This window comes from Hydra viridissima, unplaced genomic scaffold (assembly GCF_058129835.1).
Source record: "Hydra viridissima isolate aposymbiotic clone 2 unplaced genomic scaffold, HvirCarnegie_v1 scaffold_9, whole genome shotgun sequence".
In the NCBI taxonomy this organism is placed as follows: Eukaryota; Metazoa; Cnidaria; class Hydrozoa; order Anthoathecata; family Hydridae; genus Hydra; species Hydra viridissima.
This window is the reverse complement of record NW_028324308.1, coordinates 1710438-1824048: the sequence shown is the minus strand read 5'-3', so window position 1 is coordinate 1824048 and position 113611 is coordinate 1710438. Positions and strand designations below refer to the sequence as shown.

Sequence of the window (113611 nt, the reverse complement as noted above, 5' to 3'; positions counted from 1 at the left end):
ATTCCCTTTTTGGTTTTGGTTCGTATTTCCACCGTCAAGGATTTAAATTTTTGAAGCTCCCCAAGAATCAATTGAAACTCTGAATCGCTTATTTTTCCGTCTATCAACGCTTTGGAAATGTGCTCGCTGATGGTGTACAATTTCGACTCAGCCAACACTTTAATCTTCTCATGCTTTTCCGCTTTTAATACCATCTTTTTATTCACTTGACCTCCAACAATCGATAAAAACCCCATGCCAATAGCCACACCTTCACACGCAATCGCTACTGGGCTGGCAATAATCGTAGACAAAAACCCTATTCCAGTCGCACCCAATGCTATACATAATCCTTGCATCACATTGTCCACATTCGAAATGATCCTAAACACACGATGGTACTTTTTGCTTAGATGAACTCGCTTTGCTTTTTCACTCTCTATCTCTTTCTGAATCTCGCTTATTTTATGAAGACGGTAAACATGCCCTCCTTCTTCTATAGGAGCTGATGGAAGAACTGGATAAAGTTTTTCATTCAATATTTCCATTTTTATTAAGCGAAAAAAACTATTTTAAATCAATGTAACTAATCTTACAAAGTTTTTCTCCTTTTTTAACAATCACGTCCTGTTTGCTGTTACTATTCACGTCCATAATAACATCATCTACAGACTCTGAAATAATAACTTCGTTTTTTCTATAATTCAATTGATCAGTAATTTTATTCATTAATGTTATCACTGCAACACCTTTCTCCAAATTCAGCCCAATGGATAAAGCTATCATTGTATGTGAGAGAGCAACAAATTTAATGTCTTTCTGGGCAAAAATCTCATATTGTTCGTTAACGTTGAAATAAGGTGGATGATTTAACGTTTTCGTAGACACAATAATGTTACTCGGTCTTCTTTCCTCCAACTCTCTAACCCTCTCTTCCAAAATTTTTAATTGCAAATCCAAACTGTGAACTTCTGCTGATACAACATTTCTAAAAAACTTGTGAGGAGCATGCATTTTACATATTAAAAATAAATTTTTAGATCATTTTTGCAAACTTAACAATTCATTATTATCCACCCATGAATTAAACGAGTCTGGATATCCCAACCATTTGACTAACGACTTGCTCTTGGTTTTGCGAATGATTTTTTCAATTCTGAATATGTCTTGTTGCGTCTTTTGCTTCTCCTGCTCGTAAAAGGTGCCTTGAATTTCTTCACCGTTAGCGTCAGAGATTTTATACGTAGGCGGATTCGTATACTGAACTTTTGACACTGTAAAAACCTCCTCAGTCCATCTCGGCGTATACCCTTTTTCAAAATGAGACTTCTTTTTTACGATCCTCACTTGATCGCCTATGGAAAATTTTGGTTTTGCTGGTAATGTTTGATCCTTTCCATACATATTCCACCATACCCTACCTTTATTCTTTTCATCGCTGGCCTCCAATGGAGTCATTTTGATGGAAGAGTGCTTTGTGTTGTTGTAATTTTTCACCATCTCATCTAATACGTCAATTTATTTATTGGTATTGTTGGCTGAAAAATATTTAAACATTCTCTCTTTCATCGTTCTGTTCCATCGCTCGACAACAGAACTTTTTTCCTCGTTTTCAGTGGAGTATAATTGCACACCCAACGCTCTCACGTGCTTGTTGTAAAACTCTTTTCCTTTATCTACCCACAATTTGACGCATTTTCTTTCACCAAAAATCTTTTTCAACGATTCTGCCACTTCAAGACCCGTTTTGCTTTTTAACGGAACGATCCATCCATACTTTGAAAACACGTCAATCACCATTAGCAAATATTTTACGCCCTTGTTGAATTTTGAAAACGATTGCATGTCCACCAAATCTGCGGCCCATATTTCATCAATGTCGTTTACAATCACCCTTCTTCTTTTAAAATGATGAATCACCGGTTTATGAAGCTCCTCTGCAAGCTGATCCGTCCATTTCAAATCACTCACACCCAATCCAAATTTAGCTTTGGCTTTGATGATGGGAGCGATAAGTTTTCTTTCGTTCATTTCTTTTTGAGTGGGATTGGGAATCGAATTCATTTCTTCAAGCATCATTCGATCTGCTAAATTTCTGTTTTGTCGGTCGTTAAAATATTTATAAGCTAAATCGTGGTGATATGCAGCATTGTCTACTCTATCCACCGGTTTGCTCCAATCTTGATACATGTCCGTGGAAGTGAGTCTTTTGTCTAAATTGGTTCCAGGTCCTGCAAAATTCATCCCTGGAACGTGCATTTCTCCTGGAAACTTTGCCCATGGAAGCTTTATTTTTTTTGAAAAATTGTTGATCGATTCCACCAAGTCTCCTCCATTGACCGCATGCGAAGATGATCCTTTGGGCGTATGAGAAGAAACAAACTTGCATTTTGTTATCCCACAAGAGTTGCAAGTCCCTTTCAACATAGGTCTGTTGTTTTTTGTGATCTCGTTTTTCAAGTGAATGGTTTCAGTCTCTCTTCTACACTTAACGCAGTACATTTTAACATATATAAAAACTTTTTAAATATAAAAAATGGAAGTGATGAAATTGTCGTGTAAAATTGGGAAAACCAAAAGAAACAACAGCAAGCTTTTACCAAGAAGCATTCGAGGAATCATCGTTGGAAAGTCTGGATATGGAAAAACAACGTTGCTGCTCAATCTACTTCTCAGACCGGGATGGCTAGATTACAACCGATTGTATGTCTTTGGAAAATCCCTTTTTCAACCTGAATACAAAATACTCAAAAGATCCTTCGAAAATAAACTTCCTAAAAAGGATATTGTTGATTTGTTAACGGATGATGTACAAGACGAAATGGAAAAATTGAATTTAAACCCTGAAGATGTTATTAACAACCTTTCAAAAAAATATTCCAACAATGATGATATGGAGTGTCAATTTTTTGAAACAGCGGACGATGTGCCTGAACCTGAATCCTTAGACTCAACCAAAAACAATTTAATGATCTTTGACAATTTGCAATTAACCAATCAAAACAAGTGCGAAAAATATTACATCCGAGGAAGACATTCTAACGTCGACTGCTTTTACCTCGCTCAAAACTATTTTGAGATTCCAAGACATACCATCCGAGAAAATGCCAACTTTATCTGCCTCTTTAAACAAGACCAAAAAAGCGTTAATCACATTTATCAAGACCACGTTTCGTGCGATATGAAAATAGAAGATTTTAAAGCCTTTTGCAATCATTGCTGGAATGAACCTCACGGATTTGCCGTTATTGATCTCTCTTCTAAAAAGAACGAGGGAAAGTACCGAAGCGGGTTTGACAATTTTTTATTTTTCTAAAACAATTTAAAAAATAATTCTTATTTAAAAAAATGACAGGTATAATAATCGATGTAGATGGAAAATCAAGTGTTATCACCACTGATTTTTTGGATAAAATCGTTTTTGACGAAGGAAAAAGTTATGAAATGGCTTTTCTCGGTCTTGAGACTTACAACAGCATTCCAAATGTAAACAGTAAAAACAATTCTTTCAAATACAGCATGAACAATGGAGCTAATTGGGAGAACATTATCATTCCATCAGGAAGCTATGACATTAAAGACATCAATGAGTATTTGCAAAAGTCTATTTTAAACACAATAAAATCAGCTCAACGTGGAAGTTATATTATTGCAAATAAAATTAATTACTCTCCAAACAACCTTTAAATTGGAATCAATCTTAATACTTTAAAATCAACCATTAAACTTGGCTTGAATTATTTGATTGACTTTAATGTGGAGAATAGCATCTCTTCAGTTTTAGGATTTACTAAAAGAAAATTAAATTCCAATTCCGAATACGAGTCGGATCATATCGTTAGAATTTCAAGCATTAACACCATCAGAATCGTTAACAACGTTATCGGATCATCCTATATTAATGGAACCCAACTCAATTGCATCTACTCCTTTTATCCAAATGTTAGTCCAGGCTATAAAATCATCGAGAGACCAATGCATTTGATTTATCTTCCTGTTAAACTGTTTGAAATTTCAACAATGGTTACTCGCATCATTGATCAGAATGGAGATTTGGTTGATTTTCGTGGAGAGGATATTACAATACGATATCATATTCGAGAAGTGAAATAAATAATTTTTAATACATAAAAAAATGAGCAATTATCAAAATATCAAAATTAACATCTCGCAGAGCCAATCTGATAAAATTAAAAAAGCCATTCAAGACAAAACCGATACTAGCATTAAGCTTTCTCATCAAGACTTGAACGGTAAACATGTTCTAGCTATCACTAATGCGCAATTGAACAAAATTTAAAAAGCGTATGAAGCTGGTAAAGGAGTCACACTCAAACTGAGCAGAAAACAATTATCATACAACTCAACCATTGAAGGCGGATTCATCGGAGCTCTTTTACCGTTATTAGGTATGTTAGGCAGCACTCTTGCTACAAGAGTAGTTCCTGCTCTAGCCACTGGATTGTTAGCAGGTGTAGGATCTTCTGCTGGTTCCGCTATGGTTGATAAAATTGCTGGGCGAGGTCTTTTTTACATGAGCAAAAATGGAAAAGGAATGAAGATAAAAACTTTAGGTGGAGAAGGATTGTTTATCACCCCATGGACTAAAAATGTTCACGGTGATGGACTCTTTGTTAAAAATGGAAAAGGCTATCAATCTGTTGGAGCCGGATTATTGCTCGGACCAAACTCACCCTTCTCAAGCATACCCTTTTTAGGTGCTATTCTATGAAAAATCGCTTGTTAAAAAAATTCGGATAAACTTTTTAAGAAATTAAAAAAGAAAATGATCAACTTTCAATGGATTGACGTAGAAGGAATTGTTTTACCTAATGAAGCTTTAACTAACTTTCAATTGATAAAGTCTGCTAAACAGTTAAAATTAAAAAACTTTCAAGGCGTGTTTGTCAGGGATGAGTTACCAAAAAAGACAATGAAAAAAGAATGTGGAATTGTCAACACAGGAGATTCTAGCACTGGTGGATTTCATTGGGTCTGTTGGTATAAAGACGGAGACAAAAAATACAGCTTTGACTCTTATGCTCAGCCTCCTCTTGTTGAACTGGTTGACTACTTGAAAAGTCCAGTTTATTATAACAGCGAGAGAGTTCAATTTGGTAACACTTCTTATTGCGGCCACTTGTGTCTTTATGTTTTGAAAAAATTGAATGAAGGTCTTGACTTTCAAGACGTTATCAATACCTTGTGGTGACTGCTTAATGAACAAGACAGAACAACTTGCAACCATGAACGTTTTCCGATCTCATCTTCACGACGTTTACACTGAAGAAATTAACAAAGTCGCACTCAGCGCTAACGACGACAAAAGAATTATCTTAGATGACGGAATTCACACACTTGCCATCGGTCACTACAAAACACGACCTATCGCTGAGGTTTGAAAAAGGCAAGAAATTTTTTGAATGATAAGAATTAGATCTTTAGGGGTACCTCATCCCTCAAGATAACATATTTTTTTAAAAGAAAAAGTTAACTCATCACATCAACGTTAGCATCCTTAAGTATGGAAAAGTGTTCATGAGCCAGAACCGGCTTCTGACTATATATTATGTTCAAGTTTGTGACAAATTTGCTCTTTTAATCGTTTTGAGACACTAGTGAAATTCATGAATCTTGTGCAATGTTCAATAACTGCATTTCTTAGATACTTAAAATATTATCTGCATCAGCAACCATGCTTTTAAACCTCGCCGAGACAAAAAATTGTTTTTGGATAAGATGGTCCACTCCCAGTGGAAACGCCCTACTAATATTCTACATTAAAACATTTTTTCCTGCATATAAAAGTATGCTTAAATAAACAAAGCCAAAGAATGTACAAAAATATATTGAAAAAGTATTTTATGAATATAATTAATTGCGCTGGGACCCAAAAAAACTCAATAACTGTTTCCATCATCAACCTTTTAAACTATTTTACTCATTTAATAAAAGTTTACAAGACGTTTTTGTATTTAACGAAATTTTATTGAGTAACTTTCAATCATATATATTGGTTGGTGTAGAGGAACCAGCAAGTTGGACAAAGGATGTTTTAAAGGAAAGCTTGCATCTTCTATTAGTTGGAGTCCAACAAAAGATTTATGATGGTTTTGAAATACTTCAGTGAAAGCACCACAGAGGTGTTCATGGAGCTTAAGGGCACAATAACAGCAAACAAAGACTTTAAAGCAAAATTAATTATTCATCCCCAGGATTCCAAAGTTATTAACCATTACATTACCAACTAAAAATTTTGCATATTCACCGTTAACCTTACACCAATAAAGTCGGCAAATATTAATGTTGTGCATCAATTAAAGAAAAAAAATGCGTCTGTTGTTCTGGAAACTCTCCGTGAGAGTCTCATAATAATGGGAATAGATTAGTAAACTGTGTCATTCGTTAAACTGTCAAAAGAACACATTTCCAATTGGTCTTCCTGAGCGTAATGGGGTAACGGGGGGTGAAACTAGAAAATTTTAGCATGTTTTTCTTTAGTGGTTCTTTTTAAATTAGTTCAAAAGTGTGATACCTTCATGTATTCTAAAGCTGTGTGTAAGCTATAAGTGGGTATAATCAACAGCCAGGTACCATCTCAGACTTCAAACAAAATGAAAATAAAAGCTTTTCTGTTTCAATTCTAAAACGAAACAAAAAAGTTGAGTTTTAGAGTTTGGCTTAAGATTTCGATCTAACTCATTATCAACACCTCTTATCGAATGGCAATAATATAACAATTAGTTAATGGTAACTAATTCATTATCGGCACCTCATATTGAATAATAATGATAATAGCAGAAATGTGGTTAATTTAACTTGCTTTAATTTAAAATGAATTTATTCAAAAGAAGGAAATGAGATGGTGTGCATTTTAAAAGGTGCGCATCCCAGCTCAATCAATAAAAATGTTGATGATATGGTTTTCAGTTTTTGACTAATTTTGTATATGGGGTCAAATAAGTCAATTCTACTGCTCTAAAGAAAGTTCTTAATCTATCAATCATTAAAAAGTCTATCCCAGCTGACACAAAGAATGTCTGAATGCTAAAAAGCTCTTCTTCTAACAATTGCAACTTCTTTAGCGGAAGTTGCAAATGTTAGTGTCTTCAAAACCTTGTTTTATTATATTTACTAATAAATTAACGCTCGTTTCTAAATCTTCTCTTAATCAGTGCTTTTCCATCCTTGACAAGAGCTCTCTGATCTCAAAAAATTTTTTATCCGAGATGGAGAAAAGCTGGAGCCTTAATGTTAAGCGAATAAAGTAACAATTACCTCACAGTAGAAGTAGAACTATTGGTTACTCGTTAAGAATTCATTAAAAAACACGTTTTAAATGTAAAATTGCAATTTTGGAGAACAATCAAGTGATGATTGTCATAACAACACGTAGACTAAAACTCAAGTAAATTCAACATATGTACAACAAACTAAATGAAAATGCAAGCACCACTTTCAAAAATTTGGAAGTGCGTTTGAAAGAAAAAACAAAATGCGTTACAATGAATTAAAAATTCATTTAAAAAAAAAAAAGGGTAAATTCTTAATTATTGATTAGTTTTTTAATAATCGATTTCTAGCAAGTGTTAGTAGCTAGAAAAATAGCGTCATTTCCACACCTACCATGGAATCGACATTTATCGCAGATATTAAAAGTTCAAAAGAAATTTTGCGACAAGTAGTTATTTGTTTTTTTATATCGAAATCAGCGAGTTTTGCTTTAAAAATTGAATAATTCTTGTTGCTTTGTTCCCAAATAAAACACATTCCTTGCAGCCACTCGACATAGCTGTTTTTGGGCCAATGAAGGCAAAGTGGAAACCATTAGGCCGACAATGGCGCATCGACCATATGAAGATTAAGAAATAAACAAAGAAAATATACGAGTTGCTTTAGATTTATTCATAATCTATCTTTCTATTGCAAATAATATCAAAAGAGATTTTAAAAAGACAGGATTTTGATACTAATAGCGTTGACTACACAAAAATGTCCAAAGATTCGCTGTGCCGCTTGCAATTGACGCTGCAACTACTTATTTAGAGCAGAACCTTTTAAATATGGCTTTATCAGCTTCTTCTCACATAATCTTTATTGAATCGCAAATTGATCCAAGTATTTTAGAGCAGTCCAAAAAAACTGACAATTGTTTAGGCTGGAAAGGTGATCTAGAATATCTGAAGCTATTTTATTTGTGAAAAAGATTTATCTAAGAATAGTAAAACCATTAATTTTTCATTTGAAACCATGAATACATTACGAATCAGATACAAAAGCAGATTTTAAGATATACGATAAGTGTCAAAAATAAAACTAGAAGTTCAGTTTCAGGGTGAGAAGAGTTTTAAACAAACCCTTAAAATATTATACTTGTGGTTGAAAGAATTCATATCCAATACTTTTTTACATTTTTAGTAATCTAATATACTATAAAAAACTCGGATGTGGAACTCAGTAAGCACGCCACGAATTATAAACGTTTTATTCACGTATTTTATTCGCGTTTCCGAATAAAATACGTGAATAAAACGTTTATATTTCGTAGCGTACTCACTAGGAAACCACTTTACGGATTTATCATGCTATGCTGAATTAATTTCCAATTTATTAAGACCTAATCACACCATAAACTATCTATTCAGGATCATTAGCTATTTCGTCGGAAGCTGCTACAAAAACTAAACCTTAAAATGATTTGTTTTTCCTGGTTGAAAGTTCGGCTTTAACAAAGTTTGGAAAATAGATAATGCCATAAATGATGCTTCAAATTCATCTCTAGGTGAATTAAAACTTGATATCAATTTTTAAGAACCGTCAATAACAAGTTCGTCAAACTTCACAGTGCTGCTCAACAAGTTTCATCAACCAAACGAAAATATAAAAAAGTTTGTTAACAGTTTAGAAATAGGAATAGCAAACTTCGTGAGTGTAAATGAAATTAGGTATATTAACTAAAGCAAACAATTTAGATAAACTGACAAGTTAAATAAAAGAAAAATGATGTGAATTAAAAAGAAAAACCATTTGGAAGTTTAAACATATATGGCAGAGAAAGTATGTAAAAATTTAAAATATTTTAATTTCCTTCGAGAGAGTTAATAAACTCTATGACAGTTGCTGTTAAATTTATATTAAACCTGAGTTATGTAAATATTTAACACCAACTGTCGTGGATGGCAGAGTTAAAGCAAGAGCCATCTAAAACGATCATCCACTGAGAGTTTTGTAAATATTTTTAAAATGCTTTAAATTTATTAGTCATAAAAATGTATGCTTTAACACTCACTATTCCGCTTTTTAGTTACTTCCAAAAGTTGAACATTTGGATTGACCAGATTAACCAATCCATAATGCAAAACGTTAATGTCTAGCTTGCTACAATGAAAGTTAGAAAAAAACATTAATTGATTATTTTAGTTTTGTAATTAGAATTTTCAAACTTAGGATGTAATAAAATGGCTGAAGTAATAAAAAAGCAAATAGATAAAATTGAAAAATATAATAAAAATCGGAAGGATTTCAAACCTGGTAAATAAATATAAAACCCATTATCAATACTAATCAATAAGTGTCAAACCAATAAACCTTTTATGCACAAAGCTCCTAACAATTAATGGTCGAGGTCAACGTCACTATTGCATGGTTGAAAAACGACATCGAAATTTGTAAACATTGGTTTTAAATGATCCAATAGAAGCTGAACAAATTCCTTAATCAGCCATTGTCACAAAAGAAGGATCCCCTAAAAGAATCATGTGGCTGAGTCAAGTAAATGGTTGCTAACAATTTTTTAATATTGTTAAACTAAAACTTCAAAACTCCGTTTGAAAATAAAACTAATTCTTTAACTTTCCTAGGTCATCCAAAAGCATAGCTTTCTTTGACCAATACTCTCAAAAACCAAAAGATGATCAATGTTCAGCTCAATACCGACATGAGGAAATTGAGATCTACTTTGAACAAGCCAGCAGGGTTCAGACTGGCGACAGAAAATCACAAAGTTGCTCAAAATTCCAACAGCTAGAGACACTAGCCAATTAATTAAGTCAAGCAGCAACTAATCATTACAGTCGCAGAAGAAGTTCCAGAATCCTACAAGAACGTTAACATGTTGCTGGATTGGATAAACACAAACAGCGTTAGGTTCAAAACTTCATGCGATCTCAAAGTTGCCAACTCTTGTGCAGAATTCAATCACATTCAAACAAATGCCCCTGCTATTGGTGTGACATTGACTTTCAAAAAATCTTTTCCGCCAAAGGAGTCTCAAGAACGTTCGTCTGTTGACTGATCACAACAAGTTTGTTGCAACTAAATCAATCAAAAGTAAAGCCGACAAGTTCATCAACATGATCGAGGCTTCTTTGATCACGGCTGAAGATTCTGAACTTGTTCTGGAACTATCTGTACCACCAATGGAGCTTCATCTTCTTTTGGGGCTTGTTAATCATCTTTTAAAGAAGCTCATACTGCATTGGCCAGACGCAAGAGACTGGCCTACAAAACTAAACATTCAGAAGCAGACGTTTCACGATGGTCATTTATCTGGAGCTGAGTACAGTAGCCTGTTAAAGAATGTTGATCTGCTTCAAAGAGTCGTTAAAAGATTCTGTGCATATCTCTTCTTGATAGTCGCGGTGATTCTTATAGCACATGCTGTTTTCTACCATGTTCCAGAGTTCATTAAACACCACGGCACTTCACTTAGATTCTTCAGTGAAAAGGCAACGTAAGCGATGCATTCAATATTCAAATATCATGGAGAAGATGAAAAAGAAACGAATCCTATCCAGATTATGGATCCAAGCTTTTGCAGTGCATCGTCAATTTCAATGGCAAATGTTAGTGAAGTCTTTGAAAAAATCTTTTAACTATAAGTATTGATAAAAAATGTAAAAAATAAAAGCACATCTAGTTTCGGTGTTTTTCGGTTGAAAGTATAATTATTTTTGTATTTCTCTTTTTGGTTTTTTAGAAAAGGTTTATAGTAAAGGAAAGTGTTTCTTTGTTAAGAGTTGTTAATCGAAGGTGTTTTTCACTGAAACCTTAAAAACTAAATATCTCAAATGACAAAGCTAAAAGATTTTGATATTTTGCATAGTTACGCTACTATACGAGTACATTCACGAGTACATTCACAAGTACATTCACGAGTACATTCACGAGTACATTCACGAGTACATTCACGAGTACTATACGAGTACATTCACGAGTACATTCACGAGTACATTCACGAGTACATTCACGAGTACATTCACGAGTACATTCACGCTTCAAAGGCTTTTCTTGGGAATCGCGATAAATAATAAAACCCTGAAATTTACAGATCGTGAAAAAAAAAAAAAGATTACGCTGCAGTAATTGAGGAGAGAGTATAAGAAAACGAACTCATGAACAAAAGCTTAGTTTTGTGAAACTCAAGTGAAATTTGTATAGAATTTAAAACAGTTAAAGAAAAAAAGTGTTTTGTGTTTGGTAACTTTGCAGAAAACAGCGAACTTGTCATTCGGAATGAAATACAGATTTGGTCTAAACACAGTTGCACGCTGTATCCAGTTGCGATGTTTAAATCTGGTATGTATCCATCAAAAGTTATTTTGCTCGATGTCGAATGATAAACATCACGATACCGGTTTTGTTTATAAAATTTCAATTGTAAAGAGATTTGCAACTTGAAAAGCTATGCTGCCGGGAACCCGACGTTGTTATCGTAACGTTCCAACATTGAGTATAAAACTTTCACCTTAATTTGCAGAAAATTTAACAATATTACAACAACCACAACAACAAAATAGCCCAAAGTTGCAGGCTTTGTAGCATGCAGGCATGACAGATATCGGTGGATAAGGAAGTTGATAATCACAACAAAGATGTCAAAAAAAAGTTCATGAACCCTCACGGGCCATCGAAGATGTTTTCTTAGCCACAAAGAAATGTCTTGTGTTACAGTTATAGCATAGTTAATGATATCGAAATATAATAAGTGAATCACAGATATTTTTCATCGATACCGCGAACGTTTTTTCAGATTCAACAAGATAAAAATAATCTCTGCACCAAATATCATGATTAAATATTTTACGGAACAGATTTATGTGCATAAAACGCAATTTAAAAAGGCGAATTTTAAATATTGCAACCATAACGCTAAACAGTCATAACTCGCTAATACCTTTAAATTGGAAAGTCAAACTTTATGACGATTTCATATTTTCATACGTGTTAATGATGGGGTAAAAATCAACAAAATCTGCTTTTTAAGTGTTCCATTTTTAAAAAAAGGATGATTTGACGTGAGATTACCATACGGAGAATGTTCGTTTTTAACTAAAAATGCATTTAGAACATCAGTTTGTTCTCGCTCTGTTTACCCTCTTTAGTTTTTTACTCTTAAACTTAACACAAATGTTTTTTGTTTTTTTTCATTCAAGAGTAGAGAAAAAATATTGATAAAATTTTATTAGCGCTTTGTAAATGTTAATAAAAATATATATATATATATATTCAGCATTAAGTTAAGATTAAAAATTCAGTATATAGTTTCCAACAGATAAATTCCCAACAAGTTGTAAAAGCATAGTTGTAGGAGCCTACAAACATACACAGGCTGCAGTTTATTAAAACAAAGGTACCGTATATACTCGCGTATAAGTCGAGAAATTTTGGACGAAATATTTACTCTAAAAAAGCAATTCAATAAACATTTTTTAATCAAAAAATAAGAAATACGAAAAAAAACTTCTAGGAATAAATTTGTTTTTTTTCTGACCCGCATATAAGTCGAATTGCTGTTTTAGAGTAAATATTTCGTCCAAAATTTCTCGACTTATACGCGAGTATATACGGTATGTTTGAGTTGCGCAATGTAAATTACGGATTATTACTGGTTGTTAACAAACTCTGTGCAACTTCGACTGTCAAATTTAAGAGTGATGTTAAAAACCAGATTAAAACTAGAAATTGTGTTAAAAATTCAAAAAGAAACAGCAAAAGTTAACGTAGAAACCTGAAAACGAAAAGTAAACGTAGAAACCTGAAAACGAAACGCACATTGATAAAGTATTTACTAAATTTAAATCTCTCATAAAATTTATTCCTCTAAAAAACTGTGATTATTGTGGCAGTTAAAAAACTGCGTGTTGGGAGTGAGGAAAGGGGATGAGGAAAATGACTGACGATCAGGAAACTATGCGTTTCCTGATAATGTGCATTAAACGCAGAAATTTTAATGGGCTTTCGTTTATAGCTTCTGCTTATATGGTACACAAAGAGCATTTTAGAAAACTGAACAAATTAACATCAATTAATCTTGTAAATCGGAAATTAAGTCGTTTTTTGTTTTCTCCGTTAACCAGACGAAAAAAACTGAAACTTATAGAAAATGCACTTGAAATTGAAGTTTGTTTTTTAAACAGTAAAGTTTAAGTAAAGTTTAAGTAAAGTTTAAAAAACAAACTTCTTCATTTTAGTTCAATCTATTGAAGACGAAATGAAAAACAAGCTATTTTCATCTACTTTTATTTAAAGCCAACTATTTTTTGAACTTGTGCGAGGTAGTTATGCGTAGGTAGGTAAAATTATACGTAGGGCTACGGGATCGAACTCCGAATATACAGTTTTTGTGGGTTTTAATGGGTAAAGAAAGAAAGGTTACGTTATTTAGTGGAAAATTTTCCTGTGTTTTTTATTTTATCTTACTCTCGAACAAAAAAAATCTCCGAGTAAAGCCCTGGAATCGAATTGATAGAGTTTATGGATTAATCTAACTTCCGTTATTAAAAAACTGAAAAACTGAACCAATGAACTTCATTCGCTCCGTTGGTACGGTGAAAATTTCATATTAAAAACATTTGTATGATAAACTAACGCGGAAAAACTTATTGCTGAATTTGACGCACAGGGAAGTCCAACAAGCCAGGTATTTCGTTCGCAAAGATTCCGCATTCCTTAAGCATGCTTTCAGGTATGACGACATTGAAAATAAATTTTCCAGACGTCTTTAAAAATAAGATAAAAGCGTTATAATTCAAAAATCCACCCACCTGATGAAATTAGTGGCCAGCATTGCTATATAAAAAGAAGTCTCTAACTTTATCGAACATTCATGAACTTGCTGGCAAGAAAGGTAGGCAAATTTTACAATTTCAAAAAATCAATTTTTGATCTTTAGTTATCGATAAGTCTTTTTAGTTAAAACTTAGCTTCAACTCAAAGAGCTCTCTAAATCAGCTCATCTCTCATCATTAGCTTCCTCCGAATAAAAGTATACGACGAGCTTTTTATCTTTTCATATTTTCATATCTTCTATTTCATATATTCATATTTTCATGTCTTAGAATAAAATATATTACTTCAAAAAAGAATTTCAAAAAAATGAATTATTTTACTTTTACCAGAATGAAGACATTTCAATTGCTCGGTATTTTTGTTATTGTAAATCAAATCAATGCACATTTTCGTAATGTGTTTCCTGGTGAAATGACTCCTAATAAACAAGATGGCGACATGGAAAGTATTTTTATGATCAACGATGAAGAAACTCAAGAGGAGAAAAATAACGGTGAATTGTTGTTACAGAAATTCGTTTTTTACTTTTAAAAAACAAATGTTAAGTTTTTACACAAAGTTATCTTTTCTGTAAATTTAATAGATAATGAAAGTTATGATAAATTATGATATTATGATAAATTATGATATTATGATAAATTATGATAATATGATAAATTATGATAACATGATAAATTATGATTTGACAATTCAGAATTTCGAATAGAATACTTGCAATTGAAAGTATATGACCAAACATTGACTTAAGGCAGCATGAATCAAAAAGGAGATTATAATAATTGTATTTCGCACGTTTTTCCTTCAGATCAATCCATGCAAAAATCATTCCAAAATTATGAACAAAAAATGTTATGTGGCAACAATCCATACGATACAAAGTCATATTTCTGTAAAGGAGAACATCTTTACAAAAATACCCTTTACGAAACATGCGGTGGCATTATACAGCTCAAAAAAGACAATTTCTGTCACCGTGGTAAACCTTATTCGAAGAATCAGTACCAGGTGTGTGGAGAGGGCGTGTACGACATCAAAGCTCAGTTCTGCAACGGAGGTAAAATGTACGAAAACAGTCTCTACGAAGTGTGCGGTGAAAACGTATACCTCGCTAGCGAAAACTTTTGCCACGGAGGTAAACCATACTTGAAGAACCAATACAAGGTGTGTGGAGAGGGCGTGTACGACATCAAAGCTCAGTTCTGCAACGGCGGTAAAATGTACGAAAACAGTCTCTACGAAGTGTGCGGTGAAAACGTATACCTCGCTAGCGAAAACTTTTGCCACGGAGGTAAACCATACTTGAAGAACCAATACAAAGTGTGTGGAGAGGGAGTGTACGACATCAAAGCTCAGTTCTGCAACGGCGGTAAAATGTACGAAAACAGTCTCTACGAAGTGTGCGGTGAAAACGTATACCTCGCTAGCGAAAACTTTTGCCACGGAGGTAAACCATACTTGAAGAACCAATACAAGGTGTGTGGAGAGGGCGTGTACGACATCAAAGCTCAGTTCTGCAACGGCGGTAAAATGTACGAAAACAGTCTCTACGAAGTGTGCGGTGAAAACGTATACCTCGCTAGCGAAAACTTTTGCCACGGAGGTAAACCATACTTGATAAACCAATACAAAGTGTGTGGAGAGGGCGTGTACGACATCAAAGCTCAGTTCTGCAACGGCGGTAAAATGTACGAAAACAGTCTCTACGAAGTGTGCGGTGAAAACGTATACCTCACTAGCGAAAACTTTTGCCACGGAGGTAAACTATACTTGAAGAACCAATACAAGGTGTGTGGAAAGGGCGTGTATGACATCAAATCTCAGTTCTGCAAAGGAGGTCGACGCATTGAAAAAGTTTATCATCCTCGAAACTATCAATATATTCAAGACTAATGAACATGGAAGTGATTAGAACCTTTTTTTGACGAATGATATTTCGTTGAAAGTGTTCGTCAAGCTTATTGATTTTTTGATTTTTTTCCTGTTTTTTTGTGATATTATAAAACAATATCTAGCAAGTTTCGCTTAATTTGGAAATATAATATTTGAATAAACTCTCATTTTTATGTTTTCGGTAATTTCATTATTATGTCCATTCGTGACTTTTCATGATGCGATTTATCTTTTTTTATACATTGTCTTTCACTAGTTGGTCCTTTAGAGACAAATATTTAGTTTACATATGATTGTAGTATTGAGGTAAGAGGTGATTGCAGTTTTGAAGCAAAAAGCAAATTTTGGATCACGTCATGAAAATTTTCTGATCTATCTATCAGATTTTTTACATCAGATAGATAATAAATTTACACTTTGTAATGGTTTCATGATCGCATGATCACAGGAAGAAATGTTTAAAACCCTTAATCAGTAACAAGTATAAACAAGATAATTTTAGAGAGATATTTTAATGGAAGATTTAATAATGAGTGTCAGTCAGTTAGCAGATTAAAGTTATTTGATTTAAATGACTGGTTTATTTATAATTGGCTGGTTTTACATATCGTTTAAACCAGTGACACACCCAAATTTTTGTCTTGGTTAGGGAAAGAAACAGATATTTAAAAAATGTTTTGATTAAAATGAAATGCTACCACATTTGATTTACTGCCATATTGATTGATATATGACGTAGGGTAAAGTAGTATAATAACCCGATTCTTTTATATTTAGTTGATTATTATGTAAACTCTACATTTTTGAAAAAATCTTTTTTTGATTAGGTAGCATGATTATTTAGCTCTAGAAACATCATAGATTTATTGCTCACACCTAAATCAATTTCAAGGAAATATCATTTTTCTTAAAACGGTACTAATGGCGATGTAAGCCTCATATGCGTCCAATATCGCCACCCACACTTTTTTTTATACTTCGGTATTCATAACGCAAATTACGATAAAGAAACGAATAAAAAATGAATCATTATTCTTAAAATCATATTATTTGTTTAACTTTTTATTACAAATCTAATCGTTTAGTCATTTTTGCTACTTGATGTACACCCTACTTTGCACAAAGTGCATAGGGCACTTTTTATGATGCATCCTGTGTCACAGTGCTCATGGAACCAAGTTTTGCATCCGACGCATCGAATCCAATCATCTTTTTTTCGTTTGTCATAGTAAAAGATTCTGCAATCACCACAAAACGTATCTTCGTCATTCTTACTTCTCTTTTTCGATGATTTTCGAACTTTTTTCAAATTATGTTTCGTGGCCATTTTTGTTTGACTTGGCCTGGGTGTTTCAGTTATTTTATCCGCAACTAAATTTCGATCGACAACAACAGCTTGGACATTTAATGATCTTCAAGTTTTTACTTTTCTAATTATTTAGGTGATGGAATTATTGAACGGATACTAGATGCAGGGTCTGAAGATTCAGGTTCCAAAGTACTAAACTTGTCAACATCAGGACTTTTTACGTTTATGCGATTAGAAATTTAATTTCTGATAATTAGGGTAAAGTAGTCCAATACCGTCGGCGGCTTCAATCACCATTTCATTTTTTAAGGTTGGCTTAAAGAATATTTAGTGGCGCAGTTTAGGAATTATTGTCAGAACTTCTTAGATAAATTATTTTTTAGTTATAAAACATCATACTTTTTTATTTGATTATATTATTTGATTTTTGAAAGTAAGCAATGCTCACAATGTAAACAAAAAAAATTCGTTTTACATAAAACATTTCTGGCCAATATTGCTAAACTGGAATGGGCAAATAACGCCACATGTTTATTTTGATTTTCGATAGTGAGATTTTGTGAATATGTGTTGTAATTGCACTCGAAGCTTGTAATTTATTGTTTTTGCTCTCGAATTTACTTTAAACTACAGTAATTTAATGCTGAAGTTTAAAAAAAATGAAACTAAAAAACGTAAATTTTAAAATTCTTTAAAAATAGTATTTAAGTCGCTGCGCTAATTGCATCAGTTAACACAAAAATGACTGTTTAGGGAATTCCTTTTAAATGTACTTTTGTTATTGTTTTCACAAACTCATTATTTTATTGTTTTAAACTTAAAGACGCTTATAGATGCTTTCGTTGTCAGGTGACAAATGCAATCTTGAAGATCACTGTCAAAACTGCAATTTCCACTATAATTTACTGAAGCACGGTTGCGTACCGCTACAGCAGCAAATGCCATATCAGAATTCAGATTAATAGGAATCTATCCTTTCAACCCTAATATTATCCTAAAGTACCTTTTGCATACAGTGAAATTTCTCATCGCATAAACGTAAAAAGTCCTGATGTTGACAAGTTTAGTACTTTGGAACCTGAATCTTCAGACCCTGCATCTAGTATCCGTTCAATAATTCCATCACCTAAATAATTAGAAAAGTAAAAACTTGAAGATCATTAAATGTCCAAGCTGTTGTTGTCGATCGAAATTTAGTTGCGGATAAAATAACTGAAACACCCAGGCCAAGTCAAACAAAAATGGCCACGAAACATAATTTGAAAAAAGTTCGAAAATCATCGAAAAAGAGAAGTAAGAATGACGAAGATACGTTTTGTGGTGATTGCAGAATCTTTTACTATGACAAACGAAAAAAAGATGATTGGATTCGATGCGTCGGATGCAAAACTTGGTTCCATGAGCACTGTGACACAGGATGCATCATAAAAAGTGCCCTATGCACTTTGTGCAAAGTAGGGTGTACATCAAGTAGCAAAAATGACTAAACGATTAGATTTGTAATAAAAAGTTAAACAAATAATATGATTTTAAGAATAATGATTCATTTTTTATTCGTTTCTTTATCGTAATTTGCGTTATGAATACCGAAGTATAAAAAAAAGTGTGGGTGGCGATATTGGACGCATATGAGGCTTACATCGCCATTAGTACCGTTTTAAGAAAAATGATATTTCCTTGAAATTGATTTAGGTGTGAGCAATAAATCTATGATGTTTCTAGAGCTAAATAATCATGCTACCTAATCAAAAAAAGATTTTTTCAAAAATGTAGAGTTTACATAATAATCAACTAAATATAAAAGAATCGGGTTATTATACTACTTTACCCTACGTCATATATCAATCAATATGGCAGTAAATCAAATGTGGTAGCATTTCATTTTAATCAAAACATTTTTTAAATATCTGTTTCTTTCCCTAACCAAGACAAAAATTTGGGTGTGTCACTGGTTTAAACGATATGTAAAACCAGCCAATTATAAATAAACCAGTCATTTAAATCAAATAACTTTAATCTGCTAACTGACTGACACTCATTATTAAATCTTCCATTAAAATATCTCTCTAAAATTATCTTGTTTATACTTGTTACTGATTAAGGGTTTTAAACATTTCTTCCTGTGATCATGCGATCATGAAACCATTACAAAGTGTAAATTTATTATCTATCTGATGTAAAAAATCTGATAGATAGATCAGAAAATTTTCATGACGTGATCCAAAATTTGCTTTTTGCTTCAAAACTGCAATCACCTCTTACCTCAATACTACAATCATATGTAAACTAAATATTTGTCTCTAAAGGACCAACTAGTGAAAGACAATGTATAAAAAAAGATAAATCGCATCATGAAAAGTCACGAATGGACATAATAATGAAATTACCGAAAACATAAAAATGAGAGTTTATTCAAATATTATATTTCCAAATTAAGCGAAACTTGCTAGATATTGTTTTATAATATCACAAAAAAACAGGAAAAAAATCAAAAAATCAATAAGCTTGACGAACACTTTCAACGAAATATCATTCGTCAAAAAAAGGTTCTAATCACTTCCATGTTCATTAGTCTTGAATATATTGATAGTTTCGAGGATGATAAACTTTTTCAATGCGTCGACCTCCTTTGCAGAACTGAGATTTGATGTCATACACGCCCTTTCCACACACCTTGTATTGGTTCTTCAAGTATAGTTTACCTCCGTGGCAAAAGTTTTCGCTAGTGAGGTATACGTTTTCACCGCACACTTCGTAGAGACTGTTTTCGTACATTTTACCGCCGTTGCAGAACTGAGCTTTGATGTCGTACACGCCCTCTCCACACACTTTGTATTGGTTTATCAAGTATGGTTTACCTCCGTGGCAAAAGTTTTCGCTAGCGAGGTATACGTTTTCACCGCACACTTCGTAGAGACTGTTTTCGTACATTTTACCGCCGTTGCAGAACTGAGCTTTGATGTCGTACACGCCCTCTCCACACACCTTGTATTGGTTCTTCAAGTATGGTTTACCTCCGTGGCAAAAGTTTTCGCTAGCGAGGTATACGTTTTCACCGCACACTTCGTAGAGACTGTTTTCGTACATTTTACCGCCGTTGCAGAACTGAGCTTTGATGTCGTACACTCCCTCTCCACACACTTTGTATTGGTTCTTCAAGTATGGTTTACAGTATCGGACAAAACATGGTGGACAAACTCAAATTTAGAACAAAAGTTAATCAAAAACTAAAAAGAACTAGTAAAACAATTGTACATATTAATTTTTAAATAGTTTATTATGTTCTTAACAAAATTTAAAACGTTTGAATCATACTAAGAATCACAAAAAAAACTTATAACACATTTTTCTCAACAAACTACATTTTTCCTTGGACAAAACAAGGTGGACAAATCAAAACGAAGCTTTTTTTATAAGATTTCATTGTCTTTATTCAATTTACCGCATTCTTTTGTTTTCACTTTTATCCTAACATTACTCTAAAATAATAAATAGATTTTGGAACGTCTGGCCAATTATTTTTTCAATTAAACTAAAAATAGATTTAACTCGTGATATATGGGGTAAATTTTGCAAAAATTGCAACTTAAAATGGCTTACGACAAATTAGGAAGTGTTTTACGTGAAAATATTATTAAAGATTTTAAAAGCGGAAAACGTCAAGCTGAAATTTGTAGAAAATATAATATAGCTAAATCGACTGTAAGCAAAACTGTCAAATCATTTGGATCTCGTGACTGCTATAAAACAAACCATCGGGGCGGACGTCCAAGAAAAACAACACAAAGACTAGATCGAATAATTGTTAAAGAGCTTAAAAAAGATCCATTTTTGTCATCCACAAAATTAACCGAAAAACTTGAACTACAAATCTCTAATCGCACTGTGCGACGAAGAGCTAACGAAGCAAAATTGTTTTCTCGAATGCCTGCCAAGAAACCGCTAACTTCCTTTAAAAATAGAAAGCTAAGACTTGCGTTTGCCAAAGCACACCAAAATTGGACTGTAGACCAGTGGAAAAACATACTTTTTAGTGATGAATCAAAATATAACCTTTTTGGAAGCGACGGCAAGAAGCGAGTCTGGAGACCAAAGAACACCAGATTCAATACTAAATATACCAAGAAGAGTGTTAAGCATGGAACGTCTGCTATGGTTTGGGGATGTTTCTCAGCACTAGGAACTGGTCCTATTCACAAAATTAATGGAATTATGGACCGCTTTGTTTACAAAGATATAATGGAAGATGTTATGTTACCACATGCTGAATGGGAGATGCCCCTAAAATGGATTTTTCAACAGGATAATGATCCCAAACATACGTCAAAAATTGTAAAACAATGGTTCAAGGACAAGAATATCACCATAATGGAGTGGCCTGCACAAAGCCCTGACTTGAATCCCATAGAAAATTTGTGGGAAATAATTGACAATAAGATTGAGCGTGCAAATGTGAAGACCAGTGAGGAATTATTTGAACAAATCGAGAAGGCCTGGCGAGAGATTGATATGAGAATTGTTGACTCATTAATTGCGTCTATGCCCCGAAGAATGAAAGAAGTAATTAAAAGTAAAGGAGGTCCTACCAAATATTAAGTCAACTTTTGAAGTTTTTTGAAAAATAATAAGTTAATTTTTGAATTTTTTTGAATTTTCAGTCGATTTTTTGAATGTCCACCTTGTTTTGTCCAAAGAAAAATGTAGTTTGTTAGGGAAAATGTGTTTTAATACTTTTTTAGTGATTTTTAGTATGATTCAAAAGTTTTAAGTTTTGTTAACAACATAATAAACTACATAAAAAATAATATGTTCAATTGTTTTACTAGTTTTTTTTAGTTTTTGATCAACTTTTGTTCTAAATTTGAGTTTGTCCACCATGTTTTGTCCGATACTGTACCTCCGTGGCAAAAGTTTTCGCTAGTGAGGTATACGTTTTCACCGCACACTTCGTAGAGACTGTTTTCGTACATTTTACCGCCGTTGCAGAACTGAGCTTTGATGTCGTACACGCCCTCTCCACACACCTTGTATTGGTTCTTCAAGTATGGTTTACCTCCGTGGCAAAAGTTTTCGCTAGCGAGGTATACGTTTTCACCGCACACTTCGTAGAGACTGTTTTCGTACATTTTACCGCCGTTGCAGAACTGAGCTTTGATGTCGTACACGCCCTCTCCACACACTTTGTATTGGTTTATCAAGTATGGTTTACCTCCGTGGCAAAAGTTTTCGCTAGCGAGGTATACGTTTTCACCGCACACTTCGTAGAGACTGTTTTCGTACATTTTACCGCCGTTGCAGAACTGAGCTTTGATGTCGTACACGCCCTCTCCACACACCTTGTATTGGTTCTTCAAGTATGGTTTACCTCCGTGGCAAAAGTTTTCGCTAGCGAGGTATACGTTTTCACCGCACACTTCGTAGAGACTGTTTTCGTACATTTTACCGCCGTTGCAGAACTGAGCTTTGATGTCGTACACTCCCTCTCCACACACTTTGTATTGGTTCTTCAAGTATGGTTTACCTCCGTGGCAAAAGTTTTCGCTAGCGAGGTATACGTTTTCACCGCACACTTCGTAGAGACTGTTTTCGTACATTTTACCGCCGTTGCAGAACTGAGCTTTGATGTCGTACACGCCCTCTCCACACACCTTGTATTGGTTCTTCAAGTATGGTTTACCTCCGTGGCAAAAGTTTTCGCTAGCGAGGTATACGTTTTCACCGCACACTTCGTAGAGACTGTTTTCGTACATTTTACCTCCGTTGCAGAACTGAGCTTTGATGTCGTACACGCCCTCTCCACACACCTGGTACTGATTCTTCGAATAAGGTTTACCACGGTGACAGAAATTGTCTTTTTTGAGCTGTATAATGCCACCGCATGTTTCGTAAAGGGTATTTTTGTAAAGATGTTCTCCTTTACAGAAATATGACTTTGTATCGTATGGATTGTTGCCACATAACATTTTTTGTTCATAATTTTGGAATGATTTTTGCATGGATTGATCTGAAGGAAAAACGTGCGAAATACAATTATTATAATCTCCTTTTTGATTCATGCTGCCTTAAGTCAATGTTTGGTCATATACTTTCAATTGCAAGTATTCTATTCGAAATTCTGAATTGTCAAATCATAATTTATCATGTTATCATAATTTATCATATTATCATAATTTATCATAATATCATAATTTATCATAATATCATAATTTATCATAACTTTCATTATCTATTAAATTTACAGAAAAGATAACTTTGTGTAAAAACTTAACATTTGTTTTTTAAAAGTAAAAAACGAATTTCTGTAACAACAATTCACCGTTATTTTTCTCCTCTTGAGTTTCTTCATCGTTGATCATAAAAATACTTTCCATGTCGCCATCTTGTTTATTAGGAGTCATTTCACCAGGAAACACATTACGAAAATGTGCATTGATTTGATTTACAATAACAAAAATACCGAGCAATTGAAATGTCTTCATTCTGGTAAAAGTAAAATAATTCATTTTTTTGAAATTCTTTTTTGAAGTAATATATTTTATTCTAAGACATGAAAATATGAATATATGAAATAGAAGATATGAAAATATGAAAAGATAAAAAGCTCGTCGTATACTTTTATTCGGAGGAAGCTAATGATGAGAGATGAGCTGATTTAGAGAGCTCTTTGAGTTGAAGCTAAGTTTTAACTAAAAAGACTTATCGATAACTAAAGATCAAAAATTGATTTTTTGAAATTGTAAAATTTGCCTACCTTTCTTGCCAGCAAGTTCATGAATGTTCGATAAAGTTAGAGACTTCTTTTTATATAGCAATGCTGGCCACTAATTTCATCAGGTGGGTGGATTTTTGAATTATAACGCTTTTATCTTATTTTTAAAGACGTCTGGAAAATTTATTTTCAATGTCGTCATACCTGAAAGCATGCTTAAGGAATGCGGAATCTTTGCGAACGAAATACCTGGCTTGTTGGACTTCCCTGTGCGTCAAATTCAGCAATAAGTTTTTCCGCGTTAGTTTATCATACAAATGTTTTTAATATGAAATTTTCACCGTACCAACGGAGCGAATGAAGTTCATTGGTTCAGTTTTTCAGTTTTTTAATAACGGAAGTTAGATTAATCCATAAACTCTATCAATTCGATTCCAGGGCTTTACTCGGAGATTTTTTTTGTTCGAGAGTAAGATAAAATAAAAAACACAGGAAAATTTTCCACTAAATAACGTAACCTTTCTTTCTTTACCCATTAAAACCCACAAAAACTGTATATTCGGAGTTCGATCCCGTAGCCCTACGTATAATTTTACCTACCTACGCATAACTACCTCGCACAAGTTCAAAAAATAGTTGGCTTTAAATAAAAGTAGATGAAAATAGCTTGTTTTTCATTTCGTCTTCAATAGATTGAACTAAAATGAAGAAGTTTGTTTTTTAAACTTTACTTAAACTTTACTTAAACTTTACTGTTTAAAAAACAAACTTCAATTTCAAGTGCATTTTCTATAAGTTTCAGTTTTTTTCGTCTGGTTAACGGAGAAAACAAAAAACGACTTAATTTCCGATTTACAAGATTAATTGATGTTAATTTGTTCAGTTTTCTAAAATGCTCTTTGTGTACCATATAAGCAGAAGCTATAAACGAAAGCCCATTAAAATTTCTGCGTTTAATGCACATTATCAGGAAACGCATAGTTTCCTGATCGTCAGTCATTTTCCTCATCCCCTTTCCTCACTCCCAACACGCAGTTTTTTAACTGCCACAATAATCACAGTTTTTTAGAGGAATAAATTTTATGAGAGATTTAAATTTAGTAAATACTTTATCAATGTGCGTTTCGTTTTCAGGTTTCTACGTTTACTTTTCGTTTTCAGGTTTCTACGTTAACTTTTGCTGTTTCTTTTTGAATTTTTAACACAATTTCTAGTTTTAATCTGGTTTTTAACATCACTCTTAAATTTGACAGTCGAAGTTGCACAGAGTTTGTTAACAACCAGTAATAATCCGTAATTTACATTGCGCAACTCAAACATACCGTATATACTCGCGTATAAGTCGAGAAATTTTGGACGAAATATTTACTCTAAAACAGCAATTCGACTTATATGCGGGTCAGAAAAAAAACAAATTTATTCCTAGAAGTTTTTTTTCGTATTTCTTATTTTTTGATTAAAAAATGTTTATTGAATTGCTTTTTTAGAGTAAATATTTCGTCCAAAATTTCTCGACTTATACGCGAGTATATACGGTACCTTTGTTTTAATAAACTGCAGCCTGTGTATGTTTGTAGGCTCCTACAACTATGCTTTTACAACTTGTTGGGAATTTATCTGTTGGAAACTATATACTGAATTTTTAATCTTAACTTAATGCTGAATATATATATATATATATTTTTATTAACATTTACAAAGCGCTAATAAAATTTTATCAATATTTTTTCTCTACTCTTGAATGAAAAAAAACAAAAAACATTTGTGTTAAGTTTAAGAGTAAAAAACTAAAGAGGGTAAACAGAGCGAGAACAAACTGATGTTCTAAATGCATTTTTAGTTAAAAACGAACATTCTCCGTATGGTAATCTCACGTCAAATCATCCTTTTTTTAAAAATGGAACACTTAAAAAGCAGATTTTGTTGATTTTTACCCCATCATTAACACGTATGAAAATATGAAATCGTCATAAAGTTTGACTTTCCAATTTAAAGGTATTAGCGAGTTATGACTGTTTAGCGTTATGGTTGCAATATTTAAAATTCGCCTTTTTAAATTGCGTTTTATGCACATAAATCTGTTCCGTAAAATATTTAATCATGATATTTGGTGCAGAGATTATTTTTATCTTGTTGAATCTGAAAAAACGTTCGCGGTATCGATGAAAAATATCTGTGATTCACTTATTATATTTCGATATCATTAACTATGCTATAACTGTAACACAAGACATTTCTTTGTGGCTAAGAAAACATCTTCGATGGCCCGTGAGGGTTCATGAACTTTTTTTTGACATCTTTGTTGTGATTATCAACTTCCTTATCCACCGATATCTGTCATGCCTGCATGCTACAAAGCCTGCAACTTTGGGCTATTTTGTTGTTGTGGTTGTTGTAATATTGTTAAATTTTCTGCAAATTAAGGTGAAAGTTTTATACTCAATGTTGGAACGTTACGATAACAACGTCGGGTTCCCGGCAGCATAGCTTTTCAAGTTGCAAATCTCTTTACAATTGAAATTTTATAAACAAAACCGGTATCGTGATGTTTATCATTCGACATCGAGCAAAATAACTTTTGATGGATACATACCAGATTTAAACATCGCAACTGGATACAGCGTGCAACTGTGTTTAGACCAAATCTGTATTTCATTCCGAATGACAAGTTCGCTGTTTTCTGCAAAGTTACCAAACACAAAACACTTTTTTTCTTTAACTGTTTTAAATTCTATACAAATTTCACTTGAGTTTCACAAAACTAAGCTTTTGTTCATGAGTTCGTTTTCTTATACTCTCTCCTCAATTACTGCAGCGTAATCTTTTTTTTTTTTTCACGATCTGTAAATTTCAGGGTTTTATTATTTATCGCGATTCCCAAGAAAAGCCTTTGAAGCGTGAATGTACTCGTGAATGTACTCGTGAATGTACTCGTGAATGTACTCGTGAATGTACTCGTGAATGTACTCGTATAGTACTCGTGAATGTACTCGTGAATGTACTCGTGAATGTACTCGTGAATGTACTTGTGAATGTACTCGTGAATGTACTCGTATAGTAGCGTAACTATGCAAAATATCAAAATCTTTTAGCTTTGTCATTTGAGATATTTAGTTTTTAAGGTTTCAGTGAAAAACACCTTCGATTAACAACTCTTAACAAAGAAACACTTTCCTTTACTATAAACCTTTTCTAAAAAACCAAAAAGAGAAATACAAAAATAATTATACTTTCAACCGAAAAACACCGAAACTAGATGTGCTTTTATTTTTTACATTTTTTATCAATACTTATAGTTAAAAGATTTTTTCAAAGACTTCACTAACATTTGCCATTGAAATTGACGATGCACTGCAAAAGCTTGGATCCATAATCTGGATAGGATTCGTTTCTTTTTCATCTTCTCCATGATATTTGAATATTGAATGCATCGCTTACGTTGCCTTTTCACTGAAGAATCTAAGTGAAGTGCCGTGGTGTTTAATGAACTCTGGAACATGGTAGAAAACAGCATGTGCTATAAGAATCACCGCGACTATCAAGAAGAGATATGCACAGAATCTTTTAACGACTCTTTGAAGCAGATCAACATTCTTTAACAGGCTACTGTACTCAGCTCCAGATAAATGACCATCGTGAAACGTCTGCTTCTGAATGTTTAGTTTTGTAGGCCAGTCTCTTGCGTCTGGCCAATGCAGTATGAGCTTCTTTAAAAGATGATTAACAAGCCCCAAAAGAAGATGAAGCTCCATTGGTGGTACAGATAGTTCCAGAACAAGTTCAGAATCTTCAGCCGTGATCAAAGAAGCCTCGATCATGTTGATGAACTTGTCGGCTTTACTTTTGATTGATTTAGTTGCAACAAACTTGTTGTGATCAGTCAACAGACGAACGTTCTTGAGACTCCTTTGGCGGAAAAGATTTTTTGAAAGTCAATGTCACACCAATAGCAGGGGCATTTGTTTGAATGTGATTGAATTCTGCACAAGAGTTGGCAACTTTGAGATCGCATGAAGTTTTGAACCTAACGCTGTTTGTGTTTATCCAATCCAGCAACATGTTAACGTTCTTGTAGGATTCTGGAACTTCTTCTGCGACTGTAATGATTAGTTGCTGCTTGACTTAATTAATTGGCTAGTGTCTCTAGCTGTTGGAATTTTGAGCAACTTTGTGATTTTCTGTCGCCAGTCTGAACCCTGCTGGCTTGTTCAAAGTAGATCTCAATTTCCTCATGTCGGTATTGAGCTGAACATTGATCATCTTTTGGTTTTTGAGAGTATTGGTCAAAGAAAGCTATGCTTTTGGATGACCTAGGAAAGTTAAAGAATTAGTTTTATTTTCAAACGGAGTTTTGAAGTTTTAGTTTAACAATATTAAAAAATTGTTAGCAACCATTTACTTGACTCAGCCACATGATTCTTTTAGGGGATCCTTCTTTTGTGACAATGGCTGATTAAGGAATTTGTTCAGCTTCTATTGGATCATTTAAAACCAATGTTTACAAATTTCGATGTCGTTTTTCAACCATGCAATAGTGACGTTGACCTCGACCATTAATTGTTAGGAGCTTTGTGCATAAAAGGTTTATTGGTTTGACACTTATTGATTAGTATTGATAATGGGTTTTATATTTATTTACCAGGTTTGAAATCCTTCCGATTTTTATTATATTTTTCAATTTTATCTATTTGCTTTTTTATTACTTCAGCCATTTTATTACATCCTAAGTTTGAAAATTCTAATTACAAAACTAAAATAATCAATTAATGTTTTTTTCTAACTTTCATTGTAGCAAGCTAGACATTAACGTTTTGCATTATGGATTGGTTAATCTGGTCAATCCAAATGTTCAACTTTTGGAAGTAACTAAAAAGCGGAATAGTGAGTGTTAAAGCATACATTTTTATGACTAATAAATTTAAAGCATTTTAAAAATATTTACAAAACTCTCAGTGGATGATCGTTTTAGATGGCTCTTGCTTTAACTCTGCCATCCACGACAGTTGGTGTTAAATATTTACATAACTCAGGTTTAATATAAATTTAACAGCAACTGTCATAGAGTTTATTAACTCTCTCGAAGGAAATTAAAATATTTTAAATTTTTACATACTTTCTCTGCCATATATGTTTAAACTTCCAAAAGGTTTTTCTTTTTAATTCACATCATTTATCTACTAAATTTGATTAAACTTTTGAAGCACTGTTTTCTTATCATATGTGTTTCACGCTCATTGTATATCTCGAAATCTGCTTTTTTGTTTAATTTATAATGTATTCATAGTTTTAAATGAAATATCAATGCATTTGTAACATTTTTGTTTTGAATTTGAAGTTAAGTCTCAGATGTCACAACCGAAGGTAAGTCTTGTTTTTCGGTAAGACATTTGGACTGGTATTTTTATGTGGTGTTGGTTTTTCTTGTAACCACGTCTCATAAAAAAAAACAAAAAAAAACGTGTTATATTTTCGGACGTTACGGAGTAACATTTTAAGTAATATATTTCGCTTCCACTGAAATAAATCAATTACCTTTTCACTCTTTTTTCAAATTATTTTCTATGTATTTTTTTTCTAACCATTTTTTTTTTAAATACAAATCTCACAATATCATGTGTAATTTGTATAAAAAAGGATCCCAGTCAAACATCTTATAGGCCACGTATAGTGATTTTTTTAAAACCCATTTTACCTCCAATTGATTTTAAAATTACTATCAATTAATCAAATCGTTAATTTATAAAGTTTATAAAATATATTTTATAAAATATTGTTTTTTTGTTTGGTTTATTTGGAAAGTAATTTTTTTAATTTTGCAGCAATCAATGTTAGAAACAAAATCAACACTTAAGTCTGTTTAAAAAGTTCTATTAATTATTATTAAATAAAGTGCATTTAGATGAGCATTTAACATTGAGGACCAAGGATCTCTTTTAAGTCTTACTATTTTTGAAAATATTGTCTCTGCAATACAATTAATGGTTGGCAATGTTTTTTTAAAAAAGCATATGCAATCTCTACATTTGGAAACTCTGATCCTTGAACTTCTATAATATCCTTGCAAATATTCAAGAGGGGACATATTTTTCTCACTCTCCATGAATTTAAAAAACTGAACCATCTTGGAATGCAGCATTTATATTTGAAGGATGAGTTGTACAAAAAGATTTGGTGTATCAAATTATTATTTTTTTGGTAGTATTGTTATGGTGTATAACATTTTAGTAAATGTTTTATTTCAATAAGAAATGGCAACTCACGCTCACATGAGTCATGAAGTTGTTCCTGATGCTTTGCCATATGTTGATCAAGGTTATGATGAACCAGGGATTAGAGAAATGGTAGGCATGAACAATGTATTTATAGAGTTTATATAGATAAACATACTTAATCACGATAAACTATTTTTGATGTATTAACATATTTACTTATCCTAATTCTGGTTGTAATTACATTTTATTCAGGGTAACTTGAACTAGGAGTAGTTTTTAATAGCTAAGTGTCAAATATAGCTTAATTTATCTGAAACTAGGTAAAGTGATCTGAAGTTTAAATTGAAGTTTATTTAACTCATTAGGTAAATGAATTGATTGAGGAAGAAACTAAAAGATACAAGCCAACTAAAAATTATCTGGAATTTATGGCCGCACCTAATTATGGAGCATTTGAGGTATAAAAAAAACACATTTTGATAAATCATCACCATAACAATAATTATTGAAAAGTTTTCTTTTTCATGATTTTTAGTTTTCTTGTTGCATCATCAAAACCATTAAGAAAATTAAAAATTTAGTTGTAAAAACAATTTTCTGAATTAATTCATAGAGATGTAACCATAGAAGTTTGGTTGTTTTACTTGATCAAAACCTTTATTATTAGTTTAGTATTAATATATATAATTCTTAAAAAAAAAAAAATTTAAATCTGGTTTGTATGTTAAATTTTTATGTAAATAACTAACATAAACTCCTTTTCCATTAAATCATATATTAGTTTCTTACCATTTTAAAATTTTACAGTAGCTATTAGCAATTTTGATTTTAAAAAGCTTCTTAAAAATATAACAGGAACAAACTGATTTTTTTTTTTTTTCATTTTTCATTATCTTGTGGCTTTCTTGTGATTTCACTTTTAAAAAGATGAATTCTTTATCTCATCTGTTTACCTATGTCTGGTTCTGCTGCTGTTGTCTTTTCTTTGTTAGATTACTGTACATGTGTTTTTAAAATACATTTTGAAAGGTCAATAAATGATCATATTGGTAGACTGTAGTTAATGATTTTAAAACATTCAAAATGCTAAAAGCACAATAGCACATTTTTAGCAATATTCACAGAAACTTGTGATGTTTAGCTGTCTGTAATAATTTGTAGGATTGGTCTTCTTTTGAGCACTTGATATAGTTAACAAAGTAATTCAAGTATACAACTCAATTCAGCCTACTTCCATCCTGAGAAATGAGCAAAAGCCTGGAGGTGAAACTTTTTTTCATTAGGCACTTATAACTGACATATAGAGATATGAATGCTATTGGTGCAAAGTTACTGCACACTGAAGTTACTGAAAAATTTGAAATGATTTCCTCGCTCTTCGATCTTTTATTGGCTAAATTAGACTCAATCAACAAGATCATCAAGTAGATCAACAAGACATCAGCAATAGATCATCAAGTAGATCAACAAGACATCAATAAATCAACAAGATCATCAATTACTCAGGTGATGAAATGAGCATCAGAAAGGTTTTTAAGTGAAACGCATTTTCTTGTGAAAAAATTTAATGTAGTCCCATTGCATGAAATTTGTTTAGAAGTTTTATTGGCTCATCATCATCATCATCATCATCATCATCATCATCATCATCATCATCATCATCATCATCATCATCATCATCATCATCATCATCATCATGTTAAGAGAAAATTGTATACTTAGAATTAAGTTAGTTTTATGATACCCAAAAGATGACAAGCAGATCAGAAAAAAGCTCTCACAATTTAAAAGCTCCATAAAAGATAACTATTTTTTCAAAATAAAAGTCAAATACAAATATAAAACAATATATCCCCATGGCTGTAAAGTGTAAACAAAAACAAACAAAAGTAAGTTAGGTACTTAGAACCATCTGTTGTCTATCTAAAAAAAAAATTAAGTGATAATTTATTTAAAAACTACCCATTTAACAAATCATTTAAATATAATAGGGTGCAAAAAAATTATATTTTTATTGTATTCTTCATTTGTTTTAATTGGGCAGCCAATTAAAAGGTGTGTATTTATTCTAAATTTAAAAAGAAACTTTATAAACTTTGGTGTTTCTAACATTTAAGATAATTAAAAATAAGGCGGAATGAACAAAAAAAAAAATCAGTAACTGGTTAAATTTAAAATTTAGCTTGTATAATATATGATAAGTTTTGAATATCTATAGGTATTTACTATCATTGTTGTTTTGTTTTTTTTGTTAGTTTTTTTTTTTTTTTTTTTAATGTATATGTGATGCCCCTTTCACTGTGAATCTCAGGACAAACTACTTCAAATCCCCCCTCCCTTTTTTTTTTTTTTCTCAGCAACCCTGACTGTCCATCAAACTAATGCATCACTTGCTTAGGTTGATGTATTGCAGGGGTTCTCAACCTTTTTTAGTCCAGCACCCCCTTTAAGATTTAACAGAAAACAGTGACCCCCCTGTGTGATGGTTGTTGTTGCTTTTTAGCACACAGTTTTTCTATTCTTGGTTTTGTCTTTGATTGTGCTAGCCTCATATCATAATCAATGTTCAATACACTTCTTTGTTTTATCTTTAACTTAAGCATTGTGGAAAATCCACATTCACACCTGTAAGTTGATGCAAATGGCAATAGCACTGGATTACCATTTCAGATAACATTCGGTAACTGGCACTATTTTTTGACCAGAATGCAACTAAGTTCTCCTTTTCGATCATCAATCTTGCAGATACATCTTCCTGCAATTGCATTAACTGTGTCTGTGCAGCATATTTTTTATCTAGAATGCATGTCACAGGAGCATTCAATGGATCTTTGACCAATATTGCTATTTCATTTGACAGCTCTGGAAAATGGTTATTGAATTCAGATGCCAACTGCTTCAAATGTTCAGTAATCATTTCTTTAATTTCTGAAGATAGCATTACATTACCATTGTCCAATACATCTGAACATTTTGAAAACATTGCAACATTTTCTAACTTTACCTTTCTGTGCCAATTTGCCAATTTTCTGATGAAAGCTTTAATTGTGTCTCTAAAATCAATGAAATTGGTTTCTCTGCCCTGCAGTTGCAAATAAGGATGATTCAGTTCAGAAAATATGTCAGTTAAATATCCAAGTTTCAGGTCAAAATAATAATCACTCATGACATTCAACTCCAGACCAATCAGTAAAGAAACAAAGCCATGTGATGTGTACGCTTCTTATTACTGATTGATCTGGTTTTCACAATAATCTTAAGTTCATCACTTTATTTTTTATAATAATATTATTATAAACTATACTGCATATTTAAAAAATTATATTAAATGCAAGAAGTAAATGACCCCCTTATGGATAAAATGGAATACTTTCATGACCCCCCTAGAAAAGCTACATGACCCCCAGGTTGAGAACCCCTGATGTATTGGATTGCTCACAATTCAACACCTACTAAAAGCTCCTCAAAAAATTTTAATCAGCTTTTAGAATTTTTCATAAACCATACAAATCTTTATGGAGAATGTAAAAAAACCATACAAAATGAACATCTGTAATTTTAACTGATTATCAAATAAAACCAAATTAAATGATAATCTATATTGTTTGCCAACATTTTTTAAACTTTAGTAGCTTTAATAACAAGTATATGAAAGTTTTCAGTTATTGAACTTATTTAGAAACTTGTTTACTAGACAAAAATTATGAAACATGAGTTTGAAAGAATCAGTAATCGACAACCAATGGAATTGCTTAGCATGAAAAGGTATTTTTTATCCCATTCATTAATCTGCTTCTCTTTTTTTTTTCCTTTTTTGTAATTGCAGATCTGAAATGGGTTTAGGAAAGTCACAGACTCTAAAATAGAATAATGGCTGGCCTGTTTTTCAAAAGTGTTAAAGAATAGTATAAATGACCCCTCTCCCTTGCCTTCCATGATGTCTTTCAATAGTTAAAAATAAAATTTATCTCTAAGAACTTCTTAATGAAATATTTTGGGTAGAAATTTTTTCTGTTCACAGTCATATATGAAAACTAGTAAGTATAAAATGTCAGAAAATGAAAATTCATAAGTCAATTTTACTGTCTTTTGATATACATTGCAAGAGTTTTATTTACAACAATTTTATTTAATAAAAAATAGATACCATATATGCAATATAAGTTAACCCATTTTATGTTACCTTCCTAATTTTAACTGAATGAAGTACTTTAATGTTTTATAAAAATTTGTAATTCAAAATTATTTTTCACAGATTAATACTTTTGTCTTTTTTTTTGTTTGTTATTAAAGAATGTTTTTGATCTATTCTAAATTGCTTGAAGTCTTGACTTATACACCAGTATATACAGTGGCTTATAAAAGACAATATTTGTAAAAGTTGCAGTAGTTACAAAATTGTTTAAATATTTAGGAATTCTCTAAAACTTTTTCTTTCCTACTTGATAATGTTGAATGTCATAATAAATATGTTTAATAACAAAATTAGCTCATCATACATAAAAAATTACAAAGTGTGTATATATATATATATATATATATATATATATATATATATATATATATATATATATATATATATATATATATATATATATATATATATATATATATATATATATATTGTAGGTTATAAAGGTATATATTATAGGTTAAATAGTTTAACTTTTTATTGAATGTTATTACTTTAAATCCTTTTAATGAAAATTAAAAGAAGTGATTTAGTTTTTTTTTTGTTTGTTTAGGAGATATTTTTTTAATCCTATTTTTGCATGCATGTGCATTTGTGCATTTATTTGTTTTTTGTTATATAGGTATGAGCTTCCTCCACCACCTGCCAGTCAAAAGAATGATTTATCTGCTTGGATTGAGGCTCTTAAAAACTCTATGGCTCAGTTAGAACACCAAGGTGAAAGGTAATTTATTCAAATTATGAATGGTAACACTTTTAGTTTTTCATATCTATCATTACAATCATATCAGAATGTCTACTGTCATTATCAAACCCTGAGAAAACTATTGCTAATAGGTAAAAACTCTCCAAAAAAACTTGGTATTTAAAAGTACATATACTAAGAGCAGTGAAATTTAAAAATTTGAAAACATTACTAGAAATTGCACCAAGTTGAGAAGCTTTCAGCTTCATATCATTCCAAATACTTCATCCGTTTCTGCTATGGTTCTCAGACCTTGTAAGTAGGTTTTAAAAATTTTCTCATTTCATGGTTTACCCACAATAGATCCCTTTTGGTTATATCTCAAATTCTTCTCATCTGCTGCAGTAAAAACACCATGCTGAGAAGCTTTGAACTTTGTGAGGTTATCAGAATGGTTTGAGGAGTAAAGTTTAGTTTCTTTGTATGCAAAAACACACAACAAAAGCTACACCTACTGTAATGAATGAATTCAGTAAGACTTCTATCTAGACCTTTCAGTCTAGAATTCCAAGGGAATATGTTGTAACTGTTGAGTCATTCTACATGCTGTATCAGTTTTAAAACCATAAAAGCTCTCATCATTTTTTGAATCTAATTCAATTGTCTTCCATTTCTAAGATCTTTTCCTGCAATTATATAATCTGCAAGATAGGAAGATCAAGCTCAAAAAACTCAAAAGAAGCTACACACTTATTATCTATGGAACCAATAAAACTGAAACATCTCCAAAGTCTTACAATAATTTAGAGAGGAAAACCCCTTGTTGAAGTACATAGTCAAAAAACCTCCAAACGAACTGGTTGTAGAAAAACTTCTAAGGTCAGTAGAAAAAATGAAAAGCTCAATCATAAAACAAAAAATAGCCATCACTAGGAGGTACAAGAAGACAATTTGCAGACCCACTTTTCCCAATTGTGGTAGGAACTTCTTAAATTTAAAGTCAGTCATCAAGTTTTCTTTCACTGTCAGTACTAAATATTCAACAAACAAAAAGTCTTTAAAACTTTAATCTGACAGTGTATCTAAACCAAATTATTCCAAAAGGATGATGAGCCCTGTTTTCCAGAGAATTTTGTAAAAGCAGAAGGATTCTTCCTCATTGTAATGAAGGTTAAAAAAGAGACTTAGAAGGGTTTGTTTTGTATGTGCTTGAATCTTGTAGCACTCTACCTCTTGTAACACTTGTTGATTTGAAGTGACATTATTTTTGCTTTTTAAACATGAACTCTGAACGTTTAGTTCTCTGTGCCATTACTCTTAATCCTTCATACCATCAAGATCAACAATCAAAGCACTTTTTTAGTTCAATGAACCTTTTTTGGCTAACAAAGAAAGACAATTTTTAAAGTCATTCTTCTCTCAGAGCTGCACCTACTTCTTGGCTATGTCAATCACCTTTTAACAGGTCTTGAAAAAGTGTGGCCTCAGACTGTGTAACATCCTCACCTGATTCACATCAAAGCCTTGACTTTTATGGTGGAGAAAACTTCAATAGTGTTGCTTGACTTCGCCTTTTAAGTACATTTGTGTTCAGTAAAAAAGAATCTTTTTGTGGAAACTTTTTTTAAAACATTTTAAAAGTCATTAAAGGTAATTTTAATTCTCTGTAGAGTTTTCAATAAATAAAAGAATTTTGTTTTACTCTTAGATAATGGCAGGAATGATGATGATGATGATGATGATGATGATGATGATGATGATGATGATGATGATGATGATGATGATGATGATGATGATGATGATGATGATGATGATGATGATGATGATGATGATGATGATGATGATGATGATGATGATGATGATGATGATGATGATGATGATGATGATGATGATGATGATGATGATGATGATGATGATGATGATGATGATGATGATGATGATGATGATGATGATGATGATGATGATGATGATGATGATGATGATGATGATGATGATGATGATGATGATGATGATGATGATGATGATGATGATGATGATGATGATGATGATGATGATGATGATGATGATGATGATGATGATGATGATGATGATGATGATGATGATGATGATGATGATGATGATGATGATGATGATGATGATGATGATGATGATGATGATGATGATGATGATGATGATGATGATGATGATGATGATGATGATGATGATGATGATGATGATGATGATGATGATGATGATGATGATGATGATGATGATGATGATGATGATGATGATGATGATGATGATGATGATGATGATGATGATGATGATGATGATGATGATGATGATGATGATGATGATGATGATGATGATGATGATGATGATGATGATGATGATGATCACGATGATGATCACGATGACGATGACGATGACGATGATGATGATGATGATGATGATTGATGATGATTGATGATGATTGATGATAATTGATGATGATGATTGATGATTGATGATGAATTTTATTTTACTCTTAGATAATGGTAGAAACATGTATAGAGTATTAAAAAAATGTTTTGCTTGATGAGATTTTTCTACTAATCAAGCAAAAAATGACAAATTAAATGCAAAAATTTACTAACTCATAAAATTGGTAAATTTTGCAATAACTAGTGAAATTATGGTGGCAAGGAAAAAAATACAATCTTGGCATATTCAACCAACATTAAAGTTTGGTGTTGATTTGATCATGGTTGGGGTTGCATGATGGGTAAAATGGCATTGTCTTATATTGAGATTTTGAATAGTCAACTCATATTGTCCATAGAAAAGTTTTGTTCCAAAGTTTCGGGTATTATCTTCCAACAAGACAATCATCCAAAACACTAAATGAAACTAAATCAAAAATGGTTTTCAGACCAAATTGATGTGCCCATCCCCAGATCTCAAACCAATTAAGCACCTGTGGGGATTTTAAAAAGAACAGGTGAAGTTTGAAATGTTCCACCTGTGGGGATTTTAAAGAGACAGGTGAAGTTTGAAATGTTGAGAAGTTGTGGTTATAATTTAAAAATACTTAGGAAAATACTACTTGAAAAATGAAAAACTCTTGTTGACAGTATGTCCATATGGATTTAGGTAGTTATTGACTCTCATGGTGGTTACACTAAATAAGTTAATCTAAGTTAAAGAAAACCTTTTTTTTGTAAACTTAAAAAATTACTATGAAAGTTTTTAATTTTACCATAACTGTATGTTTGTATAACTATATATGCTTGTATAACTATATATGTTTGTATAACTATATATGTTTGTATAACTATATATGTTTGTATAACTATATATGTTTCAATCAAAGTCAAATTTTTGTTACATAGAATAAAAAAAGAGTAATTTTAAAAAATGTCAATAAAAAAGTTATTAAAACTGAAGTATTTCTATTTGTAAGGGGAAAGGTACCTATGATGGCATACTTAACTTTAACCTTCATTGAGTTGTTACCTGAAGACCTAAAAAGTAATTTTTAACATGGTTGATCCTCAGAATTTTATTTTTTTACAAGTTACTACCATTAAACAAAAATGCAAGTTTAATTTAAAACATGCTATGAATAGGCAACTAATCCTTGTATGATGGCATATTTTAAATAAATTAGACAAATAAGAATTGTTTTTGTTTTTATTTATGGAAAACTTATCATAAAACAAGAGTAAAAATAAGTATTTTGTGTAAAAGCATAGTAGACATAATTTTTTTCTTCTATCTATGCTTGCATATAATCATTGATACCAAGACCTGCATTTTTGACAACAAATCAATGGTTTTTTACAGCAAGGTAGTAAATAAAATTCATCACAATACATGCTGCATCAGGTTCAAAATCAACTTTGTTATTACATTATTCTCCTCGCTGCAGTATTATTTATTATTCCCCTCGCTGCAGTATTATTTATTATTCCCCTCGCTGCAGTATTATTTATTATTCCCCTCGCTGCAGTATTTTTCTTTCTAACTATCATTTTTTTTTTTTTTTGCTTTTAACAAATTTTTACTTTTCCTTATTATCTTTTTTTTTCCTTGTCTTTTATTTCAATGGGTATCCATTAAAACCTGTGATGAGAGCATGTTTGTTAATAGTTTGTTAATAAAATTCTCAATAGATATTCATTGTGGTGTTTACTGGTCCAATTTTTTCCTCTTTTTTGTGTGTTTTTTTCAAAAATTCAATTTTAGAGTTACAAAAGTCACTGGAGACAACTTTTTTATATTAGATCTTACCCTTGAAGGCATAAACTACAGTTTTGGCAAAAGCATGCACATCACTGGCCAATTAAGCGTTTTTTAAGTATCGGTTGTTTAGGAGACCACCTAATTGAAATTGTGTCACAACATCTTCTTGAATGTTGTCTTCCAACATCAAGTGGTTGGTCATGGTGTGTACAATGTGTAGGAAAACAAAATAGAACAATGCTATTTTCTTTTGGATATTCTAAAACTCCCAAGCTTTTATAAATTTTATGGTCATTTAAAATTCTAAGATGTGTCATATACTTGGTATTGAATGTTAGATTTTTTTGGATTATCTTCAACACTAAATTTTTCATGCCAATAATCACTTACATTTTTCCAATTTTTTTCCAATTTTCATTTCCAAGAACTCTTAGTTTTCCACATTTCTCATTTCTTAACCGCAGGCTCTTTCTCTCGCATAGTTTGACAGACCAACATAGCTCTTGGATATTGAGTTTTACAATATTATTCTTAAATATGGCTGTTACACAGCAATATTTATATAAGCTACAGACTTTGTACTTTTATTTGCATCAAAGGCATTGATTATATCATACAGATGCAGAATGAAGGTCTAGAGCATGTTTATTTATCAAATCTACAACCAGAGCAAACTAGAGTTGGATAGTAGCAAACTTCAAGGGAATACCCAGGATACATACATACATACATGCATACATGCATGCATGCATGCATACATGTATACATTACATTTATACATACATAAATACATACAAAAACGTAAATATTGAGTTCATATTCATATTTGTCAGCATAGTTTGAACTCAGTAACTTTATGTAAGCGCCTAAAAAATCAATCATTTTCTTCAAAATTCACATGACTGTGTAATAGCACTATTTATCCAACCTTTTTGAAACTAAAAAGTAATAATAAATATGGCTGTGTAATTTTGTACACCAATTAACCCTTATGATGGCATACCTATGCCAAAATCATCAAAATGCTATCATAGGTAAAAGTCACCATTTTTATTTAAACAAGCTGTGCCTAGCTTATTCTAAACATAACATTGAAAAACTATATAAATTCACAAATCTAGCAGATAAAATGGATAAAAATTGCATTTCTATAATGACAAAACAAGGTTAAATTTAAAATACTTGTAAATTTAATTTTTTTAATTTTTACTTCTTTTAGTATATGGCACCTTTTACATTTCAAAAGTTGTTTTTGCGTTAAAGGAGATTTTGTCTATTAGGAATGTTTTTCTCAGGGTCATATCACTGTCGTAATCATCATATCATTCACTTTTTTTTTTCCAGTTTTTTTAATTCAATACACTTTCTTAAAAGATAAATTTTTTTGTTTTATGTTTTTATAAATCTTAATCTTCTGTGTTTAGGGTTGCAAATTTAGATTTATTATCTCAGTATGGGACAGATGCATGGAGAGGGCATTGCGAACTATTGCAGCAAATGTTTGAGGCTCAGCAACGGAAGCATGCAGAGATAAAGTCAGTTTATGTCAAAATTGTTTTGCCAGTAGTGTTGAGCTTTATTCATGAGTCTTAATAAATTTTTTTTCCCTCTCTGTTTCTATTTTTGTTTAAAAGCTGAGAATTTATATATATTTATATATTCAGGAGGAGAATCCAAGAAATAAATTGGAACCGCAAAAGTGAGCAGGTAAAAAATTTTTTTTCTAAATGCTTTCAGTTTTGTGGCATTTTCAGCAGTAAATTTGTGATTAATATGTGCTTTTTGTTCAGTTGACGTCAGATTTATTGTTAATAGGATATACTGTTAACAGGATATATTGTTAATCATATTTTTATATTTAAAAGAAACATCTTACATAATTTAACTTAAAACTTTCTAATCTCTAAAAATATTTGTTTTAATGAAATATATTTTTACAGGCGCCTAAATTGTTTTTGTTTTTCTTTTTTAATATAGAAAAAAGCTGGTACAGAGTTGCAACGTCTGGAAGAAAGGTATTATTTCTATTTGCAGTATATTTTATTTTATTTCTACTGTTGTATTATAAATATCCAAAATTTTTAGTGGTATCAAAAAATTTCTTTAAACAATTGTTATTGCAAACAAACTTTAATTTAAATAACTTTGCAAAAGTAAGAAAACTTAATTTAAATTTCTGCATAAATAAAGTACATAACTATACAAATATAAATCTTGTCTTAATCTCTCAGAAACCTGATTACATGAAGCAGAAATATTATCTGATAAAAACTTTGTCCTATCAACACCTTAAATTAGCTTTCAGCGAAGTTTGGTGAGAGGATGAACAAGCATTGCTTTCCAAAATACACTAAATAGCAAAGTACATAAACTGTAGGGCTGTTTTTACACCTGTTAAGGTTACACCTTCATAAACCATTACAGATGCTGTTTTTTAGTGCTGATTGGCTATTCACTTATTCACTGGGATGTCTTCTTTTTGCTGTGTAAATCCAATAGCTCTGATTATTGTGTATTGTTTGCACTGTAAATAATTTCATCTCTCCATAGTACTGGAGGTTGCAATCTATCATTATGCTTATCTAAAAGAAGCTTTACTCAACTATTTTGCTTTGAAGGTTTGTGACAGAAATTGAGCTTTTCTCTTTTTGTATGCTGTAAGTCTTGGATCAACTTGAATATGGTTTGCAACGTACCATAGGTGACATTTGCTGCTGAAGTCAATTTTCTTATGCTTCCCTTTGGATTCTTCTTGATTTTTTCTTGAGTGTTCTTGATAAGGCTGGGTGTTCTGGTTTTTTGATTCGGGGTAGCTCTTACCTTTGGAGTAGCAGATCCAGTTTCTCTAAGACATTTTGAGATTTTTTAGACACCAGATCGGCCAACATGAGGCTTCAAAACCTTAAAAATCTCACTAATTTGAAACTGTCAACTTATAATTTCTATGGTAAATTATTTTTTATAAATTAGATTTGCAAAATGTATAAAAATATGAAACATGAGTATAAAGTTTTATTTAAACACAAAAATGTCAATAGAAACTCTATAAGAGTTAAACGACTTTAAAAAAATTTTCTACACCTGGTCTGACCACCCTGTATTTTCTACACTTGGTCTGATCACCCTGTATTTATCATGTATTTTTATTAATTCTGATTTCAATGTTATTGCTTTTTAGTTGGATTGGATTGGTTAGTAAAAATTATGAAATCGAAAGAGCGATTGTTGAAACAGAGGCTGAAGTAGAACTGTTAAAGCAAGAAGTAGCGTGAATACAAATTCCTCGATGTTGTCATGCATTAGTCTCGATGATATATAAAGACCGAGCATGGTTGTGTTATGGAAAGTGTCACGTCATTTTGTGGCTGAAATTGAAACTTCTCTCCTCTTTACAAGAACATTATTCAAGAGATAAACACTTTTTATTGGATATAAATTGTTTGAAATTTAAATGTTTCTACTTTTCAAATATTTAGTATAGTTTTGATTTTTCTCAGTAAAGCTAAGTAAAAAAAACCTAAATAAACTTATTTTCTATGTAAAAAATTCAACTGTAACAATATTAGCCTGTAGATAAATCTTATATCAGCCATGTGAGGTCCTGGTAATGGAATTCTTTGGGAATTTATTTACCAAAATCTCCTTAGAGGTTTTATACAGCGAATGAATTAAATATTTGGAGATATGACAATCTGTTTTTATTCTCAAAATTATTCATCCGCTCGAAGGTTGCAAGTTAATTTTTTTTTTTTTCATTTTGTGCCGAATATTCAACACTGTTTATCGTGTTTACAATAACATCACAAATATAGGATAAAATAATACGCAACTTTTTTAGGGGGTTTGCTTCGGCATGAACTTCGTCTATATGAACTAGAACGTCTAATAGACTCGTGTGTTAACATTTTGTCAACTCTGCCAGCTCTTAAAACTTGTGCATTAAAAATGTTTCATTAAGTTAACAACTATCTCACGTGTAGAATTTTAAAAAATTCATTTGCCTCGCATTTTTATCTCGATTATTTCAGATAGAGAAGAGTAACAAGTACTTTTTTTTACTCAAAGAAAACGTCATCATAGGAACAATCGAGAGTTTCAATGACTAGGAAACTTCCCTAGACTCGCTGCGTCTTGTTTACACACGACTTTTCCTGTGTTGATAAAGAAAATATTGAAACAGATCATTGAGTGTAACTCACAGCAAGATATTACGAGAATGTAAAGCACTAAAGTGTTAAAAAGGATTTTTCCAAGTAAAAAGATTGATTTTTTTTTCCGAAATGGTGTGGCCGCCATTGAAAATAATTGAAATTCGTTTCGATTTGATTTTAATCACAAGAAAATAAAACCTTATTTAAAATATTTTTAAAAAACAAATTTAAAAAAAAAAAAAAAAAAAAGAACCGGAGCTTTTTTTAATGTCTGATTGCTTTCTTAAGCAAGACTGTTTGTTTACCTTCAAATTTGTTTTGGAAAGGAAGCCTTAATGTTAAATATATCAAGCGATTTCATAAATATCAAAAATATCTTCAAAAACTATTCACAGTTAGATTTTCAACTTAGGAGCAGCGAATATTGTAGCTTTCAAAGAAACGAAGAATAAAATTGAAGCAAAATATCATCTCTAAAGCAGAAAATCTTGACTTGGTACCCGCGAGTTTTTGCAACGTTCTCGTCGAGAAGGCTAAGAATAAAAGTTTTTTTACTGCGAAAAATTATGACCTGCTAGGTTTTATATTTAAAATGTCATACTTGACTGCGCTTTTTTTATTAGTTGGAACGTTCGAATGCACTTTCACTTACACGGAAGTATGTCCGCAGCAAAATTCTGACTTAGCAAATAATGATGCAAGTTTAATTGTTGTTGGAAACGTTCTTCGAGACTCAATCGAAACAAATCTTCGCGACTCAACCGAACTCGAAGTGTCTATTTTGCGAATCGTACACGGACGCACAAGCTTGCCGGTTTTAAATCTAATATGGAACCCAATACACAATATTGAATGTTCTCATATTTTCGAAAGAAATGACGTCGTCTTTTTTATCGATGACAAACTAAAACTTTTAGCGGTTTCTACATTAAAGCACCCGTTCTTTATTGAAGGTGAGTTTTTGCTTCATAGTAAAAACACAACTTTAAATTAAGGCTGGTCTATTTCACATTTCTTTTTGTAAATTTAAAGTTGTTTTTTTTTTTTTTTTTTTTTTTTTTACATTAAAACATTTGAAAAACTTTCCTGTTTGATTATTGCAGGTTCAAATTGCGTTTTCAAATGAACAAAATCAATACTTCATTTGAAAACATAATTAATGAAACGTCTTACAATTTAATAAAATGAAATTCTAAATAACATAAAGATCAATTGTCAGAACTGTTTTTAAACAAAGTTCAACAATTTTATAGCAAATTATTCTTTTATCCATTACTTACAATTGTTCTCGATTTTTCGAGTTCTTTATCTGTGATTGAATTGATATATATTATTGAAATTGGTTTTAAATGTTATTATCTGGAACTTGAAATTTTTGAGCAAGTAAACTTGTTGCGTGGTGGTATAATACTCATCTAAAGCCAACCCATTTTAGATCATTATAGGTGCAAGAATGTAATTGGTAGTTGACATGAAACAAAGGTTTCATGTCTTTTAGTGACACATAAGCATCGGTATACAAAACATCTTTTTTTTTCTTTCTCTGAAGGAGCTTATTAAGATTATTTTGACTAAAAAACCAAGAAGAGAAAAAAGCTTAAAATGCAACAAAAGGAATTTGTTAACCGCAAAATGAAAATTATTTGGTAAATAATTCCCTTCATTGCAATATTTCTGGACTTTTTCCCAGAAAATCTTCAAGACATAAGAAATGTTCAGCTCATATATTGTAAAAAATGAAAAGTTTTGACTAAAACTTAACATCTTATTAAGTTCCTATAAAGGTTTAAGCAATGATTTATGTTTTTTTTAAAAAAACGGTTTTTAAAACATCTAACTTTGTACCTTAGTATAACTTGGTAATTAATCTTATATTATGGCTTTGACTTATATTTAGCTGGTAGATAATTAAAAGCTATTGATACCGAGCAAAACTGATTATCATCTAAAAGGAGTCAAGAACTGTTAGCGATATTCTCTCTTTGGATTTTGTTATCATACTTTGCTTATTTCCTTATTTCTATTTAAATTCCATATCGGTGTTTGATTTCAATGTTATGCCGATAGTCATAACTTTAACCATTTGATAGCAGATGTCAGAAGTATAAAAAAAAAACCCATTTACGGTGAATTGTTGATTGTTCGTAACTGGTTGGCTATCATTCGGTTTTTCTCATTACTAAACTTTCGGGATTACCTAAGGCCAGCACACACTAGGCACCGCAGTTAGGTTATTCGATTTTTTTAAGGTTTGTAAAGATTGAATAAAAATTTGTGTATAAGCTGTTTAGAATAACCATGATTTAAAATAATTTGTATATTTATACATACAAATATACAGGATTTCAGAAAAAAAAATTGTGATACCTCGCAAACCTTATGTTATTTTTTTTCAAGGCATTGTGCAGAGTTGCTATTCGTTTAGAACCGATTTAATTCGATTTTAATAAATTTTAAATAACAATTTTACATTTGAATTTAAATATGCCACGCCGAAGACCGGACTTTTTTAAACGCAAAAAGAGTTCTGTTTTAATAAACTTTATAAAATTAGTTTTATTTTAAATAACTTATTTAAACAATTTTATTTTAATCGTTATTAACCGTAAAAAATCGAATAACCTTACTGCGATACCTTGCACACACTTAAAAAAATACATACTAAAAGTACAACGGCTTTTTGTTTGTTGAATTTGTTTTTTTTTAAAAAAACGCACGTGGGTATAACTTATCATGTTAAAAGCAGCAAAAATAGCTTTTCTGAAGGTCTATGAAATATATTAAAATATAATAAAAATGATTATATATTTTTTTATGTTACTGTTTATTACTATGCAGAATAATTTACTACAAACCAAAATATTTAGAACCATCCCTCGAAACTCATCGTAGTCGTAGAGAAACAAAACCATGCAAAAAGAAGTGCTACTTTGGTGGTGTATGTGACATACATCCATATACAGGGAAAGAAATATGTTCTTGCAATCAGATAATTTGTACAAAAGAGTATGATCCGGTGTGTTCAAACGATAATTATACTTATCCTAATGAATGCGTTATGCGCCACAACGCATGCATCAAGCAAACAAAATACACTGTTGCATATCAAGGAGTTTGCAGTAAGTAAAAAAAAAAAACACCTTTAACTGTATTGATGTTTCACAATATAATTTAGTTATTTTACAAATAGTTGTATTGTAAAATAACTAAATTATATTGTGAAAAATCAATACTGTTTGTATTGTAAGAATATGATTTTCTTTGGATTTCTTATTATCAAAACAAATTTTTTGTAGATGTATTTAGCTGCAAAGATTTAAAAAATGCAGGCTTAGCATCTCTTGATGGGGAATATTACATCAATATTAACAAGTCTTGCAATGTTCCAATAAAAGTCTACTGTGAGGGGATGAATACTGACTCTCCAAAAGACTACATTTCTTTAGTAGCTGGAAAATCAAAAAACTATGCAATCATATATGATAAAATATTGTCAAACAGTGAACAATGCTCTGGTGAAACAAGAAAAGTTAACTATGTGAAAGCAGGGATAACTTTGTTCAAAAAGGTTGGAATAAAAGTTTTTTTCTTTTTTGTGTTTTATAAACATTTTTTATATTTAAGTTTGTAAAAATTATTCATATATGAATATTATACAAATTCTAAATTCTTAAATGTTACACTTAAATTTTTAAAACTTGTTTATATGTAAGTTTAATTTATTCTTTTTATAGATAAGAGTTGACTTAAAAACATTAACCGTAGTGACAGATGATTTTAAATTTGCTGAGACAAATTTGGAAGGCAATCCTGTTGCATATGGTACCGCTGGAGATTGTTTTTCTTCAAATCTTAATTCAGAATGCAGGAAAGGATCCTTTATGATTGACATAACTGGAACTGGACTAAAAGTTCATCGCCACACAAGTTGGGAAGTTCTATCCTCCATTCCTGGTATAAAAATAGAAGATTTTCAAAACAAAAATTACACTAAGCTATCTGCTAAATGTGGTGGAAGATGTGCTCATTGTCAGCCTCTTGGGGATCTTAGACTTGAACTCCAACAATGTCTTTTTCAAAAAGGTACTTGGTCCTTCTCCAATTTTTTTCTCCTTAAAAGAATGAGCTTCTTTTTTTACTTGCAATCCCAATCCAAGTTTATTGCTAGTTTCTAGTTGCAATCCCAATCCAAGCTTATTGCTAGTTTTTAGTTGTAATCCTAATCCAAGCTTATTGCTAGTTTTTAGTTGCAATCCCAATCCAAGTTTATTGCTAGTCTTTAGTTGTAATCTAACCCAATCCAAGCTTATTGCTAGTTTTTGATTACTAGATTGAATCTCAATGCTTAAATATATTTAGATATTTGTACTCCCAGTTATAAAAAAATTTAACTAATCTGTTTGACTAGTTAGTTATTAAATTTCAGCTTTGTAATCTTATTAAAACTAAACATGTTTTATACAAGAAATTTATTAAACATTAAATTTTTAAGTTTAATATTACTACAGAAACACGCATAAAAATTCTAATTTCAACTATTACAGATGTTTGTGCTGGTATTAGTTGCCCATTCTATGGATCATGTCAAGTGTTTGATGACCATTTTAAATGTGTATGTCCCATATGTTCATCAGAATCTTTACCTGTTTGTGCTGATAATGGTAAAACTTATTCTAGTGAATGTGAAATGAGAAGAAGTGCTTGTCTGAGCAATTCAATTATTCAACTCAAGTCATATGGAGCATGTGGTAAGTTTTCTTTAACACAGTTTTAAAAAATATTAGGCTGTAATACCTTTAACTTTAAGTAAAAAGACTAGTTTTAAAAATAAACTGTATACTGAAAAATAGATGTTTTGAGAAAAAAAGATAAATCGTGAAGGTAGATGAAAAAAAAGCTGTAATGAATTTAGCACCAAAAATATGAAGCAACACTCTTTGGACATTTGTTTAAAAATTTCTTGTTACTAGGAATTGGACCATGTTACCAAAAAAAATGCAGCATATATTCTAATTGCGAAGTACAGAATGGAGTTGCCATATGTGTATGTCCAACAAAGTGTTCAAATATATTTAAACCAGTGTGTGGATCAAACAAAAAAACTTATTATAATTACTGTCACCTCAAAATGGATTCATGTGAAAAGAAAACAGATGTAGCAATTGTTAAAAAAGGAGTTTGCAGTAAGTATCCTGTAAAGGTAGCAATAAAATTTGAATGGGTTTAGTATTATTAGATATAGCTTTGCTACAGTAGAAGCATTTTATATTGGTTTTTGATATTTTATTTTTTTAGTTGTTTTATTTAAAAGGTTTTATTTAGTTTATAAAGCAACAGAACCGTTTGATTTTGACATCATGTTTGCATTTGGGACAAGCAGTGAAGATTCAGAAGATATTTTTGTACAGCAAAAGCACTTTGTCAGCATGTTTATTGATTCTTTTGAGCTACCTATTGCTAATAAGTTGGTAAAGCTAGGGTTAATGGAATTTTTCAATTCTGGATCTATTGTCAAAAATTTGCATGATAACTACACAACTTCCCATGCAAGAAATTATCTAAATGATATAAATGTTTTGCATACTGGAGAAGCTATTGCTCACAGTTTAAATATGGTAGCAGATAAGTCCTTCTATTTTTCTGATCCTGATTCGCTGAAGTTTTTAGTTTTATTTGCAGATAATTTAATTGAAAGTGACAAGTTGCGATTAGATGAGGCCAAAAATAAACTTAAACAATTGGGTGTATGCATTGTACTTATTTCTGCAACTAATAAAATTAACTTGGCAGATGTTAATTTTCTTATAAGTGATCCCAAAAATGTAATCACTAATTTATCAACAAAAGACTTCTTTCTATCATTTACAAGACTAATGGACATTCTGATCAAAGGCATGTTATAATACTTTTTTATATTTGCTGTGTGTTGTATCTACTCTTCGTTTTTTATTATAGTTAAAAATGTGTTATTTTAGAAAAATGTCGCCACTTAAAATGTGAAAGTAACGAAGATTGTGACTCAAATGATTTTACAAGTATTAGATGCAAATGTACAATGAATTGTCCATCATTTATTAAACCAGTATGTGGGACTAATGGTGTTTCATATGCCAATAAATGCTTGCTAAAAAGGGAAGGTTGCATGCGGACCAGTGAACTTAAAGTTTTGACTTCTGGCTATTGCAGTAAGTGAAAAAAAAAAAAAAATTCCATTTATATTCATGTTTTTCAAAATTAGAAAAAGACCTGACAAGTTGTTTAAAACCAAATTTCCTATTAAATAATACAAATCAGCTAATTACGAATTTTTGAGTTTATGAATACTTTTTATTTTAAATATTTCATTATCTAAAAATGTAAATTTACAAAAGGTAATAAGATAAGTTTTATGCTTGTGAATATTTACTGTAACATTAATGAAGTTTGTAATTTTTATTACTATTTTTACTATTTATCTTATTACATATACAAAAGTATTAATGTTTTATCTATATATATATGCATATATATTTATTTACGTATATAGAGCAACTCAAACCTGTTGATACAGTGTTTCTTGTTGATGTGTCAGAAAACTCAGATGCCAATAAAATCAAAACTTTAAAAGTTTTTCTAAAGAATTTTGTTAGTACATATGAAATTGCTCCAAACAGAAATCGTATTTCTTTTGTTACTTTTGAAAGTGAAGCTGTAGCCTTATTAGATATTAGTGGTGATGTTGAAAAGGTGCTAGAGTCAATTAATTACATAGAATTTCGTGGTAAAAGTTTGTTTTTTGACATGTTTTGTTTAAATACTTCTTTCTAATCTTATTAAGTTAACTTATGCTACAAGTAATTTAATAAATTATGATACATGTACTTTAATGTATTTATTAAGTACAATTTGAATATACTTAAAACTTTCTTCATTACTATTATAAATAATTGTAGTAAGTAATTTCTTAACATTTCAGGTGGTAAAAGAAATAGTTTTCTTGGATTGCCAAACTTTATATCAAAAATTTTCTTGCCATCAAATGTAAATACAAAAGAGGTTGTCCTCATCACATCAAAAGTCAATACCAATGATATGAATGATCTTTTGAGAATTTACAAAGATTTTTTACTAAATGGAGTTTTCCTCAAAATTGGAATTCTCGGAGAATTATCTGAGGGAGTCAAAGATGTGATGCTGAAAGAAGCAAGCAGCAGAAATATTATTGAGTCTACTTCTGAAAATTTACAAGAATTGGTTAGCATGGTTGCTTACCCTCAGTTTAAACTATCTCGTAAGTGTTACTTACTCTCTAAACTATCTTGTAAGTGCAAAGGAAAGTCATTTCATATTTATTTTTGAAAACAAAAAGTTTAGCAACATTATTTTTGCATAATTTTTTCTGAATAAATTTGACTTTTAGATTCAAGTGATATCATTTTTGCTCTTGGAGGAAACCAACCAGCAAAATATGAACTGCAAAAAAAACTTATTATAAAAACTCTAAAGCGTTTATCCATTTCTAAAAGTGAAAATAGAGTAGGGCTGCTCACGTATGGCAATACAATTAATCAAGTTACACTATTGGAGGATTCAGTTGATCAAAACACTGCTATTAAAGCTTTAGAAAGTGCTATTTTCCCTGAAGCTGGTTCAAAGATTGACATGCTACTCACTGTATTGAATATGATGTTTGAAGTAGAAAATGAAGCTAGGAATGGTATTTACAAGGTGGCAGTGATATTTATTGATGAGGATGCAAGATTATTAGAAAATCAAGTTTCACTTGACAAACTTTTTTCTCTTAATGTTGATGTAGTTTTGATAAGAATGAGTAATACCCAAAGGATAGAAATTCCCAAATCTGCACAACGACGGTTGAATATTCTTTATAACAATGGGATGGATTTATTATCCACTGAGAATACTGTTGAACAAATTTTTGAAAATCTTCATAAAGGTTACAGTTGTTTATAGGTTTTCTTACTTTATGACTTATTAATTATATATATATATATATATATATATATATATATATATATATATATATATATATATATATATATATATATATATATATATCACCAATAAAGAGCAGTTAAAAGTACTATATTCTATGGGAGTATCTTTCAAGCTTTAAAATCCATATTACTCAAAAGTTGCAAAATGTGACATGTCTGTTTTTTCCCCTGTTGTCTTCATATATCATTAGTAAATCATTACAATTCATTAACAATTCACTCATAAATTATTAACTAATTGTTTTACTTTTTAAAGAACTTTATATTCTTACATTTTTTGTATTCTTATATTTAACTAAAAGGTTATCAAAGTATGTGTAATATAATTATTGAATTGTTAAATACAAATGAAATGCAAAATATTAAATGGTATTGATTTTTAAAAATTAGTTTGTTGTTTAGATAAATGCACTACAACTAAATGTGAATACTATGCAGTTTGTATCCCAGAAGGAAGAGACTCAGTAAAATGTGTATGCAAAACAGATTGTTCTATAGAGTACAAACCAGTATGTGGCAGTGATGGGATTAGTTATCCAAATAAATGTGCAATGGAGACTGCAAGCTGCAAGAAGCAGTATGAAATCTCAGTTATCAAGAACCAACCTTGTGGTATGTTTTCTAACTTTCTAAATTTTAATAAGTTATTATTTTACTTTTAATTAAATCTTAGCACTTTTTGTGGTCAACATTTTTGTTGTGTTGCTGTTAAAATACTCTCTCTTTAGTATCAAGTATATTTTTGTGCTTGACTTTGTTTTGTCTTGGTGTTAAAAAAAATCTTTCTTCAAAATATATTTTTTTCAAATATGTATTTTTGGTAATTGGAAGTTACCAAGCAGCAACACAATATTTATGTTAATTATGCTAGTTATAATGACAATGATAATATTCATTAATTTTATTACTCTATTTATGCTAGTTAAAATCATACTAATTGTAATATTAATTACAACAGTTGCACAAGTTATGTTAATTATACTAATTGTACTAATACACTAATTATACTAACTATACTAATTATACTGATTACACTAATTATACTAATTACAATAATTATACTAATTAGACTGATTGCACTAATTATACTGATTATACTAACTATACTGATTACACCAATTATACTAATTGCACTTATTATACTTATCAAAAGGATTTTATAAATCAATCTTTTATTAAAATTTACTTGATTTAGTTGATTAAAAGTTGTATGTTTTGCATGAAAAAATTATTTTTAGGAATCAACGAAAAATCAAATCTATATGTTATAGTAGAAAACTCTTTAGAAGTTGATGAAGAGTCAATGGTTATACTTAAAACTTATGCCAAAGCAGTTATCAATGAGTTCACATTCAGTTTAACTGAAATGCATGGGTGGTTATTATCATTTAGTAACAGACCCAATATACTTTTAAAGGACTCTGTTGTAAAATCTGACTTAATGAGTTTTGTAGATTTAATTGCCATTGATAATGGTGCGTCAAGGCTTGACAGAGTTTTAACAAAAGTTTCCGAATTATTGAATTCTCAACTAAGTGGTCAAAACAAGATACCATCCACTGTGGTGATTCTTGCTAAAGGTGACTCAAATGAATCCACTTTTTCTTTTTTAATTTCATTTAAAAACCAAACATTATGTTTAAATTTATTTTAAGAATTTGAAGCGGATTTTTATTGAAATAATTTTTTGGTAGGTCCTATTGATAGCGATGCAGCGGATTTGAAAAGAATTTTTACTGATCTTCAAGAAATGGCAAATGTGTACTTGGCTACATTATCTGAAAACAGTTTCATTAAAAATTTGTTTAATGAAAAAACCAACTTATTTTTTATTGATCAAAATGAACCTTTGACTTCTGTTAGTGCATTGCTTGAAGCTAAGGCAGTAAATGTTGGTATGTCTATGTCTAATGAGACACTTACATTTTTTCCTAAAAACTTGTAATTATTTATTTTTTTTGAAAATAATTAGTATTTATTTTTTAAAAATATTTTAAATTCTTTTTTTTTCAATGTTTCTGGAATTGTAGACACCACCAACATTTTGTGGACTTGTGTTATTGTAATCATTTTTATCTGCATATCTTTTTAGCAATAAGAAAACCACATGAAATTTTAATTGGATTTGGACTTGCTGGACCAAGTAAAGATCAATTTGAGGATCGAGCTAAGCTTATCACAGAACAGATAATTTCAGATAGTCCCCCTGAATTCACTTCAATTGGACTTTTTAAATACGGAGACTTTCCTGCTGAGGAAATAATAAAAAGTACTTCAAAACTGAAAAATATCATCTCTAGTTTAAAGTTTAAAAAGCTTGTTTCAGATGGAAATGAAATGCAAAGTGTATTTGATTTTATTACTAATGCTTTTAAAGTTGACACTGTTGTAAGTGCAGTTCATAGAAAAGTTGTATTCATTACTGACCAAACCCCTGATTTTTCTACAAAGATTTTATTAGAGAACTTATTTAGATATGGAATTAGTGTTTCTGTTATTGGAATTGGAAATGATGTTGATCTTAGCATATTATTGACTATAAATGATCATTTAGCTAAAGTTCAATATGAAGATTCAGGAGATAAAAAAAAAATTGACATAGCCTACCCATGTAAGTTTTGCATTGAGTTTATAAAATATTAGAATTTGCTGAGCCTTAGTATTGGTTAAATCTTTGTTTGAATTCTTGAGCCAAATTTCTTGAGCCAAAACTCTGAAAAAAAATCCTTGAGAATTTGGTTTTAGAGTTTTTAACTATTTAACTTTTCACCATCTTAAATTAAATTCATAACACTTTCCTTATTTTAAGTTCGTTATCTCTATTTACAGATGCATGTGCTACAAAACCTTGTTCAAAATATTCATTATGCTCTGAAAAGAAGGATGGAAACTATGAATGCTTATGCCCAGTCTGTGAAAGTGCATTTGAGCCTGTCTGTGCAAGCAATGGGCATACTTTTGGAAATGAATGCGAGCTGAAAAAGTTTTCTTGCAAAAAAAGTGAACCAATCTCAACTGTTAAAAATGGAGCTTGTAGTAAGGCTAATTATACTTTTTTTTTTGTATATAAATTTGATTAAGTTAAAGTTGTTTGTATGAGAGAATGAAGTGATCTACATGTAATGATGATCTAGATGAGATAATTTATGAGATGATGTACAGTAAACTTAAATCCTGTAAGTAGTTTAACAATACATTAATATTTTTAGCTTTTAATGCTCATTTGGATATTGTATTCTTGCTGGATAGCTCTGCTAAGATAACTGAATCCACATGGTTTGATATAGTTAAGTTTGTTAAAAACATTTTGGTTAATTTCCCATGGTTAAATACAAAATCACGTGTTTCTGTTGTCAATGTTGGAAGTAATTCTAAAATTGAAATTGGTTTAAATGAAGGAGTATCACTAGAAAAATTAATTAGAGCTATTGAAAAAATGCAAAAAGTTTCAGGTCAGTTAAACCTTGTTTCTGGTTTGCTCTCTATTCAAACTGAGTTATTTGGAAAGAATAGAAGAGAATATGTTGGAAGGTTGATTGTAAGTATCTTGGCTGGAGATGCAAGTAACAGCATAATTACTGAATCATTAGATGTAATACATGAACTTCAAAAGAAATATGTGGAGATGGTTGTTATTACTGTTGGTGATAATATCAACTATAATTTTAAATCTTTAGCAACTTATCCTGATTATTTTATTGGTCTTGATAGTTCTCTTAAGTTTCCAGAAACAACACATATTATTTCCAAAGCTGCAGGGTATGCTGCTGGTAAGCACTAAAACACTAATTTCATCATCTTTTTAAATTTCAATTAATTTTTTTGAGTATCTAAATTTATTAAACTCTTAATCAACATCCTTAAAAAAAATCCTCAAAAGCTCTTTCTTTAAGTTTATTTTGAATGCTGTTCAAAATATTTTTGGGAAAAGGTTTTGCTGCAGTTTAAAATGATTTAAACAAAAAAGAGCAGCTTGCTGTTGTAAATACTCTTAACTTGTAAGTAAATAATGTGTTGTTTGTTTTAGTAACATTGCTTGAAAGAGATACACTCATCGTGTTTCTACCTACTAAAAATACTGATACTCTGCTGTTGCGCAAAATGGGGATAAACTTTATAATAAATTATCCGAGTTTATTCGGAAGCTCTCATGTTGCTATCATGTCCTTTGAAAATCATTTTCTTGATTGGGAAAAAGCTGATAAAGCCAGTCGTTATAAATTGATTAACCAGTTAACAGAGTTTCCTATACCTACTCCAAAGAGTCAAAATGACATTTTACAATATGCTACTTCTGTAAGCAGTTATTTAAAAACAACCCACCATTCAGATCGCACCAAAGTTACTGTGGTATTTTTTATTAATGGAATACAAACCAGTGAAATTATAAACTTTTTAAATCATTTAGCAGAGACCAGGAAGGTTGTTGTAATGGGGCTTATTGATAAAATGAGTGAAGTTGCTCTGCGTAAGCAACTTGATCCTAAAGTCACACTATTGGTTGATGTTTTAGGAGATTTTTCAAAGGAGTTTCAAAATATACCTCAATTAATCTATTCAGGTTTTTTTTTTTTACTATTGTTTAAAATTTTGAATTAAAATTTCTCATCATTTATTTTAGACTTTTTTTTAAAGATTTTTTAAAATATAAATAATATATTTATAAATATAAATAATATATTTATAAAAAATAATATATTTATAAATTGAAATAATATATTTAGATCCCTGTGTTGATATCTCTTGTGATTTCTACTCAACATGCTTTGTTATGGCTGACCGTACAGCAACTTGCATGTGCCCTGTTTGTGAGGATATTTCAGAACCAGTTTGTGGTGATAATGGGAAAAGCTATTCCAGTTTTTGCCGGCTGAAATCAGATTCCTGTACACAAAAAAGAAATATAGCACTTGCTCATTATGATATATGCAGTGAGTCTTTCTTATTTAATAAAGAACTGTTTTTTAAAAGTTTTTACAAATATAGGGTTAATATAGGATACATTCCTGAATGTAAATCGTTTCTTGCAAAAAATTTAATGGGTTTTTAAAACATTTTTTTCTGATATTTGTTTAATTAAAAATAAACATTACATTCCTTGTAAATATTTTAAGTAGAATGTTTCATAAGTTGTTGTTGTTATTTACTTATGTAGATGTCAAGAACTCTTTTGATGTGGCTTACTTGATTGATATTTCTAATTCTATGTCAAATGCAAAGCTTTTGGAAGTTTCAAAAATGGTTGTATCTCAAACTACAAGTTTTCTAAAAAACCAAAAAGAAAGACGTGTTGCTGTTGTTGGTTATTCACAAAAAGCTTTTGAAATTGTTAGTTTGACAAACGATCAAAGCAAATTTTACAAGATTTATCAAGCTTTAAAACAACAAAAGGATAGTTCTAATATTGATGTTGCAATCGAATTTACACTCAGAAATGTGCTTCCAACATCTCTGAACACTACAAAAGTTTTGATTGTAATAATAGGCTCTCAACCAACACTTTCATCCACTGAAGCATTAAATACTCTTAAAATGAGTGGTGTAAAAGTAATTTTTGTTCTATTAAATGATCAAATTGATAATGAAAGGCTTCAGGATTTTGCTAGCAATCAGATTATTGAGGCAAAGTCTAACAAAAACTTACTTGAAATGTTATCAAATGCTGTTTTAAGTAGTTTAGGTATGTAGTTTAAAGTTAAATGCTAGAAGGAAATGTGGATTAAAAGAAAATCACAAAATGTAAAAGCTACATTCTTAAGTATTACTATTTTAACATCAACACTTAAACTTGTTTTTTCAAAAAGCTTTCAGTAATTACTTTTTAGACTTTGTTTTCTTTCTTTAAAGTGAAACCATTTTTGGTTGATGTGGTGTTTGTTTTTGCTGCATCTAAAAGTAGTTCAGTATTCCAAACACAGCAGAAAATTGCTATAAAAATCATTGATACATTTTTTATCAATCACATGTATGCAAAAGTTGGCGCAGTTTTATACGGGGAGCAGAGCAAAGTTGTTTTCAATTTAAATGAAAATAATGAAGTTGCAAAAGAGTCAATTAAAGCAATACAAAATCCAACTTTTGGTTCTTCATTGATATCGGGTCTTCAGTTGGCAACTGATGTACTATTTTCAAGTGCAAATGGTGCAAAGTTTGATGGAGAAAAAATGCTGTTAATCTTTATCTCAAGCAGTATGAAAGAATCATTAGAATCAGTTTTAGATAAACTTTCTGACACACAAGTTTTCATTATCAGAGTTGATAAAGATGCACTTGATACAGAATTAAAGTTTTCTCCTTCCCCCGCAATTAAACTTTTAGATGTTACAGATGATATTGATGAAAACTATGTTAATCTAATGAGACCTGGTGACATTTCTTATATTAATTAAATCAAAATTTGAAATTGTTTGTTTATTATTTCGAAAATTAATTAAAGTTATTCATCAAAGTCTTTTCAAGTTTTTCTTTTATATTGCTTTTGTAAGATTTTGCATGATGCAATTTTCAAAAAGTTTGTAAATAATTAATTTTTTAACTGTTTTTCCAGATGCTTGCAAGAAGGTTCGATGTTCAAAATATTCTACATGTATTCATCGGCTTGATAACTCGGCTGAATGTGTTTGTAAAACTTGTTCTGAAACTGTTTCACCTGTGTGTGCAAGTAATGGACAGACATTCCTCAGTGAATGTTATTTAAAAGAATTTGCATGTAAAACTGGCAAAGATATTTTTTTGATGTCTTCTGATGTTTGTGGTATAGTTTTTACTATTTTTTATAAACATTTCCTTCATAATATTATTTAGAAGTATTGAATTATTTTGTTGCTTTGTTATTACTTTTATTTTTCTGTGAAACGTTTTTTTTACTGTTAAGAATATAGCTTTAAACTTTTTTAAATAATTTTCAGCTAGCTCTGATGTTGTTGACATTTTGTATTTAATTGACACATCAATTGGAGTGTCAAAACAAGAAGTTGAACGGGTTAAATCATTTCTGAATACAGATATTCAAACAAAAATCTTTCCTGCTACTAATATTGGAGTTCTCATGTATGGTGCAGACATTGATCTTAAAGTAGCACCAGTAGATGGAATAAGTAGAGCTGCTGTTGAAAGCTCTATTTCAAGTCTGGAGGCAGGGAGTGGAAAAAGAAATCTTCAAAATGTTCTTAGTAAAAGTTTGGAGTTAGTTAAATCTAATAAGTTTCGCCAGTTTTCAAAAAAAATATTTATTATGACAATTAGTGGAAAAGATCAACTTAAAACACTAAAAGATGAAAATCTGCAAGAAAAGATAAAAGAATCTTTAGTGGAAATAATTTATATTACAACAGATAAAAGTGTAAGTAGTGCAGTAAACAATAACTTTGATAATTTTCCAATTAATATATTAAATCTTCAGACAATACAAGAATCAGCATATACATCAACAGAACTTAGTGGTTTGATTGCTAATGTTACTAGTAAGTTTTATGTTTACTTACCTCTTTCAATTTCTTTTCAGATGTTTTTAAGTAACAAAAACATATTCTTTTATTTTTTACAATACAAGTTTTACGAGTTTTTATCAAGTTTTTCTGTTTTATCATTTTTAGAAAACATTGTTACTATGAAAGATATAGTATTTTTAATTGGACCTATAAACATGAAATTCATAAACCATCTTGACAGCATTCAAGTGTTTGCTGTTGTAAAGAATATTATTAAGTATATGATAACCTCCTTTAAAGATATTAACAAAATTGGTATTGTACTTTATCAAAGGAATAGTGTTGTAGCTTTGCCTCTTGCTCAGTATAATATAAAAAAAGCAATTGAGAGCATTGATCGTTTAGATTTAGTGCCAAATGAGGGCTCTTTTACTGGTATTCAAAATGGATTGCTAATAGCATACAATGAATTTGTCTCACAGAAAGTTTGTAATCATAGCAGAAGAATTGTTGTCTTTACAAATATTGCACCCAAGGAAGAAGATGTAGATATGGCAAAGCAGTTACTTGATCAAGATCTAGAAATTTTTGTTATAGCTGCTGGGGGAGTTACAAAAGACACATTCTTGGGTTTGGTTAAAAGAGAAGATGATATTCTTACCCTAACTAGCAAAACCCCTTTTAATTCCCAAATTGTTTATGCTGTTTCAGAAATATGGGATAAAGGTCAATTTTTGTTTAAAATATTATACTTTTAACTAAATTGAAATTAGTTTCTAACTTTTGTAATTTTTCCTAATTTAGACCCTTGTTGGAACTTCATTTGCAAAGCTAAATACTCATATTGTCAAGCTAAAATAGATGGTTTAGCCACATGCTTATGTCCTGTGTGTGACAAATCATATAAACCTGTTTGTGGCAACAATGGTCTTTCATATGCCAGTGGATGTTTTCTTAAACGGTTATCTTGTCTGAATGAAATAGATATTTATGTTATAAAAAAAAACGCTTGTGGTATGTATAGAAATTCGTTTACTTAATGGCTTTTGAATATCAGCAAATGTAAAAAAAAAGTGATGTTAAAAAAATATATATTCTTGTTACAGAGGTTGGAAAAAGAGTTCATCTTGTTTTTGTACTGGATGTATCCCAATCAATGTCATACCAAAACTTAAATGATGTGAAAGATTTAATTCGAGCCATTTTGTTGTCAAACTCAAAGAGTGGATTGGTTGTAAGTTTTGTTTTATCTGGATGGTCTGATACAGCTCATGCTTTTATTGGTATTAGTTCAAGAGAAGAAATCCATTCAATTTTGTCAAATATTCAAAGAGGCATTGCAGATCGAAATTTTACTGATGCATTCAGCTTTTTGAGGCAAGCTATAGGTATGCCACTTAAGTTAAACATGCCGCATCATATTGTTATCTTTTCAGGATCTCCATTTATAAATGATAATGAGAGGAACATGGAGGAAGAAGTTAAACTGCTGAGGAAATTAGAGAGTACAGAAGTTTCCTTCATTGGTATTGGTGATAATTTTAACAAAGATCATGTGAACTTTATATACAAAGATCCTTCTTTAATTCAGTTTATTTCAAATGAAAAGGAAATTCCAGAGTTGTTTACATTTATTACACAAAATGTTGCTCAAATGTCAGGTAAGTTTCTATCAGTTAATTTAAATATAAACTTTATTATCAAATTTACAAATTTTTTCAGTTAAAATCAAATTGAAAAATCATTTATATCAATATAAATAATTCAGAGCATAGAATTTTTTTGAATTGCAAGTTGGAATTAAAAACATCTTTCCTTCAATTTTTTTTTAACAACCAGCTGTAAAAGAGGCACATGATATTGGTTTTGTTTTTGACTATTCAAACAAAAATATTCATGATTTTAATCAGCAACTTCGAATTACAAGTGAAATCATGTTAAGCTTAAAAAGAAGTACATCGTTAAAAGTTGGAATAATTGCTTACAACAAGGAAAATAAAGTTTTGCAGCCTTTAACATCAGCTGATGATATTGAGAAGATGCTATATTTCATCAATATAAAAAATGAATTCCTAAAAACATCTAATGCACTAGTAGCAGAGTTCTTTTCCCAATCACAAGGCGGAAGAGATCATTCAAAAAAATCTTTAATTATATTTCTCTCAAATAACTATGATAATAATGTAATCCAAGAATATAAGTCACTTCAAGAAAACGGAATCTCAATTTTGGCTATTGGAGTTGGAAGCATTTCTAAAGATTATCTTATTGAAGTTGCCGGTAACAAGAAAAATGCTTTCCATACAAATGAAATTATGAATACGTCACCGAGAAGTAAAAAATTTAGTGTAGCAGATGTTCTGACTAAAGGTACCTACTGAATTTTTTTTTTAATTTTTAGCCAAGTATATTTTTGCATATATGATATAAGTAATGTGTTATAAGTAGATATAAGTAGATATATGTATCTTGATAAAAATTGTGCATATTTAGTTTATAAAAATCATAAAAATAAAACTGAAACAGCGATCTTGAAAAAGATTAGTTTAAGCAATCAGAAAATCTGATTTTTTTTTTTTTTTTTGAAATTATCTTTTCATTTGGTGTTTTTTGAGTGCACTTTTTCAGAGAAGACCATTCACTCAAAACTGTAATTGTAGTATAAAGTGTATTAAAGCTTTATAGTTGTAACTGCAGTTATAGTAATAGATTGTTGAAAAAAAAATTATTTCAAGAAAAAAAGGTTGTTATTAAAGTCTAATATTAGTACAAAGTGATTATGTTTTTAGAATTTTGTAATGCAACTTCATGTGAAAATAACAAGGTTTGCATGGACAATATTGATGGGTATGAATGTGTGTGCCCAATATGCTCAGACATTCAGTCCTCTGGTTTTGTTTGTGGATCAGATGATGTAACTGAAGCAAATGAGTGTTTAATTAAAAAAAAGTCATGCTTTAGAAATTTAGATGTATTTTTGGTCTCAAGGAAGCCATGTGGTACATTTTAATATGCTTTGTTTTTAATATTTTCAATTATTTCTATTATTTGTTGATTATTTTAATAATAAATATATTTTAGATTTTATTTTTGATAGAATTACTACTTACTGATAAAATTAACCTTACAACTCTAGCTGCTTTATTGTGAGTTGAAAATATAGTGGTATTGAAAACCCTTGAAATAGTTGGGTGTAGTGTTCAGTGGGGAGTAGTGAATTCTCTCCCTTAAGTTAAAATTATAGAAGAAAAAAAATGTTTTCAAAACTAAACAATACTTCATGGTTTTTTTCTAAGAGTTTCTGGATTTGATTGTAAGCTTTTCAAAAATTATATGCAGGTGAAATTTCGTTATAAAAAACATTTATGCATATGCAACATCAAAATATATTTTAAAATATCACATTTAAGTAATTATAATATTTTATATTCAGATTGCAAATTTATGTTTTCAATTTTAAAAATATCTTACCCCATAGTGAAATGGGTCATAAAAATGAGGGTGATAAAGATGCTTTTATTTCAATTGAAATTTATCACATTTTTGTATCAAAATGTCATATAAAAGCAAAACATTTTAAAGTGTACTATCACAGAGATTTATTTTATTTTTATGATCTTTGAGTTGTTAAAACCAGCTACTTCTCCCTACTCTCCCCTACCCATGGTAAATCTTTATGGACTTTATATTGCATAGAGCTGCAAAAATAAAATTTTTATCATTTTGAATCATGAGACTTGATTTCACTGTAATTAACCACTCTGTTAAGTTCTCAGTTAATTTTTTAAATTGTAAATTTTGTAAATTTTTTGTATACAATCAAGATTACATTTTAATTAACTCAAACAAAAAATCAATTTCTGTAAATGAGATTTGTGTAATTGAGATGAATATAAAAATATGTTTTAGAGATAAAAGGCCAATTTGATATTTTGTACATTATTGATGTATCAATCCAGATGCTAAGTGTAAGTCAAATAAAAGAATTCATTCGCAAACAACTACCTGCATTCAACATCAGTTTTAATGGATCTCGAATTGGAGTTATTACTTTTTCAGATGAAGCCAATGTATTGCTAACTTTACCTCAAGGTACCTCAGAGCAATATGTTTTAGATGCCCTTAAAAAAGTTCATCTGTCATTAAAGAATCCAAATCTTTCTGAAGCTTTTAAAAAGCTAGAAGATGTCTTGTTCCGCACAAATGCAGTTAAGATCATAATCCTAATTACAGCAAGCAGCAGTAACAATGTTGAGTCAGAAAAAATACAATCTGTTGTACAAAAATTTAAAAACATCAATTCAAAATTCATTGTTGTTGGAATTGGAAATAGTTTTAGAAAAGATGAACTTCTATCATTGTCAACAGATGATAGTTACACTGCTTTTATAGAAGATGAATTGAACATTGATGAGCAAATTTCAAAGATCAGTACTGCTATTGCTAAGTCGACAGGTAAAGTTGAAGATATATTGAGTATGAATTGTGAGTTTATTATGTTTTTAAAATTGTTGTATTTTGACTATTTGTTAATATAACTTATCTTATTACTACATATATTTTTTAACCCTTTTCTGAAACGAAATCTTTTTTTTAGCTCTACCCATTTCTGAAACAGATACTGTGTTTGTTTTTGACATTCAAGACAGCAGCAATTTTGAAAAGGCAAAATCATTGCTACTTGATTTTCTACAACGTAGCATAATATCTGATAAGAGTGTTAGAGTTGGAGCAGTTATGTACAATCCTATTGAATATATCAGTTCTCTGACAGCAGATAAACAGTTTCTTGCAAAAAAGATTGAGAAATATAAATGGTCTAAAGAAAACAACTTTATAAGGGCCCTCTTTAAAGCAAAAGACATATTAAAATATTCAAGTTCTGCAAAAAATGTAATGATTTTCATTGATCAAGTATATTCAGTTGATGTCACTAAAACTATTAAAGAAATGCAGGATGAGGGTATCAATTCAATATCAATTTTCCTTGGAAGCAAACCTAAATCAATAGAAGAAATAAATGGTTTAAAAGAAAAAGGTTTAAGTGTGATAACAGATGTAACTGAAGCTATTCCTGATGAAATGGTGACACAGCTAGTTCCAGGTTCAGCCAATTAATTGATAAATGAATTTAACATTTATTGACTTAAATGAATAAATGAACCCAAATTAATGATTTAAAGTCACTGATAAAATTATCAAAAAAAAATACTAATGTTAATTGTTAATATCATTACTTAATTTATGGCCTTTTTAATCAAGACTTTTTGTTAAAAACCTCTTGCTTTTATCTTATAGATCCATGCTTTAAAATTCGTTGTCATACAAATTCAATTTGTATAAGAAGTGTAAATGGTTTTGCCCAATGCGTATGTAAACAATGTAATTCAGAATATGACTCAGTATGTGGTAGTGATGGTCTGACTTATGCAAGTAAATGTCACCTTCAGTTAGCATCATGTCAGACAAGGCAAGCAATTACTGTAGTGGCTCCACTTCCTTGCAGTAAGTTTTGCTCCTATTCTTCAACAAAAGGTTATTACTAATTTGAAGTAAATTTATGATTATGTGATTTTTTTTTATAGAATTGGCTTCCAAAATCTCAATTGTGTATTTAATTGACACCTCTAGTTCTGTTCAAGCTCAAACTCTAAACGATGTGAAAGATTTTATTAAAAATGAAGTGAACATTTATTCTTCTTCATCAGAAATAGCAATTATAAATTTTGGACTTGATGCTGAATTGGTAACTGGTCTCAGCACAAACAAAAATGCTATACTCAATAACCTAGCAAGCATACAGAAAATTGGAGGAGAAAGAAGAACCGATAAGGCTCTAGATATGGTAAATAATAAAGTATTTCATCAGTCAAGTAAGATGAATAAACTAGTTGTTATTTTCTCAACTGGAAATGTTAGTATATCTGGAAAAGATTATTATATGAAACAGCTGAAGCTCTTACAAGAAAGGAATGTTAAACTACTATATATTGATATTGGATTATCAGAGTTGGTATTAATGGTATCAAATCTTTTTGGATTTATTGTTAAAAATACAGGTAATTGCATACTTAGATAAACGTTTTTATAAAACTTAATTTTTTAATATTTTTCTTGTAAAGTTATTCAATGTTCATTCTGAAAAAAAAAATTTTTTTTGTTTGGATTTTTTTAGATCAATGCGATAGACTTACTTGCAGTAGTCCAAGTACATGTGCTAGGCTGTTTGGCAATGAATCAGTATGCAAATGTATGTCATGCCCTGATGAATACAATCCTGTATGTGGTGATGATAGTCAAACTTACTCCACAAAGTGTCATCTTAACCTAAGAAATTGTTTGAATGGAAAGAAAATAAGAATTGCAAAGTTTTCAGTTTGTGGTAATTTCAACTTTTTTACAAAATATGTAAAGAGAAAATAAAGTGTTAACTTTCTTTTTACATATTGTACAAAACAACTTATTTTGTACATAATTTAAACTTATGAATAATAGCTTGTCATACAAATTTTTGCTATAATTTCTCTCAGTAGAACTGGTTAATTATGACTTTTATATTGAGTAAACAAGTTTACATTATATAAAATAAGTTTGTTATTTTGATAAAGAGCTGTGATTTGCAATCAGTAATAATTTTCTTTTAATACTTTTAAGGTCATATATTGTTTTTATTATCTACTATACTTTTCTGACATTATTTTTTAATCATATTTCTGCTTTTTTGCATTTGTTCAGGAATATCTTCTAAGCAATTTAATATAGTGTATGCACTTGATGGTGCAAATGATGTTCCTGATGAACACTTTGAAAAAATGAAGCTTTTTGTACAAAATGCTATAAGAAGTTTTGGAGTGATGACAGATAAATTGAACATTGGCTTAATTGTCTATGGGAAAGCTGTAAATGAATATCTGTCAACAAATCAGCAACAAACAATCCATGATATTGAAAATAATATTTTACACATGAAAAAAGTGGGTGGTTTTAGAGACATTGCTTATGTTATGAATTTCATTTTGAAAAACTACAAAAATGATTTGACAGCTAAAAGAGTATTGGTTCTGTTCAAAGCTGGACAAGATTTAAATGGGGAGGACGTTCAGTTATCAAAAGCTGTATCAAACTTAGAAGCAAATGGCTGGAAGATTATTGTTTTAGCAGTAGGAGATAATATATTTTCGCATGAGCTAAATTTAGTTTCTACTGGAAACAAAGACAAAACTCCATCTATCAATCAAGTTTTCAAAGTTATGACTCAAGAACTGCCATTTATACTTGGTGATGTTGAAAATGCTGTAGCCAGAATTCTTGGTAATTTGTTCAAATTTTTTGATTTTTATCAAATATTTGTATTAATGCGGTAAAAAAAAAGTATATGTAAAAAATAAAAATGCATTAAAAAAAAAGGTACATTGAAATGATAAAACCACTTTTTTCTCAAATTAGAACCATCTTATGAAACTGATGAAGTTATTGATGTTTTTATTGGACTTTCTCCATCAACCAATCAAACCTTGTTTAAACTGCAGCAAGGTTTTGCCAAGTTAATTGCCAGCAGTTTCAACATTTCACCTTTATTTGTTCAAGTTACTATTTTCAAAATTGGAAAAGAAGTTACTAAAATTTCTCCTTCAAAGGATGATTCACTTGATGTTATAAAAAGAAAAATTGATGAATTACAAAATGATGATGAAATTGAAAGCAGATATGACTGGATTTTTAAAAAAATTGAAGAATTTTCTTCTCCTCCTCATGCTCGGTATTCTTCCAAAAAAATAGTAGTTTTGTTTATAAGTAAGGCAGAGTTTTGGATGACTCCCTTTAATCTAGAACATTTTAACAGAAATGTTGCCAAAGTAGTGATATTTGGGATGCCAGGAGTAAACAAAGAAGCACTCAACAGTCTGTTTGGAAACCCAGCAAATGCATACTTTTTACAAGACGATCAGCTCTTTAACTTTCCCAATTTTTTGCTTATGTCAGGTTTAAAAAAATGTTGTTTCTCAAATTAATCTTTTAGTTTTTTATTTTAGTTTTTTGTTTTCTGTTATAACTATTTTTTTTTCATAAAATTTTTTATTTAAATCAGATTTTATTATAATTTTTAGATAAATGCAAGTCACATGAGTGTAACTTTTATTCTAAATGTCTTCAGCGTGCAGACAGCTCTATTGAATGTGTATGTCCAATTTGTGAGAGTTCTGATTATTCTATAGTTTGTGGAAGTAATGGAAGAACCTATGGCTCTGAATGTCTTCTAAAACAGCATGCTTGCCAAATGCAAGAAAATATTACTCCTTTGAAAAGAAATGCATGCGGTAACCAAATATAAATTAGTTGTTGGCAATAGTTGTGTTGATTGTATTGATGGTTTATATTGATATTATAATAATGGTTTTGATTATAAAGAACAATTTTATAAAACAATAATTTATAATTAGGTAGTATTTAACTTGAATTTAAATCCTTTTTTTATGTATTGCTTTAGACATTTCAAAAGAGATAGAATTAGTTTTTGCAATAGACACTTCCAATGGTACCAACCCTGAAAATTTATTGCATATATCAAACTATACTGTTGAGCTTTTAAAAGCATATAAGTCAAGTCTGAAGCAAATCACACTCATAAATTTTGGAGAGTTTGCTGAGGTTCATTCTGAAATCTTTAATTCTATGAATGTGGGATATGTTTCAAGTTATTTTAAAAATTTAAAACCAATTGGTGGAAATTGTATTCCAAATACAGTTTTCTACAAAATGTTAAATAACAGTAAAAGAGATCAATTAGTGCATCTGGTTATCTTTGTTAGTGGTAAAATAACCTCAGAGGAGAAGCAAAAAAGTCAATTAGTTGCCCAACAATTGAAAAATTTAAAATTAACCATTATTGTCCTAAACTCATCAACCCCCATTGAGTTCTTTATTGATATTGCTGGAAGTAAATCACGTGTTATTAACATACAGCATGCTGAAAGACTTGTATCATCAGTTATGCCGTTGGATAATATCTTGCATTTCTCAGGTAAAGTCTGCCTTACTGAAATTCTAATAAAATTTATTGATAAAAAATATCTTGTATCACATCATATGTATGTATCAAAACACATCCATATGATGAGATGCAAGGTATTTTGTAATGTGTTTTTTGGTAGATAACTTTTTATTTAAAATATTTTACTAAATTTCAGAGCCAAATTCTCAGTACAATGATATTGCTGTTTTATTTGGAGCAGCTGGAAACTTTTCTGATGCATCATTTAAGTATCAAAAGCATCTTGTATCAGAAATGTTACAAAATTTTGTAATTGGACCATTTGCTACACAATTTGCTTTCATTCTTATGAGTCCATTACGCTTTGTAAAGAAATATGATGAGATCAACTTACAAAACTATAATGACATTCTAACAAAACTAGAAAACAATCTTCAAAATGAGAGAAAATTAAGTGACATTTTGACAACACCATTATTTACTCAAAGTCTTGGTAGTCGCACAAATGCTGGTAAATATCTTATATTGTTTGTTGCTGACAAGTTTTACGATACCAATGAAGCGCTTTTTGAAATAACTGACTTTTTGGAAAAAAGCAGCATTTATGTGATTGTCATTGTAATGAGTAAAATGTTTGACATAGAGCAGGCAAAAATATTGAGTGTCAGTGGAAAACTTATAACTCCTAAAGAATCAGAACATTTTTCAGAAAAATTGTTGGATTATTTGAATAAAGGTTTTCAGAATTTATTTTACAATTTTTTATCTTTCAAATGTTAACTTTATATATTTTTCAGTCCTTTTTAGTTCCTCTTTTTTTCTCTATCTCTAAATACTTTTTTATAACATAAGTATTGCTTTAAGTTTAAAGAATAAAAAGATCTTAATATAAAAGATAATATTTAAGTATATATATATATATAAATATATATGTATTTTTTAAACATCAGTCTCTGTAATCTTTGATTTATAGATGTTTGTGCAAACAATAAATGTATCAGCAATGGAGTATGTATTCCTATTAGTCAGCAAAGGAGTATGTGTGTTTGTAAATCCTGCACTCCCTCTTATGCACCTGTTTGTGGAAACAATCAAATTTTGTATGCATCAAAATGTCACCTCTACCAAAAATCCTGTTTACTTGACAAATCCATTGAGTTGATTCAAAAGGAAGCATGTGGTAAGATTTAAAAGCAACAGAAAAAAAAAGTCTTGAAGAACAATTTTTTTGATTACTTTTTGAAAGTGTTTTTATATCTGTTGATGTAACACTTAAAAATGTTGCTGATATTTCTCAATAATTTTAGACACAAGCGGTACAATTGATTTGGTATTCATGGTTGATAATGCAGTGCTTGAATCAGAAACATATCGCCATGTGCATCAGGACTTCAAGGAATTTCAAAAAAATTTTGTTAAAAGTTTAGCAGATACAGTTGATAATGTTGTATTGATTAATATTTGTTCATCTTCAGAAATTGAATGCAAAAGTAAGTCAGGTGGTTTAGAAAAAGAAAAATTTCATTCTTTTAATATATCAGATGAACAAAATCCATCTGATGTTATTCTTCAGCTAAATGAAATATCTAGTAACAAAAAATTTGTCATTTTTCTGGCTGCAAATCCTGAAATTATCAACAAGAATTCAATAAAGGAGTTTTTAAAATTGTCAAATGTAAACTACAAAGTCATTGGAGTTGGCAATAAATTCATAGAAAAACAGTCCAATGAATTCATTAAAGATAATACATTTATAATTGAAGAGGGTTATGACTTTCCATATTTTTTCAGCACTTTATTTAGAGACATCAAAAATTATATAGGTAAGCGTTTTTAGTTTTTTTTTTGGATTTTTTAAAAGTGAAACTTTTTGTATTTAATTTGTTTCAATTTTGAACTTTGTTTTGGAATTTATTTTTAAAGAACAACCTCAAAATGCATCCACTGATTTGGTTTTTATAATTGGTGCTGCTGGAGAAAATAAAGATGCCGTGTTTAACAACCAAAAGAAATTATTAGTTTCAATAATACATAAATACATAATAGATCAAAAGAGGGCTCTAGTAAGCATTATTGTGAATGGCAATGAACCAATGGTAATGAATTACTTAAATGGGTTCCAAACATTATCTGTAAGTAATCTGTTGGATTTTATCAGCAGCATCCCAAATAAAGGTGATGGGTCAAATCTTCGCTCATCAATGCGCATGGTAAATGATGTTTTTTTAGTTAAAAATGGAGCTCGACCACAAGCAGCCAAGTTTGTAGTTGTAATGGTTGACTTAATACCAGAAGGTTCAATAACTGAAATTACTGGAGTTGCTGATGAACTTTACAGAAATGGGGCTGAGTTGCTTTTTATTGTTGATAAACAGATAGAAGATCAGTTTCATGATTTTAATTATAAAGTGATTGGTCTAGAAATTTCTAAGGATATGTTTAGTTTTCCTGAGGATGTTATTTTACAACCAAGTATGTTTTTTTATTTCATACCACATATTTCAAATGTAGACTGGTGGTTATAAATCTTTGATGAAAAGTTATCTTATTGCACTTTTCTTAAAAATAAGAAAAAAAAAACAACAAAAAAACAGGTAACACTAGGTTATGGAAAATTGTAACATTAATCATTATTATTGCCATTTTTGATTAAATATCATTTTTCATAAATCAATAATTCTACTTCAGAGTTACCAGAAAAACCAAAGTTTCCCTGTCCAATATGTGAAGAACAAGATTACAAACCTCTTTGTGGAAGTGATGGTCGTAATTATGCATCAGAATGTTTATTAAGAAAATTTGCATGCCAAAACAATGTTTTTATTGGTGTTTCTAAATTGAGTCCTTGTGGTAAGTATTTTACTGACCAATGTTAGTGCAAAGTTCATGTTGTCAAGTGCTGATGTTTTTTTTGTAGTTAGTTTTAATTGTTGATATTTAAAAGTCGTTTTATCTAACTTGACTAATGTTAGGTTTGTTAGTTTTAAAAGACTAATGTTGGGGGGAAGGGGGGGGGGGGTTGTAATCGATAATAGTTGCAACAGTTTTTTTTTAAAAATCTTTTGTTTGTTTTGTTTTCTTCATATTGAAGATAATTTGAATTTGCTGTTTAAAAGTATGTTCTAATGAATAAATTTTTTCTAAAGGAATTTCTAACCCTCTTGAGTTGGTTATTGCTGTTGATGCTTCAGCACCTAAACAGTTGCTTGATCAGATAAAAGATTTTATTCGAAACTTTATTAAAGTATTTAGTTTGGAGCAACTTCAACTATCTCTTGTAAGTTACTCAGAAAATATTGATATTTTAATTTCCGTTAAAAATGGTTTAAATATGAGATCGTTTTTTGTGGCTCTGCAACTGCTAAAAAGTAGCTCAGCAGCTGGGAATCAAAATGTAAGAAATCTACTCAAGGATGATTTGTTCACAAAAGAGAAAATATCAAAACATCTCATTATATTTTTATGCTCTCCTGGTGAAAAAGATCATGATGCAATTTTAGCTTCAGAAAATTTAAAAAGGTCAGGCATTGTTATAAGTATTATTTCATTTGGGTATCAAGACACAACTTACTTGACCAATTTAGCAACTAGTAAGAAGCACTTGCTTGAAGTAAATGATGAAAGCAACAGTAACTTGCCCGAATTTTTTTCAGAGATGTCAGAAAATGTTAATTTGGGTAGAGGTAAAAGTTTTTATTAAAAGATTAAGTTTATTTACTTTTTTTGCATTTTTATATTTTTTGAATATTTGCAAACAAGGAAAACATAAATTATTTTATTTGAAAATTTTTTAATTTGAATAAATTCTGATTGATTTTTAAAGGAATTTCAAAGTCAATGGATGTTGGATTTGTGTTGACTGGCTCTAATAACTCCACATTATTTGAAATCCAAAAACAACTCACTTTTGCTGCCATAAAAAGATATCATATATCAAAAGAAAATGTTAACATAGCTGTTGCAATAAACTCTGCTGACACAGCTAAGCTGTTATTTTCTTTACAGAAGTACTTCTCTTCAGAAGAAATTATACGCACTTTATCTGAGTTAAATGATTCTCGAGATGGCAAGCAATTGTATTCAGCATTAATGGTTATAACTCAAGAGTTGTTTAAATTTGAATCAAGAAGTCATGTGGAAAAAGTCTTAGTTGTTTTCTTTAATGAAGTTGAAGAAAATATAAATAATTTAAAGAATTCTTTAGAGAAAGCATATTTGAAGAATATCAGAGTGATACTAGTGGCTCTTGGTAAAAATCCAGGCATTAAAAGAATGGTAGACTTTCTTAACAGTGAAAACATACCAGCTGATACTGTGAAACACTTTCTTGATAGTGTGAATGAACATGACAAGAATGATTTTTTCAAGGATACTCTGCCTGGTATGTGTTTATATATGTTTTTTGTAATCTATAGTTTATAAATTTCATCTGAAAATAAATGTAAACTATTAATTTAAAAATTGTTTTTTATAATTAGTTAGTTTAAGTTTTGAAAATAATTTTGAGAAAAAAATGTTTGGTTCAAATTCTGTCACCTTGAAATATTTCATGATTTGAATAAATGATGTGACTTTAAATATCACATGTTTTAAAAGAAAGGAAAAAATTTTCAAATCTTTTATAGACCCGTGTAAATATAATACTTGCAAGCACTACTCTACATGCCACCAATCACTATCTTCATCAGAATGTATATGTCCAGTATGTGATGATACATATTCCTTAGTCTGTGCTTCTGATCAAAGAACTTATGCTAGTGAATGCTGGATGAAGCAAGTGGCATGTGAACAAAAAAAAGATTTGAAAATTATTAATAAAACATCGTGTGGTAACTTTTTCTTTTTGATCTTTAAAAATTTTTATAGACAAATTATTGAATAGAAGTCATCATATATTTTTTTAATAACTAGGTTTCTCAAGCATGCTTGACATTGTATTTGCTGTTGACACATCAAGCAATGTAAAAAAGGTCAATATAATCAAAATCAAGTTGTTGCTTAAAGAAGTTTTAAAACAGTTTAAAATTGGTATTGGTATGATTCGTATCTCTATTGTATCATTTGGTAACCTCACTAAGTCTACTCCTTTTAGCAAAGGAGCAACATATGATCAAATCTTCAATAGTATAACAAACATGCCTATTGTTGGTGGCACTGCAAATTATACGATTATGCTTAGGCATGTTGAGGAAAATGTTTTTGACTTACAAAAGAAATTACCAAAATTATTGGTTGTTTTTGCATTAAGTAAGGATTATGAAAAGTCAATTTTAGAAACATTTAAAATTGCTAAAGAGGAGAGTATCCAAATGCTTTTAGTTGATATGATTGAAGGAGATCTAAGTACAATTAACACTTTTATTCTAAATTCTGGTGGGACTAGACATTCAATTAATGAGCCAGGAAAACTTCCTACAATACTACCCATACTTGACCATCTTGCTCATAAATCTAAAGGTATATTTACTTTTTAAATTTACTATGAGTAATGAAAAAAATTATGAAGTTTCATACTGTAAAAAAACAGACTTTGTTTTTAATAATCAAAAAATTTGTATATTTTAGATAGAGGACTTTCAATTGACATTGGTTTACTTACTGTTGTAAAAGACAATAAAAACATAAGATTAGCAGAAAATTTTATCTTTAAAGTTATTCAACAGTATACAACATCTAATGAGAATTTCCGTTTGTTATCTTTTTCTAATGGTATATTCAAAATAAATAAAAAGTTAGGTGAAGTGCTCTCACATGATCTTCTGGTACGTCTGATCAAACAATCATTTTCTTACACTGGAACTTCAGTACAGTTAATCTCTGAATTATCAACTATTAAAGAATTGTTTACAATTGACGATGGAGGAAAGAAGAAGATGAAGCGGATTTATTTCCTAATTTCTGATGAAGATTTGACTGTCTCTGCAGAACAATACCAAAAGATTTCAGATTCTGGAGTTCAGCTATTTATTATTGCATTTGAAAAAAACTTTAAAACTCTTCAGGAAAATAGTTTAGGTCTTTATTCCAACATTTTCCTCATGAAAGAAGATCCTTCTCAAGTAATTGAATCCATATCTGATTCTCTTGACTTAGGTAAAACCACTCTTAGGTTCTTTATTATCTTTTACTAAAGATAAAAAAAACTTTAACATGTTGTAAGGATTACCTTTCAATATATTGAAGCCATTCAAAATACTCTATCAATACTGACTAACTTAATGACCAAATTTAAATAACTTAAATGAAATAATTTCAGATAAATTTCCGCTATATTTAATTTTTCAGATTCTTGTTTTACAAAAAGATGTTCATTTTATGGAAGTTGTTCATATTTAAATGGCGTACCTGCTTGTTTTTGTCCCATATGTGAAAATGAATATGAACCAGTATGTGCAAGTCAAGGTCAATCATTTGCATCTCAATGCCATATGAAGAGGTTTGCATGCATTCATCAAACTCATTTGCAATTGTTAAAAGTTGGTCCTTGTGGTAAATGTAATTATGTCTTAAATAATTTTACTGCTTTTTAAAAACATTTTTGTGAATTTTTTGAAAATTGTCAGAGGATTTTGTTATTGTTTTATTGATTGATTACTTTTAGGCCATCTCCATGAAAAACATACTATTTTTCTTCTAAACATTGAGAAAAAACATAAGCATGGTGTTAGCGAGTTTTTAAAAAGCTTTGTGAGTGTGTTTGATCCAACAACAAGTTCAGTTTCTATTGCACTTAACAACAAAATTATATTACCTTTTGAAGATGGGAAAAGTCTTGCATTTATTCAGTATGTTTTAGGTAGTATTCATGATCTGCCATCAATTATAAGTTTACAAGAAGCTTTTGACTTTTTACAAAAATCTGTGTTGCCACAGTTTACTGGGCTTTCAAAAGGTTCTTTAAAGACTGTAGTAATATTTACATCTGTTAGAAAAGGTTTAGACATTTCAACTGTTGATCGTTTTAAATTAAATGGCATTAATCTTGTTTTTGTTACAATTGGTGAAGCTTTGGAGGAATTGAAATATTTTCAGAACAAAACTGATACGATTCTTATTGATAATCCAGACAAAATTCCTGAATTATTTCCTGAATTAGAACAATTTATCCTAAAAGGAAATGGTAAATATTTACATTATATAATTTTACAATGGTTAAACTATATATAGTTTTAGTTACTGATGTAATAAATAAGTTGTAAAAATAAAATAACTTTTCATATTATTTGTATTTATTATCATTTGTACATATTATTCACATAAACATGATCGTTTTTTTTGCTTTTTAATTTTTCTTTTAACTCTTAATAGAAAAGGAACCAGAGATGATATTTTTACTCACTACATTTGGTAAGCAAAATGAACCTCAAAAAGCAAAATGGTTTGAGCAACAAAAAGGTGCAATTAACTTTATTATTTCTAAAAATGATGCTAAAAAAATGAAAACCTTTTATAAAGTGATAGTGTACAAAGATGGCATTGAAAACAAGATTGTCGCAAACTCTGATCCTAGTTTTACAAAAGAAATAGTAGCTAGTTTAAAAAACCCAGGAGGCAAAAGCAGTGTAGGTCATGCGCTATCATTATTATCCCAGTTTTTGTCTGACTCTGTTGGAAAGAAAGTAATCATTTTATTTGTGGATGAAAGCATTCAACCAAATGAAAAAGAGAAAATTTCCCAATTTTTCAACAAGAAGAATATAAATATCATAATTGTATTGATGGGAAAAAAAGTTTCTGATTATGGTATTGAGGGAAATTTGGGCAATAACGGAAAAGTAGTCATTGTTAAAGATAATACTGAAGATATTGATATTACAAAGCCTTTAGATGAACTTCTAAATAAAGGTATAGTTTATTGGTAATTTAGCATAAAGTAATTTGAAAAGATGTTTTAAAAAGTTAAAAAAAAAGAAAGAACCAAACCTGTCACCAAATTAGTTTTAAGTAGATTTTTTTTTGAGTTTTAAAGAAATTTTTGATTCCCTCGAGCATTAAAAAATTTTTTTTTAATAAATTCAGAAAGAGAAAAAAAAGAAGATGTGTTTTTGAGCTTTTGCATAGTTAGTTGATAACCTTTATACTAAATATAAGTTCCAAAATTTATGAACAAAGTATACTCAATATGATTTCAGTTAAATGTGATGATCAATCAGTGTGTGAGTTTCACTCCCAGTGTGTTATTTTACATGGAAAGAATATTGAATGTTTGTGTCCAATTTGTAATGATGCTTTTAAAATTGTGTGTGGTTCTGATGGAAAGACATATGCAAGTAATTGTTGGTTAAAAAAGAAAGCTTGTGAAATCAAAGAAAATATTAACATGGCAAAGATTGGGCCATGCTGTGAGTCACTTTTGCTACTGCTTGTGTGTGTTACTGTGTTTGTGTCTGTTACTGTGTTTAATACTTTTTTTTACTTTTCTCTCTACAGCAATAAAGGCAAGTTTCAACCTTTTCTTTGCATTACCTATTGAGACCAGTACACAAACGTTTCTTAGATTACATGAGCTTGCTGAGGCAATACAAAAGTTATTTAAAATTGATTTGCCAGATTTTACTTCATTGTACACTTATGGAAAAACTGATATAAACAACACTAACTTAATTAAAATGTCATTTAATGAGTTAAATATGCAACCATCATTAGCTAGTGTTCTTAGTGATGTGAAAACAAGTGGCCATCTTGCTGTATTTATTCATGAAATGTATGCAAGTACTTCTAGTGAAATTCAAACTTTAAAAAGTCAGCTCAAAAGGTTGAAAAGTATTGGGTGTAGTGTCCTGGTGATTGCTTTGGGAAACTCAAACAACTTAGAAAATATTTTTGATGATGTTGTTACTGTACCTGATTCAAATGAACTTCCAGGGATCTTGGATGTTGTTGAAAAAAAAATTGCAACTCTCTTGTTTAAAGGTAGTTTTTTAAGTTTTTCAAATTCATTTTAAAAGTTATTCTAAAGCAATAATGAAAGAATAAAAATAAACATTATTTAAAAAGGTAATTTTATTTTAAATTTAATTAAAATGGCAATTTTTATTCTTTCTGTATTAATTTTATTCAAAAATCAAGCAAATTATCAAATACTGAAATTGATTAAATGATCATCGAAAAATGTCTTTTTATGTTTTTAGATGATAAACTTGATCTTGGAATTGTGTTTGGTGGAAAAAACACAGAAAATGAGTTTGCTATTGAAAAAGATTTTGCACAAAAACTTCTTGAAAAAAGAGTAATAAGCACAGATGCAACTAATGTAGGTTTATTTTATTATGGTGATTGGAAATATTTTGATTATGAAATTGCTGACTACCTAGTAAAAGCAAAACTCATACAGCTAGTCAATACTAAAAATGTTAAAGCAACTATAGAAGATGTGTTGAAAAATGCACGGTTGATATTTTTTAAAGATAAAACCACAAATACTGAAATAGGTTCTAGGTATGGCTCATTCAAAACATTAGTTGTTTTTATCAACAGCAAGCTATCCAGTATTGCAAATAGAGAGCTTTTGTTAATGAAAGAAGAAGGTGTTCATGTTATTATTGTTGCAATTGGTGAAATTGACAATCTTGAAGATATAAAATATTTATTCAAAAGAAGTTCAGATTTTGTTAATCTTAATGATAGTTTTCTTAGTCATCAACTTGCTAGTGATACTGCAGACAATTTAGTTTTAGGTAAGATATCACAATATTTATAGAAAAAATTAACTAGTAACAAAAAATTTTCTGTTATTTAAATTAATATTGATTAAAAGTTATTGAGTTGTTTTTAAGATATACTTCTGTTTAAAAAAAAATCTTTTTATTAAGAATGATGCATTTTTTTTTTAGGAATGTGTGACCATGATGCATGTGATGACAATAAAACTTGTATAATGAAAACTGGTCGTGAAGTTGAATGCTTATGTCCAATTTGTAATGAGCACTATGAACCTATTTGTGCTAATAACAGAGTAATGTATGCCAGTGAATGCCATTTGAAAAAGTTTTCATGTGAAAAAGCTATCAGTTTAACTGCTGTCAACAATCTTGCATGCTGTAAATATGTTTTTAATTTTATTTATTTTTGATGTAAAGCAATTGTTTCATGTGTTGCAATGAGGCAAAAATATCATGTTTTAAACATCTGGTTTTAAGTTTTGATAAATTTTGAGTTGATGGAAGTTGTTGAAATCTTACTTTTTTACTTTCTGAAAACATTCCTTTTGAAATTTTTGGTTTTTGATTAAGTAAAGGTAAAATTTTCTATATTTTTAGATTCCTCTTTAAATGTTGATATTTACTTCATTGTGGACTCATCTAGTAGTGTTTCTTTCAGTGACTTAGAACGAGTAAAGTTATTTTTAAAAACAGCATACAAAAGTTTTATGAGAAATTCCAGATTAGCAATCCTTGTATATGGAGGTAAAAATGTTAACTTGATAAAATCTTTAGAGGTAAAATTCTCAGATTACACAATGGATAACTTAATAGACTTGATTCAATATTATGGTGGCAAAGGCAATCTTTTGAATGCTCTGGATATAGTACGAGAAATGATAGGTATGGATAACTCTAAAACCTCATCAGTTATTGTGCTTACAGGTGGTGATGTTCAAAAACAATCTTCTTTGAATTCTGTTGTAATGTCATTGAAAGAGGTTTCTAAAATAACTTTTGTTGTATTTGATAAGAATCAGAATGCCATTAATCAGTTTGAAAAGTTGTTGCCTGAGGGTGTGATATCTATTTCTGGAGCTGAAAATTTACCTGATGTTTATGATAAGGTTCATCAACATGTGCTTTGTTCTAAGGGTGAGATTTTTTTTCTTTTTTTATTATTATTATTTTTGAATGAAATGCTTCTAAAAGTTAGTTCTTCCAAAAAGACATTTTAACTGGCAGTGAACTCTTCAGTTTTTATATAAATATGATTATGAATAAGTGTTTCCTTTCTTGGGAGATTTATTTATTTATTTTTTTTTAACTTTACAGCTGCAGAGATTGTTTTTACTTTTGTTTCTAATGACAACTCAGAACAAAAGTTTGCTTTACAAAAGCATATTGCATTAAGCATACTGAAAAGCCTTAACACTATTTCAACAAACCTTGCAATTATTTCCCATAATGGAGCATCCGATATGACCCCAATTACTAAAATGCTTACAGAAATTTCTTCTATCAAATACTATAGTGATGTTAAGAATAACATTTATTTGTACAAAAAGGCAAATACATTACTGAAGTCAAACAAGACCACAGCAGTGTTTTTTTATGGAAAGTTTTCAAACAATCTCTCTGAAGAAGAAAAAGATGTTTTAAAGAAAATGAAGAGCACTCATTTGATCTTTGTTATTATTGGTGAGGTTTCTCAAAGGCATCTTGATGAATTACTAGTTATAGTTGGCAAGCAAGAAAATATAATCATTTTAAAAAGTTTAGAAGATTTTTCTGAAGAAATTGTCAAAAAACCTTTTCAAAGTAAGTTTTTTTTAATTTTTTTATTGAAAAAAAGATAATAATGAAAATTTTTACTCTCTGGAATTTTTACATAAGAAACATAAGAAATATTTAACATAAGAAATATAAGAAATACACAACCAAAGAAGCTCAATAAAAATCTGGAGCAATAGAGTCAAGAAAAATCTGGAGCAATGGAGCCAAGCAAATGGAGGAAAATTGTCATCCTAAAGATAGATAAAGATAATAATAATAATTTTTCAAAAATAATATAATTTTATAAAACTCTTTAACAATCTTTTAAATATCAGGTCCATGCATGGACTCCATGTGTAGCATTGATAAAGTGTGTGTTGACAATTGGAATGGTTCTACATTGTGTGTTTGCCCTGAATGCCCTCTTTTAAATTACGAGCCAGTTTGTGGTGACGATGGAATAACATATGCAAGCCTTTGTCATATGGCAGCACACTCTTGTGAAAGTGGAATGAGCATAAACTTACTGGAAAATAAGCCTTGCAGTAAGTAATATTAACTTTTGCTTCTTTTTTTTTTTTTTTTTTTTTTTCTTGAGAAAACGGAAATGTTTTCTTGAAAAACAAAGTTTAAAAGCAAATTAAAAACGTTGTTGTTAAAAATACTTTTTCAAAGCTGTTTTTATGTCAAAGGAATTTATGTAAAGCTCAATTTAAAATGAGCAGATCTCTACAATTAAAGAGAAGCTTCTGTAAATAATACTTTTTTAAATTCAGTTTGTAATTCTTTGTAGTTATCTCATCAGTTTCAACATTAAAGTTGAATAATTTATTTTTGTTAAATTTAAGGTCTGTATGAAGTAACTTTTCCAACAAAAATTGTTTTTGCAATTGAATCTTCAATGAGTGAGTTTGAACTGAAAAAAGTTACTGAATATCTTGGTGCTTTATTGCAAACAGTCAACTTGAAGTCAAAATTTGTTTCATTGGACATTGTATCCTATAGTAAAACTGTAAAAAGGTTTCAAAATCTTAGTATAGAGGATGCATCACTCCTGCTTGCTAATTTTCCGCAGTTGCAAGGTGTGCCAGATATAGGAATGATGTTAAAGTTTTTGCATGACAATGTTTTCATAGATCTCACATCTAAAATGCTATTGGTTATCATTACTAAAATGAATGCTGAAAATATTTCACATGCTTCAATTGCCCTTCAAAATAAAGGAGTAGAGATACTGACAACAACTATCAGTAGAAGTGCTGAAGGCGATACTAAAGTGATCACCCAACTTCCAAAATCTTTAGGATTAATGGCAGATGAAATTGCAAAAAGGATTGGTTAATGCTTTTTTTCTTTTTTCTTTTTTCCTCCAAACTTGAAATTTAAAAGTGTTTATCTTTGTTTTCAAATTCACTTTTCAATGAAAATTTTTTAATATTAGGTGTTCCACAAAAACTAGATTTGATTATTTTAATTGGCGCTGGTGGGCAGAATCGACAAGCTGATTTTTCTGTCCTAGTTCAGTTTGTTAAACAGTTAACTTTTAACTTAACCATCTCTCCTGATAAAGTAAGAGTTGGCATTGTTTCTTATGGCAACACATCAAAGATTATCAGAAGATTAAGCTCTTTACAAATACACACTCAACTTCAAAGTGTTTTATCAGTTTTGACTCTACAAGAAGAAGGCTTTAATGCTGAAGAGTTAATACTTCTTTTAAGAAATGATTTATTTATGGAAGCTAATGAAAATGCTCATAAAGCCATTTTGTTTTTTGCTACTGATGATAATTCAGACTATGTAAAAATGGAGAAACTCTTGACACTCGACGCAAAGGTTGTTGTTGTTGGTTATGGCTCAAATGTTGAGCCTTCAACTTTATTACAAGTTTCTTCAGTGAAAAGCTCACTTTTTTTACCAAAGACTGCTTTTGAGGTTTTTGAGAAAATATCAGAGGTGCAAAAAGAATTGTTTAAGCCAGGTAATTTCTTAATGCAAATAAGCAAATTATTTTACTAAATACTTTTTTACTAATTATAATTTTAAGAGAGATGATTTTGAAAGTTTCATTTGGTACATCTCTTTATTTATTGTGCAGCTTCATGTGTGTCAGAATGTCATAAATATGGTAAATGTTTGCCTACACTCCTCCAAGGTAAACAGTGCACTTGTCCAACTTGCAATGAACTTTACAAACCTGTGTGTTCTACAGATGGTCATACATATGCAAGCAAATGCTATTTTGAAAAAAACTCATGTTTGCAGAAAAATAATCATAGTATTGTTAAGGATACAGCATGTGGTAAGTTTGACCATTGTTTATCTCAAACAGTTATTTAAAACTAATGTTAATTTTAACTTATAAAAAAACTTAAGAAAGTTGTTTCCTTTTGGCTCTCAATAAATTGACAAATTGTCTTTTAAACAGGTTTAACAAAAGAATTTGAAATAATCTATGCACTTGACATTTCAAAACAAACAACAAAAGAAACTTTTAGAAAGATGTTAAGTTTCTTGGATGCATCTCAGCTATTGTTTGTATCTCCTGAAAAAAAATCAAAAGTGGGTATTGCAAAGTTCAGTAGTAGTATTGAACTCTTACATATGGATAGTAACGTAAAAATTAAAAGTGCATCCAAAATAAAAGTTCCCGAATTTAAAGGAGAGCGAGATTTAGTTGTTGTTCTTAGAGAAGGATCTTTATTTTTTACTGGTGATCCAGGATTTACAAAAGTGATGGTCATTTTATTGTCAAGTAAAAGTTCAAGACCAGAATACAATGAAATTGTGAAGCAAAGAAAAGCATTACAAGAGAGAAATGTAAATGTGATTGCAATATCAATAAATGAGAATATTCCTCCTGATGAAATATTATCCATTGGCAATGAAAACACTTTTGTAATAAAAAGTGGAGAAGGCTTACCAGATGCTTTACCAGTATTAGAAAACATGCTGGGTGCATTGACAGGTACCAAATTGAAAATTGAAAATTTAGTTGCTATGATGTAATATGCATAAGTATTTTTTTAATGACAAAGTTTTTATCAGAGAAAAATATATTTTTGTTAGTACATGTCATAAAACTTCAAAAGAAAAAAAATGTTAAAATCTAAGCATAATGAGCTTTATTTTCTAGCTTTTACTAATAAGTTGTTAGTATTAATTATAATATGTTTTGTTTTTCTTCATTAATTGGTGTTATAGATATAAATCTTTGTCAATTTTAAAGAAAAAGGAAGAACTTTTTTTTTAGCCAAAAATACAGTTAAAACCAATCTAGTTATCAGTCTACCTTACTCAACTAATTTCCTTGCTATTCAAAATGATATTATTGAACTGCTTCAGTCAGTTACAGTATCAAGGTATAGTGTTCAACCTGCATTTTTAACTTATGGGAAAGATTTGAAAGTTTATTCAAAGCTTAATGAAATAGTGAGTTTTTATCAGACAAAGCAGATTGTAACCTCTTTACAAAATCCTGATATTGGATATAAACTTTCAGAAGTGATTAGCAAAGTTGAAGAAATATTTCATCAAAGTCAACGAAAAGATGCAGAAAATATCCATTGGTTGGTGATAACCAATAACTTAAAATCTGTATCTTTGATTCAAAGTCAAATTGAAGCATCAAAGCTAAAAAGAATTGTAACTCGCATTTTTGTTACTGATAATGTTGATATGAATCAGATAACTGATTTGGTGGGAAAGAATAATTTCAAGATCTTAAGTTATGGCGATGCAGTCCTAACAAGGAATCATCATAAACCAATGTTTATAGACTCTTTAAGAAAAGGTTCTTTTTTTTAAATGAATTATGTATGTATGTATGTATGTATGTATGTATGTATGTATGTATGTATGTATGTATGTATGTATGTATGTATGTATGTATGTATGTATGTATGTATGTATGTATATATTTAGATATTTGTTCAGAGAAAAAATGTGGATTGCATCAAATTTGTATTGAAAAGCAAGACCAGAGTTCAGAATGTGTTTGCCAAAAATGTGAGCATATATTAAATCCTGTGTGTGGGTCTGATGGCAAAACATATGCTTCAAAATGTCATATGTCTTTTGAAGGATGTCAATTAAATAAGTCAATTGAAATGATAGAAAACAAAGCATGTGGTAATGCATAAGTTTGTTTAAATTTTTTTATTTTAGTTTTATTAGACATATAACAAAAAATTATGATTAATTTTTTGATAGATTTTTGTAACAAAAAATTAAAATTGTTTTAGGCATCAAAGGAATCCTAAAAATAATTTTTTTGGTGAGTAATTCTAAAGTTGTGACAGAAAAAAGTTATGAGATGGTAAAAGATTTTATCAAAGCTTCTTTGCACTTCTTTGAAGAAGGAACTGATGTTGCTTTTGTTTCTTATGGAGAAACAGAACCTAAAACTGATTTGAATTTTACAAAAATATTATTTCTCAACAAAATCAAGTACGCAATAGATGAAACTAAACTATCATCTAATTATGGCAGCTTGGAAACTGGTCTAAAATATTTAGCAGACAACAATTTTCTTAAGAAGAAAGATGGAATTCAACAGGTACTTCTTATTTTCCCACCAGCAGATGAAATTGTGACAGACAATTCTGAAGCAATTATGACCCATATCAAAGCTACAGGCACTAAAGTTATTGTTGTCGGGTTAGGCAGTATAAGAGATAATGTTTTAGAATTATCTTCAGATGGTGATAAGTTTACACATGCAGCTTTTGACAGTGACTTGTTGAATAATTTAGGTGATTTGGAAACTAGAATTGCTGAAATTACAGGTAAAATAGTAGAAATATTTATTTTTTGAAATTGTAAAAAACTCCAGTTTTAAAAATAGTTATTGAGAAAATTTTATCAAAAATATAATAAAAACCTTTTTCCTTATTTTTTTTTTTTTACTTTGTTCTTTTTAGAACTTGCAAATGAAAGAGTTGATATTGGATTTATTATTAATGCACCATCACAGACTGTGCTGTTAAAACAAGTTCAATATATTCAAGCAATGCTTAAAGATTATATAATATCTAACACTTCAACTCGATTTGCTGGTGTTTTTTCAAGTAGTAATCGAAATGACATTATTCTTTCTTTTGTAGATGGTATTAGCAACCACCATGTATCAAAAGTACTAGGCAATCTAGAATTTAAATCTGGACAAACTGATCTTTTGTCATCAATAGATGATGCTGTTGATCAATTGTTTAATCCAGCCAATGGAGCAAAAAAGTATATTATTTTATTTGCAGACAAATCACTTGACCACTCAACATTGGGCATGATAGTGAAGAAAGCCAATAAAAAAAATATTAAGTCAGTTGTTGTGTTATTGGATAAAATTGAACACATCATGTATGACACAGATAGTCTAATGGTTCTAGATGCAAAAGATAATCCTCGTAACATTATTACAAAAGGTTATTAATTTGAAGTGTTGTTTTTTTTTTTTTTGTTCTTTTTATTTAAAGAAACCAACTGTCGATTTTTATTTACTATTTTATTGTTAGATGGTTGCTTTCAAAAGAGATGCAATTTCTTTTCAACATGTGTATCTTTATCATACAATAATGTAAAATGTTTATGTCCAACATGCCAATTGGATTTTTACGATCCAGTTTGTGGGTCAAACAAAAAAACTTATGCTTCCACTTGTTTATTAAAGCTAGATGCTTGTCAAGAAGAAAAAAATATTGCAATTGTTAAAAGTGCTCCATGTGGTATAAATTTCAAGTTTAGCATAAGTTTATTATGACCTGTGATTGCAACATTTGTTTTTGATTGCAAAAATGTTTGTATTGCAAAAATCTGTAATTTTTTTAAAACTGAGTTTGTTTGATTACAGGTATTTCAAAAAGCATCAAAATACTTTACATCTTTGATACTAATATTGAAGCTACTATGCTTACAGCTGTTAAGCGTTTTGCAACTTCGTCACTTTTATCGTATAACATTTCTGTGCAACATACTCAACTTGCTATTATCATGTTAAATAATAAAAGTATTAATGTGTCTTTGGAGTTCAAAGATGATCAATCATTTGATAATGCAAAGTTTGCTATATATGACATAAATGCATCTAAAAATTCCAAAGTTGATCCAGACTTACTTATCCAATCTATTAAAAAGATGTATTTTACTGAAAAGGATTCAAGAGAAACAGTAAATAAGGTTTTGGTGTTTTTTACATGTAGTTACTGCTATTCAAAAACAGATTTAAAATATTTAAATGAAAATCTTCCTGACATTCACACAATTGCTGTATCAGTTGATGGTTCAAAAGAGTACTTCAACAGTTTTGATGATGTTGTCATAGCAGAGAATTCCAGCGTTTTGTCCTTTGCATTGGGTGATTTGGAAAATGCTATTGAGAAAATAATTGGTGAGGATGTTTTGTTACTTGTATTTTAAAAACGTCTGAAAGAAGCACATTCACTGCTAAGCAACAATTTCAAAAACTGTTCTGCCACACCAACTTCTCTTTATAAATTAATTGTAATACAAAACTTCAAAATATATGTTAAGATATTTAATCTAGATCATTTTTAATTCGTTTGTTAATTATGGAAGTTATTTTCCATTTACTTATATAAGTTAAAAGAAATCTCTAAAATAAGATAGCAAAACATAGATTATATGAACACAGATAGCAAAAGAACATTTTACAACTTAACTTGTAGTTGGCACCTAATAACAAACTTCAGTGTAAGAGTCAACTCAGTCAGTCAGTGAATGTATTAAGATCTTATTATAAAAAATTATACTAAAGGCTTTTATTGAAAATTTGTCTTAATGACTAGGTTTTTATCACCTAGATTATAAATCTTTTTGTAACAATCTGGTCTGCAGATTTTGCTAATAAAATATATTTTACTAATAAATATAATCTTATTAATAAAAATTATTTGCATAGTTTTGTAAATCTTCATGTTTTGATATAAAGGTTCTTATTTCCATCTGAAATAAAGGACTTTGCTTTGATTTCCATTTTTCGATTTAAAAAAAAATATAACAAAAAGGAATTACTTTCAATTCTAGGGAATGGTTCCAATACTTGTGATTCAAATAGTTGTGCATTTTATTCTGTGTGCACCACGAGTGAAAGCCAAAATGCTAAATGTGTATGTCCTTTGTGCATTGATAGTGAAATATCTCCAGTGTGTGGTGATAATGGTGTTACTTATTCAAATGAATGTTACATGAGAAAATATGCTTGTGAAGAAAGGAGAATGATTACAATTGCAAAAGAAGAATCATGTGGTATTCATATTTTTTGAGCAAATTTTTTTTTCTCAAACAATAATTCATTAACATATGATAATTAACTAATAAATGATATTTATTGTACCTGTGATCAGATTTTAGGTTTTACAGATTTATTTACTTAGTTTTTTTTTTTCTTTCTACTTTTAAAAATAATTTTTGATATTTATATTTATTTCTATTGTTGTTTTTAACTTTAACAGGAATTTCCAGAGCAATTAGTGTTGTATTCTTATTTGATACTTCTAACGAAATGACAAAATCAAATTTTGACAAAGTGAAATATTTTGCTGCAACCTTGAGCAAGTCTTTTGGCAGAACAATTATGCATCAGTCTGTCGTTGTATTTAACCAAGGAGCAGAAGTTGTTAAGCATTCATTTTCTAAAGGAGAATCAGTTGAAGATGTAATAAAAAACTTAAGGCATAGAGGTGGCCAAAGAGATTATAGGAAAGCATTAAAATATGTAGTAGAAGATATCTTTGATAACATACCTTCAATGCAGCCGTTATCTGAAAAGGTCTTGCTTATGTTTACATCCCAATACCCAAAAGGAACATCTGATGATGATGATTTATCTTTATCTTTAAGTTGGTTGGAGGTTCAAAAGATTAAACTTGTTTTAGTGTCAATAGATGGTGCCCCTAGTGATTCAGTTAAAGATATGGTTTATACTAGGGCCAACATGCTACCTAACTATTTAGGTGTTGTTGAAAAAAAAATACGAGGCACTGGTGAGAAATCTTACTATAAATTATTGAGAAATTTTTTTTATGTAAATATTATAAATATTGCACATGTGTTTACATACAAAGAAACAAACATAAAATTTCTAAATTATTATTTAAATAACTTTATGAAAAAAAAAAAAAAAAAAAAAGAAGAAGAAGATTTTATGCAGTGAGTTCAAAATTACTTACAGATTGTTATTTTATGTTTTAATATCATCTTTCAACATGTTTTTATTTATAGTTTTACCATCAAAATTAATATTAATGTTTGGATTGTTTTTAAAATTTTTTAAAATTGTAATTTAATTATACTTATGATAATTTTTTTAAACATTTTTAAGTCCTCATCACAAAATCTGGATAACAGTATTTCTCTTTCTACTTCATTTGGATCACTAAGCCCACCATTTGGATCACTAAGCCCACCATTATCTATTCAACCCCAAATTTGACTGGTGCTGGATAAATCTTGATGTTTAATGATTGCAATCCAATTGTAGTAAATTATTTTAAAATGAATCTTCCAGATAACAGAGATGCTGAGGAGCTGTAAAGTGCTGATAATGAAGAACTTTTAAAAGTTTTTTTTATTGCATTTTATCATTATTTCTTAAAAAAAGAAAAAAAAAAAGAAAAAGAAAACCAATCACCGAAAAAGAAAACCAATCACCAAAAAAGAATAATCTCGTTTAAAAAAATCAAAACTCATTTTACAAAAATTTATTTAACCATAAATTTCTTTACCAAGAGTAAAAAACTTTTAATTTTAGAATTAATTTTAGAATTTTATTGGGCAACCTTTCGCTTTCGCAACCCCCTGAAAAGTTGTTTTCAGATTCGCCTTTTGCAAATTGTTTGTGATACTAACCTAAAACCAACATTATTTCTCAAGTTACACCAGTCATAAATTAAAGTCCTAGTTTCAAAATTTTAAAAAACTTATGCTTTACCATCTTTTTGGATTTATTGTTTTTTTTTAGGCATAGTTATGGATCTTGCTGTTGTTTTTACTGGGTTTGATTCAGAAGAAAAATTCAGGCAACAGATATTGCTTGGCAAGAAACTACTAGGAAAGTATAAGATAGGCAGACTATATGCTCATGTCAGTGTCCTAACATATGCAAACACATCAACTGTTGAATTTGATTTTAACACAGGAAGTGATTATGACTTGGTGAAATATAATCTCCAAAGTTTAAATAACCCTGGTATTTCAAATTATGCAGGACACATTCTTGAAACTTTGTCACAGAATGTTTTCATTAAAAGATATGGCTCTCGACCATTTGTGCACAAGGCTGTTTTATTATTTGTAAATGAGCCAATGTATGATATTACAGCAGTTACTAGTGCTAGGAAACTTGTTAGCCTTGGTATTCAATTAGTTATTATCGCTTATGGCAAGACATTTGATAAAGCTTACTTAAATCAGTTAGTTAGGAAACCTGAAGATTTGTTTTTCGTCAACATGGAAAATGTAAACGAAGAAGATATTTTGGAGAAAACATTACCAGGTAAAAAAAAAATTATTTAAATGAGACTTTCTATTTTTTTTGTAAAATCAAACAAAAAGGAGGCTACATAAAATTTTTTTGTAAAATCAAACTAAAATGGTGGCTACATAAAATTAAGTTACAGCAGATTGTGTTAGCTGCTTATTTAACTTATTTTTATCTCGTGTTTCTTTTTTAGACAAATGTATAAGTTTTGAATGCAAATTTTTTTCAAAATGTATTTCGATTGCTGGCCAGCAAGCAGAGTGTGTTTGTCCAATTTGCCCTGAAGATGAACCTTTTGAGCCAGTGTGTGGCAGTAATGATCAAACATATGCTAGTATATGTAAATTAAAGAGAGAATCTTGCAAAATGAAAAAGGAGATAGAAGTCATAAAAAGAAAAGCATGTGGTTTGTATAGTTAACAAAATTAATGACAAATTTATTACACATGAGTTACATAAATGTTCTTACTTATAGTCTAATGCTTTTTCTTTTTTAGGAATTTCCGGTAGTGTTGATGTTATATACGCACTTGATACATCACATGGTGTCAATAAAGATAGATTGACTAAAATGAAGTCTTTCATCATAAACTCCCTTTTGTTGTTCAATAATACAAGAATAGCAATTATAAAATTTGGCAGTAATGCTGAAATTATTTTGCCATTATCATCAGGTATGCAGCAATCTAATATTGCTAATTTTTTTCATCAATTAAAGCCTGTAGGAGGAGAAGCTAACTTGGTGAATGTTTTACATAAAACAAGTGAAATATTAAAGGGAATAAAGTCTGCTGAGCACCAAATTTTAATTTTCGTTATAAATCAAGTGAAGATTTTACCACCTGCTGATTATTTACATCAAAAAGGATTAAAAGTTGCAGCAGTTTACCTTGGAGAAACTCCTAATGCAATCCCTCATGGTTTTGTTAACAAACCTGGTCTGTTTATTGTTAGTAGACCTAATCATTTAACTGACTGCGTTGGCAGACTAGAAAAAGAGCTCAGGATGAGTTTAAGCATGTTTTTTTTATTATTATTTATTTTTATTTTTACCTTTGATCTTAATCTCAAAGCTAAATACTCTGAATAAGCTGTGATTGAATAATTTGTGCTTAGATTAATGGAGTTTTAGATTTATATAGAATTTGTATGAAATGATAGAATAAGCTGATATAACTAAAAAGTATTTTGTTACAGGCAAAGAAAAAATGGATTTAGCTATGGTATTTGAGTCAACATTACATCCTTTATTTGAAAAGCAAAAAATGGTTGCAAAAGATGTCTTAGAAAAAATTAATTTTGGTTATGAAGGAGTCTTGCCAGGATTTATAATCTCTGTACCACATTTAAAAATTTTAAAAGAGCTTGGTCAAACAAAAAATTTAATTGACGCATTAGATTTTATCAACTCTATAAATAGTAATCCTAGCTATAACATAGATGGCAGAGATCTGCTTAGCAACAATGGTGATGATTTAAATAGAGTATTAGTATTTGTAGAAGAGGAATTTTTCCACCCAATGAAAGGTAGGAGAAGCAATGCTACAAAATCTCTCCTTCTTTTTACAACTACCCCTCTGGTTGAAAATGATTTTTTGACACTGAAAAATCGCTTAAAAAGTAAAGATATTCAATTTGTTGTTGTGGCAGTAAATAGTACCATGAACATGCCAAATGCAAATGCCTGGTTTTCTGCCAAAGACCTTGAACATAATGATGTCAGTGGATTTATTGCAGATTCTCTCCACAAAGGTTACTTTAATTTTCTTCTACTTATGGTTATTATGTCATTTTTTATTTAATTTGTTTCTGAGGTTAACAACTGTGATCTTTAGATCTTTGTGCAGTAAATCCTTGCAAGCATCATAGTGTTTGTCTAGTTGATAATATTTATAAAAAAGTAGATTGTGTCTGTCCTATTTGCTCAATTAATGAACCCTATGCACCAGTTTGTGGTAGCAATGGGCAATCTTATGCTACAAAATGCAGAATGATTCAAGCTTCTTGTGAAAGCAGATTAAGTATTGAAGTTTTGAAAGATGGTCCTTGTGGTAAGTTTTGATGTGTGTAAGCAGTATGAGTTTTTCAAGAATGTTTAACTTATTATTAGTCTTTAGAATTCATACTATTACTTTTTATTTCAAAAGGCTTTTCTGGCACAAAGTTAGATCTGGTGTTTGCTGTAGAGACATCTGAATCAGTAAAAATAGTCGACATTTCTTATATTAAACATTTTCTTAAATCTGTCCTTTTACTTTTTACAATATCTCCTGATCAAGTTCATGTTGGAATTATCAGTTATGGTAAAGAGATCATTAATTATGTGCCACTTAATTATGGAATTTCTGAAGATTATGTTTCATCAGCATTAGACTTTTTACCAATACTTGGAGGTGAAGTAAATGAGATTAGATTGCTGAACTTCATAAAGAGTGATGTTTTTTCTTCATCAAAGGGAAGTCGTGATAATGTCAAGAAAGTACTTATATTGATAAAAAAGAACTGTTTTGATAGCAATCTTATCAATAATTTTAAATATATTGGTGTGGAAACAGCAGAAGTTGTTATTGGAAAGGTGCTTAGTGATTATTGTAGAAATACAGTAATAGTACCTGATGCATTCAATTTGCCAATAGCTTATCCTGATGTTGAAAGTGTTATTGGAAGTTTTATTGGTAAGTTTTTTTTTACTTTTTTTTTTTACTAAATACTCAATAGTAAAGAGTTATTTTTGTTCTATATTTATTCAAGCATTTTAAGATATCAAAACTTTAGGCACAATTTCTTTAGCAAACCACTCTGCATCTGATATTGCTATCATAATTGGTGCAACAGCCATTGAACAATTCTATAAGCAACTCGAAGCAATTCAATATTTGCTTGAAAACTTCAAAATTTCTCAAAGCGCAGATCATGTTAGTGTTGCTCTGTATGGTGGCAAAACATTACAGCAGTTTAATTTTACTGCCAACAAAAATGATCTTGTTGATGTGCTCGAAAAAGTAAAACAATCAGTTAAAATTGAAGTGCTCATTGAGAAATGGCAATTTCTGAGCCCAATGATTTTCAGTTTCAGTTCTGGTGCTAGACTGGGAGTTGAAAAGCAGATTTTCCTTTTCATAGATGGCACACACAAAACAACTGATCCTTTTAAATTGAATGAGCAAATAAGAGATCTTGAAAAAGAAGGCATAAAAGTAGTTGTTGTAGCTATTGGTCAAAATGAAGATGCTCCAATTTTAAAAGAAATAATTGGGGATGCATATTTTTTCCCAGAAGACTTGCCTGTTTTGAAAAGAATGGTAAAACCAATTCAAAGTGCTGTGACCAAATGTAAGTTTGTTAATGTGAAAGTGTAAACCATACCATAAGTGACCGTAAGACCATATAATGTTTCTTATCAAAATTTTTTAACAAGCGTGCATTGATGTCTTGCAAAATTTACTATTAGACTAATATTTGGTTTGGTAAAAATATTTGGTCGCTGTGATAAGGACCAGTTACTTCTTTTTTTAATAAAAATAAAAATCTTTCTAATTTTTTTTTTTTTTTTAATGTTTGTAATACATGCTCATTTTTTTTTTTTTTTTTTTTTTTTTTTAAAGAAGTACAAAAATGTGTTTTGTTTTTTTCTTAATTACAATATTAAAAATATTTAGCTCCATGCAATCAGAAAATTTGTAACCATTACTCTAATTGTGTTACTAAACAAGACAACTCAGCATCTTGTTTTTGTCCTACTTGTTTCACTGAGATCTCATACAATCCAGTATGTGCTGATGATGGTATGAGCTATGCTAATTTATGTTGGATGAAAAGACAATCTTGCATAACACAACAACCCACAAATGTTCTAAAAGCAACAGTTTGTGGTAAGTCATTTATTGAGAGGAAGTATTGTTTTGTTCATTGTAAAGAACTTGTAAATAGTTGCAAATGAAATACTTTTTAAGGAAGAAAATAAGAATAAAAACAATTTTTTAGGTATAAAAAATACTGGTGGTTTTAACTTTGTGTTTGCATTTGATTCATCTGATCATGTAAGTGATGAAATGTACAGCAGCATTAAAAAAATGGCATTAAACCTAATTCCAAGTTTCAAGATAACTCCTAATCTTCAATTTTCTATAGTGTTGATTGGTAAAAAAATATATCACCATTCCACTGTAAGAGAAAGTTTGACTGAAGAAACCTTGAGAAAAGAAATATTGAATTTGCCTTTATTAGGTGGAAATATTGAAATAAAAGCATTTATAGACTACTTAGATGTGTTTGTTGATAAAAAGACAAATGGATTGGAAAATGTTTTGATTTTATTTACAACTTCTATAACTTTTGATGCAGATTTACTTTTGCTTGAAAAATTCCAATATAACAAGGGATTGAAAATTGTTGTTATTGGAGTGAATTTCAACAATGTTCAGGTAGAAGAATGGAGTAATGCTGTTACATCAACTGGTCAAGTTGTTGCTGTCACAAAGGAACTTCCAATGTTCTTTGGAGCAATCGAAAGCTCCATATCCCAAGTTATAGGTAAATGAACTGTTTCTGTTAGGCGTGAATCGTTTTGTCAATATTTAGTTATCATTTAATTTTTTTTAAAAAAAATTTTTTAGCACCTCCTCTTGTGCTAGATGTTATTATTATTTGGGGAACCCCTCCTGTTAATTCGAAAAAGGTATTTGAGGTAGAAAAAGATTTTACCATTAATCTTCTCCAATTATTCCACAAATCTCCAACAAGGGTACAGGTTGGTGTTGTTCAGTATGGTAGAGAGGTAAATATTGAGTATCGTCTTTCAGATCTTTATAATAATCAGCAGGCTTTGTCTGCAGTAAATAGATTAGTTTCAAGAACACCTGGAAACAACCTGATAGCTGCACTTAGGGAAGTACGATTAAAGTTATTTAATTTACAAAATGATGAAAGTGTAAAAAATCATGTAAGAAGCAATGTTCCAAAATCTTTATTACTTTTTAATACAATAAAATCCGTTATTGAGATTAAGGAACTTGAAGCTGAAATAAATATTATGAGAGAAGCTGGGATCAAGATCGTGACAATATCATTTGATTCATCAAATGAAGGGAATATATTTCAACAAAGTAGTGATCAACATTCCCACTTTCTTGTAGAAAACCTTTCTCAACTCAATAGTTTGCTTCAGCCAGTCTTTCAGCAGCTCTTACCAGGTATAAAAAACTATGTTTATATATGTATGTATGTATGTATGCATGTATGTATGTATGTATGTATGTATGTATGTATGTATGTATGTATGTATGTATGTATGTATGTATGTATGTATGTATGTATGTATGTATGTATGTATGTATGCATGCATGTCTGTATATTTGAAAATATTTTATATATGTGTGTATGTATGTGTATATATATATATATATGTATGTATGTATGTATGTATGTATGTATGTATGTATTTATGTATGTATGTATGTATGTATGTATGTATGTATGTATGTATGTATGTATGTATGTATGTATGTATGTATGTATGTATGTATGTATGTATGTATGTATGTATGTATGTATGTATGTATGTATGTATGTATGTATGTGTGTATGTATGTATGTATATATATATATATATATATATATATATATATATATATATATATATATATATATATATATATATATATATATATATATATATATATATTCAAATTTGTTTTACCTTTTAAAAGATCCATGTGTCAGCAAGAAATGCAATTTTTTCTCAAAGTGCACAATCACCAGTAAGCAAACAACACAATGCTTGTGCCTATTCTGCCCACATGAGCTTCCTTATGAACCACTTTGTGGAGATAATGGACAAACATATGCTAATGAATGCTGGAGAAAACGTGATGTTTGTCTCCAACAAAAGCATATTAATATTGTAAAAAATGGTGCATGTGGAATAGAAGAGAAAATTGATCTAACATTTTTAGTTGATGTTTCTAAGCATGTCACTGAGTCAATTGGAAAAAATATAAAAGCCTTTTTGAAGGCTGCAATTCAGAGCTATTCACTATCAGCAAACACCACACATTTAAGTATCTTCACATTTTCAGAAGATATTGATCTTTTGTTAAACAAAAACAACAATAAACAAGCACTTCATGAAGCAATATATATGATGGGTTCTAGCAATGGTGATAGAAAATTGTACAAAGCACTTAAGTACTTAAATGATGATGTCTTTCTATACCAGGCAAACTCAAAACAAGTACTAGTTCTTTTGACCACAGGCCTCGATGATACCAACATGTATGACCCAATAAAAATAACAAGAAGCTTAAGCGCAAAGGGAATAAAAGTAATTACTCTTTTAATTTCAAATGAAGATTTGTCAGCTGATTGGCTAGACGAAAATAAGCAAAATATTCTCTATGCAGATAACTTAAATGGATTACCAGGTGTGCTTGGAGAGCTTGAAAAGCAAGTTGGAATAGAGTATGGTAAGGCTAATAGCTTGGTTAAGTTAATATTTTTTAATTATTCTAGTTTAATGCTGTTGTTGAAGTTGAACAAGTTTCTTATTTCTTTTTTTTTAGTGTCATCAGATAAGTTGGATCTTGGTTTTATTGTTGGTGATAAAACAGGCAAATATTTTGAAGCTCAGATCAATTTTATATCTTCGATTCTTAAGTCTTATAAAATGTCTGTAGATAGTACTTATGCAGGTGTGGTAACAAATGGGAAAGATCCAGCTCTTTCTATAAAGCTTAATGCAGCTGCATCATATGAAGATTTTATTCTCTATCTCAAGAGCCTAAAGAATCCTGGTGGTGAAAACAAACTTAATAATGCATTTCAAATAGCAAGAACTTCTTTATTCTCTGAAGAGAATGGTGCTAGAGATAGCATTCCAAAGACTCTAATTGTATTTTCTAGCAGTGATTTTTCTGTAGACATGAATGACTTAAGTGATGAGGCACAAGCTTTGAAAGATATAGGTGTAAAAATAGTTTTAATAGCCTTAGGAGAGGAGGCAGGACAAGAAAATCTTAAACAGCTAGTGGATGTTTTTTTCTTCCCAGAGGATCTTCAATCTTTAAAACGAGTTCTTCAACCCATAATATATGCTGCATTGCCAGGTGTGTGAATTATTTTTTCATTTTGTCTGCAAGATAATATCCTTTGTAAGATCTAGTGTTCTTTGTTTGTGGTAAATTTTTAATGGCATTTTCGGTTTATATGCTTTAGATAATATGGGTGCTTTGTTTATAATGTTTGCATATTTCTAATACATAGATTTGTGTTTGAATGTGAATTGTCCTGTGTATAAAAAATGTATCCATCTACTGAATCGTAAAACACAATGCATATGTAACTCTTGCCCAAGCAGCTATAATCTAGTATGTGGAGATGACCTTCGCACATATGCATCAGAATGCCATTTACAAATGGCAAGCTGTTTAAAAGGTTTACCTTTGCTTTTGAGCAGCAGAAGTCCTTGTGGTAAACCAACTTCTTGGTTCTATTTTTTTTTTTTACAACTGGTTGATCCTTTTTTCAACTTTACTGTAATTTATATGAAACTTTACTGCAACTTTTTGCAACTGTTGTGCAATATTTTTTGACTTTCCTACAAACTTACTACAGTGCTTGTGCATGCTTTTCTTTTATAGATGTTACTGGCTCTACGGATCTTTTATTTATGCTGGATGGTTCGCAATCTGTTTCCCCTAATTCATTTAATGCAATGAGGCTTTTTACTCGTGCAGCAATAAGTGCTTACAATCTTTCTATAACAGCCACACGTGTTGCGGTAGCATCATATGGTTGTGATGTAACTATCCCCCAGAACTTTAGTGTGTCAAAAGAATCTTTATACACAGAACTTACTAATATAGTTGCACCTGGAGGCAGTCGAAGAATTGATCTTGCTTTAGATCGTGCAAGGAAAGAATTTTTTTTTAAATCTAGACCAGACTCAGATAAAGTAATTGTTATATTTACAGAAGGTATGAGTGATATTACTGGGTCAGCACAACTTGCACACAATGTACAAATGTTGCAATCAGATGGTATTGAAATTGCAGTAATTGGAATTGGCCAAAGTGCAGGGGCATTGAAATGGATGGTTAAAAAAGAAGAAAACTTTATGCATACACTTTCTATCAACAACTTGCATTCATACATACATGATGTTCTTTTATTGAGTATGCCTGTTAAAGGTTAGAACTTTTTTAAAAACTGTTGTGCGCACACTCACCAAGTTTGTTTACATATGCTGATGTATTGTAGCTTGTTTTATAGAGCGTGTCGGTATTTGTAATCCGTCATTGTACTTCAGTTTTGGAAATACATCGAGGAGCATTGTTTATGATGAATCCTCGCGATTCCAAAATGACGGAAGTATAGTTGACGGCGTATTTTTCAAGGAGAACTTACAATGCGGACGTGGAGCTGAGTTTTCCAATGGGCACATTAAGATTGACGGGAAAAAATTCCAAGGTAAATTAAGTTGTAGCATTACATATGTAGGCAAAATTATTTACGAGAAAAAAGTTAATATTCTGTTTAACCAGAAAGAATTTTAAGTCTGAATTTTTTTTCATGTTACAAAATTCTTGTAAAGGGAAACCAGTGGCTGGCGTTACATTCGCAACTTGGGTCTATCTTGAGGATATCAACGAACCAACTCATCAGCTTTTTGTTACGATTGATCCTGGATGGAAAAATCCACGTTACAAATCGGTCTATGATTTTGGAATCGTTGCTGATGGAGCGATTCACTTTTCACACAGAAATGTTTTTGGTAAAAGAACTACGCCAATAATAAAACCGAACGTTTGGACACACGTTGCTGCAACTTATGACTTAAAGTCCGATATGGTTCATATCTATGTTGATGGTGCGGAGATTCAAAGTTTCACAAGAACTGACAGAAGAACTAGTAATGAACTTAGCCAAGATTGGTCAGAAGATGCTTCAATAGGAAGGTTTGTTTATGCACCAGGTTACGTTCGTATGATCCGTGGCAAGTTAGACGAATACTATATTTATCCTTGCGCACTGAGCCCTGGTAAAATAAAAAAGCTCACAAAAAAACCTTGTACAGAGAGTAAGTGTTCTTATGTCTTCTTAAGTGTTCTTATGTGTTCTTCCATGTGTGAGATCTTGTTCTAAATTTGTAAAAAAATACTTATTGTTTTTTTAATAAGTTTTTAATTTTGGTTTTTTAGCTGCGATCTGTATATTGTAGGTTTAAGCTGCATCATTTTTCGATGCGAAAACAAGTTTTAAATTGAGATAAATTTACATATACATTGTATACATATTGCATTAATCTTTCGTAGATTAGCTGAGTACTTTTTGTTAAAATTGCAGGATGTCAATATTATTTTTGTTATAACTTGTCCTGTGTGAAAAAAAAAAGTTAAATGCTTCAATTGAAAATCTAGCTGTCGATATATTTTTTTCGCTGTGAAATTTTGAAAATGTTTTTTTTAATTTGATTTTAAGAGATAACCGGTTGTTCTGCACTAAAATGTGGCTTTTATTCTGAATGTCAATTAAAAAAGGATGGAAAAGCTGCATGCGTGTGTCCAGACAGTTGCTCTTCTACGCAACAGGAATATGTTTGTGGAAACGATGGACAAACCTACAAAAATGAATGTTGGATGAAACATCAGGCTTGTGTTAAAAGGCAACTTTTAACAATATCATATATCGGAGCATGTGGTAATTATTTAAAAAGTTGTACACACTTTTCATTGATGGTTTTCTTATTTTTTGTTGTTTTTTTTCAATAGGAAACTGCCATTTAATCTTCCTCTTACGCGTTGTCTTTCTGCTTAATTTCTCTGCTTAATTTTCTCTTTTTCAATTCATAGATTATGACATATTTTATGGTGGTCGATCGTATCAAGTCATTCAAACTCCCGACTTTCGCTTCAATGCTTCTCTGGAATTGCACATTATGCCGATCAACAATGATGGTATAGTATTTTATGTTGCCGATTCATCACAGAACGTAAATTTTGACTTCATGACAATATATTTGAAAGAAGGTTACATCAACTTCAAGTAAGAACTTGATTAATTGTTTTCCTAGAAAAAAATTACACCAATTATTTCAGGATAGTAGTATTTATTGATATAAATAATATATCCGATTTTTAATTTCACTTTAAAAACTCTTTTGTTATTTTTACTGGGTTTCATAAGGCTGCCCCTCTGGTTCTCGATGTTTCATTTTTCTAAAAGTGCGTTTTATAAGCAATTTCGCGCATATAACTTTTTAGTGGTTTCATTCTAAATACCATCATGGTGCATTAAACAAATTTTTTTAGATTCAAAATCGGTTCACATACTGCACACATTCGCTCTCTACAACAAGCTCTTCAAAATCAATGGAACATAATTGTTGCTTCAATTATTGGTGGAGATGGCCAACTTATTGTGAATGGCGATGTTTCCGTTTTCAAGAACTCCCAAGGAAACTTGAAACAATTCACTGTTGATACCCAGGGTTACTTGGGTGGTTTAGATTCGAAAAGTAGAGCTAGGTTGGATTTGAAATTTAGTGCATTTTTATTAGACATTGTTTTTTCACTTTTGAATGTGTTTTCATACAAGAATACTTTATTTTTTAGTGACTTTATGAATGCCGGGTTTACATCAACTGACTCGGCGATTAATGGATTCCAAGGAAGCATCAAGAGACTTGCTCTAAACAACGACCCAATTAGCCTTAACTTCCCAGGACCGCATGTCTTGCGTCAGTTTAATATAATTTCTTCATACGGCAGTGATCCTTGTAGAGAACAACCGTGCTTATATGGCGCCACTTGCATGCCGACCAGTGCTCGTTCGTATAAATGTCGCTGTTCAGTGGGATTTCAAGGAGATAAGTGTCAAATAAGAGGTAAAAAATATATATATATGAAAATTGTGCAAAAGGAAATGACTTTCGAAATTGTATAAAAAGAATTTGTGGTTGCGTGAAAATTTTAATTGCTTTTTAAAACTAGTTTTCGTCTTATAGTTTTAAACTATTTCTAAACAGTAAAACAGTATTGCATAAATTTAACAAGCTAAAAGTTCCATTTCAAACGTCATTTTAAACGAAGAGATTTGTTGTTGATTTCTTAGTTATTTTTTCCTTTTTTGTAGTTCACATTCTACCTCAGCCTCCCGCCTTCTTCAACGGGAAAACTTCGTATTTGACTTATCGACAAATGATTGATGGGAAGCATAGGCACGAAATCAACGTAGAATTTAAGAGCGACTCATCTGATGGCTTGCTTATGTATGCACAAGGACCTATTGGCATGCGTGATTATTTTCTTCTAGCATTGAAAAATAGAAAGGTTTTATGCAGGTTAATGCTAATTTGTATGAGGATTATATACTTTATTTCTAAGATTAATGGTTGCAGTGTATTTTTGTTTGGCTATTTAATGCTATACATTTCTAAATAGTCAGGAAGGTATATATTTTTATGTCTGCATTTAGTTGGGATTTGGGGGGTGGTAATTCCACAATTATTAGCGAGAAATCCATCTCGTTAAATACCTGGACAACGTTGCGCGTGCTTCGGCATAACATGCGCGTGGAGATGTTCTTCAACCAACGCCGTGTTGCCATGGGAAGCAGTCCTTCGCTTCAAAAGATTGCAAATCTACATACAACGTTATCCATTGGAAAAGTCGACAAACTATTGGCGAATAAAGAGTTCGTTTGTTTTTCACTTTCTGTTTTAATCGCTTGCTTCGTTGTTATTTGTTTTTTTGCTTTTTTTTTTTTTTTTTTGTTTATTGCCATAAAAGTACAACTTTTAAATGATTTTTTTTTTCCTTTAACTATAAAGTTTCTAAAAATTTTTAAATCTTACTTCAGCCATCATCCGGCAGTTTATACGCCTTTTAAAGGTTGCATCAGAAAAATAGAAATAGAAAAAAATGAACTCAAGTTTAGTAAGCCGGAAGCAAAATTACTGAATAGTAACGATGTGACGTCATGTAAAGGTAATTAAAAATTGAATATTCTATTAAAATATATAAATTTATGTAGTATATTTGTAAGTTCCGTCAGTGTTTTGCGCGGAATTTATAGAACTTTGTATAGCGGTGCCTGAACATAAGTAGGTAGTACCGCTGTACCACCTTATGTTGCTTACCTACAAAAAGAATTAAACTTCGAAGAACCAACTTTTATCGCAGTGGTTTTTCGAAATTTTGGAATACACTTTAAAACTTGAGTTTTTAGCGGCTATTTGAAAAATTGTTACTGTATAAAAGAAAACGAAAGGAAAAAGACAAAAAAGATCGAATTTTGTTAACTTTCTCTACGTAATTCGGTAAATATATATCATTGTATCAAATATATCATATATGAGTAGGTAAAAAGGTATTAGTTTTGACAGATAATAATTAGTAGAATGAGTTTATGACAATGATGAGAACAAAGAATTCATTTTATTGTTCAACTTGACTATTTGTCTGACTAATTTCATAGCGACTATTTGTGCAGCTGTTACGTAAAACTGATGTCCATTCTTCTGTTACAAAATATTAAAATGTCTTTTACTTTAAAGTCTAAAATCAAAAAAGAAGTTCTTCAAATAAACCGAAGTTTTGTAAGGTTCCGTCGAATTCTGGTGTTAACAATAGCATATTAAACACCTGTTCATGTCGGAAATGGAATGATCCAGTTTGACCTAAAATTCACAAAGTAACATTATATGGTTTCGGAAGAAATACTGAACTGACTTTTAAGGATACTGTTTTTAATTTTTTAGGATGTTCAAAAGACATCGCAATCTCATTTGTAGTCGAGAATTCAAATTTTTTCGGAAGCGATGGATTTGAAAATTCTAAACAGTTCATAATGGCTTCAGTTGAATATTTTGACTCAAAAGCAATACAGTTAAGTGTGGTAGATTTCAATACAATCGCGAGTTTAAGGATTCCGTTTAGTGTGAGAGCGTCCGAGGAAACTAGAAATTTGGTTGACCATCTAGAACATGTGAATTCCGAGGGAAACAAGGTATTTAGCGGACTTCAACTTGCTGAGGAACACTTTTCTTCAGTAAATGCCAAATCCAAATTTGTTGTTTTGATTACCAGCGTCGAGTCTCTAGACAGTTATGAAATGGACCGAATTGCAAAGTTAAACCGAGAGTTTGAAGTAAATGGATTGTCACTCGTTATCGTTGCTGTTGGCGACGAGTTTGTAGCAACTCCACTTACGAAACTAGTGACTCAAAAAAACTTATACATAGCAGATACATCTGAAAATATTATTGGTCTAGTTATGAAATTTCGTGAGGACATTTGTGAAAGAGCAAATTGATGTAAGAAATAGAAACACTAATAAAACGCTTTTTAAACATTTTGTTTTGTACTTGATTTTTTAAACCTAGTATTAGTTGCAAATAGAAATTTAATTACGAATCACCTTTTTAATTTCTCATGTTCAGTACAGATATATAACAGATTTTGTTTAACAAGGTGGTAGTTATGCTCAACATATACTGTGCAACAAGAGCCGCGCGAGCGCAATCGTACGTTTGAGTAAAAAAATAGAACTGTTCGTCGATTTGCTTAATTAAGCACGGTAAATATGCTTTAACTGCCCAGCTGACAACTTCTTTCTCGTATTCTTATGCAAGTTTAAACTAACTAGAAAAAAACTCGCCTGAACATGAGGTTGTCTCACTTAGACTTAAAAACTGCCGTAACTTAATTGCCCCATATCATTTTTTCGAATTTAAAAAAACCACATTTAAAATGGAGGAAACCTACAAGAACATGCATCATCAACAAAAGCAGCGGAAACTTGACGAAAATCTAAAAGCGGGACCGAAGGTTAGCACGGAGGCGAAAGAAACTGATGAAGAAAGTAGATTTAATTCAGCATTATCAAGTCTATTAACAGAGAACAACTGGAAAATTGTTTCTAGTGGAAAAGGAAAATACCACGTGATTTTTAAGTCTTCACTGAACTTTAAAGAGAGAATCAATATTTTAGAAATTCTCTTGGAAGATATACGCGAAAGATACATGGATTTAAAAGTCGAGTATCAAAGATTAAAGAGATTATGTGTTCGACAGAAAAGAAAAAGAAAACTAGGCTCTTGAGAATTCAAGACGGAGTTTCGTTCTCGTTTTATTTCACTCATTTATTTACACTTTTTGAGACAGCCATTCTACAAAGAAACTATATAATTTCAACTACTTCAAATAAATAACTGTTTAAAGTTTTTAACTTGTATATTTAGAAAAAATAAAAAATCTAAACACTTTCATTAGATAAAAAAAAAAAAAACTTAAAAAAATAAAAAGTATAAAAAATGTTCAGGAGATTATTTTTCGTTTAAATTTCCTAACATCCGATCATATAATTCCAGTTTAGTAATTTTCGCTTGTCTTAACTTCATAACTTATTTCCGGTTCAATCACAATAAAATAACTTTTAAAAAGTCGTTTAAGCTGCGCTAAAAGTTGATGTTATTTTGGAAGATGAGAGTTTTTTCTTCTCAAAATATTTCAATATACTATAGACAACTCCACCGACAGCGTTTAAGGTAATACCTATAACTGCCATAACCGTAACGGGTTGTCCTCCAAACGTAAAGAAGCCAACCAAGGTTGTAAGCACACCTTTAACAACACCGATAAGACTAAAGAATAAAGTACGAAAATAAAATTTAAATCTTAAAAAAATTGAAACGAAAGCAACATAAATATAGTTTGCTGATTTCATAACTGAAATTAAAGAACTAAAGAGATTCTTAAAAAATTCCTCATTTCAAATCAAAATTTAGGAATTTTATTCAGGAGCCAAATTATAATTAAGAATAAAAGATAAAATTTAACAAAAAACATTTTAAAAGAATTCCACATTTCGAAATTAACCAATTGGGATTTTTTACGTAAATCAATTTACGTAAAAGAAGCTTGTGAATGAAAATTGAATTGTGCCACTAAGTACCATAAAAAAAAAAAAAATAATAATAATATAAACAAAGAGGGTTAAGAAACATTTTGGCATTTTATTGAACGTAATACTATTTTCGATTTCAAGTCACAGTCATAAAAAACTCACTTTTTAATTAAGCAAATAAATGTTAAAGACGCGGACTTAACTTTTTGAATAATTCAAAAACAAAATCATTTCATTTACAAAATTGTAAAGAAAGAAAAATATCATCCTCATAGAGTAACTGATATTATTTCTTTATTATTAAACAAAAAACAAACACAAAATAAAAAAAAAACAAAACAAATTCTTATCGCAGGAAATACTTGCAGTTAAAATTTACCTCGTTGTTAAAGCAGAGTTCAAAGTTGCACAGAGAAATAATGAATAGTTTAGGACGCAACCCATACTAATGTTCGCAATAAACGCAAGCTAAAATTAGATTAAGTAAACTTAGTAAAAATAAAATTCATTTTTTACGTTTTAAATTTAATGTTTAAAAATTCATTTTTTATTTTTTAAATTTAATGATTAAAAACTTTTAAAACTTTAAAAATTATTTCAAAAAAACAAACAAACAAAATAAAAAACTCAGTAATACTTACAGTGAAACTTGTATTCTTAAATCCTATAAAACTTAACGACTCTAAAAGTTGACCGTTTGCAGCTGTATATAAGAGCATCAGGGGAACACAATTGATGCTGTTTATGTGTAAGACTGAGAGAGCAGATATATTGTTTTCTACACCTGTTTTTTGGACGTATGTCAGGTAAGTTGCTTGAGCAATGACACTAAGTAGACCATTGCAATAACTTATCAAATGGAATTTTAAATCTCCCAAACCTGTTCAAAACAGCTTAATGAATTAGGCAACACACCATTCAATAACAAGACCTAATTTAGAAAGCCACAAAAATGGGTAACAAAAAAAAAACAAAAAAAAAACACCTGCAAACACAGTACCAACAACAATAGTTAATACAGAAGTTATTATTCCGTAGGACGGTGTTTTCTTTAGAACAAAGTGTGCTGTAAGAAGGTTAGCCAAAGGTAACATACGACGCAAAACATTATATCTGTAAACATCATAAAAGAATATCTCCTAAATAACAAGAATATGTGCACTTGTGCCAAAAACATAACAGACCCATAAACTGAAAAAAAAAGTCAATACTTAAAAACTGGTTTTTGTTTAACACAATTTTGAAATTTTGATGCATATTTACTTTTAGTTAAAAGTCATAGATAACAAAAATTTATTGTCACCTTACATAGGAATAGATAATCCACTCAGAGCAGCTAATGCAAGAGTTGTATGAAGTGCAAAACATAAACTGGGAAAGAAGAACTCTTTGCTCCTATAAAAGCAACCCAGAATTAAAACTATTAGTTAGGCTCAAAACTTTCTGGTCAGATATAATTAGCAATAACTCGAGAAATAGGGTAAAGTAGGGTAATTTTGGCAGGGAGATAATTTCGGCACCCCTTCAGAAGACACCTAAAAATATTTATTTATTGGAATATTAAAATTATAGTTGGGTATTGTAGCAAGATAAACAATTTTCCTAAAAATATTGGTTTAAACTTTTATTTTTACATTACAGGTACGTCAACTTATAATTAGCTTTTTCTTAACATTTTTACCTTTTCGAAAATGTAGGATAAATGATTTTTTCTTGGAAATTTTCACCAAAAGTTGTTATTTATTTTATTTAAAAAAATAAACTGAATAAAATGTGAGCAACAATAAGATGAAACTCAAAGTATGTTACAAGATGTAAAAGTTTCCCCAAGGACTGCTCTAAGGAGATAACTTTGGCTGATAAATAGTTTTTAATTTCGGCAGTGCCGAATTTGCCAACCTGTGCTTTCTCTGAAACCAAAGTGGAAATAAGGGTTTGAAATATCATGTATAGAAGAAGTTGATTTTAGTAATTCAGATTGCATTAAAATAATATTGAGTCAGTAAAAAAGTGAATTCGTTAGTGTCTCTGTGAAGCTTAATAAAATAATAGTTCCCCAAAATATAAATTAAATTTACGTCATATACAATATGTATATAGTAAACTTATAATTTATTATATACAATAATATATATATATATATATATATATATATATATATATATATATATATATATATATATATATATATATATATATATATATATATATATATATATATAATAATTTAATTAATATTATTATTATACACACACATATGTATGTATGTATGTATGTATGTATGTATGTATGTATGTATGTATGTATGTATGTATGCATGCATGCATGCATGCATGCATGCATGCATGCATGCATACATACATACATACATACATACATACATACATACATACATACATACATACATACATACATACATACATACTATATGACTATATAAAACAAGCGTCTGTTGATAATTGTTTTAAAAAGTTAAGTGCAGGACACCCAACAACACTCTCAGCTTTTCAAGAAAAAGAGCTTGTAGAAGTTCTTCTGACCATGTCACAGAGATTATTTGGTCTGTCTCCAAAAGATGTGAAACAAATGGTATTCCAGTTTTGTGAAGAAAATGGGATCATTCACAAGTTTAATTGTGCAACTAAGTCAGCAGGAAAAGAATGGCTTAGGGGTTTTTTAAAACATCATAATAAACTCTCTGTAAGAGTTGCTGAATTAACATAATTGCATCAAGCCATTGGTTTTAATAGAATAAAAGTTAATCATTTTTATGATGAACTAGAAAAAATGTTTAATGCTAATGAAATGCAGATTATTCCACTATCAAACTTATTTAATGTAGACGAATCTGGATTGTCTATATGCCATAAACCAGGAAAAGTTGTTGCCCTGAAGGGAAAACATAGCATTGATGGCTTAACAAGCTGCGAAAGAGGAAAAACAATCACAATAGTTTGTTGCCAATCAGCAAGTGGATTTTCTGTCCCTCCAATGTTGATTTATCCACGTATTCGAGTGAGACCTGAATTTTTAGATAAAGCCCCAATCGGTTCTATTTCTGGTGGCAGCAAAAATGGGTGGATAACAACTGATTCGTTTGAAAAATGGTTTGATCATTTTTTACAAGCAGTCCAGCCACAGTCAAGAAACCAACCAGTTCTTCTAATTTTAGACATTCGAGTCATAAAAAAAATCTTAATATTATTATAAAAGCTCACGAGAAAAATGTTATTATATCATCACTTCCGTCCCACTGCACACATAAACTGCAACCACTTGATGTTTCATTTTTTAAAAGCCTCAAAAAATTCTATGATCAAGAAGTTGGTACTTGGCTTTGTCACTATCCAGGTCATCCTGTAACTGAATTAGAGGTTAGTGAATAGCTTATGGGAAAGCTGCAACTGTTCAAATTTGTCAGTCAGGGTTTAAAAAATGTGGAATGTATCCATTTGATAGAAATGTGTTTACTGAAGAAGACTTTGCATCAGCTAAGGCTACTGATCACTCGTATGTTGTATCAAAAATTTCAAAACCAAATATTACCTCTGAAATGCACCCTACTCTCGACAATGGGTTAGACTCTGCTAAAGATTTAGATCATATTGATTTTGTCACAGAATGTGTAATTGCTTCTCAAAAAGGTAAATCATTTTAAAAGATGTATTATTTTTACCATCTTCCACCATTTATTTAAAACACAAATGTAATTTTTTTTAAATCAAGCAAAATAATAACTTATCTGTTGTTTTATTAACCTAAAAAAAAATAGTTCAAATTTTTTTAAAACATTTTAACTATTTTTTTATAATTTACATGTTGCCTAATTTTATTCACCTTTTTTGGTTAAATGTTTTTATTTAGAATCTGCTTCACCAAACTCATCATTTACACTTCAGAAGTCATTAGAATTAGCCACCTCTGATGAAACTTCACAGCCTTATGGTGTTACATTTGGATCACTAGCTGGACTTGACATTAAAAATACAAAACGAACAGGTATAAAAAGGAGGGTAAGTCATGCTGAAAAAATTACTGGATCACCAAATAAATCTCAGCTAGAGGAGTCTTTAAATTTAAAATATAAGAATAGGCAGCCACGTAAAAAATGCATTAAAAAAAATATATCTACCCATCAAAAGATGTGTTTGAATAACTTTGATGCTAAAGGTGCAATTAATAAACAACTTTGTCCAATATGTTAATACAGTTATGGTGATCATGTTGATCCGTATTTAAAGGATTATTGGGATAAATGCCATAAATGCTGTAGATGGTGGCATGAAACATGTGTTGCTATATGTAGTGTTTATGCTAAAAAAGTATGTACTTGTGATGACTGTATGAAACACTGATTCTTTAAAAAAAAAGTTATGTCACATATTGATAAACTGTTTTTTAACTTTCTTAAATAAATCTCTTTTTATAAAGTTTTCTTTGAATTTTGTATTTTATTTTTTTATGTTTAAATATTGAAGTTATGTAAAATATTATTTTATGAACTACTTATGAGCTTATAAACATGAATTCTTATTTAAACAAAATTTAGAAATAATAATTGAATTCATAGAAATTAGTAATTATTTTATTTACAATTTTACTTTGGAAGCACATTTTTCTAATAAGGTTTCTGTTTTGGGTGATATATTCATACTTTACTAAAATAGGTGGTTAAAAAATTATTAATCTTTGCAATTACAACGCCCTTAATTAAATGCCAATTAGGTGTAACAAATTCCATTATACCGAAATTACCATACTAGGCCGCTAATTTCATCATTTTTGAGTATTTTGTAAAACAAATATTATATAAAACTTTGTAAGTTTGAAACAATTTTTTAACTATTATTTAATAGATATATCTGCAGGACATCAATATTCATGATTTTTTAACATTATTAAAGCAGCCATTGTCTATAAAAAGAAAAATAGTTTAATAGGCCAAAATTACCCTACTTAACAAATTAATTCCAAATTTTTTTGATAATGACATTTTATATACATATATTTAATTGTATTGATGTTTTTTTAATACTTTCAGTTTATCAGTCCAAAATGAGTAAACAATTGAATAATCGGAAAAAGTTTTGGAAATTTTTCTTCAAAATCCAACTCACATTCAAAAATTGCAGAACTTGAAATATATTGAGGAGATACAAGGAGACTCAAACTTTTGAAAGAAAAAGAGGCAGTGGAAGTAAGAAAGGTTTTGTTGACAAAATCAAATTGAATTCGATCATCCATTCAATTATAAGAAATCCGTACCAATCCCTAAGAGATCTAACCAAAGAATTTGTTAGAGAAGCATTCAAGAGCAAGGGTTTGAAAGCTTACACCAAGAAAAAAACTCAGAAGAGATCAATTGATGTAGAATTAAAAGCAATTCACCACACAAGAAAACTCATCAAGCATTTCAACCGAGAAAACTTATGCATTATTGAGGACAACAAACATACTGCAAAAAAGATTTCTCAAAGTTGCCTGGCCATCAATATTGTTAATAATCAAAAGGTGTCTGTGTCAACAACAACAATTTAAGTATATTCAGACAAAAAAGTTTCTCCGAAGATCCTTGTGTGCCAAGTGATTTGCTCTTGTAGAGTGCTAAATTGGTCTCTCAAAAGACTTTGACTTCTGATTAATACATCAGCAAATGTCTTCAGAAACATCTTTTGCCATTTATTAACAAACATAACAAGATAGTTATCTTTTGGCTGGACTTGGCAAGAACCCACTACTCCAAGAAGAAAAAGGAAGAGTACAATTAAAATGGCATCAGAATTGTCCTGAAAGATGCAAATCCTCCAAACTGCCCTGAGCAGCGCATAATTGAGAGTTACTGGGCACTTGTAAAAGGAATCTTGTTGAAAAGTAACAAATCAGAAAAAGATGAAGAATTTAAGCAAAAATGGACAGCAGCATCAAAAAAGTTCACTGAAAGCAAGATCTGGGCCATGATAGCACCTACTCTCGAAAAAACTTGATTATTTTCCCAGCATTCTTTGAAATCTGCACAAATTAAAAACTTTACATGATACAATAAACTTCAATATAGAAAAAAATTTGGATTTAATTTGTTAAGTATCTCGAGTTATATCTAATCATATCCTACCAGAAAGACCCAATCAATATAATACTGTGAAAAATAATACACATCTTCAAGAAAAATCATTAGATCATAGATATTATAGTTTAGATTTATATGTATTGTTAGTTTATAGATTACTATATATAAATATAGATATATTTAATTATTTATAGATATTTAAATAAATATAGATTTTTAATTTATTTTTTGATTTAATTTAAAATTTCAAACCAAAACATCAAGCTAGGAAAGTTAGAGTATCTGTAATTTCTTGTTAATTGCTTGGTTTATTATTAGAAACTTTTTAAAATCCTACAAACCTTTGAAGTGTCCAAGGAGGTATTTTACATATCTTTGCCATGCGACCCAACTCAACTACTAAAGCAGTTAATATGACTTGAGAAAGCATTATAACATCAGGATAATCATACTTGTATGAAGTTAAAATAATCTGAAATAGAAGGTTTGTTTTATATAAATTCAATAATACAAATACAAAAAGAGAGATTAAAAAACTGACTTTTCATTCTGCTTTGTATTTTTATTATTTATTTTATATTTTGATGATCAAAACTGAGCCACCAGCTTCAAATTCATATTCACTTTTAATCAGGGTTAGACCTGCACCATCTTTTTTTTTAAAAAAAAAAAAAAAAGACTTTTTATCTTAGTTGGATTAAAATGTTAAGATGATTTCTTCACTAAATGAAAATTCATTTGAAAAACCTTTTTATCTAAAATAGAACTGAGCTTCAAATGTTCAAAAAGCTAAAACGTAGAATATATTAAGGAGATTACAGACTTTGAAACATATTTTTATTGTGAAAATGAGTTCTCCAGCTTGAGCTTGCTGGGAAACATCAGCATGTCTAAAAGGTTGTTGTTGTGCATCTTAAAAGAGTTACATTCTTCTTAAACTTTACAAAAACCAGAAAACAAAAATTGGTTTTTGTAAGTTTCCTATTCAACCTTTAAGCGTTTCAGGACCAGCTTTGAGGAAAAAATTACGAATTTTTCAAATATAACTTATTCTTTTTATTTTATCAAAAAGTGAAAATTAGAAAAGTTTTAAAGTGTAATATTGTTTGAACTAATCCAGATTAAACAGTAAAATATCACAATCTGTACTTTGAGAAAAAAAAATTCATATTCACTTGCATTAGATTATGTAAAATTTCAATAACACTTTAAAGCATCACCAGTCCTAAAGTAGATGTTTCTTTTATGAAAATGTGATTTAGTAGCCATTATACAATTGAAAAACATTTTCATACAAATAGAAGTAGATTTTTAATACCATTGATTTATTTTTCAATACTATTATACATTTAATATACTATATTATTTTTGTTAATAATATTTTACATTTAGTAATATTAATTTTTTATAATAATCTTTAACTTTTTTTAAAACTAATGATATTAGCAAACAAGTAGAAATAGATTTTTAATATTATTCATTATACACTGTTATCTGTAATTTACTGACAAAATGTCTTTTAAATGTCAAATTATTCTATGTAAAAGTACAAGGAAATAATTTTTAAGTGATTTCAAACTTTTGGTTTGTAGCATATTTGCTTTGTATGTAAGGTGCTTAAGAAGATAAATAGGTACATTAAACAGGAATTGAAAAGACAAAAAATTTACCATTTCTCTGATGGTTGTGCAGGTCAGTATAAGAACAATAACTTTCATGATGTGAAATGACTTTTAGGTGTGCTTTACATGGAAACTTTAAAGACTAAAACATCAATGTGTATTTCTGGTGGCAAAAAGTTACAGCCTAAACGTGTTTCAGAAGATAAAGAGTTTTGTGTTTAGTTTCATATGTATTGATAATACAGCAATTATGAACACTATTGCACTTAAATACCACTCCATACCATCACAGTTCATGGAATACAAGTTATTATAGGAACATTTCATAACTGTTATATATGGACAGTTTGTAACTGCATAAATACTCTTTTTTTACTGCTTGTTATAAAATGTTACAAATGTTTTTAATCAACTTTTATACTTTATTTCATTTTATAGTTTATTTCATTTTATAGTTTATTATTGCCGCAATTGTTAAAATGCTTCTTTTTATCTAGAATATTTTTTATTATTATTATTATTATTATTATTATTATTATTATTATTATTATTATTATTATTATTATTATTATTATTATTATTATTATTATTATTATTATTATTATTATTATTATTATTATTATTATTATTATTATTATTATTATTATTATTATTATTATTATTATTATTATTATTATTATCATTATTATCATCATTATTATCATCATTATTATCATCATTATTATTATCATTATTATCATTATTACCATTATTATCATTATTATCATTATTATCTTTATTATCTTTATTATCTTTAAAATCTTTATTATCTTTAAAATCTTTAAAATCTTTAAAATCTTTATTATCTTTATTATCTTTATTATCTTTATTATCTTTATTATCGTTATTATCTTTATTATCATTATTATTTTATCTTTTATCTTTCATTTGATTGTTGAAAAAAGCTGGTCACTTGTTTTAAAACATTAAAAAGTTTCACTTTTTAAAGTAGTAAATCTAATTATAAAAAATCTATTGTGGGTTATCACCCACAATACAGAGGATTTTCCTGCATCAATTTAGCTATCACCTAAAAAAAGGTTTTGTTTTTTAATTGCAAGCTTTTTTTCACTGATAATTCTATCTCCTAAGCAATAAAGTATGTTATTTTTGTGTTGTATAAAACCAGTTTATGAAGCCTAATCATGTAACTGGTTAATACAGCTAAGTTTTAAAATTCAAAAAATTATTGAGTTAAGTGAATGTATCTTGGTTAAAGTAGGTAAAGATAACTAAGGGTAGACATGGTATAGGCCAATACAAATAGCTTTTCAAAAATAAATTATTAAAGAAAAAACACTTACTTTGTTCATAAACGACATGGAGCCAGATACAACACCATAAAAGAGAGCTGCCAGCAGCCCAGGTATACTGTATAACAAAAAATCAACAGAGGATTTTCCTGCAGTCATTGCATTAAAATAAATCAATTACTTTAGCTAAAAAGAGATAAAGTAGCTGAATTTAGCTACATTTAATGCAGACCGTTTTGTAACAATCAAATAGCGCTGTGAAATTGCTCTTTACTTTGTTTAACGGATTTACGTCAACGACATTAATTTAACATTCATTTACAATTGTCGCGACAATTGATTGTCGTTAAATGGACTGCCGAGAAAATGTATGACGAACACAAACGTTGATGCTTGATTTTATTATAATTGAAAGCCCTTCCAATAAGATAGCATCAAAAACTTAAATAGATGTACATTTCATTAAAAACCAAAAAACTTCTGTTCATCTAATAGTGATTGATTTTACACGTCTTTAAAATTAAATGGAAGCCACGCATTTAGGATAATAATGCTTAGAAGGAAACCCAACTCCATCCTAAAACAAGTGTTTTATCTTGGGCTTTTATATGGTTATGGTTTCCTAGAGCTATCTTCGAACCTCTTTCTGCCCAACATTCTCTTATATACTTAATCTGACACGATTAAGAGAAATTTCATTAAAAATTATTTTTATCAAACGTTTTTTTAAAATATCAAACCTTAAAGTTAATTTTGGCATCAAAGTTCTCTCTAAAGTTTTACTGCAACACATTTGAATCAAACCAGAACTGACTTTTACTTCTTAATGCTTTAATCAGTTAATCTACTTGTTAATCTACTACATTAAACTACTTGATAATTCTACACGAATACTAAGCAATTATAATATTAAAGAATTAAAGTATTTAAAGTCATATACCTTTTCAAAGTTTATCAGATTACGAGCTGGTATACCCAGTAAGAACAATTCCTC

The 113611-nt window shown here is 29.9% G+C and overlaps 5 protein-coding genes and 1 long non-coding RNA gene across 12 annotated transcripts; 4 read left to right on the top strand and 2 right to left on the bottom strand.

Moving 5' to 3' along the window:
• Positions 1 to 8781: 8781 nt before the first annotated feature.
• LOC149883549 (uncharacterized) lies at positions 8782 to 11975 on the top strand. The gene is made up of 3 exons (XR_016455909.1): positions 8782 to 9036; positions 9284 to 11111; positions 11196 to 11975. It is a non-coding gene; the product is annotated as an uncharacterized LOC149883549 (long non-coding RNA).
• A 2117-nt stretch (positions 11976 to 14092) lies between these two features.
• LOC149883548 (uncharacterized) lies at positions 14093 to 16110 on the top strand. Its single transcript, XM_090098457.1, has 3 exons — positions 14093 to 14107; positions 14379 to 14542; positions 14855 to 16110. Exons 2-3 carry the CDS (start codon positions 14380 to 14382, stop codon positions 15937 to 15939), a joined length of 1248 nt encoding a protein of 415 aa, XP_089954583.1. The 5' UTR covers positions 14093 to 14107; position 14379; the 3' UTR covers positions 15940 to 16110.
• Positions 16111 to 19816: 3706 nt separating this feature from the next.
• Positions 19817 to 27388, bottom strand: LOC149883547 (uncharacterized). The gene is made up of 5 exons (XM_090097579.1): positions 27284 to 27388; positions 27097 to 27149; positions 23565 to 23728; positions 22146 to 23252; positions 19817 to 20418 (listed from the first exon to the last, which is right to left on the bottom strand). The coding sequence occupies exons 1-5, from the start codon at positions 27386 to 27388 to the stop codon at positions 19817 to 19819; spliced, it is 2031 nt and encodes a 676-aa protein (XP_089953705.1).
• Positions 27389 to 30142: 2754 nt separating this feature from the next.
• Positions 30143 to 42720, top strand: LOC145185231 (pre-mRNA-splicing factor SPF27-like). The gene is made up of 8 exons (XM_090098435.1): positions 30143 to 30298; positions 30535 to 30627; positions 33864 to 33934; positions 34984 to 35085; positions 40674 to 40784; positions 40914 to 40956; positions 41227 to 41264; positions 42428 to 42720. Exons 1-8 carry the CDS (start codon positions 30206 to 30208, stop codon positions 42519 to 42521), a joined length of 645 nt encoding a protein of 214 aa, XP_089954561.1. The 5' UTR covers positions 30143 to 30205; the 3' UTR covers positions 42522 to 42720.
• Positions 42721 to 43695: 975 nt separating this feature from the next.
• On the top strand, positions 43696 to 102144 carry LOC145185989 (uncharacterized). 2 transcript variants are annotated; one of them, XM_090098434.1, is made up of 94 exons: positions 43696 to 43896; positions 44024 to 44353; positions 46268 to 46519; positions 46697 to 46968; positions 47135 to 47483; positions 47945 to 48148; positions 48371 to 48583; positions 48723 to 49292; positions 49376 to 49585; positions 49927 to 50160; positions 50356 to 50670; positions 50800 to 51336; positions 51800 to 52009; positions 52636 to 52977; positions 53092 to 53292; positions 53490 to 54008; positions 54227 to 54433; positions 54607 to 55167; positions 55425 to 55958; positions 56122 to 56328; positions 56553 to 57077; positions 57245 to 57763; positions 57945 to 58151; positions 58306 to 58860; positions 58993 to 59553; positions 59632 to 59841; positions 59934 to 60488; positions 60667 to 61197; positions 61617 to 61826; positions 62737 to 63282; positions 63425 to 63931; positions 64126 to 64332; positions 64413 to 64886; positions 65003 to 65209; positions 65563 to 66138; positions 66274 to 66810; positions 66936 to 67145; positions 67316 to 67849; positions 68016 to 68555; positions 68793 to 68999; positions 69127 to 69642; positions 69743 to 70291; positions 70508 to 70669; positions 70966 to 71502; positions 71643 to 72200; positions 72445 to 72648; positions 72731 to 73276; positions 73385 to 73912; positions 74105 to 74308; positions 74421 to 74939; positions 75128 to 75664; positions 75952 to 76161; positions 76250 to 76732; positions 76951 to 77496; positions 77653 to 77859; positions 78079 to 78615; positions 78796 to 79281; positions 79572 to 79781; positions 80085 to 80573; positions 80678 to 81217; positions 81335 to 81538; positions 81665 to 82204; positions 82490 to 83029; positions 83161 to 83367; positions 83481 to 84023; positions 84159 to 84659; positions 84750 to 84959; positions 85085 to 85621; positions 86278 to 86499; positions 86706 to 87236; positions 88214 to 88747; positions 88926 to 89138; positions 89230 to 89748; positions 89930 to 90484; positions 90568 to 90783; positions 90880 to 91407; positions 91523 to 92065; positions 92392 to 92604; positions 92717 to 93265; positions 93349 to 93924; positions 94441 to 95196; positions 95293 to 95835; positions 95993 to 96199; positions 96370 to 96918; positions 97001 to 97198; positions 97323 to 97808; positions 98210 to 98428; positions 98581 to 98773; positions 99040 to 99255; positions 99343 to 99614; positions 99863 to 100070; positions 100205 to 100423; positions 100589 to 100716; positions 101490 to 102144. In XM_090098434.1, the coding sequence occupies exons 3-94, from the start codon at positions 46459 to 46461 to the stop codon at positions 102041 to 102043; spliced, it is 35961 nt and encodes an 11986-aa protein (XP_089954560.1). In that variant the 5' UTR covers positions 43696 to 43896; positions 44024 to 44353; positions 46268 to 46458; the 3' UTR covers positions 102044 to 102144. The 2 variants fall into 2 exon arrangements, with proteins under 2 accessions (XP_089954560.1, XP_089954559.1); XM_090098433.1 differs by having other exon boundaries at positions 43696 to 44353.
• A 683-nt stretch (positions 102145 to 102827) lies between these two features.
• Positions 102828 to 112890, bottom strand: LOC145186034 (uncharacterized). Of its 6 annotated transcripts, none has more exons than XM_090098427.1 (7): positions 112669 to 112889; positions 110045 to 110175; positions 104945 to 105031; positions 104622 to 104749; positions 104278 to 104516; positions 104016 to 104104; positions 102828 to 103373 (listed from the first exon to the last, which is right to left on the bottom strand). In XM_090098427.1, exons 1-7 carry the CDS (start codon positions 112774 to 112776, stop codon positions 103178 to 103180), a joined length of 978 nt encoding a protein of 325 aa, XP_089954553.1. In that variant the 5' UTR covers positions 112777 to 112889; the 3' UTR covers positions 102828 to 103177. The 6 variants fall into 6 exon arrangements, 5 of the variants coding, with proteins under 5 accessions (XP_089954553.1, XP_089954555.1, XP_089954554.1 ...); XM_090098429.1 differs by having other exon boundaries at positions 104940 to 105031; positions 112669 to 112881; XM_090098428.1 differs by having other exon boundaries at positions 104622 to 104775; positions 112669 to 112881.
• Positions 112891 to 113611: the final 721 nt, after the last annotated feature.

Excerpts from the sequence above, each read along its gene's own strand:
- LOC145185989 (XM_090098433.1), top strand. The coding sequence starts at position 43,993 with ATGTCATACTTGACTGCGCTTTTTTTATTAGTTGGAACGTTCGAATGC. Across the intron at positions 77,497-77,652 it reads TGCAGACAATTTAGTTTTAG|GAATGTGTGACCATGATGCA; the intron begins GTAAGATATCAC and ends TTTTTTTTTTAG. Across the intron at positions 81,539-81,664 it reads TGTTAAGGATACAGCATGTG|GTTTAACAAAAGAATTTGAA; the intron begins GTAAGTTTGACC and ends TCTTTTAAACAG.
- LOC145186034 (XM_090098427.1), bottom strand. The coding sequence starts at position 112,776 with ATGACTGCAGGAAAATCCTCTGTTGATTTTTTGTTATACAGTATACCT. Across the intron at positions 110,176-112,668 it reads CCATGTCGTTTATGAACAAA|ATTATTTTAACTTCATACAA; the intron begins GTAAGTGTTTTT and ends CTTCTATTTCAG. Across the intron at positions 103,374-104,015 it reads AACTCTGCTTTAACAACGAG|TCTTATCGGTGTTGTTAAAG; the intron begins GTAAATTTTAAC and ends TTTATTCTTTAG.
- LOC149883547 (XM_090097579.1), bottom strand. The coding sequence starts at position 27,388 with ATGCATTCAATATTCAAATATCATGGAGAAGATGAAAAAGAAACGAAT. Across the intron at positions 27,150-27,283 it reads CGTCAATTTCAATGGCAAAT|AAAAGGTTTATAGTAAAGGA; the intron begins GTTAGTGAAGTC and ends TTGGTTTTTTAG. Across the intron at positions 20,419-22,145 it reads CGAAAACTTTTGCCACGGAG|GTAAACCATACTTGAAGAAC; the intron begins GTACAGTATCGG and ends TTGTCCGATACT.
- LOC149883548 (XM_090098457.1), top strand. The coding sequence starts at position 14,380 with ATGAAGACATTTCAATTGCTCGGTATTTTTGTTATTGTAAATCAAATC. Across the intron at positions 14,543-14,854 it reads TCAAGAGGAGAAAAATAACG|ATCAATCCATGCAAAAATCA; the intron begins GTGAATTGTTGT and ends TTTTTCCTTCAG.
- LOC145185231 (XM_090098435.1), top strand. The coding sequence starts at position 30,206 with ATGGCAACTCACGCTCACATGAGTCATGAAGTTGTTCCTGATGCTTTG. Across the intron at positions 40,957-41,226 it reads GGAACCGCAAAAGTGAGCAG|AAAAAAGCTGGTACAGAGTT; the intron begins GTAAAAAATTTT and ends TTTTTAATATAG. Across the intron at positions 41,265-42,427 it reads TTGCAACGTCTGGAAGAAAG|TTGGATTGGATTGGTTAGTA; the intron begins GTATTATTTCTA and ends ATTGCTTTTTAG.